Raw genomic sequence first — 144,179 nt, 5'->3', positions numbered from 1 at the left:
CTAAGTCTGCATAGTCGCTAGGGTTTATATAACAGGAACTAAGTCCACATAGTCACCAGGGTTTAGGTACTAAGTTTGCATAGTCACTAGGGTTTTGGCATCAAGGTTTAGAGTACACCGGGTGAACACATTGTTCACAACACCTACAGGTTGTGAGCCAGCTAGTGTTCCACTGGACTGTCTAGAATAGGCCGTGGTTGTCATCCATACTCTGCTAGATGACGGGTCCATCATTTGAGTAAAAGGCTTCTCTCATTGTTCACCTCTCGCCCTTATCTCATGGTCTATATCAACTCTCATCTCATCATCCGACTTATATTTCATCTACGCATGTTTTAACCAACATATTTTGCAGATATAAAATACATACACATTTTAATTTATTTGGAGCATGTATAAAATCATTCATCCAACATAGACAATAAGTATTCAGATAATATGCATACATAGCACATAATTTATATAAAATAATTCGTATCTATGTGTAAGATGAAAGTAACTATGTACTCACCTTATAAGGTGGTGACGCGGTTCTCGGGCAACACTTCGTTTACTTTAAAACAATTTCCTTCAACAAAACCTAGTACCATTACCACTAGAGTTTAGTCTAACGTTTTACCGAGACTAATTAATAATATAGCTATTATTACTATTATATAAGTGTTAAACAATATTCTTCACCCACTATGTACAGACAGGGGTCAGACATGAAACACCAGATGGCAGGATCATTTTGGCATATAGCCCTTCTGAATCCAGCAACCCAAGTGTCCCTCCGAACAAGATTCCGCGTACCGCGAGTGGTTAAAAAGATATTACAGCAACACTTATATAACCCATAATAATAGCCCGAATAATTACCATAAGGTCCTAATAATGTTACTATAATTAATTAAAAGCTATATTAAAAATAGTGTAGGCTTAGCTCACTTACAACGGGTTTTCTCGAAAACCGGGATTCGCTTGGAGCAGCGTTTCCGAACCGAAAGGCCCTTTTTCTCGGGACTCCGGGAGCCGCGTGGCTCCCTTAGGGTGCTAGGGATTTACCTAGGCTTACGTGGGGTTAAGGGGCTTAGAGAGAGAAAGTAGAGAGAGAAAGAGAGGGTGAAAGGTGTGCGAAATATGAAGGATTCACCCTTTATTTATAGGGGTTTTATCGTACAGTAGTCTCTAAGCTTCGTTCGTATCTTCCACGTACGAGCTCCATTTTCTAAGTTCTTTATATGCACAAGTTGGTATTTACAAGTAATACAACTTTCATTTAGACCCCGTAGGTTAATTTTCAATGTAGCTCAGATTTACAAAACCATATCGAATTTGTCGCGCTTGAAGAGTCGAGACTAAGTTTCGGCCATATCTTTCTCATACGAGCTTTATTCTCAATGTTCTTTATATCCATGCGTTGGTATTTACGAGTACTACAAATTTCATTTAGACCTCACAAGCCAATTCTTATTCTATCTCAGATTTACAAATCTGCATCGAATTCGCCGCGCTTGAAGAGTAGACACTAAGCTTCGTCCATATCTTTCGCATACGAGCTCCGTTTTCGATTGTCTTTTTATCGTTTAACTCGTATTAACGATATCTTAATTTCTCATTTAGATTATTTTGGCGAAAAATCGACTTATCTAAAATTCGAATTTCCAGGCCATTTACTGTTATGCTAAATCTTAGAAAAATCATAACTTCCTCATACAAAGTCAGATTTGGACGTTCTTTTGATGCACACTCTTAGTTTAACATATACTACAAATTTCATTTAGATCGCTAAGGATAAAAAGTATTTTATCGTAAATTCACTTTTTACGATTCCTAGTGTCGTGCCGGTTTTGCCGTAAAACTTCGACGAGTCATAACTTCTTCGTTATAACTTGGATTTCGGCGTTCTTCATGTCACACCCCCAAACCAGACGGCGGAAATGTCTGAGGGCTCGTGAGACTTAAATTGAAATATCATCACAAGGAATATACATGAAACATAACATAAACATCACCAAGCATAAATACATTACAACTGACATTGTTCACATCAAGTACATTGTCTAAATATTACATATCCATAGTATAAATTGTTTGAGAGTTTTTGAAACATAGCATCCTAACACACTTGGTATTGTTCTTCAACTTATCTGTTACCTGAGAATACAAGTTATTTTGAAAACGTCAATATATAGAATGTTGGTGAGTTCATAAGCAAGTTTGGTATGAAAATGTTTTGTGTAGTTTATAAAACCCAGAAAATCTGATATTTTATGAAACGAAAATCGTTTATACAAAAAGTGTGAAGACCCATAGGTATGTGCATGAATGATTTCAAAATGTGTATGAATGAGAAATTTGGCATTATTGTTATTGAAAGTACAAGTGAATATTGTTGATTTCCCCAGAAAACCCGATGCTTTCCGATAAAATAGTATGATCGTTTTGTATTATTATATTGTCACATCGAATGAGTATGACTTCCCTGATTACTTAGATGGTATTGAATTTCTATGTGAGTTGTTATAACCATGCATGATAATGACTAGTTCGTCTGTCTTGGCATTCTGGTGAACGCCGAAATTGATCTTAAGATTTTGTCACCCTAGACTGGCCGAGTCTAACTCTAGCGAACATCTTAGGTGTAGGGGAGTCACCCCCGTATAGATCTATACACAAACTCTCGCTCTCCCTCCAGGAGACTTTGATTATAACTACAGACTACGACCGAAACTTATTGGTGTCGCCCGTTATTACTCACTTAATCCAAATGAATTTGATTAACCTTGACTAACGACTTGATTTTTGTTTACTTGAATATAAGGTAATCCTAACATACGAGGAGAAGAGGACCACGAGGTCCTACTAATTACGTATGTTATTTAAGGCTATCGAGTATACGAAGGACGTGTTGGCCTATTTCGCATATGATTTGTTTGGACCTTACTAGCAATTCTAATGGGCCACTGAGGCCCAATAGCATGTAAATGCCATTGAGGGTCCCTTAAGCATGTAATTGGGCCACAGGAGGCCCAATAAACATGTATTATTTATGTTAGGCCCAAAAGTCATGTTAATGGGTCACGAAGGCCCAATAAGCATGATTAGAATCTTTGAAGCCCAACAATTTGAATGTTTACTTGTTTTGCATAGTATAAATGTCGGGAATTTTGTTTGAACAATTTTTGAATCGCAAAGGCACAAAGTTTGTCGATTGTTTTATAACGACATTTAGATTTATGAAAATATATGTATATTTTTTATTCTAAATTCATAAGTTATAATGTGGTACTTTTGACCAAAATATCTCAATAATAAAATAATTGACTCAAAAATATTGGTTTGAGCTATTCAACCCTTCTTTAATAAAAATGACAATTTTAGTCCCTTTTTATAGAAAAAAAATGACATTTTAGGTTCTTAAACTATTTTTCTTGACATTTTGGCCCAAAGACTTATTTAAATAATGTTTTCAGCTTATTCTTTACTTTTTGGCAGTTTCACCACCTTTATTAAAAAAAATTCATTTACAATCCAAACTTTTCGCAACTTTTACAAATCTGACCCAAAATCCAAAAACTTTATTTTTTTTAATCCTTTATGCAAAAAGGGTCATTTTAAACCCTGAAATATATTTATTTACTTTTCTACCCACTGTTTTGAGAAATTTACCATTTCGGCCCATTAAAAACCATATTCTTTGCAAATTTAGGCCTATGGGCCGAAAAGTCCAAAATTTTAGCCCAATAGGCTACAATTTACATTTTTAGTCCTTTGGAAAGCATAATGTTCATAAAAACTTCTATTTTAACTGTTTTGACTGTTTGATCCTTGTAGAAACCGTGAATGACATCTTTTTCCCCAACTTTTGTTTATTTTTCAAAAATGGTCCAATAACAAATTCTATGTTGTTGTATCCTTATTATAAAGCTTGTACGATAGTTTATCTTGAAATGTTAAGTGAAATATAACCTAGATCACACATTTTTCCTTTTTGAACTATAGATCTCAAATATATTACATTCTTGGCACATATTTACCATACAAACACAAGAAATCACACATAACATACAAATACACATAGATCAAAACATTTTACTTGTATTCTCCCCCATAAAAAATGTGAAAACCGAAAATAGAGGGGTATGAACTCACCTTTGCTTGTTGTTTTTGGTTCTGAAGAAAGAATGGAAGAGTTTGATGTTATTTTCGGCCCTTGAAAGCTTCTTGAGAAGACTTTGGCTTAGATAGGTTCTAAGAAGCATGATCATGAACTTTCATGAGTTAGAAGGATATTTATAAAAGAATTAAGAAACTAAACCATGGATCTAAGTACAACTTACCAAGGATGATGATTTCTTATGGAAGAACCTCCTTGAAATGCCTTAGATCTTGAAATTTTGATGGAGGAATGAAAGTGTTCGTGAGAGAATTTGGAAAGAGTTGGAAATGAATTGTGTGTGTGTGTCTACCTTCGACCGAGAGTAGAGAGAAGAGGGGAGAGATAAATAGATGAAGTGATGATGCATAGGGAGGAGAGGATGGTGCATGGATACCCAAAATGTAATGATTAGGTGTCTAACCCTCAACAATTCACTTCTCTCCCTTTTTTTATTAATATCATGGGTGTGGGCGGAGAATTGGGTTAGGGGAAAGGAGTTGAGTAGTTTGGGCCATTAGTTTCCCTAGTTCGAAATCATCAGCCCAAATTATTATTTTTCAGCCCATTAGGCTTTTAAAATATCTTACGGCCCAATAATTTTTAAAAGAGTGAGTTTTACGGCCCAATAAAGCTTATTAGTTTAGTTAAGGCCCATTAGGGTAATTTATTTCATTTTAGGCCCATTATGGCCCAAAATGTTAAATTTTATGAAAGTGGGTCCAATTAGAGCCCATTTAAGGGTTCTAGGCCCAAAATAGTCAAATTGGAAGCTTATTGGTCCATTAGGCCCAATAAGGAAATCCTAGTCCATAATGGACTTAAACCGGGATTTCTAGGGTTTCCAACCTTTTGTTGACTATTTGAATGTTTATACGGAGTGTTTGATGGAAACTTTGTTTTCATTGAATAAACATCATACATGCTTTCAGGTTTTAATCACAATGTTATCCTTGTTGAGTGTTTACAAAGTATCAGAATTCCTAGTTGTGACATCACCCCCCCCCCCCCCGTTAGAGGGAATTTCGTCCCGAAATTCTTTTTGTAGCTAGGTTTGAGAAAGCGAGAATAGGTGAGGGTAATTCTCCTTCATCTGGTCTTCGCGTTCCCATGTGAATTCCAGTCCACGTTTCGCGTTCCACCTAACTTTCACAATCGGAATGCGACTTTGCTTAGTACGCTTCACTTCCCTATCCATGATTTCAATTGGTTCCTTAATGAACAAGCGATTCTCGTTGATTTCTATTTCTTCCAATGGGATGACGAGAGTTTCGTCGAATAAGCACTTTTTCAAATTGGAAACATGGAACACGGGGTGTACTGTAACACCGTAAAAATTACAACCAATTTAAACTTTTCAGAAACAACCATATTAATTAGTTATTACAAAAAGGTTTTCAATTCATTCGTTATCAGAGTATCCTAGAAACATCAACATAAAATTGAGGAGCGGTACGATCACGCCTTCGCCTAGCCAGGATCTCCTGAAGTACCTGAAACAATACACTGAAACTGTAAGCCCGGAAGCTTAGTGAGTTACCCACAAAATACTACATACAACAAATACGCCCTTCCAGGCCATAACAATACATACGTCCTTCCAGGCCATAACAACACATACGCCTTTCCAGGCCATAACAACACATACGCCCTTCCAGGCCATAACAACACATACGCCTTTCCAGGCCATAACTCCATGGGATCTTCCGATCCAAAAGTCTCAGGGGATTTCCATCCCATAACTCTGTTGACCTTTAGATCCATACTCTGTTGACCTTCCGGTCCATATCATCTTGACCTTCCAGTCCTTACCCTATGTGGCATACATAGCACATACATAAATATCATATTAAACTTCCGGTCCTAATCATACATGACATACATAGCACATACATATCACATAACCACATATAACATGATGACCTTCCGGTCCATAATGTACTGCTCATATCATAACACATGCAGTGCTCATAACATCTAACAACATATGTCTCATACTCTTCATAACACATAAGACCTTCCGGTCGCACATATACCACCCTAACTATCAGGAGTCCGACCTTAATCGGGTCTCTAACGTAAACCATCATAACTATCAGGATGCAGACATAGCAAGGCAATAACATAACCGCAATACCCAGATTTCCATTCGATAGAGGGTCGGCCTTGGTGTCGTAGACCCTGTCAGTATAGTGAGGATAACTCACCTGCAACTGCCGACTGAAAAATAAGATCACGCTGCTCCGACCACTAGCACGAACCCCACCACTGATCATTACCAAAACCCAACCCAATAAATACCAATAATTACCAAAATACCTCTGGAAGTCAAATCGGTCAACCTTTGGTCAAAGTCCAAGTCCTCAGTCAAAGTCAACCTTCCTGACTGACTCTACTCGCCGAGTCCCCATGCTTTCAAAACTCCCATATCTCGACTCAACTCGTCGAGTCGCCCCAAGACTCGCCGAGTCCCACAACTCTGAGTCTATTCACAATTTGCTCGCTGAGTCATCCCTTGACTCACCGATTCACTGCTCAACCAGGAAAGGTTAGGACCTCATGAACAGACTCACCGAGTCCAAGAGCAGACTCGCCGAGTCCAAGGCTATCTCCAACAAATCCGAGTTGTTCTTCCAACTCGTCAATTTGCTGCCTATCTTCATGCAACTCGCCGAGTACACCCATGTGACTCGCCGAGTACCACTAGCTCTTACCCATACAGAGGCTTTCCAAGCAATCCAGGGTCTCCAATCCATAGATCTACTCTTATAAAAGTCATCCATCAAGTAAAGTGGCAAACTTTACGTGAATCTATGGAGATCTAAGCACAATAAACTCTAGGGCTAGGGTTTGGGACTAAAAGGCTTCATCAACGACTCTTAAACAGGGACTTTATGCTCTTTTGGATCATCACTACTCTAGATCTGAGGTAGCAAACCTCAGATCCGACCTCAAACTCAAGATAACACTAGATATATTCCCATAAATCCCACAAATGATAGATCTATATGGATAACAGCTCAAGCAACGAATCATTACCTCAAGAGAAGAATCCAACAGAAGAATAAGCCAAAACTTGTAAAGCACCTTGCTCCAAGCCTCTTAATCTTCAAAGATCCCTTCAACAAACACTCCTTCATGATCTAAATGCTCTCCAATTCACTCACAAACGAATATTTGGGTTTTTGGACTTCAAGGGAGAGTAAAGAGGCTGGGGAGAGGGTATTATGTTCTTTATATAGGGCTCAACCCCCGAGATTAGGGTTTTCTCCACACAACACCAAGTCGCCGAGTCCATCCACCGACTCGCCGAGTTGGCCACTTAACACGCGACCAGTATCGCGACCCTACTCGCCGAGTTGACCATTCACATTTTCACTTTGAACCCTGAACTTGCACTCCTGAACTCGGGATGTTACCACTCTCCCTCACTTAAATTAGGCTTCGTCCTCGAAGCCTACGGCAACACAAGTCCAGAAACAACTTTCGCAATGCACCACCTGGCATTAACCAAACCAGGTTCCTCAAAACACTACCACCAAAACCCAGAACCCAGCTCTTCCCCTGCGGTGTCCTGACCACTGCCTCAAGCCGGCCACCGGCCTCATCCTCTGATAACCACACTTATCAACCGAGTACCACTCCATGATACTTCACTCGTTCCAGATCACAACAATCACTCGACTCTTTCGAGCTAGATTTAACCCTGAACCACCGGGATCCCGACCCGGTACCACACTGCTATCATCTTCCTCGTCAGACGTATCTTTTACCGAATTCACTACGGAGACTTAACCTGCTCCCTTTCTGAGTCCAACTCTATCCCTTTCTTGTTGACATGATGACACATCCTTCAGCTTCAGAGCATTTCCCATGAGTCCTCCTCCGCAATCACATACACATGCTGAATTGGCTCTAGCATCCTCGGGTTGGGAAAACCCGACACACTGTCGACATCTCCAAGCATCCCCCAGAATGAATTACCACTACATGCGTCATTTCTTGTTCACACCAAACTGGGAATCCAAGGCTCCATCCTTGCATCCCTTCCGAGCCTCTTTGGCTCTACACCCTCGGAAATCCTTCCGTGACCTTAGCAGACATCCCATCCGGAGGTGTTTCCACACCACCGGCGCAAATACACTGCTCAATAACCATAATTGGAACACCTCAATCATACATCCGCGCTACTGCTTGCATTTCCGTGAACTTACACTCCCTCTCGGAGCTACATACGTTTCCGTTTCCTTATCCAAGGAAATCTACTTGGCCGCCTTGCCCCGACAACAAGTGCCACAGTGCTCACACTCCACCCTACACCATTCCCTTGAAGGATAACCACTATCCCATGTATTACACAAGCTCTGAATCCGCTCGCAAGGACTCTCGAGCCCATGCACTTCCTTCTACTAACCTGATCCATACCCGTGGCCAGACCTACTGATTTCTATAGCATCGCGGCATACTCAATATATCTCCTCATATAGATCTAGCAACACATTCAGAGTTTCAACATGACTGGACCGCCCTTCCAGGCCTGCAGCCACCCTAAACCACTCTCAGAACTTTCAGTATGGCTGAACTACCCTCCAGGGCCTTCAGCCTGACTTATACGCCTTCCGGCCTTCGGTCCAACTGATACGCCTTCCGGCCTTCAGTCTATTCGGACCGCTCAAACTATCATGCATCATCACGAACTATCCTCCCGAGGAATCTCTCCCGCATATACTTTTCTAACCCTCTTGGGGTTCTGAACTCTAACTCCCTTCCATATTCTCAGATTCTGGCCTAGCCTTAGACCTCACAACATCCAATCCTCTTTCTCCGAAAACCTTGTTCTGTACCCCGCCCCACCTGACTAACACTTACATATACCAGCCCACGCTCTTGGCTGACAGAACCGCTGCGGAACCCAAACAGCTAACCAACCTCTCATGCTTGTCGATCTTCCGAAGAATTTTCCAATTCTCCCCACTTAGAGCACTGACTATCAAACACCGGTTGCGATAACCGACCTCCCTTAACAACAATACACAACATATTCCTTTACACGCAAACTGATTCCCACTAGAATGAGCAACCTCCACAAAATCACATATCAACACTGATCTTCTTGGACTCGAAAGAAGCCCGACCTTCAGCTAACCACTCCTCAGACTGCAGATGCTACCCGACATTCATACCAAAAGCCTGATTTCCCACTAATAATCCCCATGGATGATAACCAACAAAACTCCCAATACCAAAACCCTTAACCATACCATAACACTCAAGGAACAAACGAATACAATACCAAAAATCACACAACGAGACTAGCAGATATACAATACTCCATAATAATAATCACAAGATAACAAAATATCAAGAAGGAACATACCCATAGCTACATCCGGCACTGCCCTGACCTCCTCTGCTGTAAGCTGAAAAGCACGACCCTGAGCCCTCGGGGGCTCCGCTCCACCCTGAACTCCATCCGTAATCCTCAAAGTGGCCGGTGCTGGAGCCTGCACCGGTCCTGCAGCAAGCTGTTGACAGTTGACCCTGAAGTGTTCAGCCTGATGGCAGTGATAACAATCCTCAAATCCTGAATCGGGGCTGTCTGCCAACAATCCCTCGCGTAATGCGCCTCTCTTCCGCACTTGCGCCATGCACCACCAGACCTACAAACTCCGGTGTGACCCTTCCCACACTTCCCACAAGTGCGGCTGCTCTAATATCCCAATCTAGAATCAACGGTCTTGGACCGTTTCGGCACCGGTTACGACTACACCGGGTCTGCCTCTGCTCTCGCAACTGAAACTCAACTTCCAACTCACGCCGTCGAGCGGCCTCCTGCAATTCCAGCAAGGTCTCACACCTCTGCATAGACACAAACTGCCTGATATCCCTCTTAAGTATACTCAGGTATCGGAACATCTGAATCTACTCCGAAACAAACTCAGGGCAAAACATCGCCCTCTAATCGAACATCCTAGTGATCTTCGTCACCAACTCCGAATCCTACTCTAGTTCCAAGAACTCCTGAGCCATCCTCTCCGTCTTAACCCGTGGAACATAACGGGTACTGAACATGTTCCGGAACTGGTCCCATGTAACCGCAGCCCGCTGTGCATCAGAATACAATCCCGTAGTCAACCTCCACCAATCCTTTGTCCCGAGCCTTAAAAGGTTCAGAGCACACATCACCCTCTGATCCGCATGGCATGAACATGTGAAGAAACAACCCTCCACGTCCGACAACCACCTTATAGCAACAATCGGATCCTGAAATCCATCAAAAGTAGGAGGCTTCGCATCATCGAAGTCCCGTTATTGAAAACCTCGACCGGTTCCTCCACCTGTCGCTGCCACAGCCGCCACAGCTGCCGCGACAGCCGTCTCTACAAGAGCCGCATAGCGCTCATCAAAATACTCAACCATGGCGGTCCTGATCGACCCAAACATCTCTGGCATCACCGCCCTGAACATAGCAGCATTCTCATCCTGCAGGATCTCACGAATCCTGGCATCCAACTCATCTGAAGTCATCCGACCAAAGACATCGGGTGGCCTTGATCCACCCTGACTGTCCTTTCCTGATCCCGATCCTGATCCGGATCCACTCCCAGCATGCCTTGCAACCACCATACGGGAAATACACCTCCAAAAAAACAGATGCTTCCCTAATAACCCGGGAAGTAACTCCCAACCTGACCCTAGGGGTTGTGGCTTCCTTGATATGTGTATGGGTCCTATGCTTTCAGTAGTACGGGCCCATACTACCTTCCACACCTACCCATATTTATATCAAGTATCACCACAACACCCTAGTGATGATCATACATAACAAGCACTCAACCCTCACTCCTAGAGGAACACAGGAAATCACATACGAAAACAAACCCTAGGCTAGCAGGCATCATAAATCAGGCAACTCTATCATGAAATTCCTGAAGATCCCTAGCCTAGTACTAGCATGCTATTCTATCATATCTCAAAAACAATTATCTTTTATGGTATTTTGGGGTTACTTACTGGCTCCGACTGATCGTACCTCCGCGTCCTCTTTTACTCATTTTGAAAACCATTTTAAATTCTCTTTTGAAAACTCTCCTTGATTTGAGACTGGATTTACACGAATGTTCCTCCAATTCACTCAAACCAAGGCTCTGATACCAACTTGTAACACCGTAAAAATTACAACCAATTTAAACTTTTCAAAAACAACCATATTCATTAGTTATTACAAAACGGTTTTCAATTCATTCGTTATCAGAGTATCCCAGAAACAACAACATAAAACTAAGGAGCGGTATGATCATGCCTTCGCCTAGCCAGGATCTCCTGAAGTACCTGAAACAATACACTAAAACTATAAGCCCGGAAGCTTAGCGAGTTACCCCCAAAATACTACATACAACACATACGCCCTTCCAGGCCATAACAACACATACGCCCTTCCAAGCCATAACAACACATACGCCTTTCCAGGCCATAACAACATATACGCCCTTCCAGGCCATAACAGCACATACGCCTTTCTAGGCCATAACTCCATGGGATCTTCCGATCCAAAAGTCTCAGGGGATTTCCATCCCATAACTCTGTTGACCTTCAGATCCATACTCTGTTGACCTTCCGGTCCATATCATCTTGACCTTCCGGTCCTTACCATATGTGGCATACATAGCACATACATAAATATCATATTAAACTTCTAGTCCTAATCATACATGACATACATAGCACATACATATCACATAACCACATATAACATGATGACCTTTCGGTCCATAATGTACTGCTCATATCATAACACATGCAGTGCTCATAACATCTAACAACATATGTCTCATACTCTTCATAACACATAAGACCTTCCGGTCACACATATACCACCCTAACTATCAGGAGTCCGACCTTAATCAGGTCTCTAACATAAACCATCATAACTATCAGGATGCAGACATAGCAAGGCAATAACATAACAGCAATACCCGGATTTCCATCCGATAGAGGGTCGGCCTTGATGCCGTAGACCCTGGCAGTATAGTGAGGATAACTCACCTGCAACTGCTGACTGAAAAATAAGATCACACTGCTCCGACCACTAGCACGAACCCCGCCACTGATCATTACCAAAAACCAACCCAATAAATACCAATAATTACCAAAATACCTCTGGAAGTCAAAATGGTCAACCTTTGGTCAAAGTCAAAGTCCTCAGTCAAAGTCAACCTTCCTGACTAACTGTAAGCTGAAAAGCACGACCCTAAGCCCTCGGGGGCTCCGCTCCACCCTGACCTCCACCCGTAATCCTCAAAGTGGCCGGTGCTAGAGCCTGCACCGGTCCCGCAGCAAGCTGTTGACAGTTGACCCTGAAGTGTCCAACTTGATGGCAGTGATAACAATCCTAAAATCTTGAACCGGGTCTGTCTGCCGACAATCCCTCGCGTAATGCTGCTCTCTTCCGCACTTGTGACATGCACCACCGGACCTACAAACTCCGGTGTGACCCTTCCCACACTTCCCACAAGTGCGGCTGCTCATCTATCCCAATCTAGAATCAACGGTCTTGGACCGTTTCGACACCGGTTGCGACTACACCGGGTCTGCCTCTGCTCTCGCTACTGAAACTCAACTTCCAACTCATGCCGTCGAGCGGCCTCCTGCAATTCCAGCAAGGTCTCGCACCTCTGCATATACACAAACTGCCTGATATCCCTCTTAAGTATACTCAGATATTGGAACATCTGACTCTGCTCCGAAACAAACTCAGGGCGAAACATCGCCCTCTAATCGAACATCCTGGTGATCTTCGTCACCGACTCCGAATCCCGCTCCAGTTCCAAGAACTCCTAAGCCATCCTCTCCCTCTCAACCCGTGGAAGATAACGGGTACTGAACATCTTCCAGAACTAGTCCCATGTAACCGCAGCCCGCTGCGCATCAGAATACAATCTCGTAGTCAACCTCCACCAATCCTTTGTCCCGAGCCTTAAAAGGTTCAGAGTACACCTCACCCTCTTATCCGTAGGGCATGAACATGTGAAGAAACAACCCTCCACATCCAACAACCACCTTATAGAAACAATCGGATCCTGAACTCCATAAAAAGTAGGAGGCTTCGCATCATCGAAGTCCCATTACTGAAAACCTCGACCGGTTCCTCCACCTGCTGCTGCCACAGCCGCTGCAGCTGCCGCGACAGCCGTCTCTACAAGAGCCGCATAACGCTCATCAAAATACTCAACCATGGCGGTCCTGATCGACCCAAACATCTCTGGCATCTCCGCCCTGAACATAGCAGCATTCTCATCCTGCTGGATCTCACGAATCCTGGCATCCAACTCATCTGTACTCATATGACCAAAGACCTCGAGTGGCGTTGATCCACCCTAACTGTCCTTTTTTGATCCCGATCCTGATCCGGATCCACTCCCAGCATGCCTCGCAACCACCATACTGGAAATACACCTCCAGAAAAACAGATGCTTCCGCAATAACCCGGGAACTAACTCCCAACCCGACCCTAGGGGTTGTGGCTTCCTTGATACGTGTATGGGTCCTGTGCTTTCAGTAGTATGGGCCCAAACGACCTTCCACACCTACGCGTATTTATATCAAGTATAAACCACAACATCCTAGTGATGATCATACATAACAAGCACTCAACCCTCACTCCTAGAGGAACACTGGAAATCTCATACGGAAAGAAAGCCTTGGCTAGCAGGCATCATAAATCAGGCAACTCTATCATGAAATTCCTGAAGATCCCTAGCCTAGTACTAGCATGTTGTTCTATCATATCTCAAAAACAATTATCTTGTATGGTATTTTCAGGTTACTTACTGGCTCCGGCTGATCGTACCTCCGCGTCCTCTTTTACTCATTTTGAAAACCGTTCTAAATTCTCTTTTGAAAACTCTCCTTGATTTGAGACTGGATTCACACGAATGTTCCTCCAATTCACTCAAACCAAGGCTCTGATACCAACTTGTAACACCGTAAAAATTACAACCAATTTAAACTTTTCAAAAACAACCAGATTCATTAGTTATTACAAAATGGTTTTCAATTCATTCGTTATCAGAGTATCCCAGAAACATCAACATAAAACTGAGGAGCGGTATGATCACGCCTTCGCCTAGCCAGGATCTCCTGAAGTACCTGAAACAATGCACTAAAACTATAAGCCCGGAAGCTTAGCGAGTTACCCCCAAAATACTACATGCAACACATACGCCCTTCCAGGCCATAACAACACATACGCCCTTCCAAGCCATAACAACACATACGCCTTTCCAGGCCATAACAACACATACGCCCTTCCAGGCCATAACAGCACATACGCCTTTCCAGGCCATAACTCCATGGGATCTTCCGATCCAAAAGTCTCAGGGGATTTCCATCCCATAACTCTGTTGACCTTCCGATCCATACTCTGTTGACCTTCCGGTCCATATCATCTTGACCTTCCGGTCCTTACCATATGTGGCATACATAGCACATACATAAATATCATATTAAACTTCCGGTCCTAATCATACATGACATACATAGCACATACATATCACATAACCACATATAACATGATGACCTTCCGGTCCATAATGTACTGCTCATATCATAACACATGCAGTGCTCATAACATCTAACAACATATGTCTCATACTCTTCATAACACATAAGACCTTCCGGTCGCACATATACCACCCTAACTATCAGGAGTCCGACCTTAATCAGGTCTCTAACATAAACCATCATAACTATCAGGATGCAGACATAGCAAGGCAATAACATAACAGCAATACCCGGATTTCCATCCAATAGAGGGTCGGCCTTGGTGTCGTAGACCCTGTAAGCATAGTGAGGATAACTCACCTGCAACTACTAACTGAAAAATAAGATCACGCTGCTCCGACCACCAGCACGAACCCCGCCACTGATCATTACGAAAAACCAACCCAATAAATACCAATAATTACCAAAATACCTCTGGAAGTCAAACTGGTCAACCTTTGGTCAAAGTCAAAGTCCTCAGTCAAAGTCAACCTTCCTGACTAACTGTACTCGCCGAGTCAACATGCTTACTCATCGAGTCCCCATGCTCTGAAAACTCCCATATCTCGACTCAACTCGACGAGTCCCACAACTCTAAGTCTATTTGCAATTAGCTTGCTGAGTCATCCCTTGACTCACCAATTCACTGCTCAACCAAGAAAGGTTAGGACCTCATGACTGGACTCGCCGAGTCCAAGGCTATCTCCAATCAACTCGCCGAGTTGTTCTTCCAACTCGTCGAGTTGCTGCCTATCTTCATGCAACTCATCGAGCACACCTATGTGGCTCGCCGAGTACCACTAGCTCTTAACCCATACAGAGGCTTTCCAAGCAATCCAGGGTCTCCAATCCATAGATATACTCTTATACAAGTCATCCATCAAGTAAAGTGGCAAACTTTACGTGAATCTATGGAGATCTAAGCACAATAAACTCTAGGGCTAGGGTTTGGGACTAAAAGGCTTCATCAACAACTCTTAAACAGGGACTTTATGCTCTTTTGGATCATCACTACTCTAGATCTGATGTAGCAACCTCAGATCCAACCTCAAACTCAAGATAACACTAGATATACTCCCATAAATCCCACAAAGGATAGATCTATATGGATAACAGCTCAAGCAACGAATCATTACCTCAAGAGAAGAATCCAACAGAAGAATAAGACAAAACCTTGTAAAGCCCCTTGCTCCAAGCCTCTTAATCTTCAAAGATCCCTTCAACAAACACTCCTTCAAGATCCAAATGCTCTCTAATTCTCTCACAAATGAATATTAGGGTTTCTGGTCTTCAAAGGAGAGTAAAGAGGCTGGGGAGAGGGTATTATCTTCTTTATATAGGGCTCAACCCCCGTGATTAGGGTTTTCTCCACACAGCACCAACTCGTTGAGTCCAGCCATCGACTCGCCGAGTTGGCCACTTAACACGCGACCAGTATCACGACCCTACTCGTCGAGTCTACCCATGGACTCGCCGAGTTGACCATTCATATTTTCACTTTGAACCCTGAACTTGCACTCCTGAACTCGGGATGTTACAATTCTCCCCCACTTAAATTAGGCTTCGTCCTCGAAGCCTGCGGCAACACAACTCCAGAAAATACTCTCGCAATGCAGCACCAGGCATTAACCAAACCAGGTTCCTCAAAACACTACCACCGAAACCCAAAACCCAACTCTTCCCTTGCGGTGTCCTGACCACCGCGTCAAGCCAGCCACCGGCCTCATCCTCTGATAACCACACTTATCAACCGAGTACCACTCCATGATACTTCACTCGTTCCAGGTCACAACAATCACTCGACTCTTTCGAGCTAGATATAACCCTGAACCACCGGGATCCTGACCCGGTACCACACTGCTATCATCTTCCTCGTCGTATGTATCTTTTACCGAATTCACTGTGGAGACTTAACCTGTTCCCTTTCCGAGTCCAACTTTATCCCTTTCATACTGACAGGATGACACATCCTTCAAATTTAGAGCAACTCCCATGAGTCCTCCTCTGCAATGACATACACATGCTTAAATGGCTCTAGCATCCTCGGGTTGGGAAAACCCGACACACTGACGACATCTCCAAGCATCCCTGAGGATGAATTACCATTACATGCATACTTTCTTTTTCACACCAAACCGGGAATCCAAGGCCCCATCCTTGCATCCCTTCCGAGCCTCTTTGGCTCTACACCCTCGGAACTCCTTCTGTGACCTCAGCAAACATCCCATCCGGAGGTGTTTCCACACCACCAGCGCAAACACACTGCTCAATAACCATAATTGGAACACCTTAATCATACCTCCATGCTACTGCTTTCACTTCTGTGAACTTACACTCCCTCTCGGAGCTACATACCTTTCCCTGTCCTTATCTGAGATGATAGATATTGGTACTCTGTGGAGTCTCACAATTTCCTTAATATAGATTCTTGTCAATCGTTCCATCTTGTATGATTCCTTTATTGGCAGGAAATGTGCGGATTTTGTCAGCCTGTCGACTATTACCCATATGGTGTCCAATCCATCTATAGTCTTGGGTAATTTGGTTACAAAGTCCATAGTAATCATTTCCCATTTCCACTCGGGTATTATTGGTTGTTGTAATAGTCCCGAGGGCTTATGATATTCTACCTTTACTTTAGCACAAGTGAGGCACTTGCTAACGTCACTGGCAATTTATGCCTTCATGTTAGGCCACCAATACTGTTGTTTGATATCCAAGTATATTTTATCTGATCCTGGATGGATGGATATCGTGTCTTATGGGCTTCATTCATGACTACCTCTCTAAATCCCCTAAGTTTAGGGATCTAAATTTGGTTCATGAAATAATGTGCTCCGTCCTCCTTGACTTCAAAGTTCTTTTCCATTCCATGTAATGCTTCGCTTGTCCTGTTTTTTATCTTCATGGCATCAAACTCGGTTGCTTTGATTTGCGAGGACAGATGGGATTGAATGGTTATTGAAAGAGTCTTCACACGACGATTTGAGTATTCTTTTCGACTCAAGGCATCAACTAGCACATTAGTCTTGCCTGGGTGGTACTTGATCTCGCACTCATAGTCGTTTAGCAACTCAACCCATCTTCGCTGTCTCATGTTTAACTCCTTTTGATTCAAAATGTGTTGGAGACTCTTGTGGTCGGTGAAAATGGTGCACTTTGTACCATAAAGGTAGTGCCTCCAAATCTTCAAGGAGAAGACCACAGCTCCCAATTCGAGATCATGAGTGGTATAATTCACCTCATGTGTCTTTAATTGTATGGCTACATATGCAATTACCTTCCCCCACTCCATGAGTACAACCTAACCCTTGATTTGAAGGGTTGCAGTAAACCACGAAGTCCTCCGTTCCCTCTGGTAATGATGGTACTGGTGCACTACAGAGAGCTCGCTTCAGAGTTCAGAAGACAACTTCTTGCTTCTCTATCCATTCAAAGGATACGCCCTTCTGTGTAAGCATGGTAAGCGGTTTGGCTATTTTGGAGAAGTTCTGAATGAATCTCCAGTAACAGCCTGTGAGACCTATAAACTGAGGTATTTCAGTGGGTGTCGTTGGGACTGCCCATCCTTCAATGGCTTTGACCTTATAAGGGTCCACATGTATCCCTTCTTGACTGACAATGTGACCTAAAAAGTTCATGCTATGGAGCCAGAACTCACACTTAGAGAGATTTGCGTATAACTTTTCGGTTCGTAGGGTTTCCAAGATTAGCCGGAGATTTCGGCTATGCTCCTCTTTGCTTTAAGAATGGACTATGATATCGTCGATGAAAACGATGAAAAATTTGTCGAGGAATGGTCGGCAATTCGATTCATCAGGTCCATGAATGCGGCAGGGGCATTCTTTAGACCGAAGGGCATTACAACAAATTCATAATGTCCATAGCGAGTTCGGAAAGCAGTTTTGGGGATATCCTCTTCCCCGACTTTGAGTTGGTGGTATCCGGATCGCAGATGTATCTTAGAGAAATAACTCGCTCCTTGAAGCTGGTAGAATAGATCGTCGATTCGTGGGAGTGGATAGCGATTTTTGATAGTGAGATTATTCAATTCTATGTAGTCAATACACATCCTAAAGGATTCGTACTTTTTCTTAACAAAGAGGACCGGAGCTCCCCAAGGTGAGAAGCTGGGTCGGATGAATCCTTTGTTCAAGAGTTCGCTGAGTTGGCTGGACAGTTCTTGCATCTCTGCAGGAGCCAACCTATAGGGTGATTTGGCAATGGGTGTAGCTCCCGACACAAGGTCAATTCGGAACTTGACTTGTCTTTCTGGGGGTATCCACAGGAGATCTTCAGGAAAAACATTCGGGAAACCGCAAGCCACTGGGATGTCTCGAATATTGACCTCTTCCTTGGAATTATCCACTATGTGAGCCAGAAACACCAAGTCCTTCTTTTTTAGATACTTATGTGCCTTAATACACAAGATAAGACGAAGGTTCATACTGGGCTTGTCTCCGTATATAATTAAGGTTTTGTGATTAGGGAGGTGAAGGTGGCCGACCTTATCGTGACACATAGTTTCAGCATGGTGGGGGCTCAACCAGTCCATGCCGATGATCACATCCAAACTCCTAATAGTTATAGGCATCAAGTTTATTTGAAAGTCTTGATGATTTAAGGTCAGGGTACATCCTACGTAGATTTCCCTAATTGATTCTGTTTTCCCATTAGCCATTTCCACCGTAAAGGTTTCATTAAGCTTCTGGGGTTGTTGTTTTAGCAAGTGTTGGAATTTATTACTCACAAAGCTTCGCTCTGCTCCAATATCAAATAGGATGCATGCATATGTGTGGTTTAGGTGAAACGTACCAGTGACAACAGCGGGATCCTGAACCGCTTATCCTTGACCCATGGTCAGCACTCTCCCTACTCCTCCATTCCCAGGGTTGTTGACATTGTGGCAGTTTCGATGGAAATCGCCAGTCTTTCCACATCCATAACAAGTGTGGTGTGCCCCGGCGTTGTTGCCGCTGTTGTTGTTGTTGTTGTTGTCGTTGTTGTTGTTGTTGTAGTTGCGGTTGTTGTTGTTGTTGTTGTTGTTTCCCTGCTGTTGGCTCTGGGGAGGATAGGTCCTGCAATATTTATTCCTTGTGACCATTTCGATTGCAACTTGTACAATGCATCTCCCAACATTCACCATTGTGATGAAAATTGCAATTGTTACACTTTGGGAGATTTCCAGAGTACTGCTTAGGAGCACTTAGAGTGGATGAAACTAGAGCATGTGGTGTGGAGGGAACTTGGGTGGTTACTGCATGAATTATCGTTGTTTGTTGTTTCTTTGACGACTCTGAGCCCTATCGTCCCTTTCTCTTGTTATTCTTTCCTTTCTAGTTGTCACTTTTCTTTTTGCCTTCAGTTTCCCCTGACTTCTCGCCCTTCTTGTTGTTGTGGTCGTACAACTTCTTGGCCAACCTCTTGCACCGTCAAAGATTTCAGGATTTGCAGCTATCAAATTTGCTTGAATTGGGGAGGTTAACCCTTAGATGAATCGTTCGATTTTCTTTCCTTCCGAAGTAATCATGCCAGGGCACAATAGAGACAGTTCGGTAAACCTTTTTATGTAAGGATCGATGTCGGAGTTTCGGACGGTGAGATTCCATAACTCTTACTCCATTTTCTAAATTTCGCCATGCGGGCAGTACTCAGCCATCAATATTTCTTTCAATTTTGCCCACGGCATGGAATTGACTACGGGAAGAGTCATGGCCTCCACATGTCCATTCCACCAGGTGAGAGCTTGATCAACAAATGTGCATGCTGCAAACTTCACTTTCACCTCTTCGGGGCATTCACATATCTCGAACACCGATTCCACCTTTTCAATCCATCTCTTTAGGGTTATCATTCCCCCTTTGCCATTAAAGGTTCGTGTCTTTGTAGGCCCTTGGTTCATTCTGTTGTTTGGCTTCCAACCCCTTGCCCGTTGCCTCCACCATTGTTCCCATTGTGGATATGCGCCATTGCCACCGTGACTGCAGCAGATACAACTGCTTGAAATGCAACTAAGTTGATTTCTCGTGATATCGGCTTAGGGTTTCCACGGGCAGGTCGTTGAGGCAACCTTCTGTCATGGAACGGGAAGATGTTGAGTGCATAAAATTTTTGTGAGTTCGTGGTCCTATAAACTAAGTGTATGGCATGTACTTAAGTAGTTTCACATATTCAGATACAACACAGAAATATAGTGCATAGCAGATAACGTCACAAATAAACACATCATATTTTCCACTAATAATATATGTACTTTGATACATGAAAATTTGCTCAAAAGAGCATACATAAAGAGTACAAAGTTCAGCAGCATAACGACCCTATGAGTAGTGTAATCACTTAAACATAGAGTCGATGGTACATGATGTAGTGCACAAAAGAAACATAACACTAGTAAGGTAAAGCTAGTCCTAAACACAGTAGGAGGCGCTCAACGGTGGTAGCGAGATCATATTCCGAAATGTTAAGCCAACAACTGGGCCATCTCAATCATTTCTCCAATAACTTCATCGCTTTCCAACTCAGCCTGCACCGCTCGTGCTTCCATGGCAAATAGTTGTTGTCGTAGCGCGGCAGCCTCAGCCTCAGCCCCTTAATACAACTGTGAACAGTCCTAGCTTAACCGAGATGTCAGGATCATCTTATTGGATTTGGTATTATGTTCATTTTCCTAAGTTGCACAAGTAAGTATATTTTTTTTTTGTTTAGAGTTATTTAGTCCCTCCTTGGGTTTATACTTGCATATCAATGTGTGGTTATATATGCCAGGTCACTATAAACAAAGCTCTGACACCAACCTATCACACCCCCGAACCAGACGGCGGAAACATCTGAGGGCTTGCGTGATTTAAATTGAAATATCGTCATAAAGAATATACACGAAACATAACATAAACATCACCATGCATTAATACATTACAACTTACATTGTTCACATTAAGTACATTGTCTAAACATTACATATCCATAGCATAAATTGTTTGAGAGTTTTCAAAACATAACATCCTAACACACTTGGTATTGTTCTTCAACTTATTTGTTACCTAAGAATACAATTTATTTTGAAAACGTCAATATATAGAATATTGGTGAGTTCATAAGCAGGTTTGATATGAAAATGTTTTGTGTAATTTATAAAACCAAGAAAATCCGATATTTTTTGAAACGACAATTGTTTATACAAAAAGTGTGAAGATCCATAGGTATGTGCATGACTGATTTCAAAACGTGTATGAATGAGAAGTTTTGCATTATAGTTATTGAAAATACAAGTGAATAATGTTGATTTGCCCGGAAAACCCGATGCTTTCCGAAAAAATAGTATGATCGTTTTGTATTATTGTATCGTCACATCGAATGAGTATGATTTCCCTAATTACTTAGATGGTACTGGATTTCTATGTGAGTCGTTATAACCATGCATGATAATGATTATTTCGTCTGTCTTGGCATTCTGGTGAACACCGAAATTAATCTGAAGATTTTGTCACCCTAGAATGGCCGAGTCTAACTCTAGTGAACAATTTAGGTGTGGGGGAGTCGCCCCCGTATAGATCTATACACAAACTCTCGCTCTCCCTCCAGGAGACTTTGATTATAACTACAGACTACGATCGACACTTATTGGTGTCGCCCATTATTACTGACTTAATCTAAATGAATTTGATTAACCTTGATTAACGACTTGATTTTTGTTTACTTGAATAGAAGGTAAGCCTAACATATGAGGAGAAGAGGACCACGAGGTTCTGCTAATTACGTATCTTATTTATAGTTGTCGAGTATACGAAGGACGCGTTGGCCTATTAGGCATATGATTTATTTGGACCTTACTAGCAATGCTAATGGGCCACTAAGGCCCAATAGCATGTAAAAGCCATTGAGGGTCCCTTAAGCATGTAATTGGGCCACAGGAGGCCCAATAAACATGTATTATTTATGTTAGGCCCAAAAGTCATGTTAATGGGTCAAGAAGGCCCAATAAGCATGATTAGAATCTTTCAAGCCCAACAATTTGAATGTTTACTTGTTTTGCATAGTATAAATGTCGGGAATTTTGTTTGAACAATTGTTGAATCGTAAAAGCATAAAGTTTGTCGATTGTTTTATAATGATATTTAGATTTATGAAAATATATGTGTATTTTTCATTCTAGATTCATAAGTTATAATGTGGTATTTTTGACCAAAATATCTTAATAATAAAATAATTGACTCAAAAATATTGGTTTGACCTATTCAGCCCTTCTTTAACAAAAATGACAATTTTAGTCCCTTTTTATAGAAAAAATGACATTTTAGGTCCTTAAACTATTTTTCTTGACATTTTGGCCCAAAGACTTATTTAAATACTGTTTTCAACCCAATGTTTACTTTTTGGCAGTTTCAGCCCCTTTATTAAAAAAAAATTCATTTATAATACACACTTTTCGCAACTTTTACAAATTTGACCCAAAATCCAAAAACTTTACAGTTTTAATCCTTTTTTTTGGCAAAAAGTATCATTTTAACACCTAAAATAGATTTATTTACTTTTCTACCTAGTTTTTTTGAGAAATTTACCATTTCGGCCCCTTAAAAACCATATTTTTCGCAAATTTGGGCCTATGGGCCGAAAAGCCTAAAATTTTAGCCCAATTGGCTACAATTTACATTTTTAGTCCTTTGGAAAGCAAAATGTTCATAGAAACTTCTATTTTAAATGTTTTGACCTTTTGATCCTTGTAGAAACCGTGAATGACATCTTTTTCCCCAACTTTTGTTTATTTTTCAAAAATGGTCCAATAACAAATTCTATGTTGTTATGTCCTTATTATAAAGCTTGTATGGTAGTTTATCTTGACATGTTAAGTGAAATATAACCTAGATCACATATTTTTCCTTCTTGAACTATATATCTCAAATATATTACATTCTTGGCACATATTTACCATACAAACACAAGAAATCACACATAACATACAAATACACATAGATCAACACATTTTACTTGTATTCTCCCCTATAAAAAAATGTGAAAACCGAAAATAGAGGGGTATGAACTCACCTTTGCTTGTTGTTTTCGGTTTTGAAGAAAGAATGGAAGAGTTTGATGTTATTTTCGGCCCTAGAAAGCTTCTTGAGAAGACTTTGGCTTAGATAGGTGCTAAGAAGCATGATCATGAACTTTCATGAGTTAGAAGGAGATTTATAAAAGAATTGAGAAACTAAACCATGGATCAAAGTACAAATTACCAAGGATGATGATTTCTTATGGAAGAACCTCCTTGAAATGCCCTAGATCTCGAAATTTTGATGGAGTAATGAAAGTGTTCTTGAGAGAATTTGGAAAAAGTTGGAAATGAATTGTGTGTGTGTGTGTCTACCTTCGGCCGGGAGTAGGAGAGAATAGGGGAGAGATAAATAGATGAAGTGATGATGCATAGGGAGGAGAGGATGTGTATGGATACCCAAAATGTAATGCTTAGGTGTCTAACCCTCAATAATTCACCTCTCTCCCTTATTTTATTAATATCATGGGTATGGGCGGAGAATTGGGTTAGGGGAAAGGAGTTGAGTAGTTTGGGCCATTAGTTGCCCTAGTTCGAAATCATAGGCCCAAATTATTATTTTTCAGCCCATTAGGCTTTTAAGATATCTTACCGCCCAATAATTTTTAAAAGAGTGAGTTTTACGGCCCAGTAAAGCTTATTAGTTTAGTTAAGGCCCATTAAGGTAATTTATTTCATTTTAGGCCCATTATGGCCCAAAATGTTAAATTTTATGAAAGTGGGTCCAATTAGAGCCCATTTAAGGGTTCTAGGCCCAAAATAGTCAAATTGGAAGCTTATTGGTCCATTAGGCCCAATAAGGAAATCCTAGTCCATAATGGACTTAAACCTGGATTTCTATGGTTTCCAACCTTTTGTTGACTATTTGAATGTTTGTACGGAGTGTTTGATGGAAATTTTGTTGCCATTGAATAAACATCATACATGCTTTCAGGTTTTAATCACAATGTTATCCTTGTTAAGTGTTTACAAAGTATCAGAATTCCTAGTTGTGACACTTTATATGTACGGAACCCTTGTGACATATACTATAAATTGGTTAATATTATTTATTCTAAGTAATCTTCTATTAAAATGTCATTTTTTATGCTTATTGTCTCCAAATTGACTAGTTGGAATCTGCGGGCGTTACAGTTGTCTCCCCCTTAGGATGATTACGTCCCGAAATCGTCAACAAAACAAGGCTTGTATAATGACTCCATACGTTTTCTCTTCATCCTAGGTAATAATCATAACTCTTATGTCATTTCAAACGAGTACTTAAATCTTGGACTTCTTGACTATTGGCGGTGCTCAATCTTGCATCCACTCTTCATATGATGTTGGACTTCCAATTGTAACCTTCGAGTTACAATCTTGATCCTTATTGGAAAATCCTGATCCTTTGTAAACATATTTTACTTCAACTATCGTAATAGACCGATGGGTCATGTTCTAATGACCTATCATCTTATGATGTAATGCTTAGACTCGGGTCTCATAGAGTCAAATTCCAGAAAGAAATATACCTTCCTTCATTTTCTAATGTGAGATAATCATATTCTAGCATGAAACACTTCAAGCTACAAGCTTATTACTTTTAACAACGAGCGCATAACTTCTATTGATTGCTTCAATTATCTTTCACTTCAATCTTCTGGCTTAGGTCGGATGCTACATCGAACTTGGTTCTCTAAACCATGTAACATACTCATCTTAGTCGGACTCAATTTGATATGACCAGTTGGTCGGAATAAAAATCTTCTTCTTAGTCATTACCAAAACGATGGTAACGACATACTTCAATAAAATGGAATCAATTACTAGCTTCTTGGTAACCTTGTGACTTTCCCTGATCCAAGCGTGAGTTCTGTGCTTTTGGTAGTATAGGCCTCTACTACCTTTCACACCTACACATACTCGTCCAAGTATTGTCTCGCAGTTCTCCAAGTAATTATCAAAAAAACAATTTTAACACATTCAAATGTATCCAAACAATCATAGAAATTTCCCTAGACTCTACTAGTACTTCTTCCATGCGTATCTTCAATCATCAATTCTACTTCAACTTGGTTGGTGATGGAAATGTCAGACGATGGGATAACTTCATGGATTAAACAAAAAATCTTTCTTTCTACTAATCAAAGTCTACTTTTCCTATACTAGACGTGTTATTTATTAGACGCAATTAAAAGGCAATATATCACTCTTACGATATCTTCTAATAGGTACTATTCAGTATTGTAAGCCTTCTCATTTCCTCCATTTACTCAATTCACTACGATTCTTCACCATGATGTTCTGCACACCCGAGCAGTCGTTTGGTGTATCGAGACGAGAATAAAGACAGAGGAAGGTTTAGACGCGTATTCCTCCTTATTACCTCGAAAAATTATATGTCAGTTCTAATATCATAATTAAACATTTACATATATGAACACATAAAATTTCCAGATCCGGTCAACAACAAACCATAGATCTGACCAAACGATAGCATAAAGCATCACAAATTATTAAGCACATAAAAGCAAGTTAGGCATCTTCCCTAAGTAAGCTACTACTTGTGTCTATTCAGGTGTACTACCTAAAATATATTAGACACACTCCTCATGATCATCGCTTAGCATTCTAAGTTTAAGTCTAGAAATAAATCCTTATTCCTAGTTCATTAAAACTAATGCTCTGATACCAACCGTGACATCCCCATTTTCACTAACAGAAAAGACTAATTTTGTTTATGCTTTATAAAAATCAGAGTACCTCTTTTAATAAAAATGTTGCGGAATTTGTTCCTAGTAAAACATGATAAATACGTTATCAAGGCACTTCCGATGAAAAGTATTTTTATTCATTTTAAAACATCTGGGATGTCATCGTCAATACAGAAACATAAGCATAAACAAAACTTACATTCATTATCACTAGTGATTTATATCTCCTTAATCTCTCAGTGTAATGTGACTTCATATCAACACCTGTGAGATAAATAAACTGAGTGGGTCAGGTTGGGAAACCTGGTGAGTACATAGGGGTTTCAACCCACAATAATATAATTATTATGCTTAATCTTCAAACAATTAATCAACCCAATTACCCATCCCCATTATCTTCTTTACTATTAAGTATCTACCCTAAAAATCAGCTATTCCTCGTTCATTTATTCCTAAGGATTATCCTAAGGAATTGGCACAAAGTCCATCGTTACCGGGTTTAGGCACTAAGTCTGCATAGTCGCTAGGGTTTATACAACAGGTACTAAGTCTGTATAGTCTCCAGGGTTCAGGTACTAAGTCTGCATAGTCACCAAGGTTTAGGCATCAAGTTGACATGATCGCCAAGGTTTAGGCACTAAGTCTGCATAGTGGTCAAGGTTTAGAGTACACCGGGTGAGCACATCATTCAAGACACCTATAGGTTGCGAGCTTGCTAGTGTTCCACCGGACTGTCTAGAATAGTCTGTGGTTATCATCCATACTCTGCTAGATGACGACTGCATCATTTGGGTAAAAGGCTTCTCTCATTGTTCATCTCTCACCCTTATCTCATGGTCTATATCACCTCTCATCTCATCATCCGACTCATATTTCATCTACCCATGTTTTAACCAAGATATTTTGTAGATATAAAATACATATACAGTTTAATTCATTTGAAGCATGTATAAAATCGTTCATCCAGCATAGACAACAAGTATTCAGATAATATGCACACATAGCACGTAATTTATATAAAATACTTCGTATCTATGCATAACGACGTAAATTTTCAAAACAGTTTTTCATTTTTCAACAACCAAATTTATATTTAAACATTCTCAAAACATATGTTCCACAATCGTTATCGAAATAATACATATCGCGAGATCACAAATAAAATCCCCTCACTGTTTGTACGGATCACGCCGGCGCCTTACCACGGTCCTCGTTAGTACCTGAAACACATAACACAACAACTGTAAGCATAAATGCTTAGTGAGTTCCCCAAAGTACCACCTACACACATATGCCTTTCCAGGCCATACTCCACATGACCTTCTGGTCCATGTGTCTCAGGGGACTTCCGTCCCAACCCGATAAACCTTCCGGTCCTACCCGTGTCGACCTTCCGGTCCATAATTTCCCTGACCTTCCAGTCCACATCATAATGCCTTCCGGCCCATATCAAGCATAGCATCCATATCACATACATAGTGCATACAAAACATACAACTCATAGCATACGATACATATATCTCATAGCATACCAGACCTTCCGGTCACACATAGGTACCCTTCCAGGTACAGTATAGTAAGAAGACTCACCTCAGATGTCTCTGTAAATCTCTGACTCGGTAGAAATACGATCTAGCCTCCGCCTAATCACATAAAGTAAATACTCTCATAAATATATCTCGTGGCACTAGACTCAACCCTCTCTTGGCACCCTCAGAAGGGCAAAAGACCATTTTACCCTTCTTTTGACTCAAAGGCCACATTGCTGACCAAATCCTAAAAGTCAACAAAGGTCAACGGTCAAACTTTGACCTGATTCGTCGAGTGCGCTTGGCCGACTTGGCGAGTCTACACGTGTCCACTAACTCTATAGTCTCGCTTGGCACGTCGAGTTCCTCCCCCTGCTCGACGAGTCACACCTGGCATAAATCGCGGGGCCACCCCGACTCAACTCGCCGAGTCTTAAGATCAACTCAGCGAGTTCCGCTTCGAACTCCAGTCCTCTAATCCCCACTGACTCACTGAGTTATTCCCCCAACTCGGCAGGTCCACTCATTGAGTGATTCACGGGAAACCCTAACCCTACTCGCCGAGTCTGCCCTTGCACTCGGCGAGTTCATTCCATGCACAAACTCAAATGGCCTCCTAAGGTTAGATTTGTTCCTCTAATCCATAGATCTGGCCTTTCCAAGCACTATAATCATGTAAAGTCTCAATCTTGATGAACAAGCAACATCCATATGACCATATATGATGATTTAGCCCCAAATACCTTAACCTAAGGTCATGGCCTCCATTGTTCTTCATAAAGTTTGATGAATAAGCCTCTCTGGACCTCTATGGGTCCAGATCTAAAGTTTCATCATCAAAAAGGGACTATTTGGACCTCAAATCAACTTAGACAAGGGCATAAGAAACCCTAAAACCATATATCCATCCCAACAATAGAAGGAGAGTCGAAGTAATACCCCAAATGAAATGATCTTAGCCTCAAATCCTCATAATAGCAACCTCCTCTGCTTTCCCTTGGCTAGAACCTCCTTCTTCTTGCTAAACAACACCACAAAGGTCAAGAATGGCTCCTGTTCTTTTTCAAAGGTCTAGAACCTCCTGTTCTTCTTACTTTAAGACAATTTCCTTCGAGAAAACCTAGTACCATTACCACTAGAGTTTAGTCTAAAGTTTTATCGAGGCTAATTAATAGTCTGAATATTACTACTATTATATAAGAGTTGAACAATACTCTTCACCCAGTATGTACAGACAAGGGCCAGACAGGAGACACCGAAGGGCAAGATCATTTTGGCATATAGCTCTTCTGAATCCAGTAACCCAAGCGGCCCTCCAAACCAGATTCTGCATACCGCAAGTGGTTAAAAAGATATTACACCAACACTTATATAACCCATAATAATAGCTCAAATAATTACCATAAGATCCTAATAACGTTACTATAATTAATCAAAAGCTATATTAAAAATAGCATAGGCGTAGCTCACTTACAGCGGGTTTTCTCGAAAACCAGGCTTCGCTTGGAGCAATGTTTCCGAACCAAAAGACCCTTTTTCTTGGGACTCCGGGAGCCTCATGTATTCCTTCGGGTGCTAGGGGTTTACCTAGGCTTAGGGGGGTTAGGGGGATTAGAGAGAGAAAGTAGAGAGAGAAAGAGAGGGTGAAAGGTGTGAGAAATATGAAGGATTCACCATTTATTTATAGGAGTTTTATCGTAGAGTAGTCTCTAAGCTTTGTCCGTATCTTCCACGTACGAGCTCCGTTTTATACGTTCTTTATATCCACGTGTTGGTATTTACAAGTACTACAACTTTCATTTAAACCCCATCGACTAATTCTCATTGTAGCTCAGATTTACAAACTTGTATCAAATTCACCGCGCTTGAAGAGTAGAGAGTAATTTTCGTCTATATCTTTCTCATACGAGCTCTATTCTCGACGTTATTTATATCCACATGTTGATATTTATGAGTACCACAACTTTCTTTCAGACCTCGTTAGCCAATTTTTATTCTATCTCAGATCTACAAATTTGCATCGAATTCGACGCGCTTAAAGAGTAGAGACTAAGCTTCGTCCATATCTTTCGCATACGAGCTCCGTTTTCGACTGTCTTTTTATTATTTAACTCCTATTAACGGTGTCTTCATTTCTCGTTTCGATTATTTTGGCTAAAAATCGACCGATCTAAAATTCATATTTCTAGGCTATTTACTGTTATGTTAAATCTTGGAAGAATCATAACTTCCTCATACGAAGTCAGATTTGGACGTTCTTTTTATGCACACTTTCAGTTTAACATATAGTATGAATTTCGTTTAAATCACTAAGGATAGAAATTATTTTATCGTAAATTCACTTTTTATGATTCCTGGTGTCATGCCGGGTTTGTCGTAAAACTTCGACGGGTCATAACTTCTTCGTTATAACTCGGATTTTGGCGTTCTTTATATATACGGAACCCTTGTGACATATACTATAACTTGGTTAAGATTATTTATTCTAAATAATCTTCTAGTAAAAAGTCATTTTTGATGCTTATTGTCTCTAAATTGACTAGCCCGAATCTGCGGACGTTACACACTGCCTGTAATACAAGAAACAAAGTGGGTCAAGGTTTGGATCCTGGTTAGCATATATGGTTTTCAACCCACAATTATTAAGTTTATTAAGTTCATCACATCAATCAACCCGATTACCCATTCCCGTTATGCTCACTTTCTGTCGTTAAAGCATCTAATTCAAGTGACCAAGTCTAAGGATTTTCATTGGGATGGACACTACTACTAAGGGGATTCCTCAGCGATATATGTCCGTAAGGAAACCATGAGGGGGAGGAGTACACCGGTGAACACATTGTTCACAAACACCTATAGGCTGTGAGCCTGTCGTCGTTCCACTAGACTATCTAGAATAGTCCGTGGTCGTAGTCTATATTTCGCTAGATGACTGGATCGTCGTAAACATTGATGCCTCTCATTATTTTATTTCATCACACATCAACTATTTCATATATCCATATTTTATCCAACATATTCATATATATAAAATACATACACAGTTTAAATCATTTAAAACATGTATAAATTTTTATCCAACATTGATATCAGAAATACAAATAACATGCACACAGAGAAAGTAATTTATATTAAATAATTCATATCTATGTGTTAGATGAAAGTAATTATGCACTCACTTGTTAAAGTGGTGATTCCGACTTGGACAGTGCTTCGCTACTTAGCTATATAATTTCCTTTGACGAAACCTAGTATTATTACCACTAGATTTTAAGTCTAATATTTATTGCGACTAACTACTGGGGCGATTATGCTGATTCCGGACTGAGCATATGAGAATGCGGGGCATCCTCCTTCTTACGCGGGGAGTTCTTGAGCAGCTTACAATTGACACTACAGACTTCTAAAATCCATAACTTTCGCATACGAGCTCTGTTATTAACGTTCTTTATATCTACGCGTAGGTGGAGACGTACTCTACAACTTTCTTTTAGACTCCATTGGCTAATTTTGAAAGTATTTTTAAGGTTATATTTTTAACTGGCCTGGATAGGTAAAGTCCGCTAAAATTTCATAACTTCGTCATCCGAGGTCTGTTTTAATCTGTCTTTTTATCGTTCAACCCCTATTAACGAGATCTTCGATTCTCGTTTAGGTTGTGTCGGCTAAAAATGTATCGATCTAATATTCATAATCTGGGCTGCATACTACTATGCCAAATCTTAGAAAAATCATAACTTCCTCATACAAAGATAGATTTGGACATTCTTTTTATGAACGCTCTTGGTTTAACGTACACTGCGACTTTTGTTTAGATTTCTAAGGCTAAAAAGCACTTTATTGTAAACTCACTTTTTATGTCACACAACGTTATGCTGGTTTTGTCGTGAAATTTCGACGGCTCATAACTTCTTTGTATAATTCGAATTTCGGCATTCTTTATATTTCTGGAATCCTTATCACGACCACTACAACTTTCTTCATAGATATCGGGTTTATCTATTATTTTATTTTTGACACTTTATTTTATATTTTTAACTTACTATATTTTATAAATAAGTATATTGCACATAAAATCACATAATTCACACAATATTCAAGTAATTCCTCTTTATTACTTCAAAATAGGTTACAATTGTTAACACTAACTATTACATCATCATACTAATGCTTAGCCTAGAAACACAAGCGTTACAGTTATCTCCTCCTTAGGATGATTCTGTCCTAGAATCATGTTTCAGCAAACAGATGTGAATAGTGACTCATCATGTCACTCTTTATTTCGCAGGTGAGGTTTGACCTATTCGTATGTTTCCATCCCACAAGCACTAAGTCGACCATCTTGCGTCGCAACTTCTTTGTCTTACGGTCAATAATTGCCTCCGGCTCTTCGATTAGCCTCTTATTTTCATCCATCCTTAATTCCAAAATTGGAATTATATCAGGAACTTCTCCCGTAAACTTCCTCAAGTAACACACATGGAAAGGTTTTTGAATACCATCTAGATCTTCGGGTAGTTCTAGCTTGTAAGCTTGGTTCCCAATCCACTGAAGAACCTTGAATAGCCCAATAAACCTTAGAATCAATTTTCATCTCTTTCCAAATCTTATAAGTTCCTTTCATGGTGAGACTTTCAGCAAAACTGAATCTCCAACTTTGAATTTCATCGGTTGTCTCTTCTTGTCAAGATAGCTGTTTTGATGATCTTGGGCGGCTAACATCCTTTCTCTAATCACTTTCAACTTTTCAGCAGTCTGATGGACTATCTCGGGGCCCATAAAATGCTTTTCTCCAGCCTCAAGCCAACAAAATGGCAGGCAACACTTCTGTCCGTACAAGGGTTGATAAGGTGCCATTTTGATGCTCGAATGGTAACTATTATTGTAGGAAAACTCTACCATGGGTAAGTGTTCGACCAAGTTACCTTGGAATTCTAGGGTATAAGCTCGTAACATATCTTCCAGTGTTGGAATCATTATTTTGCTTTGACCAATGGTCTGTGGATGGTAGGTTGTACTTAAACACAACTTCGTACCCATTTCCTCTTGTAAACTCCTTCAAAACCTTGATGTGAAATGACTATCACAATTTGATACAACTGTTAAAGGAACACCATAAAGTCTTAGTACTACTTTACGTAAGCATTTGCAAGCTTATCCATAGACCATTTCTCATTGGCCAATATGAAGTGTGCACTCTTAGTGAACCGATCCACGACCACCCAAATCATGTTGTGACCGTTCTTCGTCCTGGGCAGTTTAGTCACAAAATCCATGGTGATGTCTTCCCATTATCCACTAGTATAGGTAAAGGTTCTAAACTCCCACACGGTTTCTGATGTTGTGCTTTAACCCTCGCACATGTTACACAATCTGCCACATACTTTGCAACATCGAGCTTCATCATCGGCCACCAGTAGTAAGGTTTCATATCCCTATACATCTTAGTGCTGTGGGGATGAATTGAGTACATGGTCTTGTCAGCTTCTTTCATCAGAAGATTTCTGATTTCACCATGTAACATCCGAATTCCCAGGTATATTATTTTATTCCTTTATTTTTGGAGCTTGGGAGGGGACTCGGCGAGTTGGTGCTTAGACTCGTCGAGTATGGTCGCGGATTCTTATCCGGGTTCACAGCTGGACTCGACGAGTTCATGAGTGGACTCGGCGAGCCCATGCTGTTTAATGAAAGCCTAATTTCCTGGGTTTGGAACCTATTTAAAGGCCCTTAGGGCCGTCATTTGCGGCTACCAAACCCCAGAGAGAAACCCTAAGAGATCTAGAGCGTTTGTGAGGAAGGAGAGGCCATTTTTGATCATTTTGTTAGTGTGATTGCAAGAAGGAGGTGACCAAGGCAAGAGGAGGATGAAGGAGGTGCGATTCTGGTGATCTCAGATTTCAGAGACTTCATCTTGAGGTATTTTTTCGGACCTTCTTCGTCATCGAACTCCATGAGAGGGCGATGTTCTGCCCATAGCACGTGTCCTCCGAGCAGGGACATATGAGCCAATATCTGAGCATTTTGAGGAGGGATATACAGGAGTTCGTGGTGAACTCAATGTACCGGACATTTTCTGAGCTTCAGGCAAATGCCCGGAAGAGGGAGATAGAGCTGGAGACTCAGGCTAGGGAGGAGGTTGAGTCTCAGGGGAGGGATCGGCGACCGACGCAGTCTCAGCCGGCAGCCAAGCGGGTCAAGGCCGCTGATTCGAGATTTGGGAGTCAGAAGGTCCGCACTTGTGGCAAGTGCGGCAAGAGCCATAATGGGGTGTGCAGAGCAGGGTCTTGCTACAAATGTGGCAAGGAGGGGCATATGGAAAATGATTGCCCCAAGGGGTTTGCAGTATGCTTTCACTGCAACCAGACCGAACACCGCAAGGCAGAGTGTCCACAGTTGCCAGGGACAGCCCAGGGAGCACCTCATGGATCCGCCCCTGCTGCTATCAGAGCTACTGAGAGCCGGCCAGTGAAGGCCGAGGTGCCGAAGGCACGAGGGAGAGCCTTTAAGTTGATTGCAGAGGAGGTCCGCGCGGCGCCCGACGTCGTGGCTAGTATGTATCCTTTCTTGTATTTATTTTGATGTGTGGGATATTGTGTTTATTTTTTGTTATGCATAGATACTTTTCTTGTGAATTTTGTACCTGCCTTGGTGTTATTTGACTTGGGTGCGAGTCGGTCTTTTGTATCTTTGGCTTTTAGTCAGCACATCAGTATTAGCCGAGAGGCATTGAGTCGACCTCTGAGAGTTTCCATAGCTAACGAGAGGACGATGTATGCCGCCAAGGTGATTCGAGGATGTGTACTTGAGATTTTCGGCGTTGAGTTCCCGATTGATTTAGTTCCTATTGCAATGGGAGATGTCTGTGTCATTGTGGGTATGGACTGGTTAAGCAAAGTCGGAGCGGTCATCGACTGCGAGAGACAGCTGGTGACTTTATGAGACCCCAGTGGGGGAGTTCTTAAGGTGTACGACGAGGGTACACATGCTGGGTCAGCATTTTGTTCGGCCGTCAGAGCGAGGCAAAGTCTACAGCAGAGCTGTAGGGGATTTGTAGCATATGTGATGGATGCGAGGGTTGATTCAGAGAGACCGAGCTTAGTTGATGAGGTCCCGATAGTGTGTGAGTTTCCGGATGTATTTCTTGAAGAGTTCCCGGGTATGCCTCCGGAGAGGCAGGTAGAGTTCAGTATCGATTTGGTTCCGGGGGCTGCACCTATCGCAAAGGCGCCTTATCGCCTTGCGCCTCCAGAGATGCAGGAAGGGGTTTATTCGGCCGAGCAGTTCGCCATGGGGAGCGCCTATCCTTTTTTTCAAGAAGAAGTATGGTTCACACTGGATGTGCATTGATTACCAGGAGTTGAACAAGCTAACGGTCAAGAACCGTTACCCATTGCAGAGGATCGACGATCTGTTCGATCAGTTGAAGGGAGCATCCTGGTTCTCCAAGGTCAATTTGAGGTATGGATATCATCAGGTGAGGGTGCGAGATGAAGACATCCAGAAAACACAATTCATTACTCGTTATGGGCATTACGAGCTCGTGGTGATGCCTTTCGGACTCACCAATGCACCGGCGGTGTTCATGGATCTCATGAACAGAGTGTGCAGGCCGATGTTGGATCGCTCGGTGATCGTGTTCATCGATGGCATATTGGTGTATTCGAGAACCAGAGAGCAGCATGAGGAGCATTTGAGGGAGATCCTCGAAGTCCTGAGATCGGAGAGGCTTTATGCCAAATTCTCCAAGTGTGATTTTTTGTTGTGATGGGTCCAGTTCCTAGGGCACCTCATTAACCAGAAAGGGATATTGGTCGACCCGGCCAAGATTGAGGCAGTGATGAGTTGGGAGGTGTCGAGGTTACCTACCGAGATCAGGAGTTTCCTTGGGTTGGCTGGTTATTATCGGAGATTTATCATGGATTTCTCCAAGATCGCCGTGCCACTCACCAAGTTGACCCGGAAGGGTGTTGCTTTTTCATGGGGTCCAGAGCAGCAGGCCTCCTTCGAGACATTTCGCCAGAGACTATGCGAAGCTCCGGTGTTAGCCCTTCCGGAGGGGATGGAGGAGTTCGTAGTGTATTGTGATGCGTCAATATCTGGGTTGGGAGCGGTGCTTATGCAGAGGGGTCATGTGATAGCATACGCATCGAGACAGCTGAAGCCTCATGAGATGAGGTATCCCACCCACGATATGGAATTGGGGGCAGTGGTGTTCGCCCTCAAGATCTGGCGTCACTATCTGTATGGGGTTCGGTGTACCATATACACGGACCAGAAGAGCCTGAAGTATCAAATGGATCAGCCCAACCTGAATATGCGCCAGAGGAGATGGTTGGATGTGGTGAAGGATTACAATTGTGCGATCCTATACCACCCGGGCAAGGCTAATATTGTAGCTGATGCACTGAGCTGTAGGGCGGAGGGCGCCCCGATGCGAGATGTTTGTTTGAGATTGACAGTGATGACTCCGGTGCTGGAGACCATTCGTGGGGCCCAGGCTGACGCCGTGAGACCAGAAAGCCAGAAGAGAGAGTGAGTTGTCGGGCTGGTAACAGAGTTCGTTACCGATAGTCCGGGGCTTATGACATTTCAGGGTCGGATATGGGTACCGTTTGTGGGCGGAACGCATACCATTTTGATGGAAGAGGCTCATCGATCGAAGTTCTTGATCCATCCCGGGGCCACTAAGATGTATTTGGACCTGAAGAGGGAGTATTGGTGGCCCTGTATGAAGAGGGATGTCGCATGCTTCGTAGAGAGATGCTTGACCTGTCGTAGGGTTAAGGCCGAGCACCAGCGTCCACATGGTAAGCTACAGCCGTTAGAGATTCCCGAGTGGAAATGGCAACAAATTACCATGGATTTCATCACCAAATTGCCAAAGACTGCGAGAGGTGTCGATGCAATTTGGGTGATTGTGGACAGGTTGACAAAGAGCGCTCATTTCCTTGCTATCAGTGAGAGCTCTTCCGCGGAGAGGTTGGCAGAGATGTACGTGAGAGAGGTGGTATCGCGGTATGGAGTGCCGATCTCGATTGTCTCAGATCGAGATGTGTGTTTCACTTCCAAATTCTAGAAGAAATTTCATGAGGAATTGGGTACGAGGCTGCATTTTAGTACCGCATACCACCCACGGACTGATGGGCAGAGTGAGCGGACGATTCAGACGCTCGAGGACATGCTCTGAGCTGTGTGTTGGATTTTGGCGGGAGTTGGGACACGTACTTTCCCTTGGCAGAGTTTTCCTACAACAACAGCCATCATTCGAGCATTGGTATGCCACCCTTTAAGCTGTTGTATGGGAGGAGGTGTCGGGCCCTTATTTGCTGGGGAGAGGTAGGGTAACGTGTGATGGGTAGTATAGAGATTGTGCTGTAGACGACTGAGCAGATACAGCATGTCAGACAGAGGTTGTTGACCGCTTAGAGTCGTCAGAAGGGTTATGCGGACAAGCGCCAGTCCGAGCTCGAGTTTGAGGTTGGCGACTTCGTGCTCCTGAAGGTCTCTCCTTGGAAAGGAGTGATTCGATTCAGGAAGAGGGGTAAGTTGGGCCCCCGATATATTGGTCCTTTCAGGAAGAGGGGTAAGCAGGGTAGCCTACCATTTAGAGTTACATGCAGAGTTGGCTCAGATTCATGACACTTTCCATGTGTCGCAGCTGAGAAAGTGCATAGCCGACGAGTCGGCAGTGGTGCCATTAGAAGATATTCAGTTGAATGCGAGTCTGAACTATATTGAGAGATCGGTGGTGATTAGGGATCGGAAGATTAAGGTTTTGAGGAACAAGGAGGTGCCTCTGGTGCAGGTCTAGTGGCAGCATCGGAAAGGGTCAGAGTTGAATTGGGAGCCGGAGCGTGAGATGCGGGAGCAGCATCCAAAGTTTTTTGCAGAGTAAGACTTCGAGGACAAAGTCTAATTCTAGTGGGGGAGAACTGTAACATCTGGATTCCCAGGTATATTATTTTATTCCTTTATTTTTGGAGGTTGGTAGGGGACTCGGCGAGTTGGTGCTTAGACTCGCCGAGTATGGTCGCGGATTCTTATCCGGGTTCACAGTTGGACTCGACGAGTTCATGAGTGGACTCGGCGAGTCCACGCTATTTAACGAAACCCTAATTTCCTGGTTTTAGGACCTATTTAAAGGCCCTTAGGGCCGTCATTTGTGGCTACCAAACCCCAGAGAGAAACCCTAAGAGATCTTGTAACGACCCAATTTTCACGTCAAAAAATTTCGTTTTTAAAACATTACTTTAGAAAACATTAATAATTAAAAACATTGTTTGATCAAACCACATCACAACGTAAACCGTGTCTAAAAGCCAAATCATACAACCAATCGAAATATCAGAGTTTAAATCCCAGAGAAATCTCATAAATGCGAAAACCAGTGTGTGTGCATGATGTGCCGCTACCGCGCTAGCTCCTTCCCCTTTAATGAAGACGTACCTGAAACCAAAACTGTAAACTGTAAGCAAAAAGCTTAGTGAGTTCCCCCATCGTACCACATACCATACAAAAACATAACATACATACTGCCAGGCTATTCTGGGGTTCCTGACTACCCGGTACGGCCATTCTGGGGTGCCTACTACCCGTGCGGCCATTCTAGGGTGCTGTCCTACCCGTGTCAAGCCATTATGGGGTGCTGACTACCCGTGTCAAGCTATTCTGGGATGCCGACTACCCGTCGGTCCTGACAACCGATCCTCGGGGACTGTTTCACCCCTACTGCTACTTAGACATATATCATACATAACATATTATCAGACATATCTAGGGTGTCTGGGCTACCCTTCGGTCCTAACAACCGAACTCGGGGACTGGTCCCCTCCTACTACCTCTATCGCATATAACATAACAAGCCAGCATGCAAACATATCATCACTTACTGTCAGACATTTCTGGGGTGTCTGAACTACCCTTCGGTCCTAACAACCGATCTCTACTTCTATCACATATAACATATCATGCTAGCATATAACATATCAGGTAGTAGCAAACCTAGATGATATCACACAGACAATCATCTAACACACGACTCCTACTGGTGATCCGACATTGTGGCCGTAGACCCACCGCTACTGGAAGGTTACTCACCTCGAAGTAGCTACTGATCTGATCGGGAACTGACCGTCTACTGCTGCTGCTGCTGCTCCGGAAATCCTCCAGCTGTAATTCCCACAACATACTCCATCAAACACTGCTAACTGTCCTTTGGGTAAAATGACCATTTTACCCCAGATCATGCCCTAAGTCAAAGTCAGAGTCAACTTTCAGTTGACCCGGCTCGCCGAGTTGGCTCGCCAACTCGCTGAGTCGCTGTCCAATCGACTGACCTGGATCCCGTCTCTACTCCTCAAGTTAGGCGTTGACTCGACGAGTTCTCCCTCCAAACTGATGTTGAAGTCCTTCATCCTACTCGCCGAGTTGTATGAACAACTCGCCGAGTTCATCTTCATCCGATGAACACTTATGCTGCGACTCGCCGAGTTGTATGAACAACTCGCCGAGTCTGATCTTGATCTAAGGAGATTGCCTTGAACTCGCCGAGTCTGGGCAATGACTCGCTGAGTTCCTTCATGGATGAGTTCGGCTTCCAACTCACTGAGTCACACCCTATGACTCACTACTCTAGTCGACACAACGAAAAGGGGACAAACTCGGAGGCTCGCGAGCAGACTCGCTGAGTCGCTACCATGCAGTCTCTATATGGTCGATTTTTCTTGAATCCAGCTTATGCTATCCACAGATCTGGGTTCCTAGAGCATGAATAACACGTAAAGTTTCCAACTTTACGTGTAGATACTCACTAATGAGGGTTTTAGGGCTCAAAATGCACCAAAAAGGGTAGATCTAGGGTGTACATGCAACATGGGTCCACAAAGGCAGTAGATCCAAGCTCCAGGAGCTTGATCTCACCTAGATCTAGAAGTTACCCAGCTTATTACGAGTCCACAAGCATACATAAGCTTGGAATTGGATCAAAAGGGGCTTTAATGGAGCCATAAGTATGAAAACATGGAGCAAACGAGCCATACCTTAGTAAACACTCTGAGATTGCTCAAAGGTGCTTGACCTCCTCTTCTTCTTCTTGATCTCCTCTCCTTCCCACTCCAAAGCTTCAAAAGAACACACCAAAGGCTTCAAATCCATAAGAAACAAGGCTTGAACGAGGTATAGGGCTCTGAGGGTGAATGAGGGCTGGCTTGGGGCGGAAATGAGTGCTTAAATAGGGTGCAAACCCCTGAAACTTAGGGTTTCATCCAATAGCGGTGACTCGTTGAGGTCATGATATGGACTCGCCGAGTCGCCTACTTAAACGTGTCCCAGGTCCCGTCTCTACTCGGCGAGTCGGACCTATGACTTGCCGAGTCCAAGGCTAAAAATGGAAAACACTCAAATATGATTAACGTACCAGGAACCATGTGCTACAAATCTCCCCCACTTATTTTAGTCTTCGTCCCCAAAGTCTAGCGCTTGATCCTGAAACAGCTCGGGGTAATGCTCCATCATTTCTTCTTTCGGCTCCCAAGTCCATTCCGAACCCTTGCGGTGCTGCCATTGCACCTTTACTAGCTCCACCCTCTTGTTCCTCAAATCCTTCGACTTCCTGTCGAGGATTGCGACTGGGCGCTCAATGTAATTCAGGCTGTCATCAACCTGTATATCCTCTAACGACACCACTGCTGAACCATCCACTAGGCACTTTCGTAGCTGAGAAACATGGAAAGTGTTGTGGATGTTGCTGAGCTTGACTGGCAGATCCAGCCTATACGCCACCTTGCCCACCCGGGCTACAACCCTGAACGGCCCCAATATACCTCGGGCCCAACTTGCCCCACTTCCTGACTCGAATGACGCCCTTCCAAGGCGACACCTTCAGGAGAACCATATCCCCAACCTGGAACTCCAGGTCGGATCGACGCTTGTCGGCGTAACTTTTCTGCCGACTCTGCGCGGTCTGAAGCCTACTCCGAACCTGCTGAATCCTCTCGGTAGTCTTGAGCACCACTTCGGTGCTCCCTATGACCCTCTGACCAACCTCTCCCCATAATATCGGGGTCCTGCACCTCCGTCCGTACAACATCTCGAATGGAGGGCGGTTGATACTCGCGTGGTAGTTGTTGTTGTATGAGAACTCAGCCAAGGGAAGATAAGTATCCCAGCTACCACCGAAGTTTAGCACGCACGCCTTCAACATATCCTCCAGAGTCCGGATGGTCCGCTCGCTCTAACCATCTGTCTGCGGGTGAAAGGCAGTGCTAAAATGCAAACGAGTGCCCAACTCGTCATGAAACCTCTTCCAAAACTTGGAAGTAAAACGCACATCCCAGTCCGAGATAACCGATACTGGCACCCCGTGCCGCGCCACAATCTCCCTAATATAGATGTCGGCGAATATGCTCTCCTGAATCGGAATAAAATGAGCACTCTTGGTCAATCGATCCACGATGACCCAAATCGAATCTACTCCACGTGCAGTCCTGGGAAGCTTCGTGATAAAATCCATCGTGATATCTTCCCATTTCCAAAACGGGATTTTCAACGGCTTCATCTTGCCATGCGGTCTCTGATGTTCGGCCTTGACCTTCCTGCATGTCAAGCACCGCTCGACGTACCAAGCCACATCCCGCTTCATGCAGGGCCACCAATAATCTAGACGAAGATCCCTATACATCTTCGTCGCCCCTGGATGAATAGAGAATCGGGATTTATGCACCTCCTCCATCAAGATCTAGCACACGCCTCCGTGATATGGCACCCACACCCTACGGTGTAGTATCAATAGTCCTCGGCTATCATAATCGAAGGACGAAACCTGACCCACTACACGCTCGCTCTTCCGATGCTCCTCCTTGATAGCCTCCTGTTGAGCCTCCCGAATTTGCTCCAACAGGGGAGTCACTACGATCATCCTCATGCAAATATCCCTGATCGGCGCCACCTTGCGGCTAAGCGCATCAGCCACCACGTTGGCCTTCCCCGGGTGGTAAAGGATCTCGCAATCATAATCCTTCACCACGTCCAACCACCGACGCTGCCTCATGTTGAGATTCGGCTGATCCATGAGGTACCTCAAACTCTTGTGGTCCGTGTAGATGGTACATCGAACCCCATAGAGGTAATGCCGCCAAATCATGAGGGCAAAAACCACCGCCCCCAACTCCAAATCATGTGTCGGGTAGTTCGCCTCGTGAGGCTTGAGCTGCCTCGAAGCGTAGGCAATGACATGCCCCCTCTGCATCAGTACTGCACCCAACCCTGAAATGGACGCGTCACAGTAAACCACAAAATCCTCTACGCCCTTTGGTAGGGCTAAGATTGGCGCCTCGCACAATCTCTGTCTCAACATCTCAAACGCAGCCTGCTGCTCGGGTCCCCACCGAAAGACTACATCTTTCTTCGTCAGCCGCGTCAGGGGTACGACTATCTTGGAGAAATCCTAAATGAATCTCCGATAGTAGCCTGCTAATCCTAGGAAGCTCCGAATCTCGGATGGAGACTTAGGAACCTCCCATCTCATCACGGCCTCGACCTTGGCCGGGTCGACTAGAATCCCGTTCTGGTTGACAAGGTGTCCGAGAAATTGCACCTCGCGCAACCAAAACTCGCACTTGGAGAACTTGGCATACAAGCTCTCCCTCCTCAGGGTCTCCAAAACCTCTCTCAGATGCTTCTCATGCTCCTCCTGTGTCTTGGAATAAACCAAGTTGTCGTCAATGAAAACTATCACAGACCGATCCAACATCGGTCTGCATACGCGATTCATGAGGTCCATGAACGCGGCAGCAACATTGGTGAGCCCAAACGGCATCACCACGAACTCATAATGGCCATAGCGCGTCCGAAACGCGGTCTTCTGCGCATCCTCCTCTCTGACCCTCATCTGATGATAAGCCGAACGTAAATCGATCTTGGAAAACCAAGACACTCCCTGAAGCTGGTCAAAGAGATCATCAATCCTCGGGAGTGGGTAACGGTTCTTCACCGTTACCTTGTTCAGCTCCCGGTAATCTATACACATCCAATGTGACCCGTCCTTCTTTTTCACGAACAGAATCGGGGCTCCCCAGGGTGAACTACTCGGTCGAATGAATCCCTTGTCTAACAGCTCCTGCAGCTGTGTAGACAACTCCTGCATCTCGGGAGGAGCCAAACGATACGGTTCCTTGGCTATCGGAGCCGCACCAGGAACGAGGTCAATCCTGAACTCCACCTGTCGCTCCGTAGGTATCCCAGGAAGCTCCTCTGGAAAAACATCTGCAAAATCTCGCACCACCGAAACCTCGCTCACCGTCGCCTTACCCGCCTCCCGGGTATCCATCACGTACACGACATAACCTACGCATCCCTGCTGGAGGTATCGTCTAGCCCTCACTGTTGAACAGACTGAGGGTCCACACTGTGGCCTCTCGCCATGAATCACTAACTCTCCCCCACCTGGGGTCCTGACTCGCACTAGCTGTTGCGCGCAATCTATCACCGCCCCATTAGGGCTCAACCAATCCATGCCTATAATCACCTTGTTCCCACGCAGCGGAATGGGAACCAAGTCTACCAGGTAGCGCTCCTCAAACAAACGCAATACGCAATCCCAAAACACCATCGATGCTCGCACCGATCGATCATCAGCAAGTTCTACCTCTAAAGGGCAATCTAACACGCCCGAAGACTCATGACACTTCTTGCTAAGCGCAAGGGAAACAAATGATCGGGAGGCACCTGAGTCGAACAACACCTGAACTGGGATGCCGTTCACATGGAACGATCCTAATGCATACATGTACACACAGAGCACATATCAATATCATAACATCATAAAAATAAAATAGAGGGAAAGAATCATACCCCTCACCACATCGGGTGCGGCGCGTGCCTCCTTAGTAGTCAACTGAAATGCCCGACTCCTCACCACTGGAGCCTCTACCTTGCCCTGCCGGCCATCAGTAATCCGCAAGGTCGCTGGTGCTGGCGCCTTCACTGGCATTGTGGCTGTCAATTGGGGACAATTGGCCTTCTTGTGGCCCCTCTGGTTGCAGTGGAAACACAGCAACTCCGATGTCTGTAACACAGGTGCAGGGGTGGTAGAATCCCTACTAAAATTCCCCGTCTTGCCGCACTTAAAGCAGCCTGACGATCCCAGTCTACACGCCCCCTCATGGGGCCTGCCGCATTTCCTGCAGTGGCCCGGTCCTGACTGGCCTTTCGGCCTACCATCTGATCCCTTGGGCTTCTTCCCCGAAGCCCCTCCCGTCTGTCCCTCCTCTGACTTCCATTTCTGGATATGATCCAAATCTATCTCCCTCTCCCTCGCCCTGGCAATCATAGAGTCCAAGGCGGGGCAAGCTGAAAAACTAACGTGCTCTCGAATGTCAGCTCAGAGCATGTCATGATAGCGGGTCCTCCTCATGTCCTCATCACCCGCGTACTGGGGCACCAATAGTGCCCTCTCCCAGAACTTGGCGGTGATCTCCACCACAGTCTCCGTCGTCTGTCTCATATCCAAAAACTCCCTGGCCAGCTGCTGAAGCTTGACAGCCGGCGCAAACTCTGCCCTGAATCTGGTCACAAAATCCGACCAAGTCATAGCCTCGATCGCTGAGGCTCCCAACGAGTCACCCACTGACTCCCACCAGTCTCGACCTCGGTCTCGTAAACACCCTGCTGCATACCTCACCTTCGACCCCTCGGGGCAGAAGCTAGTCAACTATGCAGACTCGATGTCTGCAATCCATCGCCTGGTAACAATGGAGTCTTTCACCCCGTTGAAATCCGGCGCACCACTGCCCCTGAAGTCCTTAAAGGACAGCGTGCGAGATCCCGACTGGCCAGATGCCATGTCACTCCTGAACACCTGAGGCGATCCTCCATCAACTCGATGATCCCTTCCTTGATCGACCCGAAGATAATGGGGGTCGACTCAAGGATACCCCTGGTGATCTCTGACGCGATGAACTCACGTAGTCCCTCATCTACTGGCTCGGAACCTGATCCCGAACCTGACCCCTCTCCTGAACCGCCATCTATCGGCCTCGATCGAAGTACCACCATTCTGCAATACATTAATAACAATCGTTAGTGATATTGATACCTCTTGAGGGATCACAACTAATTCAAGTTCCCTGGTCTTATCTTGGCATCCCTTGGTTCGGGTATGGATCCTCTGCTTTCAGTAGTACGGGCCCATACTACCTTCCACATCTATCCGTACCTTCTTCAAGGTCTGCCTCGACTCCACCAGATCCCTTCCACTACGGCTGATCACTGCTATACTCATCCTAGGCTTGCCCTAGGGAAATCTCTGGCTCCACCCTACCAGGTCCTCAGCTACTAAAGGCCTCTTAGTAGTGCCAATTAACCATTACCTGAATACCATCACATGTGGTGAGGCTCGGATAATCCTTTGAGTAACAGGCTCATCCCTACAATGGTTAGACTCAAACGAGAGTTGCGCAATAGGGCCAAATCCAGCACTCTAAGATTATTCAACCCTGATCACATGTGACGTGACGTATTCACCTAATGGCTAACTCCACCACTCAGAGTCCCACAAGGTACAAAGCAAGCAACATTCGAACTAAGGGAACACTCTCAAACAAATCCGCTCTCATAGAGAGAAACCGATGTAGCATGCAGAGCTAAACTCATACTATCAGGCATAACCTAACAGGCTATCCTACTGCTGTCTACTCAATTCTAGCATGCAATTTTCATACACTGGAGCACATAAAGCAGGCACATAAGGCATCACTCCTAGATCCTTAGTCCTATTCTAGCATGTTGTTCTACTGAAACTGATAAACACAACATAAGCTTATATGGGTACTTTGGGGAATACTTACTTGAGCTCGGCCGGTCGCGCACATCACACACTTCGTTCCTTCTTAAAACACTTTACTTATCCTTTTGGAAAACATTTTATTTTTCAAAATCTTTTAATCCCTCAATTTGATTTCAGACACCCCCGAAGGTGTGTCCGAATCCCTTAAACCAGAGAAATCTCGTAAATGCGGAAACCAGTGTGTGTGCATGATGTGCCGCTACCGCGCCAGCTCCTTCCCCTTTGATGAAGAGGTACCTGAAACCAAAACTGTAAACTGTAAGCACAATGCTTACTGAGTTCCCCCATCGTACCACATACCATACAAACACATAACATACATACTGCCAGACTATTCTGGGGTGCCTAACTACCCAGTACGACTATTCTGGGGTGCCGACTACCCGTGCGGCCATTCTGGGGTGCCGTCCTATCCGTGTCAAGTCATTCTGGGGCGCTGACTATCTGTGTCAAGTTATTCTAGGGTACCGACTACCCGTCGGTCCTGACAACCGCTCCTCGGGGACTGTTTCACCCCCTACTGCTACTTACACATATATCATACATAACATATTATCAGACATATCTGGGGTGTCTGGGCTACCCTTCGGTCCTAACAACTGAACTCAGGGACTGGTCCCCTCCTACTACCTCTATCACATATAACATAACAAGCCAGCATGCAAACATATCATCACATACTGTCAGACATTTCTGGGGTGTCTGAACTACCCTTCGGTCCTAACAACCGATCTCTACTTCTATCACATATAACATATCATGCTAGCATATAACATATCAGGTAGTAGCAAACCTAGATGATATCACAAAGACAATCATCTAACACACGACTCCTACTGGCGGGCCGGCATTGTGGCCGTAGACCCACCGCTACTGGAAGGTAACTCACCTCGAAGTAGCTGCTGATCTGATCGGGAACTGACCGTCTACTGCTGCTGCTGCTGCTCCGGAAATCCTCCGGCTGTAATTCCCACAACATACTCCATCAAACACTGCTAACTGTCCTTTGGGTAAAATGACCATTTTACCCCTGATCATGCCCTAAGTCAAAGTCAGAGTCAACTTTCAGTTGACCCGACTCGCCGAGTTTGCTCGCCAACTTGCCGAGTCCCTGTCCAATCGACTGACCTGGATCCCGTCTCTACTCCTCGAGTTAGGCGTTGAATCGACGAGTTCTCCTTCCAAACTGATGTTGAAGTCCTTCATCCTACTCGCCGAGTTGTATGAACAACTCGCCGAGTTCATCTTCATCCGATGAACACTTATGCTGCGACTAGCCGAGTTATATGAACAACTCGCCGAGTCTGATCTTGATCTAAGGAGATTGCCTTGAACTCGCCGAGTTCCTTCATGGATGAGTTCAGATTCCAACTCACTGAGTCACACCCCGTGACTCACTACTCTACTCGACACAACGAAAAAGGGACAAACTCTGAGACTCGCGAGCAGACTCGCCGAGTCAGATGAACGACTCGCCAAGTCGCTACCATGCAGTCTCTATATGGTCGATTTTGCTTGAATCCAGCTTATGTTATCCACATATCTGGGTTCGTACAGCATGAATAACACGTAAAGTTTCTAACTTTATGTGTAGATACTCACTAATGAGGGTTTTAGGGCTCAAAATGCACCAAAAATGGTAGATCTAGGGTGTACATGCAACATGGGTCCATAAAGGCAGTAGATCCAAGCTCCTGGAGCTCGATCTCACCTAGATCTAGAAGTTACCCAGCTTATTACGAGTCCACAAGCATACATAAGCTTGGAAACGGATTAAAAAGGGCTTTAATGGAGCCATAAGTATGAAAACATGGGGGAAACGAGCCATACCTTAGTGAACACTCTGAGATTGCTCAAAGGTACTTGACGTCCTCTTCTTCTTCTTGATCTCCTCTCCTTCCCACTCCAAATCTTCAAAAGAACACACCAAAGGCTTCAAATCCACAAGAAACAAGGCTTGAACGAGGTATAGGGCTCTGAGGGTGAATGGGGGCTGGCTTGTGGCGGAAATGAGTACTTAAATAGGGTGCAAACCCCTGAAACTTAGGGTTTCATCCAACAGCGGTGACTCGCCGAGTCCAGGATATGGACTCGCCGAGTCGCCTACTTAAACGTGTCCCAGGTCCCATCTCTACTTGGCGAGTCGGACCTATGACTCGCCGAGTCCAAGGCTAAAAATGGAAAACACTCAAATAAGATTAACGTACCAGGAACCAGGTGCTACAGATCTAGAGCGTTTGTGAGGAAGGAGAGGCCATTTTTGATCATTTTTTTTGGTGTGAGTGCAAGAAGGAGGTGACCAAGGCAAGAGGAGGCTGAAGGAGGTGCGATTCTGGTGATTTCAGTGTTCAGAGGCTTCATCTTGAGGTATTTTTTCGAACCTTCTTCAGATTTGGTGTTGATTCTTAGAGTTATGGATTTCTAACCCCTATATAGGATGGATATGTGGAGTAATTGGTCCTTTCTCGAGTTTATGCTTCGTATCTAGACTCAAAGAGGTCCAGAGACCTTAACCCTTGGAGCTTTATGAGTTATTTTGGTAGCCATGAACTTAGGATGTTGTTTTTGGGGCTAAATCACCAAGTGAAACCATCTAGATGTTATATGAGTGTCAAGATCTGAACTTTATGTGATTATCATGCTTGGGAAGGTCAGATATATGGATTAAAGGAACAGATCTAACCTCAGGAGGTCAATGGAGTTTGTGCATGGCATGAACTCGCAGAGTCCAAAGATCAGACTCGACGAGTAGGGTTAGGGTTTCCCGTAAATCACTCAGTGAGTAGACTTGCCGAGTTGGGGAAATAACTCAGTGAGTCAGAGGGGGATTAGAGGACTAGAGTTCAAGGCGGAACTCACCGAGTTGTTCTTGAGACTCGGCGAGTTGAGTCGGGGTGGCCCCGCGATTCATGCCAGGTGTGACTCGTTGAGCAAGGGGAGAAACTCGACGTGCCAAGCAGGACTAAAGAGTTAGTGGACATGTGTAGACTCGCTGAGTCGCCCAAGTGCACTCGACGAGTCAGGTCAAAGTTTTACCGTTGACTTTTGTTGACTTTTAGGGTTTGGTCAACAATGTTGCCTTTAAGCCAAGAGAGGGGTAAGATGGTCTTTTACCCTTCTGAGGGTGCGAAGAGAAGGTTGAGTATAGTTATATTTATGAGAGTATTTACTTTATGTGATTAGGCGGAGGCTAGAGCGTATTTCTATCGAGTCAGAGATTTACCGAGACATCTGAGGTGAGACTTCTCACTATAATTTACCTAGTGTGGAAATAACTCAGTGAGTCAGAGGGGGATTAGAGGACTAGAGTTCAAGGCGGAACTCACCGAGTTGTTCTTGAGACTCGGCGAGTTGAGTCGGGGTGGCCCCGCGATTCATGCCAGGTGTGACTCGTCGAGCAAGGGGAGGAACTCGACGTGCCAAGCAGGACTAAAGAGTTAGTGGACACGTGTAGATTCGCTGAGTCGCCCAAGTGCACTCGACGAGTCGGGTCAAAGTTTTACCGTTGACTTTTGTTGACTTTTAGGGTTTGGTCAACAATGTGGCCTTTAAGCCAAGAGAGGGGTAAGATGGTCTTTTACCCTTCTGAGGGTGCGAAGAGAAGGTTGAGTATAGTTATATTTATGAGAGTATTTACTTTATGTGATTAGGCGGAGGCTAGATCGTATTTCTACCGAGTCAGAGATTTACCGAGACATCTGAGGTGAGACTTCGCACTATACTTTACTTAGTGTGGTAACAGAGTTATGTGACAGAGTATTTTAGAGTTATATGCCAGTGTATTTGCATGTTATTATGTGTTGTGGTTTATTGTGATATGTGATATGCATGATTCATAGTTTACAGAGTTAGGACCAGTGGGTCCACAGAGTTATGGGACCAAAAGGGTCCCACAGAGATATTCGACCAGAGGGTCAACGGAGTTACAGCCTTGAGTGGTTGTTTATGTGGTATTTTGGGGAACTCACTAAGCAATTATGCTTACAGTGTTATGTGCGGTGTTTCAGGTACCAATGATGATCGCGGGAAGGCGTCGGCATGACTCGTACACACGCACACTGGAGTTCATATGTTTTGATCTTGGGGTTTTGTATTGAGATGATGTTGATACAATGTTTTGAAAAAAATGAATGTGAGTGATATTTTATGGTTTTTTTTAAAGGTGAAAAAAACTGTTTAAATTTTTACGGTGTTACACACCAGTCTTAGGTGCCCAAATCCTATCTTGGAATACCTTCAATCCTTGACTATTTGTACCGAATACCAACGTCTTGCCTAAATGTTCTTCCTTTCGGTCATTTTTCTCCAAAGATTCTTCCCGAGCTTTCTTGATGCTTTCCACAATCGTTGATACAACTTTCAATTCTTAACACTCTTAGTCTTTTTCTTTCCAAGTTTACTTTTCCTCTTAGAGCATCAGCTACAACATTTGATTTACCGGGATGGTAAAGTATCTCATAGTTGTAGTCTTTGAGGAACTCTAGCCATCATCATTGTCTCATATTCAATTCCTTCTGATTAAAGAGATACTGGAGACTCTTATGATCAGTGAAAAGTTTGCACTTCGTGCGATAAAGATAATGCCTCCATATCTTTAAGGCGAATACTACCGCTACCAACTCTAGATCGTGAGTGGGGTAGTTCTTCTCGTGCACTTTCAATTGTCTCGATGCATATGCTATCACCTTATCTCTTTGGATCAGAACACAACCTAACCTAACTCTAGATGCATCGCTATAGACTGTGAGGTCTTCAACTCCGTCTGGTAAAGAAAGAACCAGTGCTTCACACAACTTCTTTTTTAGTTTTTCAAATGCTTCTTCATGCTTCTCGCTCCATGTATATGTAGCACCTTTATAGGTCAAAGTTGTTAATGGAGCAACTACCAAAGAAAGGCCTTGGATAAACCTTCAGCAATATCCAGCTAATCCTAGAAAGCTTCGAATCTCCATGAGACTTTTTGGTTGCTCCCATTTCATCACAACTTCAATCTTTGCTAGGTCAACCATTATTCACTCTTGGTTAACCACATGACCCAAGAAATGGATTTCTCGAATCCAAAAATCACATTTGGAGAACCTTGCATATAGCTTCTCCTTCTTCAGAACTTTTAATACTTCTCGTAGATTCTTGCCACGCTCCTGTTGGCTCTTTGAGTAAATCTAAATGTCATATATGAACACTATCACATATTTATCAAGGAATGGTTTACAAAACATGTTCATCAAATCCATGAATGTTGTTAGAGCATCGGTTAGTCCGAACAAAATAACCAAGAACTCATAGTGTCTGTATCTTGTTCTAAATGTGGTTTTCTTAATATCTTTCTTTCTCACATTAAACCAATGATATCCTAACCTAAGATCGATCTTTGAGAAATAGCTCGAACCTTACAGCTGATCGAATAGGTCATCAATCATTGGCAGTAGATAACTGTTCTTTACCATTGCCTTTTTCAGCTCTCTATAGTCTATACACATCCTCATGCTTCCATACTTCTTCTTTATGAATAACAACAGAGCTCCCCAGGGTGATGAACTGGGTCTCATGAAACCATTTTCCAACAACTCTTGAAGTTACATCATAAGCTCCTTCATCTCTTTCGGTGCTAATCGATATGGTGCTTTCGCTATTGGTGTCGATCCTGGCAACAAGTCTATTCGAAACTCCACCTGTTTATCAGCTGCAATCTAGGAGGATCTTTGGGAAAGACTTCCAGATAGTCACACACCACTGGTATTCTTTGTATCTCTTTCTTCTCCTTCTTTGAATCGATCACAAAAGCATTAATACCACCTTATTCATTATCAAATGAAAAACTAAATCCTTGTTTGTACAAACCAAGAAAGGAAATAATATTTCTCACTATTTCAGACGAGTAACAGCATTGATTGAAATCTAATATTAACCCACTACTAAGCAATAAAGTATAAACTCCAATCTTGGTGATAGGTGAAGCTTTCTATTCCCCATGGTCAAGTTTATCTTCCCGTGCTCCACATCCTCACTTCTTTTTAGGCCCTACAAATCAGAGCAAATGTGAATTCCACACCCTATATCAAGGACCCAAGAATTATTATGTGGTGATTTATTAGACAATATAGTGTAAATACCTGTATGGGTGGGTTTAACTTTCCCATCCTTAACATCCTGCAAGTACTTGGGGCAGCCTCGCTTCTAGTTCCACTCGAAGAGAGAGACATCAAGAAATTTTCCCTTGGTACCCTCCGAATGGGTCATCCTCTTTTTCCCTCTACCTTTCCTGATTGCCATAACAGGGGCGGTAGTATGAGTGGGAATATCATTCTTACCTTTGAGACTACTTTCAGCAGTCCTCAAAAGTCCTTGAAGTTTGTTAAGTGTGACCTGCTCCTTGTTCATATGATAGGTCATGCGGAACTGATCATAACAGGAGGGTAAGGAGTGTAGAATGATATCTATTGCTAACTCCTCATCAAATTTCACATTTAACTTCAGCAAACGGTTCACAAATCTTTGCATTTTCTGCAGGTGGCCCGTGATGGACTTCCCATCCTTCATTTTTGTTGTTATCATGGAGGTGATGATTTCATACCTTTCCTGATGAGCACTCTGATGGTATCTTTCCATCAGGTCCGGTTGCATCTCATAAGGGTAGAAATCTTCATAGGATTTCTGGAGATTTGATGTCATGGTAGCCAACATGATACAAGACACCTTAGTGGCATCCTTCTCATGGCTAGTGTACTAAGCAATCTCCAAGGGAGTAGTGACAAGTCATCGATGACCTTAAGCTCCTTGTAGAGGACATATTCCTTGTCCTCATAACAAGTTACCATCCTTATATTCCTAATCAAATCATTGAAATTAGTTCCATCAAAGATGACTTGCTTACAAAGGTTCATGAGAAAGAAAGAGCCGGTAGGGTTTGACCCAGAAGCAGCATTGTTGGAAGACATCTGAAAAGGAAGAAAGACATGTTTAGATTAGATATAGAATCCTTAATAAGACACCCAAATGAAATATTAAGGCTAGGACCCAACATAATATTTTATAACTTGGAAGAGGGATGCCGTAATGCAAGCTACAAAATATTTGAAGGTAGGTAAATGACGATTTACCAATTCCCACCATGAAAAACGAAATAGATTATTAGGTTTTAATTGGATCGAAACTCCTAGATCTTTGCGATTCATTGAACAATTCAATGGCATGTTTAAATCTCGATTATTCCCTTCAAGTTTGTGACTGGGATATCGGGGATCTCAAACAAGGTGTGAATAACCATGCAAATTAATTTGGTACTCTTAATTTTAACACCTAATCGATGTGCCGGTTAACCACACACACTCCACTGATCTATGATAATCCTTAAGCCACTCTTTTCTACCCTTGTTAAGTCCAAGTTAGTGTGTCGATTAACCACACACGCTCCAATAACGACTTTAGCAAGGTGCAAAATTTAATTTCATGGGTTAGCATCAAGTCACATTTTCCTAAAGTAACTAAGATTAGGAATTTATAAAAGGTTTAGTTACTTTTTATTTATCATTATACTTTTAATGAGAATTATAGTCTTTGTCCTACCTGTTCAACTAACGACCCTCCACCAGTCAAGGAAGCGGTGGGTGAGAGTGGAAACTCATTAAGCTGCCATTTTATAGATAACAACCTTATACCCCCCTTAGAGACCGGCTTCGTGAATTAGGTCTCCTAACGGTAAGACCGACTTGATCTTATATATATATATATATATATATATATATATATATATAATTATTAGACTTTTAATAATATAATAGTATAAGGGTTGATTTAAACTTTTAAAATTCTAGGGGCTGGAATTAAAGTTTTCTAAAGAGACTTTACAAATTTCAAAACTTGAGGGAAATTTTTGAAACTATTCAAAACCTTTCATTTCTATAACTTATGGGTTTTAATGATTTTAATGGAAAAGACTTTTGGAATTCCATAACTTTTGGACAAGTTATGGAGTCCATTAAAAAGCATTTAGATCAATAATTACACTAACACGTCCAATAATTTCTATGATCTAACAAAACTCATATGCATGCATAATTCAAATCAACAATTTTCAAGTACCATATGAGCTTAATATAAAACTTGAAACTTTGACAATTATCTTTGAAATTGGATAAACACAATCATTACCACATTAAAAAACAGGTTTATCAATCTAAAAACTGTTTAGGGTAATGATCATAGTCCAATTGTAGCAATAAAACTCGAAATTCAGCACTCAGGGCCTTCTACTCGTCGAGTAGATGAACAAACTCGATGATTTGGATGAGTTTTCACATGGACTCGGTGAGTTCACTGAACAGTGGGCAGAAAAATCGATTTTTTTTTAGCAATTTGCATCAAGTATAATTGAAAACAAGCCTAGGCTATGATATCATTGATGGAATTTGAGCATTCTAACACTCCTATGGTGTACATGCAACCCTAGAAACCTTGAATCTATGTTTTCTCTATTATACATGCAAACTTTCATTTTCCAAGGTTTTCATTCTAACTAACATATCATGGGGTATATGTATTACAAAAACCTAGTAGAATGACATACCTTTCTTGTAGCTTGGATTCCTTAAGACTTTGTGAGCCTAGCACCCTAAATGTGATGTCTCAAATGCTTCACACAGCACCACCAACAATTGGAATAACTTGAGAGAAGATTATATGCACCAAAAATCGGCTAGCCCTCACTAGTATCACTTAACTACCAATTTGCTAACATGAGGCTTCTTTATATAGTGTGCATATTAGGGTTACACCATGTAACTCATGCCTTTCCATATTCCTCATAATCCATGGGTTTTAACCTCCATGGAGCATCCATGTGTAACCACATGGATTTAGCCCACCATGATGAACTATGGATCATAAATGCACTATATAAGAATGAATGATTTACCAAATCAATCCCCATTTATTTAATTAGTCTCTTTTGATCACAAAATTAATTCCAAACTAATTCTTGATCAATAATAATTAAATAATTCAAATTAATATATTAGAACTTATAATATATTAATAAGCCATAAATATCCTCTTCTCACAAAAGTCTATCCAAATTGTTCTGATGCCATGCAACCCAAATGGACCATGCCAAATCGGGTCAAGTACATACCAAATATAGTTATGGACTTAGACACCTTATCCAACATATACTACGTATGACTTTCATTTAGATTGCTAAGGATAGAAAGCACTTTATCATAAACTCACATTTTACGTTACACAACATCGTGCCGGTTTTGTCGCGAAACTTTGACGGGTCATAACTTCTTCGTTATAACTCGGATTTCGGCGTTCTTTATATCTCCGAAATCCTTGTCACGTCCATTACAACTTCCTCATAGATATTGGGTTTATTTATTATTTTATTTTTGACGCTTATTTTTATATTCTTAACTTATTATATTTTATAAATAAGTATAATGCACTTAAAATCACATAATTCACATAATATTAAAGTAATTCCTCTTTATTACTTCAAAATAGGTTAAAATTGTTGACCATAACTATTACATCATCATACTAATGCTTATCCTAGCAACACAGGTGTTACAAAAATCTTCATGCAACACATCTCACGTTGTGAGCCTCTATGTCTCATGTTTTGAGGATCCCTTTTCTCCAAAATCCATCATTTTGACTCTTTGAAACCCTAATTAGATTCGTCCTGGAAAAATGGATGTTACTGATATGCCATGGTGATCCTGATGTGCCACTCTTGCATCATGATATCGCAATATGGATCTTGCTATTCCATGATGTGTGTTGTTGATGCTTATGCAAGGATGAATGTTCCAAAAGATGTTGTATGACGGATTTTGATTGATAGACACCATCATGGGCTTATGGGCCAATGGGCCAATGGGCTTGAACTATTAGGGTTTTAGGTATAATCCTTCAAATATAAATAGGGATGCATGCTAAGTCATTTTGCATCGTGAATTCTAGAGTGCTAGGCAAATCTTTGTGAAAATTGTACTTGTAACCACTGTTTGAGAAATCTGAAATAAAGAATACTCCTCTCCTGCCCGTGGACATAGGTCACCTTGACCGAACCACATAAATATTATGTCTTGTATGCTTTAAATTTTGCAAGTTATCCGCTTACTTCCTAACAAGCAAAATTGACCCATCAACATTCTAACTTTTTTTAACCTTATAAACATCTTTGGTAATCACCAATGTTAAATTCTTATAGTTTAAGTCTATATTTTAGTTAAATAAATTCAGTCAAATCTCATTCATTATTTCAATCTCAAAACTTTTGATTTTAATTTTCACCTAACAATTAATAAATTCTTAATTTAATTATTTTATGTTTACTAAATTGAAATTTAAAATCAATCATCTTTTATAACTAATCTATTTTTTAGTTTGTTTTTAAGGGATGATTAAAATGCCAAAAACAAAATTACAAGTGTTACATCGTTGTCGAACTAGATAAAGTGATGGATTGTGGTTGCGGGGAAGTGCGAACTAACGACATGATGTAGACCCAACCATATTTTGAAATGATGGTAGTAGGTTGTTATGGAAGTCGACATTGATTACTCTATTATTGTTGTTGTTGGAGGTCATCGTGATGTCAGTTTCCTTGACTTGGATCCTTCCCATATAAAAACATAGAAGAAGCATGATGCTTGTGAGATGGCGTAGAGGGTTCCTGATATTGAGCCATTCGTTGTTCCTCGAGTAGGAACATCGACTGGGTCCACAAGAAGTTCGGAAGAGGAAACCAATGATGGATTCTGCTTGCCACCTAGTCAAACTTTAGAGAAAAAACGTTAATGGTTTAGATAACAATGTTTTTGTCAATAACATGCCATAATTTTTATCTTTATATAATAGTATTTGACTGATAGATCACCCATGGAGATGGTGTGTTATTCGCTATGTAGTTGGACCATATTGGCATCCTTGTTTTCATGAAAAATCTTTTCGAGACTTACCCACAAATGACGAGCCGTTGTTTCTTTCTTCAGGACCACCAAAACAAGTGTGCGAGAGGGTACCATATATACATAGTAGATCAAGTCAATCTTATTCCGTTATTAATTAGTAGTTTATGGGACAGGTTTGTCGAAGGTACTGTTAGTGTGATCAATAACATCAAACCCTATACATTGTCATGAAAAGTTTTCTTTATGAATCATAGTTTAGGTGGGGTGGGTATAGAAGGATGGAAATATAGAACGTTATGTTGGTGATTATTTAGACTTTGTTTGGAGGGCACTCATCATCGCTAGCCATTATGGCCGTTGGATGAGATATATGAAAGAGAATCAGATTAGCTCTTATATAATGTAGAAGGCATCAAATAGAATGGAGAAAAGACCCACAGACGAGACTATAACTAAAAAAGGTGGATCACTTGACCCACCTAAAAAAATAGTAATAGTTATATATAAAAATAATTTAAGATCTATTTTAAATATTTGAAAGGACCTACCCTAATATTTTTGGAAAAAAAAAACATGTATAAAAATTTAAGATTTCTAAAGCCCAAATACCCAATTTACTTAAGATATTATACAATAAAATATAACTTAAAATCAACTTAAAATTAAATAAAGGAAAATCGAAATAAAAATGTAACACAAAGCACAGATTCAGTTAAATAATGAACCAAGTAGTTTTGGCTTCTAGGGAGTGCTGAGGCTACTGAAAGGGCCATAGTCCCTAACAACTTCGATACTTAGGTGTGTATTCAATCTTTTGTGGTGCACTTTATTGTGTTACATTTATTCACGATTGCTCCACACTCCTATATATCTATGTTAAAGGCAGTGGCGAAGGCAGTTGGGGGGCAGGCAAGTGCTCAGCCCCCCCAACTGGTCCATAAACTTTTTTATATAATTAAACCTACTATATACTTTTAAACAAACTACAATGCCTCAGTTATACTAACACGGATGAACACATTCACAAATCATAAAGGAGGTAATAAATCAGTATAAGGTCACATAACTCTATTTTTTAATTAAAATAATTAAATATTTTTATAGAAATTGGAAAAACTTGCTCCTAATTATCTTTAAGAGAATGAGAGATAAGTATGTAAATTTTTCTTTTCAAAAAAGTTTAAAAATTTTAGAATCCGCCCAATCCTAATAAAAAGATCTAAGTTTAAAATCTTTTAAAAAAAATAAAAACCCCTTTTTAAAGGTTACCATCGTATGTCGTTGAATTTTCCATTGTTACTCCCACGAGTCTAGTCTCCACTCTCACACTCTTCTCTGCCTCTTGGCCATTTATTGATTCGTTGGGTACTTTAATCGTTGCCAAGACTTTGCGTTTCTGCCTATCAGCCCCTATGTCAAACACAATGGTCGATGACCGTATACTGTTGGTTGTCGTCGCAACTTTACCTCTCGGTGATCGCAAATCACTAATGTGGCTTTTCTCAACGAACCGAATGTTTTTTAGACAAGAGGGAGTGGGTGCGGTCTGGACCGCATTCCTCTTGCCACATAAGCACAAACACTGCTCCCTGGGTGCGGTAGAGAGTGCACTGCACCTTTCTAAGGGAGCACTCCTTCAAACAAAATCTTTTAGTAATATGATTGGTTTATTTTTCTTCCCTCCCTCTGAATGATCACCTTTATTTATTAAAAAAAAATACCCAAGTGTGACACCACTTATTGAGTGTGGTATGATACCACATTTTTGTGATAATAGATAAAATGACGCTTACGTGTCATTGCGGTTTCATGAGAAAGTGCGACATCACTCCCTCCAGCCTTACCCATATTTCTTCCTTTAGAGTTTTTTTGTATAATTGTAAGTTGTGTATAAGTTAAAATTTGGGGAAAGATGAAGTAAAATAAAAATATAGAGTGGTGACAAAAGATAAAGAAAACCTATCCTTTCTGCCAACCATATTCTTTTTTCTATCTTTTTCTATGTACTTTATTATTTTATTATTTCATATGTACATATTTAAATTATTTGTTTATATATTAATAAAGTTAACTTGTACGACCTTAAGAATTTTGAATTTATTTTGGTCTTATAATTAGGAAAATTGATGCTTTTTGTTTAAAATTAAAAAGATAGTCCATAATAATTACAGAAAAATTGATAATGTTATATATATATATATATATTCAAAAAGTTTTATAAGCCCTCTCTATATTCAAATCCTTACCCCTGGTTAAAGGCATTAGACAAAGTGTTGGGTTCGTCTTAATCTTGTGTTTTGTGCTTCTTCATTTACCATGGATTCATAGATGGGAGGGGAAAGAAAGATAACAACTTTCATGTGTTTGGGAATAGAACTATAGAAGATTTAGGAATAAAAGAGAGAATGTAAAGGAGAAAAAAAAAGCTGTTAGGGAAAGAATAATGAATACCCACCAACCAAAACAAAAAATATATAGAAAAACATACTCTACCAATCTCCAAAGACTTAATATGCCTCGTAGAACCCAAATTCAAGCGATGACTTCTTGTTTCCATTTCCTTTGAAGATTCTAAAACCCCCATTTGGAAACAAAATTTTTGGTCATTTTCATTCTTCTTGAATTATAATTGTCTTCCGTCCTGTATTGGACAATTCTGTTTGGTCAGCGCCTCTTAATTGATCATCATCTAGACGTCCACATCACAAATCACTGTTGTTCTTCTTATTAATCACCACTTACGCATTCCAGCAATTAAACTCCGAACTGGTTTGTCGCACGATGATATTCTTGACGAAGTCCCCCCTCACTGGGGATCTTTGCGCCTTAACTTTCTCCATTTGTGTCGCACTCTCTTTGCTTCGATGTTTTGAAGAAACTGCAAGAAGAGGAGTTTTCGACCAGGTGGATCTTCTTTTACTTCTTTGATTACTCTACGTTTTCAGGTGTGTTTCGATTGGGTTTTTGATGCTTTCATCTTACTTCCTCGTTGCAAAACTGTCGATCAATTTTGGCTTTTACGTAAAGTCAACGAGGATTTTATTTCAACTTAACTTACGTGCATGTAGATCTGAGCTTTGCAAGTTGCAACATCATGAATAGAGTTCTGTCGGATATAAATCTACAACAAGATCCATAATCAAAAAGATTCATTTGAGATTTACTATAAATTTACAAGGAAATCCTGTCTTACAATTTTAATTTGGCTTAAAAATATATGAGAAATCCTATTTTTACGCCCAATCTTTCCTGATAAAGATTTTCTTCTTGATAAATGTGAAACGTTTTGCCGTTTTGGGTATATCGATGAAGGTTTTCACGCAAATGTGTCTTTATTAATAGTCAGAACTCGTAAGTGTTTTATAAAGCTGTTTTCATGCGTTATCAGAAACTAAACAGGAAGCTCGTGCATATAACGTTTGGACTACAGTTCATGTTATGCTGGCCGCTCTTCAGGTAATTAACGTGAGAAAGGAAGGGATGTTTTGGTCATTAACTTCATGTATGATGATTACGTTATTCCTATATTATCACAGTTCAGGAAGTCAAGGAGCATTCATGGCAGCTGTTGTGCCAGGTGTCAACATAGTGAAAGTGCTTCTCATTGGATATGGAATAGTGAAAGATGAGGCCACTGTCAAATCTATGAGCAGATTTGGAGACTACAGGTTTTTAAACTACAAAATATATCGGATCCTATGAATTAACCAAAGATTTTATTATCATTTTATTTGCTTCTTTATGTATCAGGGAACTTATAAGGGGTCCTTTGTACTATGTTTGTACAATCACATTGTGTTGTACTGTCTACTGGAGAACATCACCTATTGCCATTGCTGCAATATGTAATCTTTGTGCTGGAGATGGTAATGATTCTTTCTAAAATTATGATGATAAGGACATTTATTTCTTTTGCACACAAAAAAGATTAAGAGCAAGTCTATAACCAACATTGTTACACTTTATCTAGTGGGACAAAAGAGTGTCTCATGTGAAAATTATACCTTTCGATCTTGTTCTTTCTCCAGGCTTTGCTGATGTTATTGGAAGGCGATTCGGAAAGAAGAAAATTCCTTATAATATTGATAAATCTTTTGCAGGGTCCATTGCCATGGCAGTTGCAGGTTTCATTGCTTCTGTTGGGTAATCTTTTGAATTTTGATCCTTTGGCAAACAATATCCCATTGGAAAATAAATATTTTCCTTTTGTACAAGAGATTGGACTCTATTTTTTTCCCACTAAGTATTGTCTAAATAACGATTTTGTGCTGATAAATGATGTTAAAAATATATTTAAGGAAATGACATTGACAGCAACACTTGGCAACATGAAAGGAAATAATAAATTACCGAAACGTTATAAAACACTCTTAGTTTTTTCCTCACTTTCTCTATTAAGTGAAAAAGAAACTCCCATTTAACATTCTTGTATAAACACTCATTTGTTATTCAATGTCACTTATAAACAGAATGGTAAAGTCAGTAATTACTCACATTCAGACAAAGTATTTAGTCCTAAAGAAAAACTATCTTTGTGTATAGAACACTTACTCGAGATAGACATCATTTATCTGCTCAACACTCAATCAATACAACATTTAGCGGGGGAAAAGAAACATGCCTAAGGGTTGGCCATTTGTCCCTATTAATTCCATTTTTAAAAAAAGAAACACTTTGGAATATTAGTGATATTGTATAGGTACATGTATTATTTCTCGATGTTTGGCTTTGTTGAGAAAAAATCTGAAATGGTGGTGGGCTTCTTCGTGGTGTCTCTTATGAGTGCGTTGGTTGAGTCTCTCCCAATAAGCACTAAATTAGACGACAATCTGACTGTGCCTCTTGCCAATGTGTTGCTAGGAACTTTGGTATTCTTGTAAATGTATTGAGCTGAAATATGTGATTATTTGTTGTAAAATGTTACTCAAATGGATTATAGTCATGTACGTGTTATGTTGATTAGAACTTGCACCAATTTATGTACGCAAATGTTGGTTTTAATTGCAGAATTGTTCTTGTCTAATTGTAGTCGTTTGTCGTTATTGATGTTATAACTTCCTAAGTACGTTAAATAAAAAAGTAACTATTAAATTTTGTATCATTTATGGTGACTGTTGAAATTCAATGTTTTTTGTGGCTGTCTTATCTTTCGAAAGAAAGCATCATTATTTTGTCAAGGTTTTTGTATTACGAAATGAAGAGAGCTCTACAATTGTTGCTTTGTTATTTGACACATGATGAACTGTCACACACTTAGCTGGTGTAAGTAAGTGAGGGAAACGTCGTTGTAACCAAATCATGTGTGCTCTCCTACGTGTCTTATTATTATTGGTTGTTAATTATTCTACTAACTTAGCTATTCATACAATATATATATAGAGGTGGATGGAGAATGTAATGATTTTTTTGCTAGTTCGTGTTCTATCTATAACACCTAGGCTTGTGTTGCATTTTTTGATCAATCGAAGAATATTTATAATTTGTCTGTGCTCATTTTAGTTTTGCAATTTTGTTTATTATTGATTTCTTTACTGAACGAGTGGTATCATAGCATGACCGTTTAATAATTTTAGAATTCATTTGGTTTTCATATACCTCTGATATGTTACTCACATATTTGTTTTTCTGTTTGAATTTTATATTTCTTAAGTTTTTGGCAGTTTTGAACATGTTTTTCAATGGCAAACAGTTCTTAAGCGATGTACAATGTTGCAAAAATTGTTGATTCAAACACTTGTGCTCCAATTTTGGAGGAGTATGATCAGTAGACAATCCACATGGAAGACTATTTGTATGCTCTTAATGAATACGTATGGTAATCTATCAAACTTGGACCTCATAATCCTAGTTTCACATAAACAAGAGTTATTCCCAAATTACGAACCCTCTCTTATTTATAGCAACAAACAACTCCAAAAAATGACAAAACTACCCTTATAGTTAAAACCACATATTAAACTGACTAACAGTTCTTCACCTTGGCTTTAACTATGAGTACAGTAAAAACAAACAATTACTTCCACTTGTTGATGTTTAGAAAATCTAAACAATGTCTAAATTCTGTTAAAGGTAACGACATTGTTAATGCATCAGTTGGATTGTCTTGGGTCCTAACTTTCTTCACTTGAATTCTTCCTTCTGAATGGATAAAGTGATAACGAACATCTATATGCTTCGTTCTTTCATGATGTACTTGATCTTTAGCCAAACAAATTGCACTCAAGCTGTCACAAAAAATAACAACTTTATCTCGATGAAAACCAAAATCTCCAAGCAAACCTTTCAGCCAAATTCCTTCCTTTGTAGCCTCTGTAAGAGCCATATACTTAGCCTTTGTAGTGGACAAAGCTACTGAAGGCTGCAAAGTTGCTTTCCAACTCACTAAAGCATTTCCAACTACAAACACATATCCTTTCAATGACCTCCTCGAATCAATATCAGCTGCATAATCTGGATCCGAATAACCAGTCACCAAACATTCTTCTTTTCCTCCATAAATGACTCCAACATCATATACCTTTTAGGTATCTAAAAATTTGTTACACAGCAACCCAATGTCCCTTTCAAGGATAAGCCATATAAGGAGAAACCATGCTGATAGAGTGAGTTATGCCATGCCTTGTACAAACCATGACATACATTAGACTCTACAACACTAGAATAAGGAACCTTTTTCATATACTCAATCTGAGATTCAGATTGAGATGTCAATGCTTCATAAAGCTTGAAATTTGTTGATGATGGAATGTTCAATGACTGATGTCATTCCAAAACGGTACAAAATCTTCAAAATATAACTTTTCTGGGACAAAAACAACTTTCACCTTGACTTATCTCTAATAATATCCATACCAAGAGTCTTTTGAGCAGTTCCCAAATCCTTCATATCAAACTCATAATTGAGAAGTTGTTTTACTCTTGTAATATTAGCCATGTATTGAGAGGCCACCAACGTATCATCCACATAGAGTAACAAAAACACCCGTGACCCATTAACACCCTCCTTATGATATTTACAACAATCATAATGACTTCTACTATAACCATGGCTAACCATAAAAAGGTCAAAATGCTTATACCATTGACTAGCAGATTGCTTTAACATGTAGAGCGACTTCTTGAAATTACAAAGATAATTCTTGTTACCTTGAGCTACAAACCCCTCTGGCCGAGTCATATAAATCTCCTCTTTAAGCACCCCATGTAAGAAAGTTATTTTGATATCCGATTGCTTCAATTCCAGTTTCATTTGTGCCACAAGTGCCAACAACACTCTAATAGAAGTATAACGCACCACATGTGAGAATATTTCGTTATAATCAACTCATTGTTCACTTATAACAACTAGCCACCAAACGAGCCTTAGACCTCAAATTTTGAGATACAGGAAGCCCTGTTTTTCTCTTAAAAATCCATTTACAAGTCACACTTTCCTGAAACGAGGTAACTTTACCACTTCCCAAGTTCGGTTCTTATGAAGAGACTCAATCTATTCACTTATAACAACTATCCACACATCAACCTCTTTAGATGTTATTGCTTCTTTATAAGAAGATGGTTTAAAGAATTCTATTTCTTTAGCCACTTGCAAAGCATACGCTACCATATCTTCAAAACCATATCGAATTGGCCTTCCAAATTGTCTCCAGGGTGTATTCAAAGCAATAGAATAAGAATATTCATGGTGATGTTTTTCATTCACAACAGGTACTATTTGAGATGAATTATTAGGTTGTTCAACAGATTTCTCAAGTTCTTCAGAGTTATCTGACTCATACTCCACCTGTTCGGACATATTCTCACCATAAGTATTTGGTGCAGATGAGTATTTGATACCACACAACATACTATCCTCATCAAACATACATCTCTGCTGAGATTTTTCTTATCAAGACACCAAACTCTATAGCCCTTTACACCATCTCCATATTCTATAAACAATTATTTTTTAAATGAGGCTCCAACTTTCCCTCACTAATATGGTAATAAGAAGGACAATGAAACACTCTCAGGCCTATGTAGTCGGTTGTTTTTCCAAACCATACCTTAAATAGGGTTGTAGAATTAATTGTTGTAGCTGGAGTTCTATTTATCAGATAACACACTATGTTTATAGCTTCTACCCAAAAACACCTAGATAACCCTACATTGGACAACATACACCTCAACCTTTCCAAGAATGTTCGATTCATTCTTTCATGCACTCCATTTTGTTGTTGAAGCATCGTTTCTATTCAAAGATAGGTCTTTTTGGAAAGATTTAAATTGTGAGGAGAAGAAACATTTTAGAAAGATTTAATTTGTCGTTTAAGAGTAATGTTCATTCAATTAATCATATCTTTATGAAGCATCATTTTGATTAAAATATAAGTCATTATGTACCAGAGTCTTATTGTGTTACGAAGACTAATTACGTATGCAAACTAGAAAATGTAATGAATACAAATGAAATATAGGTTCCAAAGTAAATTTCAAAAAGGATATATGGAAGTAGGTAACCAAAATGATATCAAAAGCGGTAACATCATGGATAGCAGATATAGTAACCAAAAAAGCATATTGAAGCCAATAATCAAAATGATATAGAAGGTTATACCGAAGCCAGCATTAGCTTCTTCGATGAAGTTCGTAGCAAATAAAACAATGAGTTCAATCAAAATTTACAATTTTATTCTTCAAAATCGAATGACTCACTAGGATCCAAACAATAATTGCAGTCATAACCCTAATCCCCAAGGACTTTCTTGATTCTTTCCTTCGTATTCAAACTTAAATTTTGACCCTAAACTTTCTAGATTCTTCATTCTTTTAACCATAGAAATTCTTCAAAGATTTGTTGTTTCGAAGCTAGAAGGACCAGAGTTTGGTTTATCATAGAACTTCTTTTTCCGTACCAGTTTCTTGGCTTTCTCTTGCTGGTTCTCCAAAGAGCTGTTGTTTCAAGGCGATGTTCAGTTCTTTCTCCGTACTAGTTTCTTGGCTTTCTCTTGTTTGTTCTACAGCTACCTATAGCAAGACGATAAACACAATCACTTTTCAAATGATGAAGACTTTCGCTCAGATGCTCAGTATTCCTAATGTTGAACCCTTCTACAAGGCAATGAATGAACAAATTATTCATATGTTCAATGAGATAAGTTATCAACCTACTCTTACTAAAATTAATGAGTTTAAGAAGTCTGGATTACCTTGTATGTGGAATTTTTTCTTTGGGATCTATCTTTACTGCTTAACTGGAAGAACAGTAGGGTTCGATAAAGGTCGTTTGGAGGTTTAAGCAATGATGGCAGGATTATACTACGACTTGTCGATGGACTATGCAACTCAACTCTAGAATGAGTTTGTGAAAAGTGTTGTGAACACGAATGCAGTCGATGGGATTTCATGTGCTCGTTACTAGAGCTTAGTTTTACAATATACTTATGAGAAGAAATGTATTTTGGTTCCAGACAACGAAGAAACTACTACATTTTTGGTGTTTCGTCATCCTAAAACTGTTGATGCGGAACTTTTTCCAACTGTTGCCAGAATTCCTGATGCAATGCTTCACAAGGTGGATCCATCTCACCCTGTTTTGGTAAGCTATTTGAAGACAATTAATCTTGATATCGAAATTGGTGTGTTGTTAACTATAACCACTAGTCCATGAAAGAAGAAAAAGGGGTCTAATAAAGTTACAAAGGAAAGTCCATCCACAACAAAACCTGAGCAAGTTGAGAAGGTTACTACAATGAAGAAAGTGCAAACTGAGCCACTTCCAGTTTCGAAGCCTGTAACGGAAGTCATACCTTTGAAATCTAGTGTGTTGAAAAAGATTGCTCATACACCTCGCGATTCTCCTGAAAGGTCGAGAAGTTTTTCACCAACTTTTAAAGTGAAGCCATAAGTCATTTGAAAGGGGGGTTTTGTTTCGAGAATTTCAAGTACCTGTTTCTCCAGCTTCGAAGAAACGGAGGGTAAAAGACATGGCCAAACGTCTTTCCAAGAGACAAAAGAAGAAGCTAAGGAAGTTAGTGATTCATGATGATACAATAGATGACGAAGTTGTTCCTGAGTCTCCAATTCATGATGATCAAATGGGACATTCTTCATCTGTGAGGGATTCTCCACTCAAGTCGAATCTCGAGGTGACTGGAAATCTTGATGGCTCTGTGGAAAATTCTAAAGTAGACACACCCATCAATCCAGGTAAACAAATAAAGAAGTCTACTCCTAAGAAAACAAATGTCATACCACCCGGAGTGTCGACTGCCAGATTATTTCATGAGGAGGTTTGCACTTTAGGCATTACTGCGAACGTATCTAATATAGAGGCAGATGTCACTATGGGTGAAGGAGTATCGATTACATGTGACATCCCCATTTTCACGGCCAGAAAAGACTGATTTTGTTTATGCTTTATAAAAATCAGAGTACTTCTTCTCATAAATATGTTGCGTAATTTGTTCCTAGAAAAATACGATAAATACGTTATCAAAACATTTTCGAAGAAACGTATTTTATACATTTTAAAACTTTTGGGATGTCATTGTCAATATAGGAACATAAGCATAAACGGAACTTACATTTATTTACACTAGTGATCTACATCTCTTTTAATCTCTTAGTGTAATGTGACTTCGTATCAACGCATGTGATATAAATAAACTGAGTGGGTCAGGTAGGGAAACCTGGTGAGCACATAGGGTTTTCAACCCAAAATAATATAATTATTATTTTTAAACATCAAACAATCAACCCAATTACCCATTCCCGTTATCCACACATTACGTCCCTAAAACATCTAACACAAGGGACCTAGTCTAAGAACTATCATTGGGATGGACACTACTGCTAAGGGGATTCCTTGGCAATGAAAGTCCTAAAGGCAACCATGTGGGGGATGGAGTACACCTGGTGAGCACACAGTTCACACAGTTCGAATAAACACTTACAGGTTGCGAGCCTGCTAGTGTTCCACTGGACTGTCTAGAATAGTCCGTGGTCGTCATCTATACTCCGCTAGATGACTGGATCATCAATAACATCTATAATGAGGCCTCTTATTATTTTTATTTTGTCATACAGCAACTATTACATCTACCCTTGTTTTACCCAACACATTTTGTAGATATAAAATACATATACAGTTTAAATCATTGAAAACATGTATAAAATGTTCATCCAACATAGATAACAAGTATACAGATAATATACACACAGCACGTAATTTATATAAAATACTTCATATCTACGTGTTAGGTTAAAGTAACTATGCACTCACCTGAGTAGGTGATGACACAGCACTCGGACAGCGCTTCGATACTCTTAAAACAATTTTCCTTCGATAAAACCTAGTACCAATACCACTAGGGTTTAGTCTAACGATAACCGCGACAAATTAATAGTCTGACTATTATTATTATTATACAAGCGTTACTAACACTCAATATAACTCATAATAATAGCTTAAATAATTATTTTAAGGACCTAATAACATTCCTATAATTATTTGAAAGCTATATTAAAAATTACGTAAGCGTAGCACACTTACAATGAATTTTATCGAAAACCGGAACTTAATTGGAGCAGCGTTTCGAAACCGAAAGACTCATTTTTCTCGGGACTCCGGGAGCCTCGGGGCTTCCTTAGGATGCTAGGGGCCTTATCTAGGGTTTAGGGGGTTTATAGCACTTAGAGAGAGAAAGTTTATAGAGAGAGAAGTGAAAATGGGTGAAGAATGAGGCTGCCCTCGCTGCCTTTTTATAGCCTGTGAGGCCTCGGTACGCTGGTCGTACCTCGGACCTACGCTGCGCGTACTCTCGCATCGTACAACACCTGTCGCTTCGCTGCTGGGTCATCGTGGCTCTTCTCGGAACCGCACAAGGGTCGGAACACGGGGCGTAATGCCTTCGAACGTGGGGCGTATGCGAGGGGTGGCGTGTCGCAATCCGAAGCAACTTCAGAGACCATCATCAGACGGTTGTGGTGCTGCTACGTCATCGATTTAGCAAGAGACTTCGTAATTTCATGCTTCAGCTTTAAAAATTCGTAACTTTCGCGTACGAGCTCCGTTTTCGACGTTCTTTATATCCACGCGAAGGTGGTAACGTACTCTATAACTTTCGTTTAGACTTCATTGGCTAATTTTGACTCCATTTTAAATTTTATATTATTAACAGGCCGGGACGGGATTGGTCCGTTAAATCCTCATAACTTCTTCATCCGACATCCGTTTTCGCCCATCTTTCTCTCGTTACACTACTCTTAACGAGATCTTCGATTCTTGTTTAGGTCGTGTCGGCCAAAAACCACTTGATCTAATATTCGAATTTCGGGCTGTACACTACTAATCCGAAACTTCGAAAAATCATAACTTCTTCATACGAAGTCAGATTTGGGTGTTCTTTTTATCGATGCTCTTAGTTTAACACATTCTACAACTTTCGTTTAGATTGCTAAGGCTAAATATCGCTCTATTGTAAATTCACTATTTACGCTTTCCGGTGCCGTGTCGGTTCCGTCGCGAAACTTTGACGGGTCATAACTTCTTCGTTATAACTCGGATTTCGGCGTTCTTTATATGTACGGAAACCTTGTGACATATTCTACAACTTGGTTAAGATTATTTATTCTAAATAATCTTTTGTCGAAAAGTCATTTTCGACACTTATTGCCTCTAAATTGGCTAGCCCGGATCTACGGGCGTTACAATTATCTCCCCCTTAGGATGATTACATCCCAGAATCATCAATGAAACAGGGCTCGTATAATGACTCCGTACGTCATCTCTTCATCCTAGGTAATAATTATAACTTCTATAATCCTTCAAGTCTATCTCTCAGACTTATTGATTGTAAGTAGTACTCGGTCGTGCACCTGCTCTCTACCTCAGGCTAGACTCCAAATTATGACCTATCATTATGTGATGCATGTTTAGACTCAGGTCTCTTAGTGTCAAATTTAAAAAAACAGACTATGCCTTCCTTCATGTTCTAATGTGATATAATCACACTTTAACATGTATCATTTCTAACTACCAACTTCTTTAACAACGAGCGCGATACTTCTATTGATCGCTTTGATTTCAATTGTTTGGTTAAAGTCGGACGCTACATCAAACTTGGTTCTCTAAACCACGTAACCTACTCATCGTAGTCGGACTCAATGTGATATGACCACTAGGGTTGGGATTACAACAATCTTCTTAGTTATTACTAAAACAATGGTAATGACATACTTGAATAAAACGAAATCAATTACTAGCTTCTTGGTAACCTTGTGACTTTCCTTGATCCAAGTGTGAGTCCTATGCTTCCGGTAGTATAGGTCTCTACTACCTTTCACACCTACTCATACTCGTCCCAAGTATTGTCCCGCAGTTCACCCAAGTCACCATACAAGAAAAATCATATAACAACTTGACACATTAGATAACAAAACTAGGTTTTATATTATTCCTTGAAACGATTACATAGGTGTTCAAGTTCAACCTATATTATGCCTCTAATAGGCTACACCACGTGGTACTATTTACACAACTACTTCATAGATCCTCATTCCTGATTCCTTGCATCGTCAGCTGCTTCGTCTAGGATCATATAGAATGCTCTTGCCTTTGGTTTTGGCGGAATGTTTGGTCTTGCCACCTCTTTCTTCTTCGGGAAATCCTTAGCAACGTGCCCTTCTTCACGGCACTCGTAGCACACCCTCTTGTTCATGGTGCACTTATTGGCATAGTGCCCCGTTTTCCCACAGTTGTAGCAGGTTACTTCCTCGCTACATTTTCCCGACTGCTTCTTCTTGCACTTCTCACACCATTTCAATTCATTTCCTCCTCCGCTAAACTCCTTTGAACCAGACTTGATCTTCTTATTGTTGGGTTTAGCAGACCCTTCAAATTCCCTCTTCTCGCCAACCTCGACATTGTTGGCAGCTCTTCCCTTAATCATATCCTCCACAGACTTGGCAGCCCAGATAGCTGCCTCCAAAGTAGGTGCCTGACGCACTGGCACCGCGTACTCCCATGGTAATCCCTTTGCGTACTTATCAATTTTCGTCAGCTCATCCGGAACAAGACGCAAGACAAACTCCATCTTTTCTGTGAAGTTGTTCGTGTATTCATCGATTGACATGCTTCCCTTTTTCAGGGTTAGAAACTGGTTGTAACAGCCCGGATTCCCAGGTATTATTCATTCTTATAATTTTGGTGATTTGTGAGGAGACTCGGCGAGTTGGAGCTCAAACTCGCCGAGTATGATCGCGGCTATGGGCACGGGTTTGCGTCTGGACTCGGCGAGTCCAAAAGTGGACTCGGTGAGTCCATGCTGTTTAATGAAACCCTAATTTCCATGGTATGAGACCTATTTAAAGGGGCTTATGGCCGTCATTTGGGGCCACCAACCCCAGAGAGAACCCTAAAGAGTCTTTGAGCGTTTTGTGAGAGAGAAGAGGAAGATCCTTGACTATTTGTGGGTGTTTTTGCATATAGAAGAGGATAAAGGCAAGAGGAGACCAAAGAAGGTGCTAATCCAGTGATTCCTAAGCTCAGAGACTTCATTTGAGGTAACCATTCGTTCCTTTCTCAGTCCTTGGTGTAAATCTTAGAGTTAGGGTTTCTGTGTGGAATGATCCATGGAGTAATTGGCCTCTTCTCGTGTTGGTGCTTTAGATCTGGACCCAAAGAGGTCCAGAGACTCTTTTCCCTCAAGCTTTATGAGTGTTAATGGAGGCCATGAGCTTAGAATAGCATTCTAGAGACCATATCATCAAATAAGGCCTTTGAACCTTTGCATGAGCACCAAGATAGTAACTTTACGTGATGTATGTGCTTGAAAGGACTGGATCTATGAGTTATTGGAACGGATCTGACCTCAGGAGTGAGTTTGAGTTTATGCATGGCATAGACTCGCCGAGTCTGAAGAACAGACTCGACGAGTAGCATGAAGATTGTCCATAACCACTCAGCGAGTGGTCTTGCCGAGTTAAGGGGTTGACTCAGTGAGTCAGGGAGAGTCAGAGAGGGTTGAAGGGTGGACTGAGTCAAGCTAAAACTCGCCGAGTTGTTCTTGAGACTCGGCGAGTTGAGTCGTAGTGGCCCCGCAACTCATGTCAGGTGGAACTCGTCGAGTTAGGAAAATACTCGACGTGTCGAGAGAGGATCCCAGGGAATCAATGGATGCGTATAGACTCGCCGAGTCACTATAGTGCACTCGCCGAGTCCAGTCAAAGTTGACTGTTGACCATTGACAAGTGTTGACCTGTGTTGACTTGATAGGGTTAGTCAACCTTAGTTGTGAAGTGTTATTTAGAGATATATTGTGTTATAGGAGGACTATAGATCGGAGGATCGAGCACGAGTGATTTTAGGGATTTGCCAGTTACCGAGATATGCGAGGTGAGTCTTCTCACTATACTTTACCTTGAGTAGGTAATCAGAGTTATGTGACAGAGTATTTGTATGCTATATGTATGTTATGTGTTTTACTGCATTATTTCTATGTGATTTATGTCGTGCATGTTTATAGAATTGGAACCGGAAGGTTCACAGAGATAGAACCAGAGGGTTCACAGAGTAGGGTCCATGGACCCACAGAGTTATAGCCTCGAGTGGCTAATATGTGTTACGTGTGGTATTTTGGGGAACTCACTAAGCTTTGTGCTTATACTGTTTGGTGTTATTTGTTTCAGGTACTAGTGATGAGATCTTGGGATTGTTATATGGCATGGATTGAGTTTCAAACATTGATGTTTTTATGAATATTAAATGAATTATGTTTTTATAAAATGCGAAAAATTGTTTTGAAATTTACGGTGTTACACTGGTTCTCTAGCTCGAGCAGGTTTTGAGCTGAGCAGTGCTTTCGTTTGAATTGTACTAGAAATTATGCCCATGTCAGTTACAGGGGCTTGTTGGGGCTTAAAGTCTTCCCCAAGGTATTCCACCATCGTACAATGCCTCCTCGAAACTGACGCACTGCAAATGTGGTATGTTGTTTTCCCTTGCAACCGCACGTCATGAAAGCTAATTCCATTTCCGAGATCCAATCCATGACCCCGATCGGATCCTCCTTTCCAGTGAAAGTCGACGGCTTGCAAGTTAGAAAATCCTTGTACTTGCATCCATTCCTCTCGACTTCGTCATCTTGGTTGTTTTGTCGAACTATTGGTGGGTTGACTTGACCAACAGTCCCACTGTAGTTTCCTTCCTCAGTCTGCCCTTCATTCAACTCGGGTTGTTCGATCTGAATGGTCGCTTCCTCTTGATTTTGCTGGAGCAAACGTCTGGTTTCCTCCATTTGACGATCCAACATTGCATGGATCATCGCTTGCACTTCGGCCATCGTTATTGGCTCAGTAGCAGCTACCACAACCGGGATTTGCTCAATCACTGGGGGTTGATCTCGGTTCCCATTTGCATTCGCGTTTCCACTACGAGTCCTTACCATCTTGATCTATACACCGAATATGGCGAATCTAAATCTTTATTTAGGATTGACGTTTAAGTCATCCTTATCACTCCGAAACGTTTATATGCTAGTTCTAATATCGTAGTTAAACGCTTAGAATCCTAAACACATAAGGTTTCCAGATCCGGTCGGCAACAGACCATAGATCCAAATAAATAACAGCATAGAAGGCATAAAGAATTTAGCACATAAAAGCATTTTAGGCATAATTCCTAAAATAAGCTAGTGCTCACACCTCACAATCATAGCTTAGCATTCTAAGTTTAAGTCTAGAAATAAATCCATATTCCTAGTTCGCTTAAACTAATGCTCTGATACCAACTGTGACATCCCCATTTTCACGGCCAGAAAAGACCGATTTTGTTTATGCTTTGCAAAAATCGGAGTACTTCTTTTCATAAATATGCTGCAGAATTTGTTCCCAGAAAAATACGATAAATACGTTATCAAAACATTTTCGAAGAAACGTATTTTATTCATTTTAAAACTTTTGGGATGTCATTGTCAATACAGGAACATAAGCATAAACGGAACTTACATTTATTTACACTAGTGATCTACATCTCTTTTAATCTCTTAGTGTAATGTGACTTCGTATCAACACATGTGATCTAAATAAACTGAGTGGGTCAAGTAGGGAAACCTGGTGAGCACATAGGGTTTTCAACCCACAATAATATAATTATTATTTTTAAACATCAAACAATCAACCCAATTATCCATTACCGTTATCCTCATATTACGTCCCTAAAACATCTAACACAAGGGACCTAGTCTAAGAACTATCATTGGGATGGACACTACTGCTAAGGGGATTCATTGGCAATGAAAGTCCTAAAGGCAACCATGTGGGGGATGGAGTACACCTGGTGAGCACACAGTTCACACAGTTCGAATAAACACACAGTTCGAATAAACACTTACAGGTTGCGAGCCTGCTAGTGTTCCACTGGACTGTCTAGAATAGTCCGTGGTCATCATCTATACTCCGCTGGATCACTAGATCATCAATAACATCTATAACGAGGCCTCTTATTATTTTTATTTTGTCATACAACAACTATTACATCTACCCATGTTTTACCCAACACATTTTGTAGATATAAAATACATATACAGTTTAAATCATTGAAAACATGTATAAAACGTTCATCCAGCATAGATAGCAAGTATACAGATAATATACACACAACACGTAATTTATATAAAATACTTCATATCTATGTGTAAGCTGAAAGTAACTATGCACTCACCAGAGTAGGTGGTAACTCAGCACTCGGACAGTGCTTCGATACTCTGAAAACAATTTTCCTTCGATAAAACCTAGTACCAATACCACTAGGGTTTTGTCTAACGATAACCGCGACAAATTAATAGTTTGACTATTATTATTATTATACAAGCGTTAATAACACTCAATATAACTCATAATAAAAGCCTAAATAATTATTTTAAGGACCTAATAACATTCCTATAATTATTTGAAAGCTATATTAAAGATTACGTAAGCGTAGCACACTTACAGCGAATTTTATCGAAAACCGGAACTTAATTGGAGCAGCGTTTCGAAACCGAAAGACTCCTTTTTCTCGGGACTCCGGGAGCCTCGGGGCTTCCTTAGAATGCTAGGGGCCTTATCTAGGGTTTAGGGGGTTTATAGCACTTAGAGAGAGAAAGTTTATAGAGAGAGAAGTGAAAAATCGATGAAGAATGAGGCTGCCCTCGCTGCCTTTTTATAGCCTGTGAGGCCTCGGTATGCTGGGCGTACCTCGGACCTACGTTGGGCGTACTCTCGCATCGTACAACACGTGTCGCTTCGCTGCTGGGTCATCGTGGCTCTTCTCGGAACCGCACAAGGGTCGGAACGCGGGGCGTAATGCCTTCGGACGCGGGGCGTATGCGAGGGGTGGCGTGTCGCAATCCGAAGCAACTTTTGACACCATCATCAGACGGTTGTGGTGCTGCCACGTCATCGATTTAGCAACAGACTTTGCAATTTAATGCTTCAGCTTTAAAAATTCGTAACTTTCGCGTACGAGCTACGTTTTCGACGTTCTTTATATCCACGCGAAGGTGGGAACGTACTCTACAACTTTTATTTAGACTTCGTTGGCTAATTTTGACTCGATTTTAAATTTTATATTATTAACAGGCCGGGACACGATTGGTCCGTTAAATCCTCATAACTTCTTCATCCGACATCCGTTTTCACCCATCTTTCTCTCATTACGCTACTCTTAACGAGATCTTCGATTCTTGTTAAGGTCGTGTCGGCCAAAAACCGCTCGATCTAATATTCGAATTTCGGGCTATACACTAGTAATCCGAAACTTCGAAAATCATAACTTCTTCATACGAAGTCAGATTTGGGCGTTCTTTTCATCGATGCTCTTAGTTTAACACATTCTACGACTTTTGTTTAGATTGCTAAGGCTAAATCTCGCTCTATCGTAAATTCACTATTTATGCTTCCCGGTGTCGTGCCGGTTCCGTCGCGAAACTTCGACGGGTCATAACTTCTTCGTTATAACTCGGATTTCAGCGTTCTTTAGATGTACGGAAACCTTGTGACATATTCTACAACTTGGTTATGATTAATTATTTCTAAATAATCTTTTGTCAAAAAGACTTTTTCGACACTTATTGCCTCTAAATTGACTAGCCCGGATCTACGGGCGTTACAGTACAGCTGCTCAAGGTAATCCTTCTCTTGTTGTCTCATCTACCTTCGAAACAACTCTTGTTGATACCACAGTTTCATTACCTCTATTTATTATTCCTAATTCAACCAAATCACCTTCATCCACTCATTCACCTACTTTTGATAATATCATGCAACAACCCATTACTTCCTTTTTCCCATCCCAATCCACAGAAGGTCCCAAAATAGTTAATGATGTTGGAATGAATGATGGTGGGTTCGTGGGTTCTTTTGCTAATATAGAGTTTGATCCTAATGAGGAGGACATTCCAGATCACATGTTGATGTCTGGGAAGCAATTTAAGATTCTTAATTGGAAGCTTAATTCAATGCTACAATTACAAGCCGATGGTGGGGGTAAACATCCAGTTTCGAGTATCAAGGTGATGTTATGTTGAAAGCTCAAGAGCATCGAATTCAGGACAAACTTTATTAAATTGACAAGAATAATGAGTTAAGGATCAAAGCATAATCTGAGAATTTTAATGGAGCCTTAGGGCTTTAAAGAATGTTGCGAAGGAAAGACATGTTTTGTATGTTCAATATGTCAACACCATTCGTGAGAATGTCAATTTGAAACTTCAAGAGTTAAATAATGACATGGTGAAAGAAATCATTGTTCTAACTCACAATTATTCTACCCTTCATATGAAGGTCGATATAATTGCTGATGTTGTCACACAATCTATTGAATGGTACAATTCTTTCGTTCCCAAATTTGAAAAGAAGGTTACAGTTGATGCTACCAGTTTTGGTGATATTGTGAAGTTGTTGGGTACGTTAAAGGATCTCATGTCAAAGTCTAGATCTTCGACATCTTCTGTATTTACTCCTGGGTTCTTAACTCAAAATTTTAGCTTGCTCGAGTCAATAATTCACAAAGAATTGGCTCCGCTTGTGAAACTTCTTCCATTGATGCCAACGGGTGCCCCACCTATTGTTACAGGGATGCAAGGGGGAGAAAGAAGGCATGTTGGCATTGTTAAAGGCGAAGGAGGTTCTCTCAAAATAGGTGAAGATGCAAAGGTAGTGGAAAAGGTTTTAACTACTCAAATTCCTGTGACAATGCAAAGTAAAACTGATCCAATAACCTCAACAACAACAACAATGCCTTTGAAGAAGGGAATTGTAATTGGTGGTACAAGTTCATCTTTAAACCCAAGTCTACGGAAGCAGATAATGGGAAAGGGAAATAAGTAAGTATTGAGCTTACGAAGGAGGAAAAGAAAGTTGCAATGGAACAAGAAGTCAAAAAGCAACGTCAAATACAATGTATACTTTGATAGAGAGTCAATGATCCACCTGGTCTCAACAAAGGTGATCCTACAAAGCTTTATCATTACAAATATATTGAAACTTTGGTTGTTTCTGGTGAGATGCATGAGTTTGAGAAGATTCCCAAAAAAAGTTTCGACATTGTCAACTCTGACATGAATCAATTAGATTTTCCAGTGAAAAGAATGATGTTCTTGGATGAGTAGTTCGAGCTTGCTAACAAGTACAAGGATAAACTTGAGTACAGGCACATGAAGTTTCGTTTCCATGCTATACGTAGGAAGAAGGAAGAAGATATATGGTCATTGGTCAAGATAATTGGAGTTCTGGGCATAACCAAAGATGTTCTGGTCAAGATATATGGTCTCAACAAAGGTGATCCTACAAAGCTTTATCATTACAAATATATTGAAACTTTGGTTGTTTCTGGTGAGATGCATGAGTTTGAGAAGATTCCCAAAAAAAGTTTCGACATTGTCAACTCTGACATGAATCAATTAGATTTTCCAGTGAAAAGAATGATGTTCTTGGATGAGTAGTTCGAGCTTGCTAACAAGTACAAGGATAAACTTGAGTACAGGCACATGAAGTTTCGTTTCCATGCTATACGTAGGAAGAAGGAAGAAGATATATGGTCATTGGTCAAGATAATTGGAGTTCTGGGCATAACCAAAGACGTTCTGTTCGAGGGTATGCTCCAGAATTATCGATATCACACAGTTCGAGCAAACAATGTTACATTCGACTTCTCGGTTGCAGACTTTCCACTAATGAATCTTCATGATTTGTTAGTTGTCGCATTGATCATGAAGAGTGTTGATCTATCAAAATTACAAGTGACAAGCAAACAAGATTTTTTGAATGCTTTTGCTCATCTCAAGGTTTTTATTGATGGATACTATGGAGCTTTAGTCTTAACTGATGTTGAGTTGGCTATATATTTGGATGAAGAGATCATTCTTCCACAAACTATGTTTATGAGTAAGGCTAGTTTGAAAGATTTCAAAGATTGAGAGATTACCTTGAGACCTTTAGGAATTGTTTTTGTTGGGAAAAAGAAGAAGGTCAATAATTCTAAATTACTGTTTCAAGCGTGTGATGTCGAAAGGTATACAATGCCACATTACACAAATCTCATGGTACGTATGAACAGTTGTGGCAAGAATAATGATAAGGAGAAAGCTGAGATTCATAGGATCATAAACCGGTATGCTGAGATTCGGAGGGTGATTCATCAAACTGCTAAGGTGTTAACAACTTAGATTCGGCATCTCTCATAAAGGGCGAGAATTTAGGGTTTCGAATTTTATTGTGAGGTGTCGAATATCTCTTAATTGTATGTAGCTTGTAATGTTATTACAAGGGAATTTTATGTTTCGAAGCTTATTTTATTTAGTCCATTATATTTTTTGTGCTTTCAGTATCCCTATATATATATATATATATATATATATATATATATATATATATATATATATATATATATATATATATATATATATATATGGGATGGATACACTTAGAGGTTTAGACTTTGATTCTGATCTTGTACTCTTTTCTCTTATCCTCTTGTATTCACTAATAAGCAATACAACGAGCCAACAAGATTTTATTTAGATATTGTATTTGTTCTTACTTTGATTTCGTTTCTATACTCGATTCAATCGTCACTACACTGATATCTTTTTCGAATGCCAGGGATGTGTTGAGGTTGATATTACTTTTATAAAATGAGCAGGGCTTCCCTCTACAACCTCATCCTTTATTCCTCCACCACACAATCAACATCCACGCCTCATCCATCACATAGCCAACCTCTTACACCAAATTATCCTATACCACTTACTCATTCAAATCCACCACCACAACCAACCCACCCTCATGCTTCGTTATCTACCACTAGTCCTTCCGATAATTCCAAAAAGGGAAATAGTAGTTCAAGTTCATCCTTTGGTTCTGAAAAGAAAGTAGTTTTAAAAGACTATGAAAATGAGGAAATTGATGATGAAATCAAAAATACAGGGTAAGGACTCTTTGATTTCTCTTATTTAGGGGACTCCATTCATTCAACACCTATTTTTACTATTTTCCAAGTACAAGTTATTGTGATGATTCTTCTTATCATCAGGAGAACTCATCTACTGAGGGGGCATATTTCAAAATCAATCTTTGAAACATTTGAGGATCTTAAGCTAATTTCCTTGTTGAGATCCAAAAATGGCCAACACTTGTTCTAGTTCACCCTGATATTTGAAAGAATCTTTGAGTAGTCTCATCAATAAAAGAAAAGGCTATTGAGTGTGAAATGTCTAAAGAAGAAGTCAGAGCCTTTTGTGATGAGCATAACATTGGCATACCAAATAAAAGAATTTTTGTTGAAAAGGTTACTTCTGTTGAAGGAGATCTGAAAAAGGAAAAAAAAGGTCATGATTCATTTTAATGTGTTGGTCAGAAGATTTAACCATGTCAAAGTATAGTGCTCCCTACACTCAAAGTCCTTATATGCATATTATGTATTAAGGATACAAATATGGTACCTTTGTCAAGTACCACTCATGATAACGATCCATGAGGTGATCTTGATGCGGGTCATGTCTAATACTTGCTCTCTAACAAGTACCTATGAACCTTGGTTACAACCCTTTGCTCACTTTCATCTTATGATAGTCTACCAATCCATTTCATATTAGTCTTACATCATAATTGCTCCCATAATTATGACCGACTATGAACTTCTAGAATAATTAGATTATTTATGGACTAAACATGTTAATATAGAACACAAAAAGTATTATTTTGAAGATCATATCCTAATATATCAAAACAATATAACATTTGTTGTTATAATGTTACAATATCCAAAATACTAAATCCACATCAAATCTCATTTCTAGAATAATAAAGTCCTATAGATCAAGAGTGGCCTTTCATGCCTAGCTTAAAGAAGGACTTTATTAATGGATTTGACTAAATTTAATTTGTGTGGATTCTACGAATAGGATTATTTCATATTTAAATTTATTCTAAGAATAGTAAGATATCTTAGAGAATATGAGTCATGTTATGATCTGATTTAGAGTATCTTAGATTGATTAAGTGCACTCGTGAAGTCACAAAAGATTTCTAGGTGATCATTGAATTAAAGGACTCAACCTAGTTTTTCAATGAACTTATTCATCCAATTATATTCGATTGCAACTTCTGAAGTAGCAGTGTATGCTTATTTTATAGTAGATTATGCAGGTATGTTTTTTCCTTGAGCTATTTCCAACAAGACTCATTCTTCATTTTTAATGAACTCATAATCTAATTATAATTCATAATTATATCTATATGGTTTAAACTTAACATCTTATGTAACTCCTTTACATAAAGATATTCTTTTAAACTGATTAACTCACATACATTCTCTAGTTCTTCTCAAGTAGTTTTAGAATGTCCTTGTACTTATCTAATGACTTTCCCATGTACTTTATTGGTATCTTCTGATAGGTTCATAGCTTAATCATATGCCTGGTCTTGTGAATGATGGATTTATATTTCAAAGAAAATACAATAAAAATCGGTTTTTCTAGCTCAAACCTATATGATAGGTCCTTTTGAGGCAAGCTCAAAAGGGTGTCATGTGGCATTGTCAAGAGTCCTTTAAAGGAATATTGTATCTTGATTGCTTTCAAGATACTGCCAATATATGCATAAATATTAAAACTTTAACATTCATCTGTACCTATCACCATAGATTTTACATTCCAAAAATGTATCTTATCAATTCTAAGCCTTTAATTTTAGAAACACTTTCCGAGTCAAGGTTAAATGACCTTGCATATTCGAAATGTTATTTCCCATGAATAAGTATGGCTTAATTATACAAGATTTGGAAATCACTATGCTCCTACTTGTTCTTAGTAAACACATATTTTATCTTCATTTGGATGTAAAACCATACTTTGTGCTTTCACAATAAAATGATGATTTTAACCTTGGCTTTAGAATATATAGCCTTACATAAGCTTCAAATCCTCAAAACATTAAGTGAGATAAGGATGGAGCCTTTCCATTCTAAATATTACAAAGTGTTATTTTTACTTGTTAGTTGGTAAGATACAAGTGATAATGATTAAGGCATAATCCCAAAAGGATAAAGGAATATAACTTCTACAGATTAGAAAGTAAACCAAATCTAGTAAGGTTTCATTTATCCTTTATTATCTCTAAGGCTTTAGATCTACTGATTTGTTTCTCAACTTCATGTATGAAAACTTCAAACGATTTCATATTTATCTTTTACCCTATAAAGTATAAGTACAACGACTATAGTTGTTAATAAAGTTGACTAGTTATCTTGGAATAAATCTAGACATTGATTAGAAGGGAACACATATGTCACTATGTATAGTTCATTAATGATTATTTTCCCTACAGTTTAGTGAAAATACAATTAATAATCTCATATATATATATATATATATATATATATATATATATATATATAAGATTCGTATATGTCAAATAAACTACACAATTCACCTTTAAAAATCCATTTCTAAAGTTGGAATATGTGTAGTATATTTATGTACTAAAGATAACAAAGTCATAAATAAGTTTGATACAAATCATGTTTGAGTCAAAACTTTTTTGTTATAGAACTTATTATCTAGAAAATCTTGATATTTATTTATAATTCTATTAATAGATCTAGTTCCCAAAAAACAGAATTTAATCATTTTAGAATATGATGGTGATCGTTATGAAACACAATGAAGTAAACGATCAATTATATAATAAATTAAATGAGATATATATTCAGATAAGATAATTTAAAACATACATTATTCGCAACCAAAATTGTTATACAATACAAATACTTTTTAATCAAAACATAAATAATGAAATTCGGGAGTGAAGTTCCAAATTGTTTGTTGTATGTTGCTTACTCTTCTCGAATATTTGTTGACATTAACACATATTAGATTAACATAAAGTATCAAGTACTTGAGTGTTATACGAAAAGTATACGTTTTTTCTTATAGATAATCGAATTACTGGTCCGACTACTATTTCTTAGATATTCGGAACCTTTCCTCGTCTAGTGTGCTAACAATCAAAACAATATCTATCTCTATGGGGCTTTATAGATTTATTCAGATTATAGGTATCTTTTTCATGAACTAAGGACCTTTTAGGGAACACAAAATGACTCTTTTCAACTTTGCATTCTTCCTATGCTTGAACTGCCTCAAACCAAATAGTGTTGTATTTTAGAAATATTCATTTCACCTAATGAAAGATATGATATGATTCCAACTTTTTCGATTCCTTACGAACATCGAGAACAATTGTTCCTATTATGGTGTCAGAAACATCTTCAGCGTTACAGTGATGCCTCCACCAAGTTTCATGTTCAAGTCTATTGCTCAAAGTAGGTGGTTCATGAATAGTGCCTTCTAAAATATAGAATTTCTTATCCCTGTTTAGATTATCCCATAAGGTATGAACTCATTCGTTGAAATTATGTCCATCAAATTTTATTATCTCTTATATATTAGCAAAGAAAGATGATGCATGGTAATGAGATTAGATTTTGTTTTTATCTACAAAATTTTAACAGATCTCATTTAGTATTTTCAATATCTAAATCTTTAATAATGAATACCCTTTAAGTTTCAAAGACAATAATTATCAAAGTCTATGATCCAATTTGCAAAACAAATACATGGTTAGGTATCTTTTAATTATCAAATGCTAGTGTGAATCCATTAAACTTCCACTAATACAACCCAAAACTTCTAAAGAATCTCCAATTTGATGATGTGTGAAATGACCAGTGATCGAGAACACATTGACACCTAATCTAGTGGGCCAAAACCCACACATAGCTAAACATACCCATCTGTGAAACTGATTTGCCGATTGACAATTGCCCAATCTAAATTGTAAATAGCAATCCATACAACAAGCTGACAAGTCCCTCAACAACCGATAGTAAACCTGAGCGATCCTAGTGCATCCTCATCTATTCATTGGCATGCCCTGGCTCATTATAGCCAATAGACGAGGAATGCCCCGACCCACAAATTTTTTGTTGGAATGCCCTGGCTCGAAAACTTATGGTTGGATTGCCAATACATATTGGGTCCACAACCTCTCGATTGGATTGCCCTCGGCCCGTAACCTTTCAGTTGGAATGCCCCAGCCCACAACCTTTCGGTTGGAATGCTCTAGTCTGTTGAATGACAACACAAAGCCATACAGTCTCGACTTTACCATGTCATGTAGACATATACATAGAAATTAACATATATCTAGCAACAGAGGAACATAAGACCAATCAAGAGACAAACAGACAGATCTATAGAATACTACATCATAACGACATTGTATATACTAGGATACACAATTTAGTGGGCCGACATTGGTGCATTCGACCGACAAACACAGTGAAAAAACTCACCTCATAGTCTGACGAATAGCTAAACAATAAACTACTTCGAATACCGGCTCTGCATGTCACCTATTCAACAGATAGAGACCAAGGCTTAACTAAAACTCAAAATATGCAAAATACCCTTAAGTCAAACTTGGTTAACCCTGGTCAAAGCCAAAGTCAACGGTCAAGGTCCAAAAGTCAATATTTCTTCCCAACGGAGTACGCCCAACCTACTCTGATATTGGCCTAAAGTAGGGCGCTGACCGCATATGCGCAACGTACCACTAGTAAGCCCAACGTACATAGCCCAGTCCCAAAACTCCATTAACAACATACTCCATTAAGCCCTTACATCAGAAACTCAGATCCAAATCCAAAATGATGTCCTAAGTCATAAAGTTTCCGACTTTATGAATTTGCATGGCTATAAAGTGCTTAATGTCTAAAACCCTAAGCTCTTAACCCAATAAGACATCATAATTGTTGTATGGAAGGGATAGAAGGGCCAAAATCATATTTTTCTGGTTCATAATAGCTCCATAATGGATAAACTTTCAAAATTTATCCATTAGAAAGGTCCCAACAAACAAGATCTAGTCTTTAAGTCTCCAATAGACCCAAAGGGCATCTTTTTCAACTTAATCCATTAAGTCCAAGTCTCCAACATTCAGATCTGAATCAAAATGATATTTAGATGGATAAAGTTTCCAAATTTATCCATAACAAGGTCACAAGCTTTCAAGAACTAAACTTTATGCACTTACAATGACCAAAAGCTCATAACAGCCAAAACTAGTTAGATCTAACAATTTTATCATCAATATTCAAACTATATACCTCTAGAAGAAAGATGAAGGTGAACAAAGTCTGGATCTACAAGCTCTAATGCAACCAACACTTCTTCAATGAGTTCATTCTTCTATAAGGTGCACCAAGAAGACTCCAAAGTGCTTAAATTCACCTTCCGGTTGCTCACAAGATGTAATCTAGGGTTAGAATTTCAAGAGAGAGTGTTAGAGAGGTGGAGGCTGAGAATGGAATGGGTTTGGGGAAGTTAAGGAGCTTAAATAGGGCTCAAACCACACAAATATGGTTTGGGCACTGATCGTGTACGACCTGCATACTTCTGGTACCCCCACCATGTTAGGGATGCCCTAGTATGCCCTGCTTACTCATCATACACCTTGTGTATGCGGCTAACCCTAAAATCTTTCTAACTTCAAACGGTCGTAATTTCTTCGTTCCAACTCCTTTTTCGACGTTCTTTATATCCACAAAAAGGTGTTGAAGAGCTCTGTAATATTATCTTAATATCCTGGACTAAAACATTTTCGAACAAAATCCATATTTCATACAAGGACCCGGCCTATGACTTTTTCCTTTCTACCCTTCGGCCCAGAACACAGATTAAGGGTAAAATCTCTTTACTATCAATACCTCCTTCCACAAGGACTAAAGTTTGCCTCATAAAGGACCAAAACCTTACGTAATCGACTTTCGGCCTATGGCTTAGAAATGATAGGAAACAAGATGTTACAATTCTATTACTTAATACATTATACTTTTAATGTGATTTGTGTCCTATCAAACACGTTAGGCTAACGACCCTCCACCATACAAAGAAGCGACAGGTAAAAAGGACACCCATTCAACGATCATTTATGACGCTTCCTTCTACCTCTTTTAGAGTGTAGCTTAATGAATGAGGCCTACTATTAATTCGTTTGACTGTTAGTTTTACATACAGTAATATACTATTATACATCTTTATAGGGTGTATTTTAAAACTTTATATACACAAGCTTTAATTTAATTATCTGAACTAACAATTAATTAATTAATCATTTATACAAATTATGGATTTAATATTTATCATTTAATTAGACCATTAATTTAATATATATTAAATTTAATTAAGGATAATTTCATTTAATTATCTTATAATTAAATATTTTGTTTCCTTATTTACTTCCTCGAAATTCAAATTAGGGTTTCAACATTATGTAACATTAATTGGTTCGGATTTTATCAAATAAAATAACAGGTAATGACTAATAATTAGCCTACAAATCAAATTAGGCTAGCGTATATGAAAAGAAAGATTTTTTAAATGATGTGTCGCGCCTAGGCATGTTGCGCCCTATGATTAGGGTTTTTTTCGTGTAACACCCATAAAATTTAAGCAAAATTTAAACTTTTCCAAAACACTTAATACCATTCAACATTACATAATTTTTTTTTCAAAATACAAATTTTCAAAGTATCTCAGTATCAAATCATAAAAATCATAACAGCAGGAGGAGCGGTACGATCAAACCTTCGCTTTACCTCGATCACTAGAAGTACCTGAACCAACAAACTGAAACTGTAATCCCGAAAGCTTAGTGAGCTACCCCAAAATACCAACGCCATGTCAATATAATCATAACATATAACCAATACAAAACAACATGCATAATGAGCCTCCAGCTTGACTAGACCGCCTCGTAGGGCCTACAGCCTATCTGGACCGCTCCTGAGCCTTCGGCATGACTGGACCGCCTAGCAGGGCCTACAGCCTATCCGGACCGCTCACCGGGTATGTTGGCCTACAGCACGAAGTAGGACAGCCTCAACCCAACCCTCAATAAAACAAACATGCACACATAAATACCATACGCTAACTCATTTTATGTAACAGTCAAACCGATCTAATAGATCACTAATCATAGCAACATCCCAATAACCGGGATATAGACCTAACCGGTCACTAACATAGCATCATCCTATTACCAAGACACTGACCTAACCAGGTCACTACGTATAAGCATACCACCATCCTAATTACTAGGATGTAAACAATAAACATATCATGCTATAACCGGATACAAACAATAAAGGGCCGGCCTTGGTGCCTTAGACCCTATTGATATAGTGAGGATAACTCACCTCGCTAGTCGTGCTGAAATGCTACAAATCTCCGACTGCTTTTTCACTGGGAATCCCAAACTATTACATAATAAACACCCAAAATTATTACCCAAAATAACCTTCTTGACTAAAAGTCCACACCATTCATTAAGTCCATTTATGCTATTGGGCCAAGGCCCATATACCCAACCATTGACTTGAAAGTCCATATAAAAGCCCATTATCGACCCAATTTACCAAATTAGGCCTAACCTCCTAATTGGGCCCAACCCTAAGATCCACTATCACTACCTGGCCCAAATTACTTAATTCACCAAGTCCTACAATAGCCCAATTCCATTTAGTCCATAAGCAGCCCGAAACCTGAAGCCTAAATGTCAAAACCCAAAGAGAGAACGTATGTGGGGCGTCCTCATCCAACGTTGACCACCATCGGGGCGGTTGACGCAATACGCTGGGTGTACAGGATTTACGTTGGGCGTACTGGACGATTTTCCAAAACCTCATTAAGTGCTTAATGGCTTAAGCACTCAAGCCCAAACTTCAGATCCAGAAACCTAACATGTGTAGGATCCATAAATTCGTGAACTTTATCACTTTGGACATCCATAAAGTTCTAAATGCTTGGTCTTAATCCATTAAGACCTTATTCCTCCATGCATGGGACTTAATCAGCTATTGCGACCTCATTTTTATCACTCAAGGTCCCTTCTAGAGTCCAAAAGGACAATTTTTAACGTTCAAAACACAACACGCACCACCTTGTGGTTTTTGGGACAAGAAATGGGTCTTTTAAAGCAAAATGGAGAGATCTAATCATATAAGCATAAAGTTTAGAACTTTATACCCTCTGGAGCTTCTTGAGCACAAGTTAACTTTAGATCTACAAGCTTGGTCTCTTCCTTCAACTCTTTGATGCAATGTTTTCCTCTTAAGGCAATCAAGAACACACCAAAATGAGCTTAACACACAAAGGGGAGGCTATGGTTTAAGAGAGATAAGTTGATCTGTGGAGGCTGAGGTACAAGAGGTGTAGGTGCACGTCATGTTGCTTTTATAGGCCCCAGACCCTAAATATTAGGGTTTTCATCCCCGACGCTAGTACGCCCAACATACACAAGTGTATGCCAAGCGTCCTAGGGCAGACCTTCATACGCCTAGCGTACTCCTATGTACGTGCAACGTACCCTCCCTTTTGGTCTAATTTCCAAACTTGGACCTTAAACTTATCTTGGATCTACATTGTAAATCCTAGGGGCTATAATCAATAAGGTAATAATAGAAGAGGGTTTGGAAATACCTGCAATATCTCGGAATTTTACAATTCTCCCCCACTGGACCTAGACTTTGCCCTCGAAGTCTGCTATGGCAAATAGATCCGGGTAATGCTCCCGCATCTCAGACTCGGGTTTCCATGTCCACTCGGATCCCTTCTGATGCTCCCACTGTACCTTCACCAAGGGTATCTTCTTGTTCCGTAAAACCTTCTTCTTCTTTTCTAGAATGGCTACAGGCCTTTCCACATAATTCAGGTGCTCATCGACCTAAATATCATCCAATGACACCACTGCCTCCTTATCCATAATGCACTTTCGCAATTGCGAAACGTGGAAAGTGTTGTGGATCCGGTTAAGCTCCTCGAGTAGCTCTAACCTGTATGCCACCTTGCCAACCCTGACAATAATCCTGAATGGTCTAATGAAATAGGGACCTAATTTCCCCCTCTTCCTGAATCAGATCACACCTTTCCAGGGTGAGACCTTCAGGAGTACCATATCACCCACCTAGAACTCTAACTCCGATCGACGTCTGTTTGTGTAACTCTTCTATCGACTCTGAGCAGTCTGCAGTCACTGCCTAATATGCTGAATCTTCTCGGTGGTCTGCAAAACCACCTCCGTCCGTCCTATCACCCTGTGTCCCACCTCACCCCAACAAAATGGGGTGTGACATCTCCGCCCATACAATAGCTCGAAAGGTGGGGCGCCAATGCTCGAATGATAGTTGTTGTTGTAGGCAAAATTTACGAGGGGTAGGTGGGAATCCCAGCTCCCACCGAAGTCAATGACACACACCCTCAATATATCCTTGATGGTTTGAATGGTCCGCTCACTCTGACCATCAGTTTGCGGATGAAAAGTTGTGTTAAATTGTAGTCACGTGCCCAGTTCTTCATGGAACTTCTGGCAAAACCAGTAAGTAAACCTAACATCCCAGTCCGAAACAATGGTGACTGGAACTCCATGGCGAGCAACGATCTCGCGAACATACATATCGGCCAACTTATCAGCCGAAGAACTCTCCTGTGTAGCCAAGAAATGGGCACTCTTGGTCAATCGATCTACGATGACCCGTATGGCATCAAACCCCTTCACCGTCCTCAGCAGTTTGGTAATGAAAGCCATCATGATCTATTCCCATTTCCACATGGTAATCTCTAGGGGTTGCAGCATACCATGCGGCCTCTAATGCTCAGACTTGACCATCTTACATGTCAAGCACCTCTCGACGTACCAAGCGATTTCTCGCTTCATACATGGCCACCAGTAACTCAAACTCAGATCTTTGTACACCTTGATGGACCCCGGGTGAATAGAGAAATGAGACTTATGAGTCTCCTCCATCACTGTCTGTCTGACCCCACCAGACATTGGAACCCACAACTGACCACATCAGGTCAATAATCCTCAACTATCCTGCACAAATTGGTGTTCTCACCCCTGATCCTCTCCAGCTTCCAGTTCTCAGGTCGCATGCCCTCTACCTAAGCATTTTTTATCAAACTCACAAGAGGATAATCCACCGCTATCCTCATACATATCACTGGGGTGAGTGACCCAGTTGTCTTGCGGCTCAAGGTGTCTGCCACCACATTCTCTTTACCGGGATGGTAAAGGATCTCGTAATCGTAGTCCTTGACTACATCCAGCCACCTGCGCTGCCGCATGTTCAAGTTCGGCTGATCAATGATGTGTCTTAAGCTCTTGTGATCCATGTATATGGAACAACAGACCTCGTATAGGTAATGTCTCCATATATTGAGAGCGAACACCACCGTTCCCAGCTCTAAATCTTGAGTAGGGTATCTCGTCTCATACGGCTTCAGCTGCCGCGATGGGTAGGCTATCACCCGTCCTCTGTGCATGAGGATCGCCCCCAAGCCTGTGATGGAAGCATCACAGAACACCACCAAATCCTCAACTCCCTCTAGGAGAGTCAAAACTGGGGCTTTGCACAACCGCTACCGGAGGGTCTCAAACGCCCTCTACTGCTCAGGGCCCCACCAGAAATCCACCCCCTTCCTCGTCAGACGAGTGAGGGGTACTGCAATCTTGGAGAAATCCCGAATAAATCTCCAGTATTACCCTGCTAATCCGAAACAAACTCCTGATGTCCGAGGGAGATCTGGGCACCTCCCACTACATGACTGCCTCGATCTTGACCGGGTCGACCAAAATCCCCTCCTGATTAACGAGATGTACAAGGAACTGGACCTCTCGCAACCAAAACTCACACTTTGAGAACTTAGCATACAACTGTTCTCATCCCAACAACTCCCTGAGGTGCTCCTCGTGCTGCTCTCGGGTCTTGGAATATAACAAGATATCATTAATAAACACTATGACCGAGCGATGAAGCATCGATTTGCAGACCCGATTCATCAGGTCCATGAATACTACTGGCACGTTGGTGAGCCCAAATGGCATCACCACGAACTCGTAATGACCATAACGAGTCTGAAACGCGGTCTTCTCCACGTCCTCCTCTCTGACTTGTACCTGATGATATCCCGACCTCAAGTCTATCTTGGAAAACCAAGATGCACCCTGCAACTGATCAAAGAGATCATCTATCCTCAGGAGTGGATAACGATTCTTCACCGTTAACTTGTTCAACTCCTTATAATCAATTCACATCCGGTGCGATCTGTCCTTCTTCCAGACGAAGAGGATCGGTGCTCCCCATGGGGAACTACTAGGTCAAATGAACTGCTTGCCTAACAGTTCCTGCAACTGTGATGACAGCTCCTGCATCTCTAGTGGCACCAACCGGTATGGCACCTTGGCGATAGGGCCGCATCAGGCACCAGGTCGATTCGAAACTCGATTGCCTCCCGGAGGTATCCCTGGCAACTCCTTCGGAAACACATCTACAAACTCCCTGACTACTGGAACCTCTAAAACTGAAATCTGATCCCTGGCTTGCGTATCCATCACACACGCTAGAAAACCCCACACCCGTGCTGAATATACTGCCGATCCCTGGTAGCTGAACAGAACTCGGATCCCACTCTGGTGCCCTCGCCATATACAATCAGTTCTCCCCCACTTGGGGTTCAAACTACAACTCGATGTCCCTCGCAATCTATAATGCCACCAAATCGACTAAGCCAGTCCATTCCCACAATCACACATACTTCCCCCATGGGAAACAGGACCAAATCTATCGGAAATGACACTCTGAAGATCTCCAACTCACATCCTCGGTATACCAAAGAAGCATAAACTCCATGTTCGTTGGCGATAGAGACTCGCAACAGACACTCTAGCTCGCCCACTGGCACACTGAACTCTTTACTAAAAGTCTGAGATACGAAAGACCGACTCGCCCCCTAGTCAAACAAAACTAATACAGGCAATGAGTTCACTAAAAATATTGCTAAACACAGCTACAACATATAAGCATAACACATATATAAAAAATGAGATAAAAAAATAGAAACATACCAGCAACCACATCTGGTGCTGCCCTGGCCTCCTCTGCCGTAATCTGGAAGGCACGCCCCTGAGCCTTTGGAGGCTCGGCCTTAACTGGCCTCTCATCTGCAATCCTCATAGTAGCCGGCGCTGGAGCCTGCACCGGTCTGGCTACGAGCTGTGGATAGTTGGTCTTCACGTGACCAACCTGATGACAATGATAACGTATCCTCATATCCAACACAGGGGCTAACTGGTGACAGTCCTTGACATAGTTCCCCTCCTTGCCACACTTATGGCACCCACTACCCGCTCGACAAACTCCGGAATGACTCTTTCCACACTTTCCATAAGTACGGCTCTGCTGACTCCGGTGCTAGAATTAGCGGTCTTATTCTACTTCAATGCTGACTGAGGCTGTGTCGGGGCCTGACGCTGCTCCTTCAATTACAACTCAATCTCCAACTCATGCCGCCTGGCGGCCTCCTGTAGATCCAGAAGAGTATAACATCGCTGCGTGGAAACAAACTGACAGATGTCCGTCTTGAGCATGCTCAGATAACTAGCCATCTGAGCCTGCTCAGAAGCAAACTCTGGACAAAACATCGCCCTCTTAGCGAACATGCGAGTGATCTCCGACACCGACTCCCCATCCTGTCTCAAACTCAAAAATTCTTATGACAATCATTCCCGCTCAACCCGTGGAATGTATCGGGCACGAAACATATCCCTAAACTGCTCCTAAGTAACAGCGACTCTCTAATCATCAGTGTACGGCCCGCTCGTCAATCTCCACCAGTCCTTGGCCCCGGACCTAAGCAGGTTCAGAGCACACCTGAACTTTTGGTCAGTAGGATAAGAGCAAGTAAAGAAACACCCATCCACATCTGAAATTCCACCTCATAGCCATGATGGGGTCTTGAGTCCCATCAAAAGTAGGGGGCTTCCCCTGTACTGGAAGCCCCGAGTGGCTCCTACTCCTCCCCTGCTGTTGATAGAGCTGATGTGGCTGTAGTGGCAGCCGTCTCTGCAAGGGTTGCGTATCTCTTATTGAAGTACTCCATCATAGCGGTCTTGATAGACCCAAACAACTCCAGAATCTAACCCCGAATAATCTCGACCACCTCCTCGCGGATGATCTCCCTGATGCGATCCTCTGACAACACTGGTCCCTCCTGGCCGATAACCTCAGGCACGGCTAGGGCCTCCTAATCGCCCTGCCCTGATCCCGACCTGGATCCAGTCACAAAATGCCTCGTAACCACCATACTAAAAATATAACAGGAAGATATCAGACAATCCGCAAAATAACTGGGACCCAACTCCCAACTTAACCCTAGGGGTTGTGACTTCCTTGCTACGCGTACGGGTCCTGTACTTCCAGCAGTACGGGCCCGTACTACCTTCCACACCTACCCATATTTCTCTCAAGTATCATCATAATATGCTAACACTATAAAAGCATATGGTGGTCGCTCGACCTCACTTATCCATGAAACTTCCACCAACCCGCGTAGCACTAGTGTATGCTAACCATACATAACATTGGACCCTATAGACTTTCGAATATCAGATCCTACCCTAAGCCTAATAAATAAGAATAGAACACAAGGACAAATCAAACATTCTCAGGCTATAAGATCTTAATTATAAACAGTCGTAATGCATACACAAGCAACTAGAGTAATGATGTCAATCTCAAATAAGGAAACCCTAGGCTAGCAAGTATCATATAATCAGACAATTCTTATCATGCAATTCCTAAGAATCCATAGCCTAGTACTAGCATGTTGTTCTAACATATTGTATAATCAAATAACTGTATGGTATTTTGGGTTTAGTTACTGGCTCCGGCTGATCATACTTTCTTCATCCTCTTTTACTTATTTTAAAAATCATTTTTAAAAAAAATCATTTTGAAAACCTTTCCTCTATTTGAGACTGGATTCACACAAATGCTCCTCCAATTCACCCAAATCAAGGCTCTGATACCAACCTCTAACACCCATAAATTTAAGCAAAATTTAAACTTTTCCAAAACACTTAATACCCTTCAACATTACATATTTTGTTTTCAAAATACTAATTATCAGAGTATCCCAATATCAAATCATAAAAATCATAACAAGAGGAGGAGCGGTATGATCTGGCCTTCGCCTTCCCTCGATCACCAGAAGTACGTGAAACAACAAACTAAAATTGTAATCCCGAAAGCTTAGTGCGCTACCCCAAAATACCAACATCATACCAATATAATCATAACATATAACCAATACAGAACAACATGCGTAATGAGCCTTCAGTTTGACTAGACCGCCTGGACCCCTCCTGAGCCTTCAGCCTAACTGGACCGCCTCGCAGGGCCTACAGCCTATTCGGACCGCTCACCGGGTATGTTGGCCTACAGCACGAAGCAGGACCGCCTCAACCCAACCCTCAATCGAACGAACATGCACACATAAGTATCATATGCTAACTTATTTTATGTAACAGTCAAACCGATCTAACAGATCACTAAACATAGTAACATCCCAATAACCGGGATACAGACCTAACCTGTCACTAACATAGTATCATCCTATTACCAGGACACTGACCTAACCAGGTCACTACGTATAAGCATATCACTATCCAAATTACCAGGATGTAAACAATAAACATATCATGCCATAACCACATACAAACAATAAACGGTCGGCCTTGGTGCCTTAGACCCTATTGATATAATGAGGATAACTCACCTTGCTAGTCATGCTGAAATACTTCAAATCTCCGATTGCTGTTTCACCGGGAATCCCAAACTATTACACAATAAACACCGAAAATAAACTTCTTGACTAAAAGTCCACACCATTCATTAAGTCCATTTACGCTATTGGGCCAAGGCCCAAATACCCAACCATTGACTTGAAAGTCCATATAAAAGCCCATTATTGGCCCAATTTACCAAATTGGGCCTAACCTCCTAATTGGGCCCAACCCTAAGATCCAGTATCACTACCTGGCCCAAATTACTTAATTCACCAAGTCTAACAATAGCCCAATTCCATTTTGTCCATAAGCAGCCCGAAACCTGAAGCCTAAATGTCAAAACCCAAAGAGAGAACGTACGCGGAGCGTCCTCATCCAACGTTGACCACTATCGGGGCGGTTGACCCAGTACGTTGGGCGTACTGGACGATTTGCCAAAATCTCATGAAGTGCTTAATGGCTTAAGCACTCAAGCCCAAACTTCAGATCCAGAGACCTAACATGTCTAGGATCCATAAAGTCGTGAACTTTATCACTTTGGACGTCCATAAAGTTCTAAATGCTTGGTCTTAATCCATTAAGACCATATTCCTCCATACATGCGACTCAAACAGCTATTGGGACCTCATTTTTATCACTCAAGGTCCCTTCTAGAGTCCAACAGGACAATTTTTAACATTCAAAACACGACATGCACCACCTTGTGGTTTTTGGGACAAGAAATGGGTCCTTAAAGCAAAATGGAGAGATCTAATCATATAAGCATAAGGTTTAGAACTTTATACCTTTTGGAGCTTCTTGAGCATAAGCTAACAACATATCTACAAGCTTGGTCTCTTCCTTCAACTCTTTGATGCAATGTTTTCCTCTTAAGGCACTCAAGAACACACCAAAATGACCTTAACACACAAAGGGGAGGCTAGCGTTTGAGAGAGACGAGTTGATCTATGGAGGCTGAGGTACAAGAGGTGTGGGTGCACATCATGTTGCTTTTATAGGCCCCAAACCCTAAATATTAGGGTTTTCATCCCTGACACTAGTATGCCCAATGTACATAAGTGTACGCCAAGCGTAATAGGGCGGACCCTCATACACCTAGCGTACTCCTATGTACGCGTAGCGTACCCTCCCTTTTGGTCCAATTTGCAAACTTGGCCCTTAAACTTGTCTTGGATCTACATTCTAAATCCCAGGGGCATTAATCAATAAGGTAATGATAGAAGTGGGTTCGGAAATACCTACAATATCTCATGATGTAACATTTCAATTTTCAAGTTTCATCTTTTATGCACCAGTAATTGAAAAGGCATTGCTCTAATACCACCATTGGGGTTTTTAGGTTATAATTACATTGAACATGTGAAATTTTACTTAACTCTAAGGGTACATGCAACCTAAATGGATCTATGGCTTTTCACAATTAATCACAACGTACTTATGAAACAAAACTAGGAAAAAACCCTATGGAAATCGAAACATGAGTAGAACCACATTCCTTTGCTTAAATCGAATTAAGCTTATCGAACAATTGAAGTATCTTTGGAAAAATAGCTCAAAAAGTGTGGTAGCCTCTAACATGTGACACCCAAAACTCAATAAAACACCAGGATTGAAAGGAGAGAGGGGAGAGGATGAGAAATTTTGGATTTCTCTTTGTGGTAAGCAGTAGTCGAAAATCCAAAGGGTATACCCCTATACATAACTGCCTAATTATCCTAGAAACCCAAGATTTTAATTCAAAATAATAATATTTTAATCCAATAATTGTCTAGTTTCCTGTTTTCAGTTGGAGGCTTCCACAAACCCTATATTAGGGTCTCAAACTGTCCACCTTATAGGTAGGTTCTAGATCCTCTCTTTAGTTCAACTATTGAACAATAACAACTCAGCCCTTATACCTCCAATTAATTCTAATTAACTCATAATTAATTACAATTAATTCTTATTTAATTATTGCTATCTCTAATTAATATATTAATCATATAATATATTAACAAATCAGAATCAATCCAAAGAATTTCCTGGTTATCAGGGTAACGCAAAAAGGACTTTACTTTTATTCTTCAACATCGTACTAATTTAGTTAGGACCTTAGACACCTTAATCCGAAATTTGTATCATAGTTAATGGAATTACTCTTTTTTAGGAAAAATACTTTCCCTAATATGGCTTCAGAGCGCTCCTAAGCTATTACCCAAATTCCGGTAAAACTCATTCATTAACGGCTGCTCCTCTTCGGCACTCACTCTCTCTTTCTCTATAATATTCATGTTTTTATCATCATAATTCCATTTTCGATCTTTCTTCCTCATTTTTCTCATCACCATAGACAATAACGCTACAAAACACTCAAACCTCAAATCTTATTGTATTATGAACATAAAGGCATTTGTCCTGCTTATTTTCGACCTCAAACAAATGAACTACGATGTATGATGTGTTCTTGTTGAAACTCACTACAAAGCATATGGTGTGGCTAGCTATATCGACGATACCTACACCACAACCATCACTAATGACTCTGAGTTGTCAAAACTAGAATTGTTTGTTACCATGTGGATTTTTAGAACTATGATTCCACGACTCCTTCATATGGTTAAATATGGATCATCGACTCATAGTGTTTGGAAAACTCTTGGAAACCTTTTTTGAGGCAATAAGGATGCATGGGCCATTAATCTCGCCAACCAATTACACTTAATCACTCTCAGAGATTAGTATTGTCTATTATATTCAAAATATCAAGTCCCTTTCCGACCTATTTGGGAATATCGGCTCCATTATTTTGGAATAAAAAAACTTTGGTAACTCACTTGCTTAATGTCTTATCTCCAAAGTTTGACAATACTACTATTGTTATTGGCCACAAGGAATCTCTTCCCACCTTCCTTCAAGCACAGTCTTTGTTTGTTTTAGAGGAAAACGGTTCAGTCGGACTCATCTCATGCTTCCTAACTGCTTTGATCACTCTTTAGTTCCAATACTTCTATACATCAAGTCTTCTGCTTCTTCTAATGCACACCCCCAAACCAAGGATGGCGGAAACATCCGGGGGTGGAGGACTTCATGTATAGTATCATAACAACAATTGCAATAGTGATGAAAGTAAACACAACCAACATAAATATAATTGAAAGAGTTACATCATTGTATGAGTTTACATGTTTCCAAATCAATTACATTATGTTGAAAAAAATGAAATGTTTGACGCCTTAACGTCCCATCCTCAAAAACATTTGGTTACCTGTTTAGTGATTTCCTGAGAATACAAGTTGTTTTGAAAAAGTGTCAATACGAAGATTGGTGAGTTCATAAGCATGTGTATATAGTTATGAAAACCTTTTCTTGTAAAACTAGTGTTCAATCCAGAAAATCCAATATTTTCCTTAATACGTAAAATGTAGTCTTAAAACCCAAGACCAAAATTTATAAGTAACATTCCTTACTTATAGTAAATAATGCAAGTTTAAATCGACATAAACTCGTTTGATTTCAATGAAATCCCCATAAATCCTATGTTTGTTAATACTTAATATGAGTTATTATAACCATGCTATGACCTAGATGGCCTGAAACGACGTTCTTCAGGCGTCGGAAATGTTATGACATTTGTCACCCCTGAGCTACCGGTCTAGCTGTTGCATGCAGCTAAGGTGTGGGTGTGTCAGACCCAATATAGATCTATATACAACTAGCATGCTCTCCCTCCAGGAGACTCTGGTTAAAATACATGACTTATTTGTAAAGTGAAGCGAATGTCTCACAAAAGTCATTAACGAATTTACGTGTAATGTAATGAAAACCCCTTTTGTATAAATGTACCCTTTAGTAATGAGTTTGTTATGTAAATGTATCATAAACTATAACTATTATAGTTTATCAAAACAAGGGTAGTAGTAGTGTACACAAACTATACTTATCCTAGTTTACGAAAAGTTTGTATGTAATAGGTGCAAATTCATTCATAACAATGTCATTTAACATGCTTAATATAGAAACACAAATCCATTTGATAACTGATGTATGTTTAATAGTAAGACAAAATGACATATATGATAATAACATATAATCACATAATGATACACACCTTGCCCAACAAGTTACAAGGTGTAAATGAAATGATAGCATTTTTCTAGTAATAGCATTTCTATTTCCTGTTGTTAGAAAATTTATAGAAAATTTATCAAAGGTCCAAATCAAAATCCGTAAATTCTGGGAGTTTGTAAAATGTGTCTAGTTTGTTCATAAATTTTCTCATGATTTTTAGTAACCTCCAACTTGAGTGAAAAAGTCCATAATCACAGACTGGTCCGGATGTGTTCTTAAAATTAAAGGCAGTTTTGTAAAAATCACCATAAATTGTAGAAAAATCGTATGGATATGTGCAAGTAGTCATTTTAAAGATAAGAACTTGAACAACTTGCACCTTGTACAGGTTTGGAAACAAAATTGTTTAAGGTGCCCAAAACAGTCCGTGATTAGAGTTGAACATTCCTGATGAAAGCTGTTGGAGAAGTTTAGTCGTGTTCTTGGTGATTTAACTTATATTTGATGGGTTTTAGCCAAATGAACATTCCTATGTGCACATGCAACCCTAATGCTTGGATCTAGGTTTCTCTAATTGAACATACATTGAATCCAAGACTTCTAATGGCTAAATGAGTATAATAACAACAAGAAATCAGAATTAGAAGATTACCTTTAATCACTTGCTTGATCTTCTTGTCCTTGGAGCTTTAGAGTCATAATTGTCACTCCTCTAATGGCTTACAAACACCAACTAGCAAGAGGATGATTTGAGAGAGAGGAGAAGGAAGAGAAAATCGGTCAGGGTTTCTTTTCTATCAAGAGTGCCGATTTCCCTTGACCCTTAGGGACTATATATACTAGTGAGGCTCCTAGGGTTTCACCTTTAAACCCTAATTGGATAACTTAGGCCCTAAGCAATCCAATACCCTAATTGATAAGCCTTTGGATGAATTCTAAGCCTATCCTAAGCCCTAGAAATCGTCCACCTTTATCCATAAGGGATTTATAGCCCAAAGTACAACTATCATACAATTGACAGTTTATGCCCCTTTATTTAATTAATCTCTTTAAATCGGAAAATTAATTCCTAATTAATTTATGACTTATATTAATCAAATAATAATATTATTATTCCTTATATTATTCACATAATATATTAATAATATTTCTTCTCTCATAATAAATCATCCTGTCAAGTTGCTATGGTGAAGGCAACCCAAAAGGACCATGCACAATCGGGTCAAATACTTGCCTAATATAGTTGCAGCCTTAGACACTATTCCAACAGTTTTCCACTTGGATAAGTCTAGTAACTATATATACAAGTATAATCCGATTAGCATTCGTAGCTCTCAAAGACGCTGTCAAACTCTGATGTTATCAATCTTGTCCTTTAGATAAGGGATCGTACAGTCCTCTGTTTAGATATCATGCGGACAATTCTATGGAACCAATTTGTCCACCAGTTGGTTTCTCGATCTCAGATTTATTTGACATAGAACTTAATCGAACACATCAATTCAGTTCTGACCGGGCCCGGCACATAAGTCAAATCAAATCATCGAGCGGCCGAGATATCGCTTTTACCCTCTTAGGATAAAAGTAACAGATAAACTTCAACTTATATGCATTTAATTATTCATTAATCAACTATACACAATAATGCGTTTTATAACATCAAGTTACTGATGCGGTTTCGCATTATCAATGTACAGCCAATTAACAAATAACAAACCATATATCTTGGTTTTAAGAACATATGATATTATCGTCTTGCGATCACCCTTTTTATCACATTCCATAAGGTGATTCCAGCAAGCGCGGGTTTGTTCCAATGCTCAAAACCAGTTCATAAGCACTCATGAACGTTGCAGCAACCTTTTGCTACGTCTAATACCATTTAGAAATTCTGCACACCAATTCATGACAATCTTCATTCATATCTACTTCCAACATATGAACGATTGTGGACAATTTGAATAATTCGATTATTCTCAATAAACTCAATTATTCTGGAAGTCAAAACATGCAAAGTGAAACAATAGTTAAACAATTAACATAAGACAGTAACATTACTCATAAATAATACTCTTTTATTTAATCATCAAATGTTAATTACATTTATCTATTACATGTTTCTACTACTATCTAATCTATACTAATATCATCCTTCAGCCCAATACTCCTAGCATGTTGCAAGTGCTTAACCCTACTCAGTCCCTTCGTAAGCGGATCTGCTGGGTTATCTTCTGATGATATCCTCTTCACCACGAGTTGTCCTTCTTCTACACGATGTCTAATAAAGTGATATTTCCTGTCGATATGTCGAGATCTACCATGATCCCTTTGTTCCTTGGTCAAGGCAACCGTTCCTTCATTATCATAGAAAATCTCCATGGGCTCCTTTATGGCAGGTACAACTCCAAGATCACCGATGAAGTTCTTCAACCATATTGCCTCCTTCGACGCTTCGCTCGCTGCAATGTACTCTGATTCACACATTGAATCAGCTACGGTTTCCTGCTTGGAACTTTTCCAAGTTACTGCTCCTCCAATCAGGGTAAAGACCCAACCCGACTGCGAACGGTAGTTGTCCCTGTCGGTCTGAAAGCTGGCGTCACTATACCCTCGCACCTTCAATTCATCACTCCCTCCGAGGACTAAGAACCATTCCTTCGTCCTCCGAAGGTACTTAAGGATATTCTTTACCGCAATCCAATGGGTTGTGCCAAGGTTCCCTTGATATCTACTAACCATGCTCAAAGCAAAGGCTACATCAGGGCGAGTACAAGTCATAGCATACATGATTGAGCCAAGTGTGGAAGCGTATGGAACTCGGCTCATTCCTGCTATCTCAGCTTCGGTACTCGGACTTTGAGTCTTACTCAACTTGGCATTACTTTGTATCGGTAATTCTCCCTTCTTCGAGTTTTCCATACTAAAACGTTTTAGTACTTTATCTAAGTAAGTGTTCTGACTAAGTCCAATTAGTTTCTTACTTCGTTCTCTCACTATCCTTATTCCCAAAATATAGGAAGCCTCTTCGAGGTCCTTCATAGCGAAGCACTTCCTAAGCCAGGACTTAACCTCCTGCAGAGTCGGGACGTCGTTTCCTATGAGTAGTATGTCATCGACATACAGAACGATGAAGCTTACTATACTCCCACTAGCTTTGACATATACACATCATTCATCTTCACTTCGTACAAATCCAAACTCTTTGACTTTATCATCGAATCAAAGATTCCATCTGCGAGACGCTTGCTTAAGTCCATAAATGGACTTCTCAAGCTTACACACTCTATTTGGATGCTTCGGATCGACAAAACCCTCTGGCTGAGCCATGTAAACATCCTCAGCCAACTTCCCATTAAGGAAAGCGGTTTTGACATCCATTTGCCAAATCTCATAATCATGAAATGTGGCAATAGCTAGCATCACTCTAATAGACTTTATCTTCGCAACTGGTGAGAAGGTCTCATCATAGTCAACTCCGGGAGTTTGAGTAAAGCCCTTCGCAACCAATCGCCCCTTATATGTGTGTACGTTTCCATCCATGTCGGTCTTCTTCTTGAAGATCCATTTGCACCCAACGGTCTTACGTCCGAGCACATTATCAACCAAATTCCAAACTTGGTTGTCATACATGGATTGGATCTCGCTGTCCATTGCGTCTTTCCATTTCGCAGACTTCGGGCCTGCCATGGCTTCCTTATAGATATTAGGTTCATCTAGATTTATTAGTGTACCATCACTAATATACGTATCCCCTTCGGTAGTAATATGAAAACCATAAAATTGGGGTTGAACTCTAACTCTTTTGGAACGTCTAAGAGGTAAGGACTCGTCAATCGGTTCAACCGGAGTTTCCTCCTCGAGTTGAGTGCAAGCGGTAGAGGTTCCTTCATCTATCGATTCTTGAATCTCTTCAAGCTTGATTTGCCTCCCACTGTCTCCTTGGCTTATGAGTTCTCGCTCTCGGAAAACTCCTCTCCTCGCAACAAAGACAACATTGTCCTTCGGTCTATAGAAGAGGTATCCAAAGGATTTCTGCGGGTAGCCGATGAAAATACATCGCTCACTACGATGTTCGAGCTTGTCGTGAGTATCTCGTCTTACGAAAGCCTCGCAACCCCAAACCTTGATATGTGCTAACAAGGGAGCTTTCCCTGTCCACATCTCATGAGGTGTTTTGGCAACCTCCTTAGTAGGGACTCGGTTAAGGATATGGGCGGCAGTCTCTAAGGCATACCCCGAAAAAGAGATAGGTAGTGAAGCACGACTCATCATAGAGTGAACCATGTCTAACAAGGTTCGATTACGCCTTTCTGCCACACCATTCAACTGCGCTGTCCTAGGTGGTGTCAATTGTGAAACTATTCCACACTCCTTGAGATAGTCGTGGAGTTCAAGACTTAGGTACTCTCCTCCTCGATCGGATCGAAGCATCTTGATTCTCCTACCCAATTGATTCTCTACTTCATTCTTGAACTCTTTGAACTTTTCAAACGTTTCTAACTTTTGCTTCATTAAGTAGATATACCCATATCTACTATAGTCATCGGTAAAAGTCACATAGAAGCGGTTCCCATCCTTTGTGTTTGATCTAAACGGTCCACATACATCGGTATGTATGAGGTCCAATAGACCCTCACCCGTTTCACATGTACTAGTGAAGGGTGACTTAGTCATCTTTCCAAGTAAACAAGACTCGCATGTGTCATCTTCCCTAAGGTCGAATGGCTCCAACACTCCATCCTTTTGGAGTTGGGCTATGCGATTCTTGTTGACATGTCCAAGACGACAATGCCACAAGGATGCTCTATCCATACCATTGGAAGAATCCATGCATAAAACATCATTTCCTAAGTTATCTACAATCATAACAGTTTCATAAATTCCATTATATGGTATTGCTTCAAAATATAAGACACCATTTAGATAAGAACAAATAGAACCACTCTCATTATTAAAAGAAAATCTAAATCCTTGTGTAAACAAACCATGAAATGAAATGATGTTTCTTGCTATTTCTGGAAAATAGCAACAATTGTTCAAATCTAAACATAAACCATTCCTAAGCACTAAAGAATACACTCCAATCTTGGTCACAGGCGACGATCTTCTGTTCCCCATGATTAGATTTATTCTTCCATGCTCCACATCCCTATTTCTTCTTAGTCCCTGCAATTCAGAACAAATGTGGTAACCACAACCGGTATCAAGGACCCAAGAAATAGCATGAGATGAATCATTAGATTTAATTGTGTATATACCTACGAAAGACGGCTTGATCTTTCCTTCCCTAATGTCTTGCAGGTAGTCTGGGCAGCTTCTCTTCCAATGCCCTATTTTGTGGCAGTGGTGGCTCTCTGCCTCCTTTGGGTTAGGGTTAGGCTTAGCGGGATCAACTTTGGTCCCACTAGAAGAGGAACCATCTTGGGACTTTCCCTTGCGGTGGCTCTTAGACGGAGCCTTCCTCTTCTTGCCTCTTCCTTGCCCAATGGCCAAAACAGGAGCAGCGGGTGGATTGGGAGTGGGTGCAACAGACTTGTCCATGAGGTTGCTTTCAGCAACCCTAAGGAGACCTTGGAGCTTGCTTAGGGTGACCTCTTCTTTGTTCATGTGGTAGGTCATCCTAAATTGATTGTAACACGGAGGCAAAGAGTGAAGCACCATGTCGATTGCCAAGTCTTCCCCAAAGTCAACATTCAACTTGCGAAGACGATCGACATACCTTTGCATCTTTTGCAGGTGCACGGTTAGAGATTCTCCATGACCCATTTTGGCGGAGATCATGTTAGTGAAAATCTCGTAACGCTCTTGCCTCGCGTTTTGGTGGTATTTCTCCAACAAGTCTTGGTGCATTTCATACGAATACATGTCCTCTTAGGACTTTTGGAATTCGGCGTTCATTGTGGCTATCATGATGCAATGAACCTTCGTTGCATCACGTTCATGAGTCTCAAAAGCAGTCATTTCAGCCGGAGTAGCGATTTTTGGGTTGATTTTCTCGAGCTTCTCATCGAGGACATACTCCTTGTCCTCGTAGCGAGCAATTGTGCGAATGTATCTTATCCATTCGCTAAAGTTAGTTCCATCGAAAGTCACCTTTTGGCAAAGGCTCATCAATGTGAACGAGCTAGCAGCAGCGTTGTTCGCGTTCGACATCTACAAATAGAAAGTACAAAGATAGATTAGAATTTGAATCCCTAATTATCACCCAATAAGAAAAATTAGGGCTAGGATCCAACAACAATATTTACATATTAGAAAAGGGATGCCGTAATCTAACATGCAAACAATTTGAAGGCAAGTGAATGACGATTCACTAATTCTCCACCATGAAAACATAACTTTAAGTTCTAAATGTATTGAGAATTCCTAGGTTTGGATGAGATTCATTGAAACTTTTCAATGGCATGTTTAAATCTCGATATGCCCCTCTCGTTTTTGACTGGGATACCGAGGATCACAAAGTGGGTATGAATTACCATGCAAATTCACATGCTGCCTTCATTGTAACAATCACCTATTCGACGTGCCGGTAAACCACACACGCTCCATCGAACTATGATAAACAATGAATCACCCTTTGCCACCTTTGCTTAGAGCCAATTAGTGTGCCGGTAAACCACACACGCTCCACTAACATCTTAGCAGGGGTGCAAAGTGTAATTTCATGGGATTGCATCAATTCACTTTTCCTAAAGTAACTAGGATTGGGAATTTTTTGAAAAACATGTAGTTACTTTGTATTTCATATTATACTTTTAATGAGGTGATGAAGTTTCCCTATGCTACCCGTTCGGCTAACGACCCTCCACCAATCAAGCAAGCGGTGGGTGTGAGTGTACATCCATTAAGCGCCATTTTATAGGCAGCAACCTTATACCCACCTTATAGACCGGCTTCGTGAATGAGGCCTACTAACAGTAAGACTAGCATTTTAATTATACATATATATATATATATATATATATATATATATATTAATCTTGTAATATCATATTAGTATAGGGTTGAATTTTAAACTTGTAAAATTCTAGGGTTTGAAATTTAAATTGTCTAAATTAAACTTTTAATCACAAAACATAAATTTCAAAACTTGAGGGCAAGTTTTAAACTTTTCAAAACATAGGGGATCAAATAACAAATAATCTAAATTAACATTTAATTACATAATTATCCATATTTGATTTATTTAATAATTTCTTGCAAAACAATTTATCAATTTAATCAAAATAATTAATCAATTATCACATAAGGAAACAAATATTTTATTAATTGATAAATATCTTCAATAAGGTCAAAGATATACACATATATATATATATATATATATATATATATATATATATATATATCATAAAATCGGATTTATATTGACCTAATATGATTAAGGCAAGTATCTAAAAGATAAACAGCAAGAAATCCCGAAAATAGCTCTTTCTGACGCTTGGACCCGCCGAGTACCCCAATGGACTCGCCGAGTTGAGCCTACTCGCCGAGTCCACTATGGGACTCGCCGAGTCCATCAGACGGAAACACAAAATTCGAATTTAGCAAGCATCAAACAAGCAACCAATGCATCAATTCAATAGAAACCAATCTTGGCTCTGATACCACTGATGGGTTTTAGCCATATGAACATTCCTATGTGCACATGCAACCCTAATGCTTGGATATAGGTTTCTATAATTGAACATACATTGAATCCAAGACTTCAAATGGCTAAATGAGTATAATAACAACAAGAAATCAGAATTAGAAGATTATATTGAATCACTTGCTTGATCTTCTTGTCCTTGGAGCTTTAGAGTCACAATTGTCACTCCTCTAATGGATTACAAACACCAACTAGCAAGAGGATGATTTGAGAGAGAGGAGAGGGAAGAGAAAATCGGCCAGGGTTTCTTTTCTATCAAGAGTGTCGATTTCCCTTGACCCTTAGGGTCTATATATACTAGTGAGGCTCCTAGGGTTTCACCCTTAAACCCTAATTGGATAACTTAGGCCCTAAGCAATCCAATACCCTAATTGATAAGCCTTTGGAAGAATTCTAAGTCTATCCTAAGCCCTAGAAATCGTCCACCTTTATCCATAAGAGATTTATAGCCCAAAGTACAACTATCATACAATTGACAGTTTATGCCCTTTTATTTAATTAATCTCTTTAAATCACCAAATTAATTCCTAATTAATTTATGACTTATATTAATCAAATAATAATATTATTATTATTCCTTATATTATTCACATAATATATTAATAATATTTCTTCTCTCATAATAAATCATCCTGTCAAGTTGCTATGGTGAAGGCAACCCAAAAGGACCATGCACAACCGGGTCAAATACTTGCCTAATATAGTTGCAGCCTTAGACACTATTCCAACAATATTACCCCCTTAAAACATAAGAAAAAATGAAAATGTAGGGGTGTGAACTCACCTTATGTGCTCCTAGTGGATGGCTGTTGAAGAGAAGGAGTGTTTTACCGAAGAACACTTAGGAGAATGCCTTGAAGATTCGAGAATCTAACACAAATATGATGGGGGTTTGTGTAAGGAATCTATGATGTGAGTTAAAAGGAAGTGTAATAATCATACGAAAGATGATGATACTTACCAAATGAAGAAGAAAAGTCTTGGAAAAACCCTTGGAAATCTCAGAATTGAAAGAGAGAAGTTGAGAGAAAAGTGTTTGCTCTTTGGGTGCAAGTGAGAGAAATGAGTGAGAATGAGGAGAAAGGGTGAGTTTTCCAGCTCTTAGGGCATGGGAATGGCTGGAGATTGATGGAAAAGTACAAGGAAGTGACTAGGTATTGTGGGGAGGGGTGTGGGTTGGTCATAGAGTAGGTATGGGTGGTTGCTTGTGTCATAAATAAAAGAAAAGTCAACACTCCTCCCCCTTGTACTTCAACCACTAAATCTTGGATATGATTGGCACTAAAAACGTGGGAATTAATGAAATTTGAGGCTTTAATTGTTAAAATAAAGTTTTGGGTGAAAATCCCGCGTTAAAATGATGAAAAACGGGCCTAAAACGAAGTCGTAGTAAAAAACCGGAAAGAAATGGCCTTTCTGCGAGGATTCGCGCATGGGGGGACAAAAGTGGTCAGGTTCGGTCCTGACAAGACTGGGACCGAAGGCGAGGATGAGTCAGGAAGTGAAATGGAACGAAACCTATCGGAAGCGAAATGGACCAAAGGGTTCGGTTCGCATGCGAGGTTCGGGCCCTAAAGGAGGCTTCAGGTTCAGTCCTAGGGCTTCTGTTCTCAGCAGTTCGGTTCCTTAAGAGGACTTTCGGCCCTAAGAGGGTTCGGCCCTATAGAGTGGGTTCCGGGTCCTTAAGGGTATTTTGCCCGTTTTTACCCTGCTTTGAGCGGTTTTTGACCCGGTTAAGGGTCGGGGTGACCTGAATGATTACTAAAAGTTAAAGGAACTTTCGAGAGGGATTTGGGAGAGATTTTTAATAGAGAGAGATAGAGTGAAAAAGATTGAGAGAGGCTTCATTTGTGACATTTTTGAGTGTCCGGCTACGCAACGTAAGGTCCGTAAACCCCGTTAAGCCATGTTTTATTGTCGTACTGTGACAACCCTATATTTTTCCAAAGCAATGTAACACTAAAAAATCTAATACAATGAAACTATTTGGAATCAACGGAATTAACCTCAAAAATAAAATGTTCAAAATCTAAAGTTGGGATGCATCAAATGACAGATATCGTGCCAAGGTTTCCAAAAACATAAAGAACATTCAAAACCAAGTTATAATGAAAAGATTTCGGCTACTAAGATATTCACGACACACTCGGTAAGACATTATTAAATGTAAAATAAGAATTTCAATAAAATGCATTTTAGCCTTAAGTATCTAAACAAAAGTCGTAGATTTCGTTAAACGGTGAACGTGCATAAAAAGATCGCCCAAATTGGACCTCGTATGAAGAAGTTATGAATTTTCAAAGTTTCGTAATGGTAGTAGAGAGCTAAAAAAACTCGAATTGAAGATCGAACGATATTTAGCTAACATGACCTAAACGAGAGTGGAAGGTCTCCACATCAGGAGTAAGATGATAAAAAGACAAGCGAAAACAGACGTCGGGTAAAGAAACTATCAATTTTTAACGGACTTTAGCAGTCCCGGCCTATTAAAAACATAGTATTAAAAATAGAGTCAAAACTAGCCGACGGAGCCTAAATGAAAGTTGTAGAGCATAGTCTCACCTACGCCTGGATATAAAGAACGCGAAAAACGGAGCTCGTACGCAAAAGTTATGGAATTTAGAAGATTGAAGCTAGGATTACGTCCAGCGTAACTCAGGAGTACGCCCAGCGTACTCAGGTGCAGGGTCGAGTCCCATCGGCTGCAAGCTCTACGCCTGGCTAGACCCGAGTCGTAAGCCATGACGCAAAGTTACGCCCTACGTAACCGAAGTATGCCCAGCGTACTCGCACCCTCAGCTCTATAAATAGAAGGCATAAGCTCCGGATTTTACCACACCTGTCTCAAAACTTCACTCACTCTCACACACTCTTACATACCAAAGACCGTCCCGAGAACCCCGGTTCCACACCCGAGCCCCCGATGAAGGTTTTACGCTACCGAGATCCCCGAGAAGCTCGAAGACGCAACTTTCCGCAGTTGAAGTTCTGCTCGACTCTAGTCCCACTCTCTCCAAACCAAACAAGTGAGTTCATACCCCTAATTTTCAAGTCTTTTCATGTTTTAGGGGGGGAATACAAGTACAATACAAGAAAACGTATCGTTATAAACACAACATCTATCCTGCTTTACGTATAAAGTTTAGTATTTTACCAAGTTACTTGCACCAAATGGAACATACTTTATAAAGAACTATAATGGATATAGTTTGCAAGTTATTCATACATTCTTACGTATACATATTGAAAAGCAAAATACTTTCATCTAAAGTAAAACAAAGACTTTCTTATCGTGAATCTGTTTATACTAAGTGATGTGAGATATTCAACTTCAACGTACTTTCTAGTATGCATTTCAAGTCCTGTATTATAAACCATAATCTTTTGGAGGGAGAGCGTGATACTTGTGTATGGATCTATACGGGATTGACAACCCCGCACCTAAACTGTTAGCTACAGTTAGACGGGCAGGTCTGGGGTGACAAATGTCATAACACTACAACACCTGAAGAATGTTGTTACAGGCAGTCTGTGTCGATAGTATGGTTATAAAAACTCACACGAAAGTATAAAAACAAACTTGATTTACGAGACTCATAAATGCATTCAGTATTTACTTTATTTTGAGCATAAGATTTATCTTTATCATTTAAGTACGAAAAATACTAACGCCCTCCAACTTTGGAAACTTTTCAAACTATATTTGGAAAATATTGGATTTTCTGGAAACTACATTCATCTACTTTCTTCCAAAATGACCTACTTTTCAATACAAAAACACTTATGAACTCACCAACTTTATTGTTGACACTTTTTTGAAACCACTTGTATTTCTCAGGGAATCGGTAATACAGGTAACTACCAGCTTTTGAAGAAGGAACGCTATGGCATTTATTATCAAACATTTTACACCATCTTATTGTAATATTCTTTTGGTAACATGTATAACGCAACAATGTACGTTTTATTATATATATGATGGTTGTGTTACTTTCTTTACGATATTCAATTGTTATGGTACTACGTGAAGTCATCCACCCCCGAATGTTTCCGCCATTCTGGTTTGGGGGTTTGACAGATTGGTATCAGAGCATTGTTTATAGTGAACTAAGTATATCGAACCACATAAGATATACAAACTATAAATGCAAAAGGGGACCAAAAACCTTCTGACAACACGTTTTCATAAACGACAAATTTTCTTTTAAAATATACATTTTTATGCGCATGCATCGGTCTCGTAACATAAAACAAAGTTTTCTAAAAAAAAGTATTAAGGCGAGTTGCGACGCTATGATTGGGCCTCGAGGTATGTAATCAAATCGAGAATTAATATAGCCTGATCAACTATATTTATCCTAGATTTGACCAACGTACGTCAAGGAATGGTCGTAGTGGACAACAAGTCAAAAACTTACCAAATAAAAATTTCTAAACTTGCAAATTCGAAATTCTATAGGAGTATTATTATAAAATATAAGGACAATAAAAACTTGCACACCACAATATATAACTAAACTTAGGATGCCGTTAAATAGAGATTTCTTTTCTTATGAAATTCTTATACCTCTTTCCTAGTACAGACAAAATGGCCGGATTCCATTTATCGGGAGATCCCTACTACCAAAACCAAGTTAACGGTGGATGGATAGAAGAAGACCCAGAAGAAGACCCAGAGGAAATCGAAGAAGAAGTCGGAGAGGAATTTGAAGTCGAAGTCGGAGAGGAATACGAAGTCGATGAGGAAGTTGAAGAGGAAGAAGAGCCTATAGAGGAGGAAGAAGAAGTTACGGATGGAGCAGACTTCGAGCCGGAAGTGATCAACCCTCCCGTTCCTCGTTCTCCCGAAGTTAGAATGGGTTACCAACCTCCCATTCCCATTTGGGGAAGCCATCTCTACTTTGGAGCCGTCAACAAGGTGTACGCCCTCCCTTCGGCATGTGTCGGGAGTTTTACAATGTCAGTGAGAGTGGCTCAGCCGATCGAGCGCTTCCCGTCCTTGTGGGCCAAATAGCCACCCAGACCTACCAGTCAGACATGAAAGCGGCCAGAATTCGTGAGGTCAATGCTGCTGCACAGGGTAACGCCGCAGACATCCGTCGTCTGGACGAACTACACGAAGATACCCAACTCCACACAGGGACGCTTCGAAGACAAATGGAGGCAGCACTTGCAGAAATAAGAGAGATGAAGGAACAACAAGCGATTCTTGAGAGACGTTTAATGGGAGTCAAATAATCGGATGCAGAATCTAGCTCAAAATGCACAACACGCCGCAAGTAGGACTTGCCCAACTCCAACAATTTTGATATAGAATAGGACCTCGGATAAAGTTTTTCTTATTTTCTTTGAACTTGTAATCGGAGACCTCTAGATAGGTCAAAATTTTCCTAAACATAAATCATAATGTAACGCACCGTATGTGTGACATATATATATATATATATATATATATATATATATATATATATATATATATATATATATATATATGAAGTATGTCTTTATATACCTCTCGAAACTCATCGGATTATTTAAATTGCTATATCTACTTTGAAACCATTAACTAACGTCAAAACAAGTTACATGATATGACTAACCCTCTAGTACATAATTGTCAATTCATTAGAAACTTATAGTCTTTATTATTATTTCTCTACCAGAACATGCCTCCTCGTAGATCATCGCGCAGAAACTCGGCTCCAACACCACCTCCTCCAACTATGGATACAACAATGTTCCAAGCTGCTGTAACAACCGCTGTAACTGCAGTGATGGCACAAATCAGTAACAACGGGTCAGGAGGAGGAATAAATAACTCTACAAATGGCCAAAACCAGGGCCGTACCGGGGAATGTACTTACAAGGACTTCACCAATAGCAAACCTATTCCCTTTAGTGGAACTGAGGGAGTAATTGCTCTATCCCAATGTATAGAGAAAACGGAAGCCGTGTTCGAGATTTGTGCGTGCCCCGAAGAAAGCAAAGTGAAATTCGCCGCTTATACTTTCTCCGAACGAGCCCTAACATGGTGGAACAGCCACGTCAAGGCACTAACCCTACCGGTGGCGAACTCCATGGGTTGGGAAAACCTGAAACGAATGCTCCTACGAGAATACTGCCCCAGAGGCGAGATTCAGAAGCTCGAACAGGAACCGTGGGGCCTTACGATGGTAGGCTCGAACATCGCAGGCTATACCAACAGATTCAGTGATTTGATAATACTTTGCCCAGGAATGATGATCCTGGAAAGCCAAAAGGTGGAAAGGTATATCTGGGGACTATCACCCCAACTTCGAGGGACTGTGTTAGCCTCCAAACCCATGACATTCGACAGTGCCAAGGAACTAGCGCAATCTCTCGTCGATCATGGTGTCTGTCAGAGTGTCACGAATTTCGTCGCAGAACCAACCAAAGGAAGCAACAACAACGACAACAATGTCAACAACAACAGCAAGAAGAGGTTCTGGAACAAGAGGAAAGGTCAAACTTCACAAGAACCTTCAAAGAAACAAATGGTGGCGGTCCATGCCGTTACTACCCCCACTGCAACCCCTGCTACCCCTGCGCAAGCAAAGCAATATGCTGGAAACCTTCCAAAGTGCAAAAAATGCAATTACCACCACCACGGTAACTGCCGTGAAATGCACTGTAAAAACTGCGACAGGAAAGGGCACACTGCTCGTTTCTGTAAGGCACCGGCACGACCAATCACTCAAGTTCCTGGTACTGGAGTAAGTCAGGCATGTTATGGGTGTGGAGAAACTGGGCACTTCAAGAAGGATTGCCCCAAGGAAAGGAATGTTGGCGGTGTTGGAAGAGTGCTGGCAATAGGACAAAATAAAGCAATAGCGGACCCCATGGTGGTTACGGGTGTGTTTCTCCTCGACAACATTTATGCATGCATACTCTTTGACTGCGGTGCGGAGAAAAGTTTTGTGAGTCATATATTCAAACACCTACTTAATCAAAAACCCCAACCACTTAATAAAATATTCACTGTAGAAATGGCAAATGGTAAAACGGAAAGCGCAAGCGATATGTACGTAGGATGCACATTAAATTTAAACGAGCACTTATTTCAAATCGACCTTATGCCCATTTCAATAAGAAGTTTCGATGTCATCATCGGTATGGACTGGTTAAGCCTTCACCATGCCGATATACTTTGTCACGAAAGGGTCGTTCGCCTCAATATGCTAAACGACGAAACTCTTGTCATTTATGGTGACAAACCTAGTTCAAATTTACAAATCATCTCCTGTGTTAAAGCACAAAAATATCTTCGCAAAGAATATCATGCCTTTATAGCCCACGTAGTAGACAAGAAACGGGAATCGAAGAACATTAAATACATTCCGAAAGTCTGCAACTTCCCAGACATCTTTCCAGAAGATCTTCCTGTTGGATTAGTGTCTAAGTCCATAACTATTTTGGTATGTACTTGACCCGATGGTGCATGGTCCTTTTGGGTTGCCTTCACCAAAGCAACTTGATTGGATGAATTATGGAGAGAAAGGATTAAATATGATTTATTAATATATTATGAGAATAATATAGTAAAGGAGAAATCATATTGTTTAATTAATATTAGTCAATAATTAATTGGTAATTAGTTTTGTGACTAAAAGAGATTAATTAAACTTAAGGGACTGGAATTGTAATTATAAGATAATTGCAATTTGGGCCATGGATTGCCTTTTATTATAAGGTGGACGAATTCTATGGGGGTAGCCCATATGAAATCGTCCAAGGCCTTATGGAAAGGGCTCCATGGGTTGCTTAGGGCTTAAGCATCCAAATTAGGGTTTCCTTGTTAGATAACCCTAATTGCCTCACTATATATAGATCCCTTAAGGACCAAAATCGTGGACAAGCTTCTTGCTAGGGTTTCACATGATTTTTGGTAGCCTCCATCCTCTCTCCTCTTCATCCTCTTACTTATGATGTTTGTGAACCATTAGAGGAGTGACACCTGTGACTCTAAGCCTTCCAAAGTCATGAAAAGGAGATTTGGGATTGTTATTGCTACATAACAATCAAGGTAACATTATAAACCTATTCTCATGTTAATATGATTATTTGAATGCTAGAATTAGGGTTTATAGTCTTGGATAACTTGCATGTACAATAGAGAAACCTAGATCCAAGCATTAGGGTTTGTATGAGCACATAGGATGTTCTTAGGACCAAAACCCATCAGTGGTATCAGAGCCTAGACTGGTTTCTATTGTATTGATGCTTGATATGTTTAAAAATTCGATCTTTTGGTTTCTGGAGGCTGGACTCGCCGAGTCCATGCAGACTCGACGAGTCCAAGCCTGACTCGACGAGTCAACTCGTCAGATGGGGATATCTTCGCGATTTCTTGTTGTTTTTGCTTATGGATAGTTACCTTATCATATTAGATCAATATAAATCCGATTTTATGATATATTTGACTATATTCTATATCTAATTGAAGATATTTATCAATTAATAAGATAATTGTTTCCTTATGTGATAATTAATTAATTATTTTGACTAAATTGGTAAATTGTTTTGCAAGAAATCATTAAATAAATCAAATATGGATAATTATGTAATTAAATGTTAATTTAGATTATTTGTTATTTGATCCTTGTGCTTTGAAAAGTTTCATATTTTCCCCTTTAGGTTTTATAGTTTAAATTTGAACCTAAAAGTTTTGTTGTTTTGAAATTTAAATAGTTGAAACCCTAATGTTTTGAAAAAGGTTTCAAAACTTGCCCTCAAGTTTTGGAATTTAAATGTTGATTAATAGTTTACTTTTGATGCATATTTAAATTCTAAACCCAAATGTTTTGAAAAAGGTTTCAAAACTTGCCCTCAAGTTTTGGAATTTAAATTTTGATGCATATTTAAATTCTAAACCCAAATATTTTGAAATGTTTCAAAACTTGCCCTCAAGTTTTGTAATTTAAAAGTTGATTAAAAGTTTAATTAGGAATGTTAAATTCTAAAACCCTAGTATTGGTTGAAAAGTTCAATTCACACCCTTATGGTTTTATTAATTAATTAAGGTGTATAATTAAAAGAGGTTTAATAAATCCATAAAAGTTTAGGTTTACAATTTAATTGAATTAAAAGTATAATTGTTAAATTTAACCACCTAATATTTTAAAAGTGTAAAATACACCCTATACTATATATAACATTAAAAGTCTAACATTATATATATGTATGAGTAAAAGTCAGTCTTACCATTAGTAGGCCTCATTCACGAAGCTAGTCTATAAGGGGTGTTTAAGGAAATTGCCTATAAAATGGCGATTGAATGGGTATCCACTCTTACCCACCGCACTCTTGACTAGTGGAGGGTCGTTAGTCGAAGGGGTAGGATAGGACGAAAACCTTCCATTATAAGTATAATGAAGTATAAAAGTAACTTAATGTTTTTCATAAAATTCCCAATCATAGTTACTTAGGAAAAAGTGAATTGATGCAATTCCATGAAATTACACTTTGTGCCCTTGCGAAGACGTTAGTGGAGCGTGTGTGGTTTACCGGCACACTAAATGGTTCTAAGCAAAGGTAGCAAAGGGTGACTCAATGTTTTTCATAGTTCGGTGGAGCGTGTGTGGTTTACCGGCACATCGAATAGGTGACTGTAACATGTGAGGGCACCATTTAGTTTGCATGGTTATTCACACCCACTTTGTGATCCTCGGCATCCCAGTCACAAACAAGAGGGGCATATCGAGATTTAAACATGCCATTGAAAGTTAAATGAATCTCAAAGGATCTAAGAGTTTTCATAGATTTAAAACTTAATTTTCCTTTTCGTTTTTTCATGGTGGAAATTAGTGAATCGTCATTCACTTACCTTCAAATATTCTGCAATTAGGGTTACGGCATCCATCTCCCGAGTTGTAGAATATTGTGTTGGGTCCTAGCCTTAGTATCTCATTTGGGTGATTTACTAAGGACTCAATCTATCAACTAACTTGAATTCGTTTTTCTCCCGTATTGTAGATGTCAAAGTTTGACAACTATGGTCTTCTCAAATTCCGTGGAACGAGCATTCCACATGAAGATGATATTCCACGATTCGATCGAGGAACAAGAGATCATACTTCACTTCCTCCTCCTCCTCCAATTATTCTCCCTAACCCATAAGTTTGAAGACTTGAAAAGTTCAAGCTCACTCAAGCCCTTTTGGCAAGTAAACATGAAGAAGGAAAGTCGGTGTGTGCACACGTCCTAGGGATGAAGTCACACATTGATAGGTTAAGAATGTTGGGATCCGTTGTCTGTGAGGAGATGGCTGTTGATTGGGTTCTTCAGTCACTTCCTAAATCATATAGTGAGTTCGTAAGAGAGTACTATATGATGAACTACAACGTGACCCTTATAGATCTCATCTATATGCTTATTGCTGCTGAATCAGCAATGATTTGGCGCAATAGAAAAGCAAAGTTGATCGGTGAATCTGCCTTCAAGAACTCTATGGATATAGACAATGGCAACGAAAGACATGCTATGATCAAAAAGTTTGATCATAAGAGAAAGGCAATGTCTGAAGTAGTTCCATGTCATGTTCCAAAAGAGTCAATTTGCTTTTATTGCCAAGAGAAAGGGCATTGGAGACGAAGCTGCCCCATTTACCTAAGAGATCTAAGAGATGGGAGAGTCGAAACGTATGGCTCTAATTTAGGTAAAATCCATTGACTAACTCTTTTAAGCTTCTATTCTAGATTCTTAATACATAATGTGATAAGATTGCGATTGATGTTTTGTAGAATCGAAGAAAAGAAAGGAAGCTTAAGGGAAGAAGTGAGCAGAATCTAACCGTGAAGGAATGGATTTCGATCGCATTTCTCAAAGATTAGATTCATGAGCTACTACTTAGAGTTAGAATTAGATTGCTAAGAAAGATGTATTAGTATAGTTTTTTCAATGAATTGCATTGTAAGGACAAATTTTTTCCGCAATAATATAAATTTTGATTTTATATTATTTATTTATCCTTGCAATGGCGTATATGAAAAATTGATGTTTTGATGTTTCTATTATTAGCAATAATGGATTTGATTCTTAGTTATGGAAATGTCGAAAATTTACCAAATAGGGAGAGTCTCTCATCGCCCAAGTTTCAATTGGACAGAAACTTGGAATCATGCAACTTGGTTGCACGATGAATGAGAAATTTCATATTTTGGAAATTAGACTAATTCATTGACAAAGTGTCAAGTGAAGGACTAGGAGATCGAGTACACAAAGTTGCGTGTTGATCAAGTTCACCATAAGAGTAACAAAGATATTCGTCATGATTTACTAAAGGTTTAGTAAATATGATTATACTTACAAGATTAAGTGTAATTCTGAATTGATTGAAAAAGTTTAAATCAATAGCAGAACGAATAAGAAGAATCAAGTAGGCAGAAAGATAAAAGTTTCTCCATTCTAAGAAGAAGGGAAAGTACCTTTTATGCTTTATGATAGGTCTTAATGATTAAGAACCATATCTCAATTGATCCTCTAAGTGATTCTAAGTGCAATTTTATGTTTGAGAAGAGGAATCAAGTATTGAAGAAATGGTTAAATCAATAAGTCAATCATACTTCGTTCCAAAACAAGTCTTAAAGTTAAGATTGTAACATTGAGTGATAAGTATTAAAGATTTATAACATTCATCAAATGTGGAAAGTTGTGATGTCTTGGATAAGACAAAGACCAACTAGGACCAAATTTATGAAGTGTTTTGATAAAAGCTACACTAACTCTTGAATATTTGTTTGTCAAGAAATGGTTATTGACAAGAGAATCTTATATGTCAAGGAGTCGGTGGGAGTCTTAATGGTCTTGAAAGGTTTCAAGAACAAATCAAATAAACCTTATCGATCATCACTAGCACACAAGTTGAGGTTTACAACCTATCGTGTCGACATTATTTTGTTTTTGTGCCAATCCAATCGAGTTAATTATGCATGTGAGTCCTATGAGTTCTCATTTTGAATGCATAAAAGGCAAAGCACCTTAATCAATGAAAGGTACATTGATAGGAAAAGGTGAGCTGCTTAACTACTTGGAAGACATGGTGGGCAGTTGTGCTACCATAAGGCAAGAAGTCAAGATTAAGAAAGTTCGGTCCATATGAGTTTGAATTTGTCGTAAACTTTGGTTTTAACAAATTCACATGGATAAGAACACATACACCGTTTAAATCTAAGTGTCATAAGATTTCCTCCTTCATGAAAATGATTGTGAGGAAATGCTTTCACCAAGAAACATTTTAAGAAGATAGTGATTGTAAAATTGCATTCTCGAATTCGATTATGGTTACGGTATCCCTTTCCATAATTTGAATTTTGAGGTTTGGCAATTAGTCTTAATTGTTTAGACACACATATGAACTATCGAAGGCAAAGATGTATAAGTTAAAGAAGCCTTGATAAAAGATTATCAAAGCACTAAGTATTAGAAACATGAACTTAAGAAATTTAATAAGCATTGTTTTTCTGAAAGTTAAGATGTTTATGAATACATGTCGAAGCTAGTGGGAGCATAAGTGTTATGTTTTATAATAATCATCATTATCGTGGGAGCATAAATGTTATGATTTCATGATTATTAAGGCACGTATTGCAAGTTGGCAATATTAATTATAGAAAACAAGAGTCATTCCTTGCAAAGTCGTAACGGTTGTAAAGTTGTTTTGCTATAATTAAGGGAGAGAATATTATGCTTCATTTCAAATCTAAAGGCTTAGGTTGTGGAGTGTTAATAAAATTTAGTCAAAGGTACATAGTGTGTTCTTAAAATTTTGATTATGATTACGGCATTCCTCTTCACAATTCCAATTTTGAGAACATAGCAAATAAAACATTATGCGTCATGTCCCATACGCTTCGGGTATAGGATCGATTGCAAATGCTTTAATGTTTGACCATTCTAAAATTTTCCAAATGTCGAGCGAATTTAGAGGGAAAAGGAACTGGAATTGGTTTTGACTAAAATAATTAAACAACTGTCAAAGGACAATCCAAAGTTCAACGAGGATTGGTCGCTTGTGAGTAGTTGGAAGTATAGTATTGGAAAATGTGGAAATGTTTCCATTTTGGATGGACCATATCGACATCATTACGAATAGATAAGATTCTATTAAGAATAAGTTCTCATATGGAAAATATGGAAGCGTGTCCATATTGGGAATTGAATATGGAAGATCCATGTCTAGATTAGAAACTTTTATGCAAAAGGATGTTCAAAGGAATGTACTTTGAGTGAGAGACATCATATCTAAGGAATTGTCTTGTAACAATTTTCGATAAAAGACTTTGTAATATCATTGCAAATAGTCTTTGTGACTTTGGTGCAGTGACATTACGAAAGGATAAGTTGCATAGAATGTTAGAATCTAGCATATTCTATAAGTAACAAGAATTTGATATTCTTTCACTTATGGAAAAAGGATTTGGAGTTGTGAAATGAGAATGATTGGAAATGTGTTCAATGTGATCTTTTTCACAAAGTAAGCACCATAGGTAAACATTGTGTGCATGCTAGGAGCATGGGACAAGTGTTGTGATTCAAGTAAGGAGTTGATTACCCGAAACGACAAATAATGAGTAATCAATATGGTGATAAATAAAAGGTGTTTTGTTTATGCTCAAAGGTTTGAGGCCATATGGGATTAGTATTATTCTTGTGTTTCACATTTGCATGTTTTGACTTCCTGAATAATTTAAATTGGTTAAGAACAGTTAACTTATTCGAACGGGGCCACAGTCATTCATGTGTTGGAAGTAGATATGAAAGAAGATTGTCGTGAATTGGTGTGTGGATTGTCTAAAGAGCATTAGACATAAGCAAATGTTTGATGCAACGTTCATGAGTGCTTATGAATATGATTTGAGCATTGGATTAAACCCACGCTCACTTGGATCACTCCATGAATTGTATCACGAGTGATTGGTGAGACGATAACATCTTATATTCTTGAAACCGAGATGTGTGAGTTGTTTCTTGCGAATCGGTTGCACATTGATAATATGTAAACGCATTAGTAACTTGGTGTTATAAAACATATTATTGTGTGTGATTCGGTGACTGAGTGCAAGCAAGCATTGTATCAAAGTTTATCCGTTCCTTTTATCCAAAGTAGGATAAAAGCGATATCTTTGGGCCCCTCGATGGTTTAGTGATGACAAACGTAAATGCTCGGCCGGGCTAGGGCTAATTTGATTTGTTCAATTAGTCAGTCGTCTTAAATCGGGAATCGAGATATAGTACAAAGAGAATGATTTGAAATCATATCTCATATGATATCTAGAATGGAGGAATATATATGATCCCTTATCTAAGGACACGCATATCTGATATGATCAGAGTTGACAGCGGCTTTGGAAAGCTACGATTGCAGATCAGGATCTGAAGTCATACGCATAATAGTTATTAGACTTATCCAAGTGAGAGACTGTTGGATTAGTGTCTAAGTCCATAACTATTTTGGTATGTACTTGACCCGATGATGCATGGTCCTTTTGGGTTGCCATCACCAAAGCAACTTGATAGGATGAATTATGGAGAGAAAGGATTAAATATGATTTATTAATATATTATGAGAATAATATATTAAAGGAGAAATCATATTGTTTAATTAATATTAGTCAATAATTAATTGGTAATTAGTTTTGTGACTAAAAGAGATTAATTAAACTTAAGGGACTGGAATTGTAATTATAAGATAATTGCAATTTGGGCCATGGATTGCCTTTTATTATAAGGTGGACGAATTGTATGGGCGAAGCCCATATGAAATCGTCCAAGGCCTTATGGAAAGGGCTCCATGGGTTGCTTAGGGCTTAAGCATCCAAATTAGTGTTTCCTTGTTAGATAACCCTAATTGCCTCACTATATATAGATACCTTAAGGACCAAAAACGTGGACAAGCTTCTTGCTAGGGTTTCACACGAGTTTTGGTAGCCTCCATCCTCTCTCTCCTCTTCATCCTCTTGCTTATGGTGTTTGTGAACCATTAGAGTAGTGACACTTGTGACTCTAAGCCTTCCAAAGTCAAGACAAGGAGATTTGGGATTGTTATTGCTACATAACAATCAAGATAACATTATAAACCTATTCTCATGTTAATATGATTATTTGAATGCTAGAATTAGGGTTTATAGTCTTGGATAACTTGCATGTACAATAGAGAAACCTAGATCCAAGCATTAGGGTTTGTATGAGCACATAGGATGTTCTTAGGACCAAAACCCATCACTTCCCGGGGTCCCACCAGAACGCTAAGTCAAGTTTAGAATCGACTTAATTCCCGGAGCTACTCCAGTAGCAAAATCGCCGTACCGTCTAGCCCCGACCGAGATGCAGGAACTGTCCAGCCAACTAAACCATCTGCTGAGCAAAGGCTTCATCAGACCAAGCTTCTCACCTTGGGGAGCACCAGTCCTATTCGTGAAGAAGAAGGACGGATCCTTTCGCATGTGCATCGATTACCGAGAACTGAACAAACTCATGATCAATAATTGATATCCCCTACCGTGCATAGACGATTTGTTCGATCAACTACAAGGAGCAAGATACTTCTCAAAGATCGACCTAAGATCTGGTTATCACCAACTGCGAGTACTGGAAGGAGACATCCCCAAAATGGCATTCCGAACACGCTATGGTCACTACGAGTTTGTAGTGATGCCCTTCGGATTGACAAATGCACCAACGGTGTTCATAGACTTGATGAACCGAGTATGTCGTCCCTTCCTGGATAAACTTGTAATCATGTTCATAGATGATATACTCATCTATTCAAGAAGCCAGGAAGAACACAGCCAACACCTCCGCCAAGTTTTGGAAACATTGAGGGTAGAGAAGCTATACGCAAAATTTTCAAAGTGCGAGTTTTGGATTCGGGAAGTAGATTTCTTAGGTCACGTAGTAAGCAAAGAGGGGATACATGTGGATCCTTCCAAGATCAAGGCAATTGAGAGTTGGACGACTCCAATAACCCCAACAGAAATCCGGCAATTTTTGGGACTCGCCGGATATTACCGAAGGTTCATACAAAACTTTTCGAAGATTGACAGGCCACTTACCACCCTAACTCAGAAGAGTGTGACCTTCGACTGGGGAGAAAAACAAAACATCATGTTTCAGACACTAAAACAAGCCTTATGTAGTGCGCCCATCCTAACCTTGCCAGAAGGAACAAAGGATTTCGTGGTCTATTGTGATGCGTCAAACCAAGGACTTGGGTGTGTCCTGATGCAATGAGGGAAGGTCATCGCCTACGCCTCAAGACAACTAAAGACACATGAAGTAAACTACACGACGCACGATCTTGAGCTAGGAGCAGTCGTTTTCGCTCTAAAGATATGGAGGCATTATCTCTACGACACGAAATGTACAATATTCACCGATCATAAAAGCCTCCAGCATATCCTCAACCAGAAAGAACTTAACATGAGACAGAGACGATGGGTAGAACTACTAAGTGATTACGAATGTGAAATTCGATATCATCCTGGAAAGGCTAATGTAGTGGCTGATGCACTCAGCCGAAAGGAATATTCGGGCAGCCGAGTGAAGTCTCTAACAATGACAATCCATTCACACCTGTCCACACAAATCAAGGAAGCCCAAACAGAAGCCTTGAAATCCGAAAATGTGACAAGGGAAGCCTTAAGGGGAATGGATAAGAATCTTGAAGTCAAGAGCGATGGAGTTCTTTACTTCATGGATCGAATCAGGACACCGAAGCTAGGCGGATTCAGAGAAATCGTCATGAACGAAGCCCATAAGACACGATACTCCATACATCCCGGCTCCGATAAGATGTATTTGGACCTCAAGAAATTGTACTGGTGGCCGAACATGAAAGCCGAAATTGCTACCTATGTGAGCAAATGTCTGACGTGCGCCAAAGTCAAGGTGGAATACCAAAAGCCCTCGGGATTATTACATCAACCAGAAATACCCGAATGGAAGTGGGAATGGATAACCATGGATTTCATAACCAAATTACCCAAGACGACAAGCGGACTCGACACCATTTGGGTGATCGTCGACAGGTTAACTAAATCCGCGCACTTCCTACCGATCAAAGAAACGGATAAATTGGAGAAGCTAACTAGAACATACCTCAGAGAGATTGTACGATTGCATGGTGTGCCAATATCCATTATCTCGGACCGAGATAGTAGATTAACCTCAAGGTTCTGGCAGTCGCTACAAAGATCTCTAGGCACGAGACTTGACATGAGTACTGCATATCACCCACAAACCGACGGCCAGAGTGAGAGAACCATACAAGCCCTAGAAGATATGCTGAGAGCTTGCGTAATCGATTTTGGCAAGGCATGGGACACCCATTTACCATTAGTTGAGTTTTCGTAGAACAATAGCTACCACACCAGCATCAAGGCTGCCCCGTTCGAAGCCCTCTACGGCCGTAAGTGCAGATCACTTCTGTGCTGGACTGAAGTGGGTGACACACAGCTAGCAAGAGGAAAAGCAACAGACAACACTCTCACTGGGCCAGAAATCATAAGGGAAACCACGGAGAAGATTTTTCAGATCCGGGAGCGACTAAAGGGATCAAGGGACAGACAAAAGAGTTATGCGGATAAAAGACAGAAACCCTTGGAATTCCAGGTTGGAGACCGTTTCCTACTAAATGTCTCGCCCTGGAAAGGATTAATATGTTTTGGAAAGCGTGGGAAACTGAACCCAAGGTACATCGGACCATTCGAGATCCTTGACAGGATCGGTCCGGTGGCTTATAAACTTTGATTACCTCCGGAATTCCACAACATACACCCTACCTTCCACGTGTCAAATCTAAAGAAGTGCTTGTCCGATGAGACCCTCGTCGTCCCTTTGGACGAAATTGCAATAAATGAGAATCTCCAATTCATAGAAGATCCAGTAGAGATCATGGATCGGGAAATTAAAAGAACCAAACAAAGCCGCATACCTATTGTGAAGGTCCGCTGGAACGCCAAGCGGAGACCTGAATACACCTGGGAACGCGAGGATCAGATGAAACAAAAGTACGCACATCTTTTTCCTAACCCGTAAACTCTATCATAGATTAAATTTCGGGACGAAATTCCCTATAACGGGGGGATGATGTGACAACCCTATATTTTTCCAAAGCAATGTAACACTCAAAAATCTAATACAACGAAACTATTTGGAATCAACAGAATTAAGCTCAAAAATAAAATGTTCAAAATCTAAAGTTGGGATGCATCAAATGATAGATATCGTGCCAAGGTTTCCAAAAACATAAAGAACATTCAAAACCGAGTTATAATGAAAAGATTTCGGCTACTAAGATATTCACAACACACCCGGTAAGACATTATTAAATGTAAAATAAGAATTTCAATAAAATGCATTTTAGCCTTAAGTATCTAAACAAAAGTTGTAGATTTCATTAAACGGTGAACGTGCATAAAAAGATCGCCCAAATTGGACCTCTTATGAAGAAGTTACGAATTTTCAAAGTTTCATAACGGTAATAGAGAGCTAAAAAAACTCGAATTGAAGATCGAACGATATTTAGCTAATGTGACCTAAACAAGAGTGGAAGGTCTCCACATCAGGAGTAAGATGATAAAAAGACAAGCGAAAACAGACGTCGGGTAAAGAAACTTTGAATTTTTAACGGACTTTAGCAGTCCCGGCCTATTAAAAACATAGTATTAAAAATAGAGTCAAAACTAGCCGACGGAGCTCGTACGCAAAAGTTATGGAATTTAGAAGATTGAAGCTGGGATTACGTCCAGCATAAATCAGGAGTACGCCCAGCGTACTCAGGTGCAGGGTCGAGTACCATCGGCTGCAAGCTCTACGCCTAGCTAGACCCGAGTAGTAAGCTATGACGCAAAGTTACACCCAGCGTAACGCGTACGCCCATCGTACTCCGGTGGTACGCCCAGCGTACTCGCGCCCTCAGCTCTATAAATAGAAGGCATAAGCTCCGGATTTTACCACACCTCTCTCAAAACTTCACTCACTCTCACAAACTCTTATGTACCAGAGACCGTCCTGACAACCCCGGTTCCACACCCGAGCCCCCGACGAAGGTTTTACGCTACCGAGATCCCTGAGATGCTCGAAGACGCAACTTTCCGCGGTTGAAGTTCTGCTCGACTCTAGTCCCACTCTCTCCAAACCAAACAAGTGAGTTCATACCCCTACTTTTCAAGTCTTTTCATGTTTTAGGGGGGAATACAAGTACAATACAAGAAAACGTATCGTTATAAACACAACATCTATCCTGCTTTACGTATAAAGTTTAGTATTTTACCAAGTTATTTGCACCAAATGGAACATACTTTCTAAAGAACTATAATGGATATAGTTTGCAAGTTATTCATACATTCTTACGTATACATATTGAAAAGCAAAATACTTTCATCTAAAGTAAAACAAAGACTTTCTTATCGTGAATCTGTTTATACTAAGTGATGTGAGATATTCAACTTCAACGTACTTTCTAGTATGCATTTCAAGTCTTGTATTATAAACCATAATCTCTTGGAGGGAGAGCGTGATACTTGTGTATGGATCTATACGGGATTGACAACCCCACACCTAAACTGTTACCTACAGTTAGACCGGAAGGTCTGGGATGACAAATGTCATAACACTACAACACCTGAAGAATGTTGTTACAGGCAGTCTGTGTCGATAGTATGGTTATAAAAACTCACACGAAAGTATAAAAACAAACTTGATTTACGAGACTCATAAATGCATTCAGTATTTACTTTATTTTGAGCATAAGATTTATCTTTATCATTTAAGTACGAAAAATATTAACGCCCTCCAACTTTGGAAACTTTTCAAACTATATTTGGAAAATATTGGATTTTTTGGAAACTACATTCATCTACTTTCTTCCAAAATGACCTACTTTTCAATAAAAAAAAACACTAATGAACTCACCAACTTTATTGTTGACACTTTTTCGAAACCACTTGTATTTCTCAGGGAATCGGTAATACAGGTAACTACCAGCTTTTGAAGAAGGAACGCTATGGCATTTATTATCAAACAGTTTAAACCATCTTATTGTAATATTCTTTTGGTAACATGTATAACGCAACAATGTACGTTTTTATTATATATATGATGGTTGTGTTACTTTCTTTACGATATTCAATTGTTATGGTACTACGTGAAGTCATCCACCACCGAATGTTTCCACCATTCTGTTTTGGGGGTTTGACACGTACACACTCCCGATGAGTATGCAACATTGTTTTATCGATTTGGTTCATTACTTACCATAGTTTTAGGTTAAGGAAATCTAGATTTACGAACTTTTCAATTGATGATTTCTCATTAGAGTAGCAAGTTGTACAGTAATTTCATAACGTAAACCCTAGTATACAAAGGTTAAATGAGCTGACCGGTTTGACTTGTTGACTTTGTTTGACTTTGACTTAACCGGAATTTGATGGTTGTCACATTCTACATATCAATGTAACAACAACCACAATATACTATTTAGGAACCAAAACAATGATATTAATTACAGTGATAATTATGAAAAGCACTAACAACTAGCCCAAGAAAATGCCAACAGAGGCTGGTAGCCTTCGATCGACATCAACCAACATCTCCATATAGCCAAGTCTTCTCTTGAATAGCCACACCAACACTGGCTTCCAGTAGCCACTTGATGTCTTTCATACTATTCCACGATCCCTAGAACTCACCCACATTTGTAGTGGTTTCTGTAAATGAAGACAAACAAACCCATAGATATTGCCCAGGTAATGAACTCAATATCAATCATTGATCCACCAGAATTTACATGGTATATAGACATAGGTCCTACCTCACATTAGGCTTCAGAAAGATGTATTCTTAATTCCCTTAGCAATAAAAGCTATTTTAATTTGGTCCTCCTTGGCAACGATTCTTCCATTCCACGACTTACATCAGACACACCACCTAATCATCTTCTCACCACCCTTTACATCCTCACATTCATTAATTTATCATTCATAAATGTACCAAAGATAATAATGCCACCATTAAATTTTATAAAGTTGGTTTGATAGCTTCGGTGATCTTTAAAATTTGTTAACGAATCTCCCGTCTCAGGTCACATTTCTAGCTTGCAATCCTTTGTTATGACATCAACATATTGCACATCCTGACCCCTGTCTTCTATAATATTAACTTTCCAATAAATTTATTGCATGTAAAAAAAACATTAGTTATATTTCTTGTAATTTGTATCATTTTGGAAAACATGTTAGATTTCTATTTACTTTTTTTGTTTCCTTTGTTTCTCAAGCTTTTAACATTATTCACTCTGATATTTTGACTTCTCCTATTCCAAGCACTAGTGTAATAAAATATTATGTCTTATATTTTATCATTATTCACATTTTTTGGGCTTACCCACTTCGATATAAATTTGACGTAATTGTGAACATTTTACATTTCCGTGCTTATGTCAAAACTCAATTCAGTTGTGAAATAAAATCCTTTCAATGCGACCACGAGGCAAATTCGATAACAACAAAGCTCATTATCTTTTTGATCAAAATAGCATCAGTTTAAATTCTCATGCCCCAAAACATTCCAACGAAATGGGTTGTCAGAAAGAATGATGTGAACCATCAATAACATCATATGCACCTCACTTTTCCAAGGTAATATTCCACCAACCTAGTGGGTGGAACACCTTTACATGACAACCCATATTCTCAACATCAGCTCACCCACTTCCATCAATAATGAAATTCCATTATCCAAAATATTCAGGAAAAATCCTTACTTTTACCTTTGGGTCTTTGGATGCTTATGTTATCTATATCCTACCTCTCCTCACAAACTTGCTCCTTGTTCGACACTATGTGCGTTTCTCAGGTATCAACCCAATAAACAAGGCTACCGGTGTCTCAACCTTTCCACTTGTAAAATCATCCTCTCACATTATTTCCCTTCCTATCCATGACCCCTAATCAACTACCTTTATATGAATTCCTTAAACTACACTCTCTTAACTATCATCTATCTTGCCATTATCATGATATCACCTCGGTTATGATTTCTACACCATAATCCACCTCAAATCAGTCCACTCACGACCCTCACCCTCAGCTTCCTCTCTTGGAACCCCCTTTATATCTCTTGGATTTTATTATGCCAAATCATCCTCCTCTACCCATTCATCCTATGATGAATCGAACTAAACAATAGATCCTAAAACCATCTCTTAGATTAACATGCAAACTACTACTTTTTATCAAATGCTCAACCCTTATCTTTATCCCTCTCGTGACCTGAACTGGACAATTTCCATACAGGTTAAATTTGGTGCTCTGATTTCTAGGAGAACTTGCAATATTGTTCCTCACCCCTTGGGGCTGATGTCAGATTTATATGGCTATTTAAAAAAGAAGTTCCAGGTAGACGACTCTTTAGATAAGTACCAAGCCTAATTAGTGGCTAATGGTAGGATTCAAAGACCCAAAATTGGTAGTGATGAGATGTTTATCCTAGTTGTTAAACCGAATACCATTAGCTCCATTTTGAGCAATGCCACTTTCCAAACTGATCATTTATCTGCCAGATGTCAAGAATGCCTTCTTGCACAGACAATTGAATGAGACTATATATATATATATATATATATATATATATATATATATATATATATATATATATATATATATATTAGTGTATTAGAATTAGAACACTAATGCACTAGTGACGGAGATGGATAAGGCGCATGGCATGCAATTTGTGTGGTGCATGTTCGAAACTTGTTGCTATCATAGATGTTTTGTTTCTATTGCCTCAAATAGAAGTCCAGGAAACATTGCATTAATTTAAAATCTATATAGCCCATTAAAGAATGATCTAATTAGCATATAAGTGCAATGGTTCATATTTTTTCTCTATATTTTTTCTTATAATCATTAATATATTTTTTGGTAATCCATATTGTTATTTTCATTGTTCCTTATGAATCCAATATTCTAATTTAGTCAATTATGGTAGAATTAATGCATATATATATATATATATATATATATATATATATATATATATATATATATATATATATATATATATATATATATATATATATATATATATATGCCCTTTTTTAGTCTTCACAAAAGAACCCTAAAATCAACAAACCGACCATGTCCACGGTAAGTTCCATTCATCCTTATTTGTTTACAGGAATGGGGTTGTCATTTCTTACATGCTATTATATGTTAATCATATCATACTAACAACATCCTCAACTGATCTGATTCAATACAACATCTTTTTATTATCCCTCCCTTTCATGCTCTTAAGCACACCTTTCGTTATATTTAGGGCACTCTTGATCTCAGTCTACAAATACACCTTTCATTTACTATTGTCCGGATTAATTAGTTGATTGTATATTGGGGGGGGGGGGGGTCCTGCTAAACATCATTCAACAAGCGTTATTATGTTTGCCTCCACGACAACCTCATATCTTGGTCATCCAAACACCAAGAAATAAGTTTTCGCTCTATTTCCGAAGCAGAATACTGGGGCATTTTTAATGGGGTTGCTAACACTTGTTTTGCTTTGGAATTTTCTTTGGGAATTACCTCAGTGAACGCTACCATTATTTATTGTGATAATGTCAACATAATTTACCTTTTAACTAATCTCGTGCATCATAAACACTTGAAACATATCGTCATAGAATTGATTTTGTATGGGATAAAGTCGCTACTCGGTAAAGTTGGGTCCTTCATCTTTCTCCCTGATGTATTGTCTAAAACAAAACAAAGATAACTAAGAGTGAACCTGCTAATTTTAGTAGAATAATCAGGACAATCTCTTCAAAACCACGTTGATTCTACGAATAACGTGGGATTGGCTTCAAAACCACATTGATCCTTCGCACTTTGTTACTAGGTGCCTTATTAATGGAAAATGCAATCAACTTTTCCCAATATATTTAGTGGTACCTTGTTTAATGCACATGTAAAATTACATTAGTAGCCTTTGGCAACCGTTTATTCCTATTAGAATGTATTTTCTTATTTTTTTAACCTAATAATATTAATACCATACTTTCCGATTATAAGATAAGTTATTGGCTCACATTTAACCCTACAACCATAAAATATTTACCATCTATATTATAACCTAAATCTATATATATATATATATATATATATATATATATATATATATATATATATATATATATATATATATATATATATATCACTACAATAAATCTTGGCATTACCGGCGACATGGGGCAATAGCGGCGACATGTAATTGACGCGTTACATGTCGCCGCTATTGCCCTATGTCGCCAGTAATGCTCGCAAATGACAATCCACGTCAAATTATCCCTATCCGTCCGATTTGTTTTTAATCCAATGGTTGTAGAAAACACACAGACTTTTCCCTCCATGGTTTCGCCGTTATTGCCCTTTTGTCGCCGCTAATACACTTGCGTCTCCGCTATTGCCTGTCGCCGCTAATACCCGTGCAGATATCCCCTTTCCAGTTCCCTTTTTCGCGACTTTTTCTCTTGTTGTTCCTTTCCTTCTCTCGCTCGTTTCTTGGTTACTGCTTCTCATTTTCATCAGTTCATAAGTCGACTAAGTGGAGGACGAAGATTTAAGCCGGTGATAGCCCCTCCTACGGCCACAATACCGCCACACCTTCCCCCAAAACCGACGACCCTTGAGCTCAATTTTGAAATTGCCCACATCCAAGGTCAAATTCCTCATATTTCTTATTATTTTTCTGTTTTGGATGATAAATTTGTGCTATATGCGGGAAATTGCCTCTTGAATTGTTCTTATAGCACCGATAAACACAAGACCATTTGTATTTTTTTTCTTGCTTCTTATCTGTGCATGAATATATAAATTGATGCTATATATATGTTGGAATTTGCCTCTTGAATTGTTATTAGATCACCGATAAACACAAGACCATTCGTATGTTTTTCTTGCTTCTCTGCGCATGAATGATCGATGAGGAGGAATCAGGAGGTATCAAACCTCCTGATTTAACCAAACTCCATTACAAAATATATATGATCAACCCCTCAACTTCTGATTTGTACGGTTTTGGTCCCTTGCTCTAAAAAATAATTAAAAATCTAGTCTTAAACAAAGAAACTTCAATTAAAATCTTCAAAGTTTACTCTATTATGGAAAAATCCTTTTAATTGAATCGAAAGTTTTAATGTAAAATTTCATAAATTTATTTATATTTTTTTATAATATTGATTTATTTTAGATTAAGTAAGCCTTAGATTAATTAATTTTTTAGAAATTATTAATTATATTTTTACTTAAATAAATTTCGGATTAAATTAAATTGTCAGTAATTTTCAATTTTGTTGAGTGGTTATGTTTGTATTTAGAGATAAAAAGTGTTTGTGCATTTTGTTGGAATATTGTATCATTTTTCAGATTTGTGGGAAGTTTTTATGCATTTTGAGTATGTTTTTGAAATTTTTGTTTATACCACATTGGCTTAAAAATGAAATTTGACATGAAATTGAAATTGGATGTATATATACATTTGTTTGATTTTGTTTAGTTAGAAAATCAAATTAATTCATCTTTAGAATCAAATTAAGTTACCTTTGTAAAATCAAATTAAATCAATTATAAAACCAACTTAATAGTAACGTACTTTTAGTGACTTAATGTTGGTCATTACAACTTTAGTTTAATTAGGTTATTAATAGCAACATACTTCTAGTAATGTTAATTTAATTATAGAATAAAATAAAATTAATTTTAAAAAAATCAATAAAAAATAATAAATTAATTGTAAAATCAAATTAAAGTAGTTTTAAAATCAAGTTAATGTTAATATTAAAATAAAATAAAATTAGTTTAAAAAATTAAACTAAATTAATAGAAACATACTTCGTCTTTGTTCCTCCGGTATGTATGTATGTATGTATGTATGTATATATATATATATATGTATGTATGTATGTATATATATATATATATATATATATATATATATACTTTTTTATTACTTTATCCATTTCTGATTATTTGTTCATGTGTTCCCATGTTGGGATACTTTTTGAATCATCAACTTTATGAATACTCTACTTGATTTTTGTTTCCCGTAGAGTAAACCTTAAAAAATAAATTATGTTTTAGTTGCATCATGTCTATTGATAAAAGTTGGACTACTAATCCACATCATCAATCTCCCGAGTTCCAGCTAGGACTCGACTCTTTTGTCGAGAGATCTATGTTACACCTAAATTGTAAAGGTGAACCAAATGTCCGTGTGAGAAATGTGATAATCGTTATTTCATGGATCCGAAAGCAATGAGACGTCATGTTTGTATATATGGTTTTTAGTCAATCATACAACACCTAGATGTCGTATCGCCAAGCAACGAGATGACTGATGTTTTTGACGATGTTATGTGGGAGTCGAGAGAAAATGATATAAACCTCGATGAAGGAACCTCGAATACAGGGGTAGAGGCATTCAAAACCAAGTTATATCTTGGTTGTATGTTTTCTTTCCTTGATTTTTTAGCAAAGCTGATGCATATGAAGGTCAACAACACATGAACTGATAGTTCATTTGATCAACTCCTTGAGTTATTGCATTTGGCATTTCCACCAGACAACAAGGTTCCCCGTTCAAATTATTTAGCAAAAAAGAAACTGAAGAAGTTAGTTTTGGGGTACGAGTCAATACATGTGTGCAAAAATTATTGTTTTCTCTTCTGGAAGGAACACAAGTCATTGAAAGTTTGTCCCGTTTGTAAAGAGAGTCGATGGATTGATAAAAACACCAAGGGTAAGAAAGTGGCTCATAAGGTGTTACGATACTTTCCAGTGACCCCTAGACTACGCCGTATATATTGTTCATAGTATACTTCTAAAAATATGATATGGCATAGTACTGGGAGATCAAAAGATGGTGTGATGCGTCATCCCGTTGATAGAGAGTCTTGACAAAAATTTGATGTAGCTTACCCTAACTTCTCGAGTGAACCTCTCAACGTACGTCTAGGGCTGGCAGCTAATGGCTTTAATCCATTTGGTAACATGTGTAATGCGTAGATTACGTGGCCGGTTGTACTCACCACATACAATTTGCCACCATGGCTTTGTATGATAGAGTCATCATTCATGTTGGCCATGTTGATTCCTGACCCTAAAGCGCCTGGAAAGGACATAGATGTTTTCCTTACGCCGTTAGTGGAAGAGCTTAAGTTTTTGTGGCAACCAGGCGTACGTATTAAGGACGCGGCGACAAACACATTATTCATGATTAAAGCAATGTTGTTATGGACAATAAATGACTTTCCAGCTCGTAGTAGTTTATCGGGCTGGAGCAGACAAGGGTATAGAGCATGCTTGACTTTCAATGAAGACAATCCCTCGTACCGTGTAGTAAATAAAGTTGTTTATATCAGTCATCGTTGGTTCTTAGATGCTGATGATCCATTAAGGATGAGTTTGAAATTTAACGGGCAACTCGAGACAAGACCCGCTCCGAGACACTTGACTAATGATGACATACAAGAGCAACTAGGTCGTCTAATACTTCGTAAACCGGGTAAACATCCTAACACTCTCAAGGAAAACATGGATCGGCAAGGGTTCGAGTTGAACTGGTCAAAACGTAGCATATTTTTCGAGCTCGAGTATTGGTCTTCTCTGCAGCTGAAGCACAACATAGATTTGATGCATGTCGAGAAAAATGTGGGTGAGAGACTTTTGGTTACTTCTATGATGAATGATAAGAGTAAAGACACATCAAATGCACGTAAGGACTTGAAAAATCAAAATATCCAGTGTAATCACTAGACCACATCAAATGCACGTAAGGACTTGAAAAATCAAAATATCCAGTGTAATCAATGGTTGCAAAAAAAGCTATCAAGTTCACTAGACCACATGCAAGCTACTCATTCAAGAAACCTGACTGCAAATCTTTTGTCAATTTATAAGAGATGTAAAATTTCCTGATGGGTTTGGAGCTAACATTAGTAAGAAAGTGGTAGATAATGATACTAACATTATTGGGTTAAAATCTCATGGCTATCACATTCTTATGCAATGTTTAATACCGGTTGGAGTTAGAGCGTTATTAGACAAAGAAACTTCTACACCAATTGTAGATCTTTGTATGATTTTCAAGAAAATTTGCTCCAGAATACTAAAGGTGGAGGATATGAGTAATGCAAAAGAAGACATTATTAGAATCTTTTGCAAGTTAGAGTTGATTTATCCTCCAGTATTTTTCGACATTATGATTCATTTAGTTTTGCATTTACCTGATGAAGCGATTGTCGGAGGCCCAATATGTATGAGATGGATGTATTCGTTCGAAAGGTATATGAAAAAACTAAAAACTATGTCAGAAATATGGCGAGGCCGAAAGGTTGTATAGCTGAAGGTTATATTGCTGAAGAAGCTTTGTCATTTTGTTCGATGTACCTTCGAGATGTCAATCGCCTTGAAAGAAACGAAGACGTTATCATTGAATAAACAAAGTTTTGGATGTTTGAGTCCAAGTGTCGACCGACGAGCGTAATGCAAATCAAACATCTTGATATAAGGGAGAAACATAATATAGAATGGTTTATACTGAATAGTTGTCAAAAAGTCAGACAATACATCGAGTAAGTGTTCTTACTTTTAATTATCTTTCATTATTTATTGTTACTTTTTTCCATTCATCAATTTTATATATATATATATATATATATATATATATATATATATATTCATCAATATAGAAAATTCAAATCTGAACATCCTAAAAGTGACGAAAAGAACGAATTTCCTAACTGGTTTCTTGAAAAGGTAATAATAATTAACAAACAAATATATTTGATAAATATAACGAATCAAGAATACATAACACATCACCATCTGTTTAATAGGTTTATCAGATGGAAATAGAAAACTCTACAGAATTCCACAAAGAGTTGTCAGCCCTTTCAATGGGTTCACAAATGGATGTTTATGCTTACACCGTGTGCATAGTCAATGGTGTTAGGTTTGTGGTACTTAGTCGTGATGCACAACGCAAAACGCAAAACTCTGGGGTTGTAGCGGCTGGTGAGAATGGAGAGAAATATTATGGGCAGTTAGAAGAGATTATGGAGGTGCAATATCCATATGATTATTCGACTGCAATATTTCGGTGCAATTGGTTCGATACAGGAGATATTCTTGATGATAATTTCATATGTATCGACACGGAAACAGAAGCGTACCAAGATGATCAAATCATATATGCTTCGCAATCCAAACAAGTGTTCTACATCCGCGTGCCTGTTAATCATCGAAGAAACCAAAACAACAACCCACGTTGTGTCGTCGAGCTTGTTAATCATCGAAATATTTGGGATCTTCCATCCGACAATGGTCGTGTCCAAAATGCTTACAGTGACTCTATCCAAGATGTCGACAATGTGGAGGCCGAAAATGTTGACATAGTTCAAAATAACTCTTCATTTGGAGCTAGACCTTTTATCGACTTCTCACAATACTTTCAGAACAATGTTGATGTAGCTCAAAACAATGCTGATTATGACGATGAAGACGAGACTGAAGTACTTCCGCCAATGGGTAGGATCGATAATGTTCTGATGAAGAGACTGATTATGATGATGACGATTATGATTATGATATTGATGAAGAAGACATTGAAGTATATGATGAAGATTTTGATTAAAAAAATCAAATGTTTTTTTTTGGTAATAGATACTTTATTTGAAATGTACATTTAATTCATATTGTTTGTCTAACTTTTATTGTATATCTTACAATTTCGCAGGGTAACTAACTTTTATTCATATTGTATTTCTATATTGTACATCTTGTAATTTACAGGCTACAGATGAGGTTTACTTGGGCGATACTCTTGGCCATGATGGTCGATGTTATGGGGCTTGGACATGGAGGTGATGGAGTCGGGGATCCGCCACCTCCAGTAGGCTTTGGTCATGGTCAGCACGAACAGGATGATGAGTTTTATTATGATATATTTATTAACTATTTTTATTATTTTATAATAATTTATCGTGACTAATATTTTTAATTGTATTTTTTCAGCCGAGCTTCCAAAAAAAAGAAGGGGCATGTCAAAAAATATCGAGCTTGGAAAGTTGATACGGACAAACAAGGGAAAGCTCATGGATTTGGATTTCGACAGGGAGATCACATATTATTCTGTCGGGAAGCATGGTAATTGGTTCACACATGAAATTGGGAGGTATTTGTGGAATAACGTCCCTTTGAATGTATCTGTTTGGGACAATGTTTCCCCCGCCTTAAGAAACGCAACAATTGTCCATCTAAACGTAACTTGGATACAATTTTAAGTTTAGTTGTGATTTTTATTTAATTAACAAATTTTTTTTTTGTATTTTGCAGAATAAATTTGATTTGGATAAGGTTAACATGGATCAGGAGCATGCTCAATTGTTGCGGAGCATTGATTCGACTCTTGCAAAAGTTACAGAGGCCGAAAAAGTAAAGCTCATTCTTATTTTAAGGAAATCGGGGGGTCTGCAGATATCCCAACCGCATTAAACAACCACCAATGGTATATCACATGAAAATTGGGCGAAGGCAGTCGAACTTTTTTAAAGACCAGAATTTTTAAGGCGTTCGGCGTCAAACACAGAATGCCATGCAAAACAAGTAATTGTAAACAGAGGGGGTTCGAGCTCATACATGAATGCATGTTTCAAAGAAATAAGTTATGATATATTTAAATATTTATTTAAAATATAAGTAATCTAATTCTTAATTTTAAATAGGATATCAGTCGAATTCAAGTTTTTCGTAAGGGTAATTCCAATCGACAAGGGGTATTTTACAGCCTTGCAGTCGAGCAACGATATGTAAGTGGTTAATTTATATTTTCATATAAGTGTTTATACCGTCAAGGGTATTTAGTAATCTAATTTTTATGCTTTTTATTATTTTTTGAAAATACTGAATGCTTTACTCCAGGAGACCAACCAACGAATCCAAGCTACTTCTGAAGCAAGCGGTTTAACACCCACTGATGTAAAAAACTGTTTTGAAAGAATATTGGGTGTTCAACGCGGACATATCAGAGGCCTTGAGCGTTAACCCCCAACCGTTGTGTCCATGTACGATCAGGAACAACCAGTGACAAAAGAACAACCGCAATCACATGTAATTGTTAGTTTAAGTTGAAAAATATAATTATACAATTGAAAATACAATGCTATAATGGAAAGTAGAATGTTATAATGACATGTTGGTTATGATTTGATATGTTGATATTTTGTAGTTTGGTAATTTTGGAAAGTAAATGTTATACTGGAAAGTAGAATGCTATAATGATATGTTGATTATGGTTTGATATGTTGATATTTTGTAGTTTGGTAATTTTTGGAAAGTAAATGCTATAATGGAAAGTAGAATGCTATAATGATATGTTGATTATGGTTTGATATGTTGATATTTTGTAGTTTGGTAATTTTTGAAAAGTACAATGCTATAATGGAAAGTAGAATGGTATAATGATATGTTGGTTATGGTTTGATATATTGATATTTTGTAGTTTGGTAATTTTTGAAAAGTAGAATGCTATAATGATATGTTACTTATGGTTTAATATGTTGATATTTTTTGTAGAATGATATAATTATAATGCTATCATTATATGTTGGTAATGTATTTTGTTTTCTTTGTAGTTGGAAATGCTGCAAACAATACTAAAGGACCCAACCTGTTCTACAGTATTGGAAGAATGGTTTTGCTCATTGCCACCACCAAATAATGAAGGAAATGATGAGGAAGAGTAGTTACTTTAGGATTTTATGAAATGTTTTGTAATTTGAAAGAATACTTTAGAATGCGGTATGGATTAATATTTTGGATTGGTTGTGTATAAATTAATATTTTGGATTGGTTGTGTATGAATTAATATTTTTATTAAAAGTTATTAGATTTTATAAATGCTATATTGTTTTTTTTTTTATAAAATTTTAATCTTAAATAAATAAATAAAATAAAATTTAAAAAAAAAACCAAAACTGTTTTTGTAACGACATCTTTTGTCGCGACGTACATGTATTAGCGGCGACAAACTATTAAAGGCGACGAGCAATATTAGCGGCGACATATCATTAGCGGCGACCATCAACCTTTAGCGGCGACTACATGTGTATTAGCAACCAAGCGTTGCTGGCGACGCATTTGTAGCGACGTGTCGCCGCTAAAGGTATTAACGGCGACATCCCGATCCTTTAGCGACGACAGGGGTCACCGTTGTTGCCCGGTTAATGGAATTACTCGTTGATCATTTGACAATACTTACCTTAATAAGTAATTACGGCAATAAGTAATTCATCACAAAATTTAATAACTCACTGAAATATCAACAACAAAATATGAGTATGTACTCTCATGACGCTTTTCTTTTCAATGGATCACATTGAACACTTTTTTTTTTGTTGGTCTTTACGCCCAAACCATTACAATTTACAATTTGTTTTTCAAAGTACAATTTAGGTACTACGTTTGTAGGTAAATTAGAATTCATGCATGATTGTATGCTTGCATTCTCTTTTTCAGTAGACACTTTTTTGGAATATTTTAAGTAACATTCGAAAACTATATATAGAACTCCATTAACTATTCCTTACGAGGACGAACTTGGTCCGGTGTGTATCTCAAGACTAGTATTCGTAAATTTGGGACTCTCTTGTACCGGAAAACGTATTGCATCGTCAATCTCCAACTGCTCAGGATTAACAATATCGATCTCTACATGATCAACTATATGGTTAACATTGTCCATTTTACGGTTGTAATTGTATAAGATTGTTGCACGACAAATCGGGCAAGTTGAATGCGAGTGCAACCACATGTCTATGCATTCGACATGAAATGCATGCCCACATACTGGTAATTTCCTTCCGACCTCTTCTTCTTGAAAAGCGCTCAAACATATAGGGCACTCTAAAACGTAGTTACGGTCAACCGAAGGTGGTAATCTATGAATGTATAGTGGTAATGATGCGATGACTGAGGAGGGAAGGCCCAAACTGGTGGTGGAACGACGGTGCAATCTGGCTGGTCTTGATATGTGTGTAAGGGTGATGGTGGTTGGGGTACGTGGGCGGGCTTGGGATAAGAACCAACGGGCGTAGAGGTGGAGGAGGATGACGAAAAGTACAAAGAGGAGTAAGGAAACGATGGTTAGAAGCATGGCGTCGGTGTGGTGAGTAATCGGAGGTGTGATGGTGGAGGAATGAGCATTGTGGGTTGTGGTTGTGAAATAGTGATGGTAAGTGACAAAAGAGCGGTGGATAGGGATTTTTGTGTTGGAAATTAAAGTTGTCGGTTTGTATGGAGAACATGAATACTATTTGTGTTTTGGTAATGTTTTATTTGTACAAGTACGACTTCTCTTCCGCTTTTAATGTTTCAATAGAGGGTTATTCACATGTGACATGAGATTGGAGTATGTTCAAAACTAAAAAGTAACCGGACAAATCCGATGTTTTACAGAATTAAAAAGAATTTGGGCTTTTGAGATAAAAATATTAAACTTTGACAAGTTTTATGGGTTTTTCTTTTTATTACAATTTTTTTTACATTCATAGTCTAATATGGTTTCCAAATTTGAAAAAAAACCCTTAAATTTATAAATTTTTTTGGTTTTTTCTTGAATATGTTTTTTAAATTTGACATGCAAGTTTTTAAGTTTTTCAAATTTTATCGGTTTTATCTTTGTAAATCTACTATTATAGATAATAAAGACAAAAACAAACTTAGGACATTAACGAATAAAAAATCATTATAGGAACAAAATTTATCAAACTTAAAGATTTTTATGTTAGAAGCTGAATTTAAAACTATAAAATTTTACAAATTTTTTAATAATCATATTATTTAATAAATAAGTATCAAAAGTAAAAAAAGAATATATATATATATATATATATATATATATATATATATATATATATACAGAGAGAGAGAGAGAGAGAGAGATAGTTATGTTATTGTGTTCTAACTATTTATTGTGTGCATGTAAAATTGATTCTTAACCAACCATTTTAGTTATTTTAAAAAAGTAATTAGTACATATTATATGTTAAATATATAATCAGTATTAATTAAATATTCAACATTTAATATGCATTCATTATTTTCTTAAAATAACTAAAATGATTGGTTCATAATCAATTTTACATTCACACAATAAATAGTAGAAACATTTGAACCTCTCTCTCTCTCTCTCTCTCTATATATATATATATATATATATATATATATATATATATATATATATATATATATATATATATAATGTTTTACCATGTCTACGTTTAGCAATAAGTTTATTCAAAAATTTGTAAAGCAACTTTGGTTGCCACCTAGGATAAATAGTGGCAACCGATTATGAACCATATATTAGAGGTAAATAATGAATTAAAAATCGGTTTTTTAGTTGAGCTGGTATGGTAATCGGTTTTCGGTTCAACCGGTTTCTATAATTTTCATCATTTTTTTATTTTCCTACAGACACATAGGATTCACAAGTTCAAACATTAAAAATGCATATAAATATAACTTGAAGATCAATCCAAATATGTTAAAAACATATAACCGTAAGTTTTACACAAATCCACATACATCAAAAATTAAATAAAGTATAATACATAAACATATTATAGTTTTAGATGAATATAAACGCATCCAATTTACCAAAAAGTACCCTAAATCTCCATTCCTAACTCTTTATTATCCCTTAATTCCGTTTGAAATCAAAATCGACGACCAGAGATACAACCACCACCAGAAACCCTCTTGACCACCGCTATTAACCTCCACCTCCTTTTCCTTCCTCTGTTTACGTCGAAAATAGTATCACCACGGGAAATATGGACCACCGTTAGAAATAGCATCATCATCGCTAGTTTCTCTCCCTTTGATTTCCCATGATATTCGCTTGAAACCCTAGTTTCGTCATCACCACTTACAAACCCTAGCATCACCTATAACATCAACATATATGTTATTCCATCGTTCTTCTTTCCAGCGGTCCTTAAACCTATGGAATTAACCACCCTCATTTAATTCTATCCACCATTCTCAATTTGGTAACAACAGCATCGCCCTGAGATATAGGTTCGAGTTTCAGAGATGCATGATGGTCGTGGTTGTGGAAATTGACTGTGACTGTTGGGTTCTAGTTTCCTATCTGAATCAGATGCTTCTTCGATTTGAATTTGCTTATTCTCCAATTTTAATTTCCTTCTTCTTTGATCTATTACTCTCTAGTAACCCTACTACGTTGACCTACAAATTTAAATTTCAGATCTAAATTCATAATTGAATAAGTTTGTGATTTAGGAAGTGTTTGAGTTTTAGATCTAAATACATGTTTTGGGGTTTGAACTTTGATATTTAAGAATCAGATTTAGGGTTCATTAACGGTGGTGGTGTTGGAGATTAGCAATGAGTGTTGGTGGTTTCTGGAGGGTTAAGATGAGAAAGAAGAAAGATTTTTTCCAGTAAATTAAAAAAAGAGAGATAGAGAGATGGTCTATTACTTTTTAAAAATTATAATTAATAAATAATAAATAATAATGGATAAAATATTTCAAATAAAAAAATAAATGAATAAAGAAATCAGTAAGGGTAATATAGTCATTTCATGTTGGTAGGGACTAAGCATACAAGAAAAAACAAACCCAGGGAGGATCCTAGTTAATTTTTGAAAATAGGGGTTAAACGTGCGTTTTCGCACATACATGAGGGACGATAAGTGTATGTTACTGTAACGCCCCGTTTCCTTTTACGCGTTTAATTAAGTATTTATTTATTTTGAAAGAAGGACTCGACGAGTTGTTAGCCTTGACTCGTCGAGTAGAAGGCAGTTTGTACGCGGGGTTTAAGTGAGCTACTCAACAAGTCGCAGCCCTGACTCGACGAGTAGGACAGGTTGGATGAAACCCGAATCTTTAGGGTTTGCATCCTATTTAAGCATCATATCTGGCCTCCATTCTAGCCTCCATCACCTCGAAACCCTAATCCGCGATAAGTGATCTTGAGCTATTTCTTGCCATTTTGAGTGTTATTTGTGCCTTTTGAAACTTGTGGAAGAAGTAAATGTAAGTCCCTAATTTGTCTGTGTAACAGTCAGATCCGTTTGATGGTGCAAAATCCCAATCAAACGGATGATGTCAGATCAAATAGAAGAGAAGGAGAAGAAGAATAATATGAATCTTCGTATGTATTGATATGAATTATGATCCGGATACAAAAGATTCACACACACATAAAAGCTCCTGTTTCTCTTTGGCCGTAATCTACTTAGAGTCCATCAATCTATTCTCCTCACCCTAACGCCTCTATTTATACTTGGAATATGGGTCGAATAACACATGGGTCGTAAATGAGTTTACGGCCGTAAGGTGTTAACGGCCGTAAACTCAGCCGTAAACTAGACCATAAATTCATAAATATTACAGAAAAATACAATTGCCCAGAAAAGTAAAGTATAAACCATATTTTGACCCAACAATCTCCCCCTTGGTTTATAGCTTTCTTTACTTAAAGACCCAAACAGCTCCCCCTAAAAAGTAGCTGGCTCTTCTTGTCAATCTTCAATGGGAGCTTGGATTCAGCTTTAACCTTCGAATTCTTCACAACATCAGGATGAACATATGAATCTTCAATAATTGACTTCATCTTGAGCAGTTGGGCATTTCTTCAGAATTTGGCATTGATCGCACATTGGGTGAGGAGGCTTGACGTATTGATTCTTGAAAGATGGCGCTTTCAGCTTGAGAATCTTCAGAGAGATCAAATCTTCTGGATCACTTCAGCAGGTTTAAGATAGCAGCAGACTGATTGAGGACGCTTCAATGCAATCTGTCACATATTCTTCAATTTCAGCTTCACCATGCTTATGGGGTTGAAAGATTGAATTTGAAAGAATAATCTTCATTTCTTGCTCCTTCGAATGCGAATTCTTTGATGCTCACGGACGAGGCTTTGGCTCAAAAATCTTCAACACAAACTCCATGAGTCTTATCTATACCTGAAATCACTTTTCAAGACAAAACTAAACTAAAAGAAAACTTAGCACACAAATTAAAACAGAAACAAAAATATTTTTGGATTTTTTTTTATTTTTCTGAACAAGAAATAAAACAGAAATAACACTATTTTTGGATTTTTAATTTTTCTGATTTTTCTTTGATTTTTTGAATTTTTCTGATTTTTTTTTATTGTTTTTAATTTTTAATTCTCCCATAATATTTAAATTAGAAGAAACTATGACAAATTTAACACAAATAAAATGATATCTAACTTTAAGAGAGATTTGGGATCAAAGTTTTTAGACAACCTTTATCCACTTGTCGGTACCTTTCATATTCACATCTTTGTCTTGTCAATCGTCGGTATTGTTGTCCACTTAAACACGAAAAATTGTGACAGATTTAGGACATACTATTTGATACAAGACAAGGTAAACTTAAGTTCCTAAAAATTATATCTGATCCTAATTCCTTAGATACTATATCTTAAGGACCATTCATCTGACGACGACCAGGGATATTGTTGTCCACCTAAATTGAGCAGCGAGATTGAAACATCCCAAAAATACTGGAACGTGTTTCCCGCTTCCTGATATGCCCCAACCATCAAGAACTTCCAGAGTACTCCTTACACCGGGTTAGCAGACAACCATTCAGAGAGAGAAGAGATTCAAAATTATATTGCTAACTACTTCAGAGGGGTTGAGAAGAAGAAGGTTGCATATGCTGTGTACCAGGTCAGATTAGAAGTCGCGCAAAGGAGACAACATATGGCTAACAGATAAGAAGTATTTCACACATGTATATATATAGCCTGCAGAGAAATAGAGTTGCATATGTTGTGTACCAGGTCGGATTTGAAGTCACGTAAAGGAGATAACATATGACTAACAGACGGAAAGAAAGAAAATGATATTCTACAGACCTAATTTATCGGAATTTACCAGTCACCCCATCCAACCGGAATTAAGGACAGAATCCGCACATCGAGGAAAAGTTAAACCACGGTTCCAAGTACGGGTTCAATTAATGTGACGAGTAGATTCCCATATATATCTCCCTGCTCAACCTATCCGAGCGTCGTATTGTCAGGCTGAATGGATCTAACTAGGTCAAGATTTGTCAAGTCTATAAATTTCCTAAGTTCAACTCTCCCTAGTCATGTCCATTTAAAAATTTTCGTGCCTACTGACGCATCAAACCAGAGCATAAACCCTTCAACTTCGGGTACGTTACGCAGACTCAGGTTGCCTGTTATCACTTGATAATATCACTTCCCAAAAAATCTCTTACAAGCACATTTCATTTACACCATATTTTTTTTTGTTTTATGATTTTCTAATGTTTTTGGATTTTTTTTATTTAAATTTTTAAAATTTTTGTTTTGTTTTTATTTCTCCCCCTAAATTTGTGTATAGGAGAGAAACGAAAATAAATGCACAAATTTAAACTATCCTAAAACAAAAATTAATCTTTAAAGCG

The 144,179-nt window shown here is 39.3% G+C and overlaps 1 protein-coding gene across 2 annotated transcripts; it reads left to right on the top strand.

Moving 5' to 3' along the window:
• Positions 1–59,001: 59,001 nt before the first annotated feature.
• LOC145070966 (putative phytol kinase 3, chloroplastic) lies at positions 59,002–61,738 on the top strand. 2 transcript variants are annotated; one of them, XM_079017913.1, is made up of 6 exons: positions 59,002–59,619; positions 60,104–60,171; positions 60,252–60,383; positions 60,466–60,581; positions 60,816–60,858; positions 61,415–61,738. In XM_079017913.1, the coding sequence occupies exons 1-6, from the start codon at positions 59,497–59,499 to the stop codon at positions 61,593–61,595; spliced, it is 663 nt and encodes a 220-aa protein (XP_078874039.1). In that variant the 5' UTR covers positions 59,002–59,496; the 3' UTR covers positions 61,596–61,738. The 2 variants fall into 2 exon arrangements, with proteins under 2 accessions (XP_078874039.1, XP_078874038.1); XM_079017912.1 differs by having other exon boundaries at positions 59,006–59,619; positions 60,744–60,858.
• Positions 61,739–144,179: the final 82,441 nt, after the last annotated feature.

This window comes from Lactuca serriola, chromosome 8 (genome assembly GCF_051521515.1).
Source record: "Lactuca serriola cultivar US96UC23 chromosome 8, Lser_US96UC23_V15, whole genome shotgun sequence".
Lineage (NCBI taxonomy): Eukaryota > Viridiplantae > Streptophyta > Magnoliopsida > Asterales > Asteraceae > Lactuca > Lactuca serriola.
The sequence above is the reverse complement of the archived record's forward strand: the minus strand, read 5'-3'. Positions and strand labels throughout refer to the sequence as shown.

Bases quoted from the DNA above. Each gene is read 5' to 3' on its own strand.
- LOC145070966 (XM_079017912.1), top strand. From the start codon at position 59,497: ATGATATTCTTGACGAAGTCCCCCCTCACTGGGGATCTTTGCGCCTTA. The intron at 60,582-60,743 runs GTAATGATTCTT...TTCTTTCTCCAG, and splicing joins TAATCTTTGTGCTGGAGATG to GCTTTGCTGATGTTATTGGA. The intron at 60,859-61,414 runs GTAATCTTTTGA...GATATTGTATAG, and splicing joins GGTTTCATTGCTTCTGTTGG to GTACATGTATTATTTCTCGA.